Raw genomic sequence first — 139,812 nt, 5'->3', positions numbered from 1 at the left:
AAAAAGGAAGAAAATTACAAGTATCACAAGCAAGTATAGGGCTGAAGCCAGGTCCCCAGTTCTCAGTTGTAACCTTTGACCATGAAGGACACCCTCTCAGGTGATTTTGAATTCAGCCATCCCGTCTAGAAGTTTCTTGTGTGGCCAAGGACAAGAAAAAAAGAGATTTGGTTTCTGGTACATCCTGGCCTCAAGACTCTGTTCAGAGAGAGGTACTTTACGAATTCTAAGTAAGGTTGGGCATGGTGGCACACATCTGTAATCCCAGTACTTGGAAGGCTGAGACAGGAGCATCACAGGTTCACGGCCAGCCTCAGCTACTTAGTGAGGCCCTCTGTAACTTAGTGAGACTCTGTCTCAAGAGTAAAGAATAAGCTGGGCGTGGTGGCGCACGCTTGCAATCCCAGCATTTGGGAGGCTGAGACAGGAGGATCACAGTTTGTGGACAGCCCCAGCTACTTCCTGAGGCCATTTGCAACCCAGTGAGACCCTGTTTCATATAAATAAAAAGAATAAAACATAGGGCTGGGGATGTAGCTTGGAGGTAGAATGCCTCTGGGTTTCATCCACTCTGCAAAAAAAAAAGAAAAGGAAAGAAAAGAAAATATAGGGCTGGGGATGTAGCTCAGAGGCAGAGTGCCCCTGGGTTCAACTTCCAATACAAAAAAACATAAAAAATGTGGGTTAAGGTAAAAGCTAAGTTGTTATAACAAGAGAGTCCCCAAGTACATTTTTAAAAATGTGTGTTTGTGGTATTGGGGATAGAACCCAGGGGCATTCTACCTCCAAGCTACACTCCCAGCCTAATTTTATTATTATTATTATTATTATTATTATTATTATTATTATTGTGTGTGTGTGTGTGTGTGTGTGTGTGTGTGTGTGTGATGCTGGGGAATGAACCCTGGGGCATTCTACCTCCGAGATACATCCCCAGCCCCATTTTTTATTCTTTTTTTGTGGTGCCAGGGTTTGAACCCAGGGACATTCTACCTCTGAGCTACACTACACTCTCAGCCCAATTTTTTATTTTGAAATGGTCTAAGTTGCAGAGGGCCTCTCTAAGTAGCTGAGGCTGATCATGAGCCCAGTTCCTCCTGTCTCAGCTGCCCAAATGCTGGGATTACAAGCGTGTGCCACCACACCTGGCTCTCAAATACATTTAAGTTAGAGAGGAGCGTGTTTCCAGCTGATTGAGGTGGTGGGACGGCACTTTTCTAAGATTATGTGGGGGTCTAGGTCCTGTTTCAAAATAAAAAATAAAATAAAATAGGGCTAGGAGTGTAGCTTGGAGGTAATAGGCCCCTGGGTTCAATCCCCAGCAACACACACAAATTTTGAAACAGGGTCTTACTAAATTGCTGAGGTTAGCCTCGAACCTGTGATCCTTCTTCTCAGTCTCCCAAGTAACTGGTATTACAGGTGTCACTACACCCAATTTAGCATCTATTTTCTTTTTCTTTGGGGGAGGGATATTGGGGATTGAGCCCAGAGTATTCTCTCAAACTGTACTCCCAGCCCTTTACATTTTGAAACAGGATCTTGCTACATTGTTGAGAGTCTTGCTAAATTGCTGAGGCTGGTCTCTAACCTGTCATCTTCCTGTCTCAGCTTCCCAAGTACTGGGATTACAGGTGTGTGCTACCACGCCCAAACTAGAGATACTTTGTTATTGCTTTCTGGCAAGCACATAGAGTAGGGACAGATTCTTCAATCCAGTCTGGGCTTGAGTTTGAAGCCAGGTCTGGTCTTTGTGTGGGTGGACCTAGTTTCACTTGACCTTTTTACTATGGAGTATTTCTTGGGTCTTTCATGTGAGATCCTAAACTTCAATTTTTACTTGCAAGCTGGGCATAGTGGTGCACACCTGTAATCCCAGTACTTGGGAGGCCAAGACAGGAAGATCACAGGCTTGAGGTCAGTTTCAACCACTTGGTGAGGCCATCCACAACTTACTGAGACTCTGTTTCAAAATAAAAAGTAAAATGGGTCAGGTATGGTGATATATGCTTGTAATTCCAGTACCTGGAAGGCTGAGACAGGAGGATCAGAGGTTCATAACCAGCCTCAGCTACTTAGTGAGACCCTCCCTAACTTAGTGAGACAAAAAATAAAAAACAGGGCTGGGGGTGTACCTCAGAGGTAGAATGGCCCTGGGTTCAATCTCTGGCATAATAAATAAATAAATAAACAAATAAATAAATAGTAAAATGGGACTAGGGGTATAACTTACAAGTAGAATGCTCCTGGGTTCAATATCCAGTACCACACACAATTTTTTTTTTTTTTTTTTTTTTTTTTTGCAGTATTGGGGATGGAACCCAGGGGTATTCTACCTCCGAGTCATACCCCCAGCCCTGTATTTTGAAACAGGGTCTCACTAAGTTGCAGAGGGGCCTAAGTTAGGCCCTCTGCAACTGACACAATCCTCCTGTCTCAGCCTTCCAAATGCTGGGGGGGGGGATCTTCTTTTAACTTGCCTAATTCCTTGAGACTGTCAAGAGAGAAGTCTAAGCATAATGTTGGGCTTACCTGAGTGTTCTGCCCTTCCCTCTAAGACCCTGTCCCTCGAGTCCCTGCCCGCCTCAGTAGCTCCAGAAAGCACGACTTCTGACCCCAGCCCACCCACCACGCTGCTGGAGGCTCAGCTCAAGCTCCCAGCCTCCCAGCCGGTACTTTCTCCTTGCCTTTGGGCCCCTCCAGTAAACAAGCTTTTTCCCCCCCCCTGGAAAAATGGCCACTCTTGCAGCTCTTCAGAGTCTTCATGTCCTTTTGTGTATGTAGATATGCCCCTTTCCCCCAGCTGGTCTCGCCATCCCAGTTGACACAGCTCCTCCATCACGGCTAACAACCTCCCTTTATTTTGGTCTCTGCCCCACAGTCCCCTTCTCAGAGAGGCTCTGACCTATGAAACTAAAGCAGCATCCCTTTGCACCTTTCCCTTCTGTTGCCTTATTCCCTGTTTTCAGCACTTATTACCTGACATTATATTATACATTTATTTATCTATTACCTGCCTCCTGTGAGACTGTACACGCCATGAAAACTTTGTTTAAAAATAATGCCTAGAGCCGGGCGTGGTGGCGCACGCTTGTAATCCCAGCATTCGGGAGGCTGAGACCGGAGGATCCCCGTTTGCGGACAGCCTCAGCTACTTAGTGAGGCCCTCTGCAACTCAGTGAGACCCGGTTTCAAAATAAATAAAAAAAATAGGGCAGGGGCTGTAGCTCAAAGGTTGAATGCCCCTGGGTTCCATCCCTAGACCTGCAATAAATAAATAAATAAAATGCCTAGCTGGGTGTGGTGGCGCATGCTTGTGATCCCCACGCTTGGGAGGTGGAGATAGGAGGATTGCACAGGTTCAAAGCCAGCCGCGCTGGCTTAAGAGACCCTGTTTCCAAATAAAAATATAAAAATAGGTCTGGGAGTGTAGCCTGGAGGTAGAAGGGTTTCCAGGAACCCCAGTACCACAAATAAATAAATAAATAAATAAATAAATAAATGCCTAATGCCGGGCATGGTGACACATGCTTGTAATCCCAACATTCGGGAGACTGAGACAGGATCGCGGTTCGCGGACAGCCTTAGCTACTTAGTGAGGCCTTTTGCAACTCAGTGAGACCCTGTTTCAAAATAAAGAACAAAAAATAGGGCAGGGGGTGTAGCTTGGAGGTCGAATGCCCCTGGGTTCCATTCATAGACCCACAAAAAATAATACCTAGCACATACAGTCCCTACACATATTGTTTAATAAATGTTTCTTGAACAAACGATGCTATGTCATCCAATGGGGGGGGGGGGATCTGGTCTTTGCGCTCAAAGTCCGGTCTGGATGGAGGGTCGTCCAAGAGGGCTGGACTGAGAGTGCCGGCATACGCCTGTAAACCAGTACTTGGGAGGCTGAGACGGGAGGGTTGCAGGATCAAGGCCAGCCTTAACAACTTACCAAGTCCCTGGCTCAAAACAGAAAGAGCTAGGGGTGCTGCTCAGAGGTAGCCTGTCCCCTGTTCAGTGCCTGAGAGATGGGGGAGGGGTGTTGGGAGAGTCCTAAGCCCAGAGCTGGGTGGGGTGGAAGAAGAGAATAAGGGAAAGCAGTTTTAGGAGGACCCTGAAGGTTTGGGCAGGAAGGTGGGGAAGGAGCATCCCTGATAAGGGAGCCGCCAGCAAAGCTTGGAGGTGCGTCTGAGAAGGCCTAGTGTCTGCAGGGCTGGGGCAGGACGCTACCCTTCCAGGACCAGCAGAGCAGCCCTTGAAACCCTGAGCCCCCTGGTGGCCAAATCCTAGCAGGAGCCGCCCAGTGGCCGCCATCCATTCACTTTCAGAGGATGGAATGGAGACTAGAATGGTTGTCACTAACCCAGGCTCACCCAGCTCTGCCTCCAAAGATGTCTGAGGAGCCTGCCCCTTGTCACCCATCCGAAAGACCAGGATAGTTCCAGATGAGGACAGATAAGGATTGGACGGGGGTTGGGGGGACAATCCCACATTTGGGAGCTCTGGAACCAGGTGGACCTTGGTGGGAGAACCCTCAGTTAAGAGGGCTCAGGCTACAGCCGGTGAGGTGGAGGTGCGGTGGCCGGGCGCGGCGCCCGCTGGACGCTGAGCACAGGGGGCCGGCGTCCCGGGTGCCGCGAACCACCTCGCCCGGCGTGCTGGGTGACTGTGCTTCTCCCGCTGCAGGCCAACAGGAGGGTCAGGGCCAGCCTCGCGGCCCCTGGGGAGATGGTCAGCGCGCAGCCCGGCCCCACGGGCTCAGTCCGGCCCCGCGGCGCAGCCTCGCCCCCCGGGGCCGCCTCCGTCCTCTCCGCAGCCGCATGGACGTCCCGGCGCGGGCAGCTCGGCCCCGGCGCCGTCCGCAGCGGCCCCAGGCGGCGGCGCCCCCGGGCCCTCCTCGCCCAGCCCGCGGCGGCCCTTGCCGATGGCCAGGCGCGGCCGGCCGCGGGCCAGGCCGTCCAGCAGCGCGCAGGCCTGGCAGAGCGCCTGGCTGGCCAGCGCGCCGCAGCGGGCGCAGGCGCGGGCCGGCGGGGCGCGCGCGGCGGGGGCGAGCGCCAGGCGCGCGGCCGAGTGCGCGAGGTCCAGCGCCGCCGACGGCCGCGCCGCCTCCAGGCGCTTGAGCAGCTCGCGCGCGTGCCCGCGGAAGGCCTCGGGCGCGTACACGCACTCCTCGGAGAAGTAGCGCAGGCGGCGGAAGTGCGCGTACAGCACCACCTCCTTCTGCGAGGCCCGCTGCAGCGGCCGGCAGCGCGGCCGCGCGCCCCCCTCGCCCGCCGAGCCCAGCCCGCCGCCCCGCGCCAGGCGCGCCGCGTCCCCGCGCAGGAAGTTCATGAGCAGCGTCTCCGCCGTGTCGTCCGCGTTGTGGCCTGCGGGAGGGAGGGAGGGAGAGACCGCGGTGAGGGGCGCCGCGAGCTCCCTGGGGCACCTTGGGGCGCCCCCCTGGGCCCACCCACGGCACACCAAGTCCCTTCACCTAAGTCTTTTTCCTGCAAACGCGATTTGCAGGAAAACACTGAGACCACACAGGAGAAAAAGTGGCGTCGGAGACCTGGACAGCTGTGACAGGTGTCTCTAGGAATACAGACCACTGTGTTTGGTACTGGGGATCGAACCCAGGGGCATTCCACCTCGAAGCTTTGCCCCAGCCCCCCCCCCTTTTTTTTTAACAAGGTCTCACTCCTTTGATGCGTCTCACTACTTGCTGAAGCTGTCCTTGAACCTGCGATCCTGCTGTCTCAACCTCCCAAATCCTGGGATCACGGGCATGCATCACCAAGCTAACGGGGAGAAAGTCAATGAATCTATTTACACACCACCCACCATAAAATTTAAAATTTCAGGCCAACTTTCTGCATCTTGTCATTTTATTCTGTAGGTTAAAAGCCTGGTCTCCCAGGGCTCCTCCCTAGGGCCTTGGCATCAACTGTTTTTTCTGCTGAGAAGGCCTCCCGACCACTGCTGACCTCACCTGGTTACCCCGGACCCCGGGTCTCCGAGGGCCTCCTATTCCCGCCTCTTCCCTCACAGGAGGAGCCCACTGTAAACTCTGCACAAGGCCGATGTAATTTTCCTTAGTAACACTTGTCAGGTTGTCATTCCGTGTGTGATGGACAAGGGCAGCTCTCTGGGGCATCATCGTAGCAGCAAATAAGGCTATTTTACTTTTTTCAGCCTCTAGATGCTTTACACACAGTTCATCTAATAGTCTGGAATCTAGATGTTAGCAATATCCCCATTTTATTTTATTTTATTTGTACCCAAGGGCGTTCGACCTCCAAGCTACATCCCCAATCCTTTTTATTTTTTAGTTTGAAACAAGGTTTCACTTAATTGCTAAGGCTGGCCTTGAACCTGCAATCCTCTTGTCTCAGCCTCCCAAGTACCGGGATTACAAGCATGCACCACCATGCTTGGCTTATGTGCCTCTCTTTCTTTGTGGTACTGAGGATGAAACCTTGGGGCATTGTACCTCCAAGCTACACCCCCAGCCCTATATTTTAGTCCTTTTAATTTTGAAACAGGGTCTCACTGAGTTGCGAAGGCCTTGCTAAGTAGCTGAGTGATCCTCTGGTCTCAGCCTCCCGAATGCTGGGATTACAAGCGTCCGCCACCACGCCTGGCCTTATATCCCCATTTTAAAAAGAAAACTGAAGTTAGGTAACATAACATGTATCTAGTAAGTAGTAAATGGTTAATAATTATTTAAGTAATGAGTGGAAGAGAATTGAGTTATCAGAAAAGAGAAGCCAACAGAAAATTAGTTAAAAGATGTATTTTGCTCAGACCACGGATGGTTTCTTGTGGAAAATACCCCTTCACACCCTTGCTTTGCTTTGTGAAGGGAGACACAAAAAATGTAATTTAAAAAGTGTGCCCAAACCGGGCGTGGTGGCACACGCTTGTAATCCCCACGCTTGGGAGGCGGAGACAGGAGGATCACGCAGGTTCAAAGCCAGCCTTGCTGGCTTAAGAGACCCTATTTCCAAATAAAAATATAAAAATAGGTCTGAGAGTGTAGCCCTGAGGTAGAAGGGTTTCCAGGAACCCAGTATCACTAAAACAAACAAACAAACAAACAAAAAAGTGTGCCCAGTGTAATATACCATGCCTGTTATCCCAGCTACTAAGGATTGCAAGTTCAAGGCCAGCCAGCTGGGCAACTTAATGAGACCTGTCTAAAAGTAAAAAATAAAGGACTAGGGATGTAGCTCAGAAGTAGAATGCTAGTAGAATACCCAGCATGGTACACGCTTGTAATCCCAGTACCTGGGAGGCTGAGACAGGAGGATTGCTGTTTGTGGATAGCCTCAGGTACTTAGTGAGGCCCTCCACAAGGAATTAAAGCTGGGCGTGGTGGTGCACGCTTGTAATCCCAGCATTCGGGAGTCTGAGACCAGAGGATCACAGTTCGCAGACAGCCTCAGATACTTAGTGAGGCCCTCTGCAATTAGTGAGACCCTGTTTCAAAATAAAGAATAAAAAATAGAGCAGGAGGTGTAGCTCGGCGGTCAGATGCCTCTGGGTTCCATCCCCAGACCTGAAAAAAAAAAAAAAAAGAATAAAAAATCGGGCTGGGGTATCTGGGAGGTAGAATGGCCCTGGTTCCATCCCCAGAACCTCAGAGAGAGAGAGAGAGAGAGAGAGAGAGAGAGAGAGAGAGAGAGAAAGAAATCAACCAACCCGTCAATGCACACCCACACATAGAAAACATTTTGGTTATAAAAAATACCCCCCCAATTTTTTTTTAAATGACAAAGAATGTTTTTCTAAAGTAAAAAACTCCAACCCTAGCCCCTGGAGAGTGACCTCTTTATCCCTCTAATTCCCAATGTGTGTGGATTAAGAATGGTGGTAGAAGCCAGGCAAGGTGGTGCACGGTGGTAATTCCACCATTCAGGAAGCTGGGACAGGAGGATCAGGGTTCTAGACAGCCCCAGCTACTTAGTGAGGCCCTCTGCAACTCAGTGAGACCCTATTTCTTTCTTTCTTTCTTTCTTTCTTTCTTTCTTTCTTTCTTTCTTTCTTTCTTTCTTTCTTTCTTTGCGGGTCTAAGGGACCCTGTTTCAAAATAAAGAATAAACCGGTCGCGGTGGTGCAAGCTTGTAATCCCAGCATTCTGGAGTCGTGGACAGGGGGATCACATTCTTAGGACAGTCTCTGCTACTTGGTGAGGCCCTTTGCAACTCATTGGCACCTTGTTTCCAAAAATAAAAAAAACTAAAAAATAGGGCTGGGGTGTACCTCAGAGGTACAATGCCCTTGGGTTCCATCCCCAGTACCGCAAAAAATAAAAATAAAAATAAATAAAAAATAAAATAAAAAATAATTGGTGGCGGATCAGAAGCTTCTAACTTGGCCCTACCTCATCTCCAAAAGGCGCTCACTACTCCCATGAACCTTCAGTGGGCTACAGCCCCAAAATGGAGCCAGCGCACCTCTCACCCCTGAGCCCTCCCCCGGGCCCCGCCCAGGGCCTCTGTCCCCAGGCCTGGGTCCCAGCCCCCCCCCAGCACCCTCTGGCTCCCGCGCCCCCTCCCCGCGCTCACCGGTCACGATGTGCGTGGCTCCCACGAGGCGGGCGCCTTCCTCCAGCGCCCGGCGCCGCAGGACCCCGCAGAAGGTGCAGCAGGAGCGGCTGCGGCCCGTGCCCGCCGTGCTGCGGGCCACGGCGTCCATCGTCCAGCCCCCGAAGAGGTCCGCGTAGGCCACCACGGTGAGCGGCAGGTCCCAGCGCGCGGCCTGGCTCCGCACGGCCGCCAGCGCCGCGTCCCGGTAGCCGCCGATGCCCTCGTCCACCGCCACGAGGCGCAGCGTGATGCCCAGGCGCGGCGCCAGCTCCCGCAGCACGTGCGCCAGCACCGTGGAGTCCTTGCCGCCCGAGGCGCCCACGGCCACCACGGCGCCCCGCGGCAGCAGGCGGCCCGCCTGCACCGTGTGCAGCACCTCGGCCTCGAAGGCGGCGCAGAAGCAGGCGCCGCACAGCGCCTGGCCCGTGCGCGGGCGGCGGAGGGCGGCCCGGGCCGTGCCGCAGGAGGCGCACGGCGGGGCGGGCATGGCTGTCGGCCTGGCCTGCAGGGGAAGGAGGAGAAGCGGGTTACACCAGGGGTCTGCGCCCGGAACGGGCCTGGAGCACGTGTGCAGGGGTAGCTCCTTCCAGGTGGGGCACCAGAGGGTTAAATGTGTCTGCGGGCATAAAGAGGCCTCTGCTCCAGGGAAGGCTTCTGAGAGTGAACCGTAAGCACCTGCAAAAGAAGAGGCCCAAGGAGTTTGAGTAGGGAAGAGAAAGAGATGAGCAAGTTGTACACAGAATTAGGTAGTATCTGTTCCAGAGGGATGGGATACCTGTGTTACTGGGATTGAACCCACAGGCGTTCTACCTCTAAGCTAACAGCCTCACCCCCCACCCCATCCCACTTTTTTTTTTTTTCCTTTTCCAGTACTAGGGATAAAACCCAGGGGCATTCTACCTCCTAGCTACACCCCCCAGCCTTTTTTTTTTTTTTTTTTTTTTTTTTGGTGGTACTGGGGTTCCTGGAAGCCCTTCTACCTCTGGGCTACACTCCCAGACCTATTTTCACATTTTTATTTGGAAACAGGGTCTCCTAAGCCAGCATGCGCGGCTGGCTTCGAACCTGCGTGATCCTCCTGTCTCTGCCTCTCAAGGGCGGGGATTACAAGCTTGCGCCACCATGCCTGGCTTTTTTTTTTTTTTTTTTTAATGTGGTGCTGGGGATGAAATCCAGGGACCTTCTACCTCCGGGCTACACTCCCAGACCTATTTTATACTATATTTGGTTGGAAACAGGGTCTCACTAAGTAGCTGAGGCTGGCTTTGAACCTGCGTGATCCTCCTGTCTCAGCCTCCCAAGTACTGAGATTACAAGCTTGAGCCATCATGCTCCACTATTTTTTTATTCTTCATTTTGAAACAGGGTCTCACTGGGTTGCAAATGGCCTGGCTAAGTAGCTGAGGCTGTCCACAAACCGTGATTCTCCCTGTGTCAGCCTCCCAAATGCTGGGATTACAAGCGTGCACCATCATGCCCAGCTCCTCAGCCCTTTATTTTAGTTTGAGTCGGAGTCTCGCTAAGTTGCTGAGGCTGTCCTTAAACTGGTGATCTTCCTCTCTCAGCCTCCCCAGGACTGGGATTACAGGTGTGCAGCATCATGCCGGGCTAGGGTGCCTTTAAGCACAGCCTCCAAGAAGGCCACTCTCGCTTCATTCCTGATCAAAGGGACAAGGTAGAGATCACTGGCCTGGCCCCCTAGAGTTGTTCAAACTTAGGAGGGGAGGTAGCAGCCACTCTAAGGACAGAGAGAGCCCAGAGGGCTAGAGCTCTGTGGCTATACCTGAAAAATCAATTGTATTTCACCTGGGGGGAGGGGAGGAGAAGAATACTGTCTCCAAGAATGGGTCCTGATCACTTCCTCTGAAAGGTAGGGTGATCGCTTCTAGAGCTACCCAACTGAAGATCCCAATGGCCTCCTTTCACATCTCTGCGGTGCCCAAACTGACCAGCTCCCACTCCCAAGGAAGAACGTTGCTCTTCCTGAGCTCCTTCCTGCCTGGGCATTCTGCTGAACGCTGTGATGATCTGGTGCTCACATTCTAGTCTCAGCTCAAACTGATTCATCCACTGAACTGATTCCACTAAGTGCTCCCCACGCACCCATCCTTCTCTAGGCACTGGGGACATCCCGGTGAGCAAGGCAGTAAAGGTGCCAGTTCTCTGGGCACCAGTGTTTTCCTGGAGCGCCAAGCCATGGGTTGGCAAATAAGTAATCATGGTGCTTCCAAAAATAATTTGAGGAACTTATCCCTGGTGTTGCAACTGTGAGGGAATGGGAGAAGTCCTGGGTGGTCAGAAAATGCCTTTGAGCTAAGGCCAGCAGGATGAGAGGGAGCCAGGCATTTTAGAAAAGTTGGGAAGAATGTTCCCAACAGAGTTAGGAGCAAATGCCAAGGGTCTGGAGAGCAGGGCCTGGCCATGCTGTGGTTTGGAAAGCGAGTTGTGGCTGAAGACCTCAGAGGGCCCGAGTCTTGGAGGCCCCGAAGAGCTGGAATCTTATTCTGAATGAGATGGCCGATTTGAAGCCGTGGATGACAATCGGATGCATACCTTAGCAGGGTTCCTTGGGCTGCCTGTTAGAGGGGGAGGGTGGTAAAGAAACTGGCAGAACAGTCAGGTCGCAGCACGCCTGAGGCAGTAGAGGGGGAGAGAAGCGGTCAGATACTGGGTCTCCTCTGGAGATGAGACTCACAGAAGGCTAGGTTAGGGAAAGGAAGTAGACGAGAGAAACAAAGGACTTGGGGGAAAATGCCAACAGTATGGCTGGAACACTTCAGACAGTAGGGCTGCTTAGTGAGCTGGGAGACCAGCGAGAGGGAAAGACTGAGGGGGTGGGTTGAGGGCAGACGATCTGGAATTCCGTTTGGACGCGGCAGACTTTCTGAAGCCCTTTGAGCTGACAATTGTTTCCTGTCCTCTGAGCTGGGTCTGGCGCCTCCCTCCCTCGGCAGCCTGACTCCGCCCGCCGGCCAGCGCTGAGCACTCAGGCTATTGGTAGGAGAGAAAAGAGCCCCTTGCACCGCGCCCGGGTTGGAGGAGACAGTCAAGCGGGACAGCAGATGCCACCGCCCCTTGGGGCACTCCTGCCCGGAGAGAGGCGTGGGGGATCATGAAAAGTGCCATCTCTCCAGGGATGCCAAGGAGAATGCGTGGAAAGAAATGCAGCAGAGACCTTCCATTTCCACACGGCGGCGCGAGAGAGCCGCCGCGGGAGCGGGCGCTCACCTGTGCAGAGCCCGCGCTGGCAGACCGTGGTTCCCGGGAACCGCCGAAGCGCGTGAAAGGGCTCCGCGCCCAGCTAGCTCGGGTAGGCCCGCCTACAACTCCCAGAGGCCCCGGGTGCCTACGACTCCCGGCGGCCCCCGCGGCAGCGCCGCTCGCCCCGCCCACCGCTCCCAGAAGGCATTGGGCCGTCGGGGTCGTTTCCTGTGTGCGCCTGCTAGCGCCCTTGTCTGACGCCTGGTGGTTGTACCTGCTGGGCGTTTCACAGTTTATTCCGGAGCTAGAATAGATATTTTTCAGATTTTCCAGGCCTTGTGTGGGTGTCAGCGTTTGTGCGAGGGTGGGTGGGTCGAGAGACAGAGGAAAAGAAAGAGAGCGCCTGCGCTGAGCGCGGTCCACGCCCGGGCGGCGGCGGGATGCGGAGTGCTCCCTGCGCTCCTCCTGCAGGCGGGGCGCGGCCGGGCGGGCTGTGTGCTCGGGCGGAGCCTGGAGACGGCGGCTTGTAGAGCTCTGCTAGTGCCCCAGGCGCGGTGATCAGTTAAACGCAGTCGTTGGCCAATCACGTTACGACCTTTGCTAGGTGGAGTCGAAGGCTGAGGTCGGATTGAGGCGGGTTAGATGAGAACAAAGCACTCTCCCTAGAAACCTCCGGAGGCCTTGCTTCCCAGGTCCAGGCCCTCAACCTCCTTCCCATCCCCAGTTCCCCCCACTACCCGTATATGCTGGATCTTCTCTCCCGTGAGGCGGGTGATTGGGAGGATTGAGGGTGAGGGGTGATGGGGGACGTGCCTTTGGTGTCTGAGTCAGTCTCCAGGCTGGAAATCGGGTGTGGGTGTGGAGTGTGGGGGATGGAGACAGTCTGCGCCAAACCACAAGTGTGCTGGGCCTGGTTAGGACGAAAGAACAATTAATGTGAGGTGCCACATGTTAAGGGCTGCAGGAGCTCAGAGATTAGCAGTGCTGCAAGCCAGGACTGGGCGAGCGGGCAGGGTTGGGGGAACACAGCACATAACTCATTAAGTCCCAAGATTTCGATGCTACAAATAGTCCAATGAAATTGGCACAGGTGCATTAATCATAATCTAGAGCTTATATAATTTATTGTACTATAATTATTATCTAATTATGCTATTATGTAGTTATATGTTAGGTGATTATATACTATATTTAAGTTTTTATAGGTGTTCCACATCTGAGATGATGGGACAAAGTGGATTAATGAAGTTAGCTCGTGCCAGACACTATACTCTGCACCTCCCAAGTACCGTCTCAAGTTCCTGGTCTATGAAATGAAGATAATATTCTTACCTGCCTTATAAAGTATTTCTGAAGATAAGCTTGTTCACATCACTCTACCAAACAATAAACATTTGCATCCCAATTCCCATAATCAGGGATACCTGCCTTTTTTAGGCCTAATTTTGTAGTCCTTTGAAAGCAATCAGTGTGAGGAGCCAGGCATTGTGGCACATGCTTGTAACCCGAGTACTTGGGAGGCTGAGACAGGAGGATTGCAGTTCTGGGCCAGCCTCAATCCCCAGTATCACACACACACACACACACACACACACACACACACACACACACACACGAGGTAAGAGTTTCAAAACCTCATGCAGCCTAATCTGTCAGTGGTTCCCAATTGGGGAGGGTGAGGAGGGTGGTTTGGTTCCCTGGGAACATTTGGCAATGTCTGGAGACATTTTTGTTGCCATAATGAAGAAAAGAGGAGAGATGTGACCAGCACCTAGTGAAGGCCAGGGATGCTGCCACCACACTGCACGGGGGAGCCTCCCGCAACAGAATTATCTGGCCCCCAAAGTTAATAGTGCCATGGCTGAAAAACCCTGACCTAAATATGTGTGGTATTTTTTGTCTTTTATTTGGAAATTTGTTTAATTAAATATCTCAAAACTATTCGCATGCTTTTGCGTGGGAAATTATTTAAAAGAAGGATTATCTCAAACTGGACATCATCAAAGAAGAGGATACTAAAGCTAGCCCACCGGCTGAACATAATAACACACTTGTAATCCCAGCACTCGGGAGGCAGAGACTGGAGGATCCTGGTTCACAGACAGCCTCAGCTACTTAGGCCCTTCGCAACTCAGTGAGACCCTGTTTCAAAAATAAAAAGACTAGCCGGGCGTGGTGGCGCACGTTTGTAATCCCAGTACTTGGGAGGCTAAGACAGGAGGATCGGGGTTTGCAGCCAGCCTCAGCTACTTAGGCCCTCTGTAACTCAATGAGACCCTGTTTCAAAATAAAGAATAAAAAATAGGGCAGGGGGTGTAGCTCAGAGGTACAATGCCCCTGCCTGGGTTCCATCCCCAGTACCAAAAAAAAAAAAAAAAAAAAAAAAAAAGCTAGCCTGTCATGTAACTACTTGCTCCACCTTGAATGACAACATTTCTGTGCCTCTGTCATCTGTTAAATTCAACAGGGAGAATAATAGAGGTTGTTAGAAGAACAACGCAACCCAGTGCTTGTTGTATGGTGCTATAAAAAGGGAGTATTTGGTTCCTTATGTCATTTCCTTTGGGGCAGCAATGATTGACAATATTGAGATTCAATCAGGCTCAGTGGCGCACACTTGTAATCCCAGTACTTGGGAGGCTGAGACAGGATGATGAAGGTTCAAAGCCAGCCTCACCAACTTAGTGAGATCCCCATTTCCAAAATAAAAAAATATAATAGGGCTGGGGGTATAGCTCAGAGTTAAAACACCCCTGGGTTCAATCTCCATATGTATGCAGTATTAACTTCCTGGTTTCTATGAGAACCTCTGCTCGAGACCAAACTTGTAAACATGAGAGGCAGGTCATATCACTCCCCCTCTCCCCACCCTGACCCAGAATAGCCTTCATGATGTAACCGTCTCCACCCTGAGCTCTCTTCCTATCACTGTTGACAGCAGTTTCCCTTCCCACTTCAGGCTGTTATACTTGCTGTTCCTTCTGCCAAAAGCACTTCCCGTGGACCGGCCTCGTCTTCCAGGTCACCAGTTAAGTGTTGCCTCCCCAGCCAACCTCTCCAAAATAGCTGCCTGCTATTCTTTTACTCATTAACTCACTATTGCATGACTTTTTATTATTATTATTACTTGTAGGTTTTTATGACTCTGAAACAATCTGTTTTCTAGTCTGCCCCACCAGAATATGGATGTCATGGGGGTAGAGATTTTTGGTGATTTATTTGTGGCCATATTTTTGTTCCTACACTGATAGCACAAAGTGGGTGTTTAGTAACTATAGATAAAAATGTAAATGAATGCTCAGCCCTTGTGCTGAGTGGCACCGGGGATTCAGAGATACAGAAGGCCTGCTGCCCTCACTGGGCTGATGAGGGAGAGCACCTAGACACAGGGCTCATTCCAGTTCTGGTGTAACAACGAAGACACAGGGATGAGGAGAGCCCGGATGGAGTGAAGGGCTTGGAGGACACTCTCCAGACCCCAAGGAGCAGTTGTGATGGCTCATGAAAGACGAGTAGGGCTTCGTGTGGCAGGGAAGAGCATCTGTCTACACCCATCATTCCCTCATTCGTCTGTTTCCCGGGCCTTCTGTGCTCACACATGTGGGGAACTCAGCAAAGAGGCATCCGGAACCTTGCCCTCGACATATTTTTAGTCTGATGGGGGAAGATCTGCAGTCACAATCCGGGATCGACGGTGGCAGAGGGAAACGCAGGGTGTGGAAACCTCTCAGGGAATCTTGGTATTTGAGAGGCGGAGACAGGAGGATTGCAGGTTTTGGGCCAGCCTCCACTATTTAGTGAGACCCTGTTTCAAAATAAAGAATAAAATAGGGCTGCGAAATATGGAACCAACCCAGATCTCCATCAAAAGATGAATGGATAGCAAAACTTTGGGAAATACACACAATGGAATTCTATTCAGCCATAAAGAAGAATAAAATTATATCATTTGCAAGAAGATGGAAGGCCCTGGAGAACATTATGTTAAGTGAGATCAGCCAAGCACAGAAGGAGAAGGTACATATGTTTCCTCTAATATGCCCAAACTAGGAAACACAGAGGATACCAGTGGGACTCCAGATAAAGGAGGGTAAATATCAGCAAAGTTTGAATGGAAAGATAGGAGAGGAGGAAGGCTGATCTTGATTAATGAGGGTCTACATCCGAATATGTGTAAAATTATGAATATGACATGGTTAACCTGGACAACCATTGGTGGGTGAGGGGAAGGAAAAATGGGGGTGGGGGGAAGAGGGCACCAAGTATAGTTTAAATGTATACCATTTATGTTCAATAAAAATTTTGTTTAAAAAAATAAAATATAATTACAAAAGAAAAAAAATAGGGCTGTGGGTGTAGCTCAAGAAGTAGAATTTCCCTGGGTTCCATCCCCAGTACCCTCCCCTCCAAACACACATAAAAAACCTCAGTTCAGTTCCTCTTTGGAATCGGCCTTCTCTCCTCCCCAGGTTTGCTACCCTCAGTAGTACCGCCACCCCGTGAGGCTGGTACAGTCATAGCCTCACTTCACAGACAAGGCTATTGAGGCTTAGATGTGTTGAGCTGCTCACGGCTGGTATCCAGTGTGACGGGAGGGACCGAGGAGTCCAGGCTAGAAGAGAAGAGGTTATACACATGCCCGAGGCAAACATCTTCGCACAGGTAGTTTTGGCATTGTTGGGTAAGTCTCACACTGGCCTCCCCTCAGTGGAGGCTTGATATGCCAATCAGGGAGGCTGCCTGCAGGAGGCGGGGCCTGAGCCCATGCAACAAGGGGGAAAGTGAGAGGTTTGCACACGGGGAGGAATGGCCTTTGTTTCCTTTCCAAGAATAGAGCAGCAGGAGGGCTCCTGTCATTGTTTATGGGGGCACAGCTGCTGTTTGGGGGGGGGGCGTTCCTTTACCAAAACCTCCACATCTGTGACTTCACCTCCTTGCATCTCCTAACACAAGCCAGGAGCTAAAGGTAAGAGAAGAGCTGCCCGTTCTGGTCCAGGAATCCTCACCAGGACGTCCACTCCAACCTCAGCTGGATCCACCCTGTGACATCAGAGAGGAGGATCTACCCAACTGCCCCGTCACCTCGCCCACCATCAGAAGCTTGCCCCTGGTGGGTACACCATGCCATGTGGTGCCGTGCCCAGCAGCCAGGTGGCAGGCATGGGCCTCCCAGCCTCTCCAACGGGGTCTTCTCCACCACCACCTCCGCTGTCAGGTTTCTGGGGATCATCACCTCCAAGAGGCCATCTGAGAGGGACTGAAGCCCAGAACATTCAGGAACCTGAACATGCTATGGAGAGCTGACAACCTCACTGGGGAGTCTGGAGGAGCCTGAGGCAGGGAGCAGAGGACCTGGTGGCTGCAGGTGGAGAATGTTCTGGCTATCTGCATCACAACAAATCACCCCAAAACTCAGTGTCCCCGTGCAACCACTACGTCTCAACGTTTACATGGGTCAGGAATCTGGGGAAGGGCTCAGCTGGGCGGTTATGGCCCAGGTTTTTCATGCCATTAACAAAATGTGACTGAAGCTGGGGCAGCAGAGCCCAAGTCCCAGGAACAGACTGAGCTTCCTGTCCATCATGCCCCTCTCGGGCTTCCCCGCTGCTTCAAGAGCAAGTATTTGCACAATCATGACAGAAGCCTATGGCTTGTTTATATCTGGCTTCAAAAGCCACACTGCATTGCTTCTCCCACACTCTATCCATTTTAACAATGGTAAGCTCACTTAATTTCAAGGTGTTGAGGACATAGACTCTCAGTTGGAGGAGTGTCAAATTCACACTGTAAAAAAGGCCTGCTCGCCAGGCGTGGTGGCGCACACTTGTAATCCCTGCTCTTGGGAGGCGGAGTCAGGAGGATCGTGCAGGTTCGAAGCCAGCGTGCTGGCTTAGGAGACCCTGTTTCCAAATAAAAAAAAAAGTATAAAATAGGACTGGGAGTGTAGCCCGGAGGTAGAAGGGCTTCCAGGAACCCCAGTACCACCAGAAGAAGAAGAAGAAGAAGAAGAAGAAGAAGGAGGAGGAGGAGGAGGAGGAGGAGGAGGAGGAGGAGGGCCTGCTGCATGAGACCACTGTGGCCATGTTTGGAAAAAACATGATCTGACACAGAAAGAGGATGGGCTTGTCTGAGAGTCCTCAATGAGAGAAGGAAATAAAATATAAAGATGGGGCGGGGTCTGTGAACCTTCCAGGAGGAGATAGCTGGAATCCCAGGAGGTAGATTTATGGGTCATTTGGCTAGAAAGAAAAGCAGCAGGTGGGCTTACTGAGATAAGAGCAAGAAATATGGGAGCCAGGGCAAGGCCTAAGGGGTCATGTGTAACCAGGATGAAGGCGGCGGGGAAAACGGGAGCACAGTCCTTCTGAGTCCGCATGGGTGGCCCCAGAGGCCCTGCACTGGAATACTTGTCTCCCAGGCTGACTGCGACAAAGCGTCACAAACTGGGTAGCTTAAAACAACAGAAATTTATTCTCTTACCATTCTGGAGGCCAGAATTGTGAAGTCAAGGGCTTGGCAAGGGTTCCTTCTTCCTGGAGGCTCTTGAGGGACCATCCCGTGCCTCTCTCGTACCTTCAGGTGGTTGCTGGCGAGCCTTGGTGCTGCGTGGCTTGTAGGATGTCAGTCTCTACTCTCGGCTTCTGTAGTCGTCTCTCTGGGACTTCACATGGCTTTCTTATACAGAGACCAGTCATTGGATTGAAGACCCACACTGATCCAGTATGACTACATCTTAACAAATTAACCCTTGCAGAAAAGAAAATAAGTTATATCTGCGAAGACCCCCTTTTCATTAAAGCCACATTATGAGGTTCTGGGTGGACAGGAAATATGGGGGAGTGCTATTGAACGCAGCACAACTGGGCTGCAGGGCTGCGGGGGTAGGTTCCTGAACACTCTGGGCTTCTGTCCTCAGATGGCCCCTTGAGGTGATGATCCCAGGAAACCTGGCAATGGAGGTGGTGGTGGAGAAGACCCCACTGGAGAGGCTGGGAGGCCAATTCCAGGCACCTGACCACCATCCTCAGACCTACTATGGCAAGTCCACCCAGCACCTACAGCACCTTCTTGTGCACTTATATTCCTTCCTACAGCACCAGCAACTGCACTGTGCCACCTACATGGTGAACCAGGTGGGGAAGGCACAGAGAGGGCTGGGCACAGAGGTAGAGGAGTGTGAGAATGCCCTAGGAGAGTCAAGGCTGATCCTGGAACTCTGGGCAAGAGTGTCCAGGTCAGAGAGTGCATGGGGGCTCAGTCTGTGAGTCAAGAAGTAATTGAATTAGGGGAACTTGGAGCTAAGGTCTAATATAGGTTGGGTCTGGACTTGTCAGGTCTGGGATCAGCTTGAATGGCTGGCTGAAGCAAAGGTTCAGTCCTGCTGAGTCTGGGGCTCTTTGAGAGCAGGACTGGCCAGGTTTGATGTTAAATCTAGAGGGTAAATTAAAGTATTGGGTTTGCGGGCAGTTGGATGGTTGTTAGAATCCCAGCCTCATCCATTACTAGTCACGTGGGATTGATCATTCATTCAACACACTGGTATTCAGTACAACTATGTACACACTTGGGGACTTTATGCCCTGTACCATTTTTCTCGTTCATGGTGTGAGACGATAATAGCAATTCTGTCACTGGGGTGTAGGGAGGATTCATCAGATTCATGAACTGTGAAGCATTTCGGCCAATGCCTGGTGCGTGGCAGGTGTTCACGGTAGGTAGCAGCCATGAGGTGATGAAGACCATGATGATGATGATGATGACGCCGCTGCCCTTGCTGCTGCTGCTGCTGGTGACAAGAGCTCTGAAGGTGTCAGGAATGAGCATGATTACAGTGACAGCGATGCTGGTGTTGAGGGTGGTGACGATTGAGGTGCCGATGATGAAGGTACTGGTGATGAACGGAGTCGAACCCTACAGTAGCGCTTGGGTCTCAGACCCAGCCTTGTCTGTCAGGAGCAGAAGTTGAGACACAGTTGGTTCCTCACCGCCCTTAACCTCTGCCTCCTCAGGCGGCCCCTTGAGCCTTGAGTACCTCGAAGATGGGGGAAGAAAGGAACACTGAGAGGCTGACGTAACTGACTGGGCCAGGATGGGACCCAAGGGGGTTTCTCCACCCAGGGGGCTGATCTCTGACCTGCATCTTCATGGTCAAGTTGGGGTTTTCCAGATCTACCAGAGGAATGAGGTGGTATTCCAGGTGGGGGGAAAGCATTTGAAAAAGAGACTGCACCATCCCGGCAGGTGGAGGAATGGACTGCTGGCTGAAGGAGAGGGCGGCACAGAGGGATTCTCCTCCTCAGGAAAACAACACCGTCTTCAACCGGGGCAGGCAAGGCAATGTGGGGTTCTGGGAGCCATACAGGAGGAGGACTGGGACTGTCTTCTTCCATCATGTGACCCTACTCCCTGCGGATGACCAGGGGCATTCTACCTCCAAGCGACACTCCCAGCTCGGTGGCGCACGCTTGTAATCCCCGCACTTGGGAGGCGGAGACAGGAGGATCGCGCAGGTTCGAAGCCAGCCGCGCTGGCTTAAGAGACCCTGTTTCCAAAAATAAAAAAGTATAAAATAGGTCTGGGAGTGTAATCCAGAGGTAGAAGGGCTTCCAGGAACCCCAGTACCACCAAAAAAAAAAAAAAAAAAAAAAAAAATCAAAAGGGCTGAGAGTGTTGGCTCCAAGGCAGAATGCCCCTGGGTTCAAACCCCATTACACACACATACATATATATGATTATATATATCCTCTATATCCATAGGCGTATATATGAATTTTTAAAAGTAAGAAATCTGAGTTAGAGTGAATAATCAAATTGGGAATGGATGAATTATGGTATATTATCAACACCATGGAAATACTATGCAACAATTATAAAAATGTATTTTATTTATTTATTTATTTATTGGAACTGGGGATGGAACCCAGGGGCATTCTACCTTCGAGTTACAACCCCAGCCCTATTTTTTTTTTTTTTTTTTGAAGCAGGGCCTCACTGAGTTGTAGAGGGCCGGAGTAGCTGAAGCTGGCCATGAAATAAGATCCTCCTGTCTCAGCCTCCCAAATGCTGGGATTACAAGTGTCCACCACCACACCCAGTGTAAAGATGTATTTTAAAGTGGAAAAAAATGTGAGGATATGATCTAATTTTTATAAAAAAAAAATAAAGAGACCCTGCATAGGTATATGATTATAAGTGTGTGTGTGTGTGTGTGTGTGTGTGTGTGTGTGTGTGTGTGTGATACACACTGGCAAACATCTTCTGTAAGGAGCCAGATAGTAAATACTGTCAGCTTGGGGCCATATGGTCTCTGCCACAACTACTCAATTCTGCCAGCGGAGCGTGAAACCAGCCCCAGGCAATCCATATACAAGTGAACAAGGCTGTGTTCCAATAAAAGCTTATTTAAAAAAAAAAACAAACACCAGGTTGGTAGGCCAGACTTGTCCAATGCCCAAAAGTTGCTGATTCCTGGTGTGTGATTAGGAGCCTGTGCAAAAATATGAACACATTCACACTAAATGGTTGGCACCAGTTATCTGTAGAGACGCTCACTACGACAGCAGAGGTGGAAAGGGAGTTCAGAGCTGAGCTAATCATGAAAGGAAAGAAAAGCTGCAATATGACGACCACTATACATTATAAAATCTCATTTATGCATTTCCCAAAAAGGATACATTCGTACAGTAAATTAATACTTACTGATGGTACAACCCAATGACATAGATTTTCAAGATAATGCGTTTTATAAACAAAAATAGATTCTTTTAAAAATAACTATAATCTACCTTCTCCTCTCACGCAGTGAACTTTGCAGCAAATCGCACTGAACTGAGGGAACACGCTTACATACATACACATACGTAACTATATACATGTGTTGATCATATACACACATATATAGTATACACATATATACATGTGCAGGTGAATATACATATATGTATAATGTACATGTATATTAGACACACAGATATAATACATAATATTGTTTTATCACTTATTTTGCTGGCACTTTAGAAATACTGACATCACACAATACAGAGTAATCACTGATAGTTTCCCACAAAATTTTCCCATATCTAGTAATAGCAAATCTTGTAGCATTTTCCACAGAAAGGCTTCTATTAACACATTAGTCAGGATTTCTTCCTGGGGTGAAATACAAACATAGGCATTTCTGTTTATTCTTGTTTAAACACATCACATCATATGAATTTTCGGGTGTATATTGAGGTGTGACTTTTGGGTGAAAGTTTGCCCACAGTCACTACATTATAAGGTTTCTCCCCAGTGTGAATTCGATGATGGATATCAAGTTTGTGACTTGGAAATAAAGGATTTCCCACAGCTACGGCATCTATAAGGCTTCTCTCCAGTGTGACTCCTTTGATGCAGTCAAGTGTGCCTTCTGGACAAAGGCCTGCCCACAATCAACATACACATAGGACTTCTGCCCCGAGCAAATTCTCTGGTACAAGGTGAGCGTTGACTTCTGAGTGAAGGCTTTCCCACACTCGCTGCACGCGTACCATCTCTCACCAGTGTGGATTTTCTGATGTACACTGAGGGTGGAGTTCTGGGAGAAACCTTTATCACGCTGGCTGCATTCATAAAGTTTTTCTCTACTATGACTTCTCTGATGTCTGAAGAGAGACAGCGTCTGGAAAAAGGCTTTTCCACATTCCTGGCATTGATAGGGCTTCTTTCTTGTGTGAGTTTTCTGGTGAGTAACCAGTTCTGACCTCTGGATGAAGACCTTCCCGCATCCCGTACATACATAGGTTGTGTTACCCGGGCGGCTCGTCAGATGCATGCTGGGCTTTGGTTGTGGGGTGAAGGGCTTTCTGCATTTGTGGAGATTTTCCACACTGTGCATTGTCTGTCGGGCGAGGAAGTGTGGCTCCTGGGTGAATTCCCTCCCACATTCAATACATTCATCTGGGTTCTCCTGAGATTCCGTTTCATGCTGTGTAAGTGGCTGTTTATGGCTCAGAACTTACTTTCCTCTGCTGACTGGCTTTGCATAATTTCTCTTCTGTATGGACAATCTTGCAGCTAATATTAGCAGGGCTATGACTAAGCGGGCAATCAGACACAGCAGCGTCACCAAGGCGTTCTGTGACATTGCTCAGACTGTGACCATTTCCTTCTAGGGTAGGATTCAAACATTTTGCAAATGAGTAATACGTATGAGGTCTCTTTTGTGACGAAAAAAGGAAGGGCATCACAGGAATGATTCTTCCACAAACATCAAATAACTCATACCAGAGAGAGACCTTTGTCTGTCACTCTCTGGGCCCAGCATTCTCTTTTGATGAAAACGTGACTCGAGAGGTGAATTCGGTCTTGCTGCTCTCTCTCTGTCAGGCCAGCATCCTGCCACAGCTCTAAAGTGGAACCGCACGAACCATCTCTTGTGACTTCACCCACGGTCTTTTTTTTTTTTTTTTTTTTTTTTTTGCGGGTTTGGGGATGGAACCCAGGGGCATTCAACCTCCGAGCTACACCCCCTGCTCATTTTTTTTATTCTTTATTTTGAAACCGGGTCTCACTGAGTTGCAGAGGGCCTCACTAAGTAGCTGAGGCTGTCCGTGAACCACAATCCTCCAGTCTCAGCCTCCCGAATGCTGGGATTACAAGCGTGCACCACCACGCCTGGCTCCACTGTCTTATTTTGAAGTGAAGCTTTAGCAGAAACTTCCCGTCGTGGGCTCTTCAGTCCAAATTCTCCTTCAGGGAGGAGAAACACAGATGAAATAGGCAAAAGACAGAGGAATCATGTGGAGCCGATTGGGACTGACAACAGGGACACCTCTGAGTCCCACAATAATGATGTCGATGCTGGTGGCCCTGAGCAGAAACACTCGCCCAGCCCTCGAGATACACCACTTAGCTAGATGGCACCTGGCACGTGCCAGGCAGTGCGCACGCACACACACAAACACACACACACACACACTCATATAATGACCCTTAGGATGACCACACCTACTCGCCTTGTTGCACAGATGAAGAAATGGAAGCTCTGAATAAGTAACTGGCCAAGATCGCTGTGCTAATCTGTGGGGAAGACTGGATCTGGACAGAGGCAGTCTGGCTCCACCATGTAGGAAGCCTACAAACCCAGAAAGAGAAGGGAAGAACAGACGAGGCTGTCGGAAGGAAGTAACAGTGGGAGCCGGGCGTGGTGGCGCACGCTTGTAATCCCCGCACTTGGGAGGCTGAGACAGGAGGATCGCGCAGGTTCGAAGCCAGCCTCAGCTACTTAGTGAGGCTCTCAGCAACTTAGTGAGACCCTGTTTCCAAGTAAAATATAAATAGGTCTGGGAGTGTAGCCCGGAGGTAGAAAAGCCTTTGGGTTCCACCCCAGTACCACATAACAAAACAAACAAAAAAATAAAATAGGACTGGCGTGTAGAATGCCTCTGGGTTCAATTCCCAGTACCAAATACACACACACACATATATACATACATACATACATACATACATACATATACATATATATACTCATATATATAAATATATTTTATATATATACTCATATACATATATGTATACTTCTTTTGCAGTACTGGGGATTGAACCCAAGGGCATTTTATGCAAATTTTTATATACACATATATACATACATATATACACACATATGTTATTACCTAAGTAATTAAACTTTATAGAGATATTGTCATCATATCCACATATTTTCTATTTATTTATTTATTTTGCAGTACTGGAGATGGAACCCAGGGGCATTCTACCTCCGAGTTACAACCCCCACCCCTATATTTTTATTTTTTATTTTGAAACAGGATCTCACTGATTTGCAAAGGGCTTCACTAAGCAGTAGCTGAGGCTGTTCGCTAACCGCAATCCTCTTGTCTCGGCTTCCCAAATGCTGGGATTACAAGCGTGCGCCACCATGCTCAACAATTTTCAATTTTAAAATATACCTGAAGCCAGGTGTGATGGTATGCCTGTAACTCCAGTATTTGGGAAGCTAAGACAGGAGAGCTGTATGTCCAAGGTGAACCTCAGCAATTCAGTGAGACCCTCAATAATTTAGCAAGACTCTGTTCTAAAATTAAAAAAAATAAAATAAAAGGGCTGGGGGGGGTGTAGACTGGAGGTAGAATGCCCTTGGGTTCAATCCCCAGTACCTCAAAAAAAAAAAAAAAAGAATGAAAGAAACAAGTAAAATCTGCCAATAGCATCTTGCTGAACTCATAAAAGAATGGTATCTACAGAGCTCATTAGAAATAAAATACTCTAGGGTGATAGGGTGATTTTGTTCGAAACACCCCCTTATGTTACCCCTGGGTAACATGAGGCTGTAACTATCTTCTGTATTTCTATCTTTTTTATTTTTTTGGTGGTACTGGGGATGGAACCCTTCTACCTCCAGGCTACACTGTCAGGCCTATTTTTTTTTAAATATATTTTTTTTATTTGGAAACAGGGTCTCTTAAGCCAGCGAGTGGCCTCAAACCTACACGATCCTCCTGTCTCCACCTCCCAAGCATGGGGATTACTAGAGTGCGCCACCACGCCCGGCTTATTTCTATCTTTTTAATAAACTCCTTTAAATATAAAAAAAATAAAATAGTCTACATAAGAAAATAGGGCGGGGAGTGGTACCATACACCTATAATCCCAACACTTGGGAGGCTGAGACATGAGAATCATAGGTTTGAGGATAGGAACTTAGTGAGGCCCTCCACAACTTGGTGAGACCCTAAAAAAATGTAATAGGTCTGAGGGTGTAGTTCAGAGGTAGAATGCCCCTGGGTTCAATCCCTAGTGCCACAAAAATGAGCAATTAAATAAATAAATAAAAGGAGAAAACAAGGAACTGATTTGTTCTGACGCCACTAGGATTAAGAAAAAGAGCCACATAAACCAGGCATGGTGGCCCACACCTATAATCCCAGTACTTGGGAGGCTGAGACCGGAGGCTCACAAGTTCAAGGCCAGACTCCGCAACTCAGTGAGACCTTCCATTGTGTGTGTGTGTGTGTGTGTGTGTGTGTGTGTGTGTGTGTGTGTGTTACTGGGGACTGAACCCAGTGGCATCCCGCCTTCAGGCTATGTCCCCAGCCTGATTTTTTTTTCTTATTTGGAAACAGGGTCTTGCTAATTGACAAGAGACTCATTACTGCTGAAGCTGTCCTTGAACCTGCTACCCTTCTGTCTCAGCCTCCCAAGTACGGGGATTTCAAGTGTGCTCCACCCATTCCCATTTTTTTTTTTTTTTTGAAACGGGATCTAAGTTGGGGAGGCTGGCTTTGAACCTGCGATCCTCCTGTCTCAGCCTCCTAAGTACTGGGATTGGATTACAGAAGTGTAGCACCATGCACAGCACAAGACTCTATTTCAAAATAAAAAAATAATAAAATATATGGTTGTGGGTGTGGCTCAGAGGTAGAATGCCCCTTGGTTCAATCCCCATTAGCAAAAAGCAAAAAAAAAAAAAAAGGAAAGAAAGAAAAAGAGTCACATAAATTGTATATTCAGTAAGAAAAATGGGTAGAATTCCAGAGTAATAAATTAAACTAGAAGACTAAGAGGGAAGAGCTCAGAAACACAAAAGAATCTGACAAAAATTTGTCAGGTGAAGATTTGATTTAGATAAGAATAATCTCTATTTTTCTTTTTTTTTTTTTTTTGAGGGTCTGGGGATGGAACCCAGGGGCATTTGACCTCCGAGCTACACCCCCTGCCCAATTTTTTAATTCTTGATTTTGAAACCGGGTCTCACTGAGTTGCGGAGGGCCTCACTAAGTAGCTGAGGCTGTCCACAGACCACGATCTTCCGGTCTCAGCCTCCCAAATGCTGGGATTACAAGCGTGCGCCACCATGCCCAGCCTAAGAATAATCTCTTATTTCTGATCTGCCAGAATTATGAAAATGAATCATCTCACAGGAACCGACCTCTGGATAGCTAAATTAGGTATCAAAACACAGTTTAAGCACAGGGACTGGTGGTACAGACATAGGATCATCATAATACAAATATGAGGACTGAGTGTTCAGAATTGATGGGCTTTTTCTGGCAATTCCTATGTGAAGGCAAGAGCAGAGGAATATACAGAGCACCAAGCTGGAGGCGCCACATTAAGGAGAAGAGAGAAGATCCAACACAGTAAAGGAAATCGATAAATTCAGGAACAAGGAAAAAAGGCAGAAAACGACATGGACACAAAAAGGTTAAAGAGTATGTAAAGGAATGTACAGATGGAAACCCCTGGGTTGTTTTGTGTTGTTTTTTTTTGTGTGTGTGTGTGTGTGTGGTTTTTTTTTTTTGTTGTTGTTGTTGTTTTGTGTGTGTGTGGTACTTGGTGTGGAACCCAGAGGTTTTTCTACCTCCGGGCTCTATTTCCAGACCTATTTATACTTTATTTGGAAACAGGGTCTCCTTAAATTACAGAGGGCCTCACTCAGTAACTGAGGCTGGCTTTGAACCTGTCTCAGCCTCCCAAGCGCAGGGATAACAAGCGTGCGCCACCAGGCCCGGCTTTCTGTTTAGTTATTAAAGAAATAAAATGAAGCCGGGCGTGGTGGCACACGCTTGTAATCCCAGCATTCGGGAGACTGAGACCGGAGGATCGCGGTTCGCAGACAGCCTCAGCTACTTAGAGAGGCCCTCCGCAACTCAGTGAGACCCTGTTTCAAAATAAAGAATAAAATATAGGGCAGGGGGTATAGCTTGGAGGTCGAATTCCCCTGGGTTCCATCCCCAGACCTGCAAAAAAAAAAAAAAAAAAAAAAAGAAAGAAAGAAAGAAAGAAAGAAAGAAAGAAAGAAAGAAAATGGCCCTGTACCCAACACATGGGGCATATATTAACCAATCTGGTTTCTGTCAAGTGTCGACAAGTTGTTCAAATGTCAGGGCTTGTGCATTTGCACACAGGAGTGTGCCCTGGTGCAGTCCCCCAGAAAGGCGACACACTTATCCTATGATCAGGCAAACCCACTCCAGTGTGCACCCTTGAGAAAGCCTTACACTGGCCCCTACTCTGGGTTTATACCATAATCTACTGTGGCGTTAGCTGTAAAGCTGGCAGTTGAAAGCAACTGAAGTGTCCACACGGGAGGAAAGGGCAAGTGAGGCCGGCAGGTCACGGTGAAAGGCTCTATTTTAAAAGAAAAATTATAAGTCCCTAGCAACCAGCCAATAGTTAAAAAATATATATATATTTGCTGCAGTTTAAGAAGTATTGGCTTGAGAATGAGAAATATGCAATAAGCCCACCCTGTTCCAGGAACCCACCTAGCATCTCATCTATGCTGACCGGGTCAGCGCGCCCTGTGCCGGGAACCTGCTGACTACATCTGGTATCTTATCTAACACTTGACTACAGAATGTACTTTTCAAATGATTCTGTAATTTTCTGTAAACGCATGTAATCTGGCCAAGACCCCCCTAACTAGTGGTCTTTTCCCTATAAATACCCTTAGTCCCAGTCGCTCGAGGCCAATCTACTTAGCTCCTGCGTGAGTTACGAGACGGCCTCAGTGCACTGGCCCATTGATAATAAACCTCCTGCTTTTGCATCAAGGAAAGTCTCTCGTGTGAATTTTTTGGGTGTCGCCTATCCCGAGACTTGAGTGAGGGTCTCCCCTTCGTGGTCTGGCCTTTCAACGGCCACCCAGAGGCTTCCGTTTCTACCTGGGCAACACTTACCCTGACACCTCCGGTGTGGCCGCGCAGCCTCCACCATCTGTGGCTTCTTTCCTTTCCCCATCCTGAAGACGACTTCGGGACTCTGAATGGGGTACCCTGTTTTCAGAAGAATACTGGGTTGATGTGTAGCTTCCTGGGTTTCAGAGGCCATCCACTGAGGCTTTGCATTGGCTTTCCATCAGAAAGCCGCGTTTTCCACTGGGCACAAAGTGATACATTGAGGTGCCCAAAGAAAAATAAGGGGAAACCAAGGAGAAAACCATGATGAGTTTTCTGATAGCCCACTGTGTTCTACAAAGGGGAGAAAGAAAATCTCCCCGAAGCCCATTGGAGGCTCCCCGGTCAGCTGTGCTCACCCACTGAGAAGAGGTGGCTATAGGTCTCCAGCATCACATCCTGGTACAGGCGTCTCTGGGCAGGGTCCAGGGGCTGCCACTCCTCCCCGGTGAAGACCATAGCCACGTCCTCAAAGGACAACCACATCTGTAACAACACGCCCCGGCTCACTGTGAATTACTCACCTTGACCAACAGGGAAATTACACATACGGCAATATTCTCATGGTTTTTCATGATACATAATTATCCTACCCATAAAATGCCTATCTCATATTGTATTTGTGGGGATACACTTTTTTTTTTGCAGTTCTGGGAATTGAACCCAGGGGCATTCTACCTCCAAGCTACACTCTCAGCCCAATTTGACTACTTAGGGGCCTAAGCAGTTAATCACTTCCCCAGAGTGTCCTCCAATACCATCTATTAAGGCACTGTCCTCAAACAAGTTTCCTTGGCCAACAATATATAATCTGATATTAAAGTACACTTCGGCTGGGGTATTGTAGTACCCACCTGTAATCCCAGTACTTGGGAGGCTGAGACAGGAGGATCACAGGTTTGAGGCCAGCATCATCAATTTAGCAAGACTTCATTTAAAAAGGGGGGGGGGGATTCCAGGCTTGGTGGCGCACGCTTGTAATCCCAGCATTTGGGAGGTTGAAACCAGAGGATCGAGGTTCAAGAACAGCCTCAGTTACTCAGTGAGGCTCTTTGCAACCTAGTGAGACCCGGTTTCAAAATAAAGAATAAAAAATAGGGCTGAGGGTGTAGCTCGGAGACAGAGTGTCCCTGAGTTCCATCCCCAGTATTGCAAAAAAGGAGGGGAGAGGGGGACTGTGGGTGTAGCTTGGAGGTAAAATGACCCTGGGTTCAATCCCCAGTATCACAATATCATCAATAAAGAAAATGAGTGAAAGAAAAGAGTGAAAATTAGTGAGCCAGTCATCCAACTTAATTAGAAAACCTCACCTGCGATCCCAGGTTCAAGGCCAGCCTCAACAGTTTAGTGAGGCCCCTCCGCGATTTAGCGAGATCCTGTTTCAAAATAAAATATAAAAGCCAGGCGTGGTGACGCACACCTGTACTCCCAGGACTTGGGAGGCTGAGACAAGAGGATCGCAGGTTCAAGACCAGCCTCCACAACTTAGCAAAACCCTGTTTCAACGTAAAAAATGAAAACGGACTTGAGAGTATAGCTCAGAAGTAGAATCCCCCTGGTTCAATCCCCAGTACCACAAAAAGAAAATAAAAATAAAAAAGCAAAACCTCACTTGCTTGACAAGTGAGCAGGCGCTGTTCTTCATCTTGAGGACAGACTCAGGAAGTAACTGACCTGGACTCACTGTCCCCCGCTGAGAGCATGGACAAGGGGGCAGATACCCAGCGCCCCCTGACCTTTATTTTTATTTTATTTTATTTTTTATTTTTTTATTTTTGCGGTACTAGGATGGAACCCAGAGGTATTCTACCTGCGAGCTACACCCTCAGCTCTATTTTTTATTCTTTTTTTGCACTGGGGTTCCTGGAAACCCTTCTACCTCCGGGCTACACTCCTAGACCTATTTTATTTTATTTTATTTTTGGTGGTACTGGGGTTCCTGGAAGCCCTTCTACCTCCGGGCTACACTCCCAGACCTATTTTTTATACTTTTTTATTTTTGGAAACAGGGTTTCTTAAGCCAGCGCAGCTGGTTTCGAACCTGCGCCATCCTCCTGTCTCCTCCCAAGCGCGGGGATTACAAGCGTGCGCCACCACGCCCGGCTCTATTTTTTATTCTTTATTTTGAAACAGAGTCTCGCTGAGTTGCAAAGGGCCTCACTAAGTAGCTGAGGCTGTCCATGAACCATGATCCTGTCTCAGCCTCCCGAATGCTGGGATTACAAGCGTGCGCCACCACACCTGGTCTCCCCCACCCCCATCTTTAATAACATGCTCATCTTTCTTTCTTTCTTTTTTCTTTCTTTTTTTTTCTTTTTTGGTGGTACTGGGGTTCCTGGAAGCCCTTCTACCTCTGGGCTACACTCCCAGACCTACTTTTTATATTTTTATTTGGAAACAGGGTCTGTTAAACCAGCGCGGCTGGCTTCGAGCCTGCGCGATCCTCCTGTCTCCGCCTCCCAAACGCGGGGATTACAAGCGTGCGCCACAGCGCTCCGATACATGCTCATTTTTCTACCTCTCATTCTCCGGTTTAGATCCCTCTCTCTCCCCCACACTCACATCCCCAGCACTCATATTCCTGTTTCCGTGCTCGCCCCTCTAAGATCTGGGTCCACTCTGCTCAAATCCAACTTCTCTTTGTTATTTTCACAACTGTCTAAACTGCATCTACAGCTGCCTGAGATGACTACTGAGATGACTTTACTTCTCCTGCTCTTCTCCATGGACTAAATAATTGTATGGATTAGCTGTTCATCCTCCTTTCTCTTTCTCCTTCCCTCCATCCTTCCCACCCTCCCTCCTACCTTCCTCCCTCTGCCCCTCATTCCCTTCCTTTTTGTGGTACTAGAGATTGAATCCAGGGGCATTCTACCTCTGACCTACATCCCCAGCCCTATTTTTTATTCTTTATTCTGAAACAGGGTCTCACTGAGTTGCGGAAGGTCTCACTAAGTAGCTGAGGCTGGCTGCGAACCACGATCCTCCTGTCTCAGCCTCCCAAGTACTGGGATTACAAGTGTGTGCCACTATGCCAGGCTTGAAGATAATGTTATATGATATTTTGAGCATGGCTCCGTTTTTTTGTGGACCCATCACATGAGGTCAGGTATGGGATTTTCCATACATATGAACTTGAAATGCACATAATCCAGCCTATGATGCTGTGACCCCAGGCCTCCATGGATGCACAGAGTGGCCACGTGCCTTCTCCAGCAGCTAGTGGGCACTAGAGAGCCAGATGTAGGCCAGCAGCCACCCGGCTTCTAGTCTGTGCCCCTGGCTCCCTGTCTGTGAGGCCTCAGATGAGGAGGCCCAGGGGCTTCCGACTGAGGACGCACAATGACCACTCAGTGGGCAGGGAAGATCATATGGCCGCTCGGGGCCTGCGCGGGACACACAGCAGGACAGCCACCCTGAGTCTGCAGCGGACCTTGGCCTCCGCCCTCACGTGGGTTCTCCCTCAGGAAGAGGATGGGAATTGTGACCCCTCCATCCAGGTGACAGATAAGGAAGCCCAGGCTTGGAGGAGAGGGTTCAGATTCACCTCACTGCAAAGCTGGGGCCCCCAAGATCTGCTGCAGCCGCACATGCCAGACATCGGGGTCTGCTCTCACTAGGCCCCACCAGGAATGCCTGGGGAAAGGGGTGAAGTAGGTGAGGAAGCCCAGGACCACACGGGCCCCGTCCTCCTGACCCCCGGCCTATCCTGGTCCTACCCACTCTACCCATGAAGACTATCTTCTTACTGCACAGAGTCCCCTGCATCACATCTCTGACCTGCAGGTGCAGGAAGGGCCTGGGGCCTCTCCCTCCCCATGCTTAGAGAACTTCTCAAGGACAGGGACAATGACTGTCATCACTTCCCCTCTGACTCCACTCCCCAGCAGGGTGCAGGTGCTAGGTGGTCTTTGCATTCATTCATTCATTCATTCATTCATTCAGTACCCCCTCACTCACCCCAGGGAACCCTCCACCACAGTGTCCACCTCATGACTCCTCTGCCAGCCCCTCCTGAGTCCCATCCCTGTCAAAGCTAAACCTCCAAAAGAATCTAGAAGCAAGTATCTAATTGCCTGGAGTGGACGGAGTTGAGGAGGGAGCGTCCACCGGCCTCAGGTCAGGAGCTGCGGGCCAGCCCTTCTTGCTGCGTGTGGTGCCCAGTGGACCACATCTGAAAAGCACAATCCGCTGCCCCAGGGGCCTGGACAGCTCTGTAGCATGTGGGTGTGAAGTTCCCTCCTGTGGTCACGTGGGCCTCTGATCTCATTCCAGAGCTTCCTGTGGGGCTTCCTCCCAGGGCTGTGACGCCCAGGCCCATGGGTCGCAGCCCACAGATGCGCTTCCCCTCTCTGCCTCCTCCTTCTCCGCTCAGTGCAGGAGCCCAGGAGCCACTGGCTGAGAGATGCTGCAGCCCCTACTGCTGCCTCTGCTGTGTGCAGGTGAGTGTTCGTGGGGAGGGGCCGCGGTCCTGCAGAGCTGACGCTAATTTCCCCACAGGGTGCTTGGTTCAGTGTGCAAGGCACAGGCTGGAGGTGCCGGAGTCGGTGACGCTGCAGGAGGGCCTGTGTGTCTTCGTGCCCTGTAGGATCCTCCGGCCCTCCTTTCACAACAGGACCAGCTCTGTCTTTGGCTCTTGGTTCCATGAAGGCGCCAATATAAACTGTGACTCTCCAGTGGCCACGAGCAAACCAGGCCAAACAGTGCAGGAAGAGACCAAGGGTCGATTCCAGCTCCTTGGGGACCCAAAGAACAATGACTGCTCCCTGGACATCAGAGACGCACAGAGGGGCGACAGCGGTTCATACTTTTTTCGGGTTCATGGGACTTGCAGTTACCGATTGGACCAGCTTTCTGTTCATGTGAAAGGTAAGGAGAGAGGTCAGATGGATGTGGCCCAGGGCCCCAGGGCAGAGCAGGGCAGGGCTGGGGTGTATTCCCTTGCCCCTTCATTTTGGGCTGAGCCGGGGGCCCTCATGTTGGGTTTGTTTGGGGGTGGCTGCTCTGAGGCAGAGGCTGCTGTCCTGGTTACATTTTAGGATCCTCACCAGGCTTGTCTCTCTGTTTCCTTCTAAGCTTTAACAAAGACCCCTGACATCCTCATCCCGCCGATCCTGGAATCTGGCCGCACTGTTTACATAGCCTGTTTAGTGCCCTGGGCCTGCAGAAGGGGGACACCCCCTGTCTTCTCCTGGATGGGGGCAATCCTGGATTCTCCACCGGGTCCCGAGACTCCCCACTCCCCGGTGCTCACCCTCACGCCCCGGCCACACCACCACGGCACCAGCGTCACGTGTCGAGTGACCTTCCCAGGAGCTGCTAACGTGACTGTGGAGAGAACCGTGCGGCTGACCGTGTCCTGTGAGTGCCGGGCCAGGATGCCCGGGTCCCTGGGAACAGGGAGTCAGGGGAGGGAAGGACTCTTCCCGGGGATGGATGGGTCAGGGGGAGACCCTCCCGCCCCCGCCAGCTGGCTCCCGATGCGTATCAACTCGCCCAGGTGGCCAGGTATTGGTTTCTATTCCAGATGCTCCACAGAACCTATCCATCCGCGTCTTCCAGGGCAACAGCACAGGTATGAGAGGCTGTGTGTATGGGAGGGCGAGACCCTGATTTCTTAGCGGGACACTTTCTAGGACCACCGCGCATTCCTGGACGACCATCCATTCTCACATCTGGTGGCCTCCAGATGTGCGGAACCTCTCTCTCTCTCCTCTCGCTTCCCACGGCTTCCTCTTCTCAGATTCCCTGCCGCTTCTCTGACCTGGCCACCTCGGCCTTCCAGGGAAAGAAGCCTGAATATGTGAGTTCCCACAGCTGGCTCCAGGCCTCTGGCTTCTGTGTGCGTGACCTTGCAATTAAGCTTGCCCCTGCTCAAAAGGCCTCCTAAATCTCCATGCAGACCAGGCATGACGGCCTAGACCTGTAATCCCAGTACTAGGGAGGCTGAGACAAGAGGCTCACAGGTTCAAGGACAGCCTCCCAAAACAGTGAGATTTTCAGCAACCTAGAAAGACCCTGCTTTTCAAAACAAAAAAGATAAAAAGGGCTGGAGGTATAGCTCAGAGATAGACTGTCTGTGGACTCGGTCCCCAGCCCCCCCCCTCTCTCCCTCCCTCCCTCCCTATATGCAGTCCAGCCTGTCCTGAGCACACACACTCTCCTTTGGGGGAGCCCCTCCCACCTGAGTACCGTCTGTCAACACACTTACTGAGAATCAGTGAGTTTTCAAAGTTGACTTCTGGAAAATGTCTCAAGTAAATTCATAGATTCATAGTGAATAGATTTCTCCATTCACTTGGTCACGGCCCCTCCCCGGTCCTCCAGTCTCTCCCACCCGGTCCTGCACTGGCCTCCTGCCAGCCCCGTGCCTTGCCTCTCTCCCTGGCCGTGACTTGGGCCCCAAGGAGATCACTCTCTAACTCAGATGTGACCCTGCTCCTTCCCTACTCAGAAGCTGCCCGTGGATCCTGGTCCTGGGATGTTCTCACCTGTGTCTTGATGTCTTGATATGCCTATCTCTTCTTCTTGATTTTGTTTTTGTAGCATTGGGGATGGAACCCAGGGGCATTCTACTTCCAAGCTACACCCCCAGAACTATTTTTTATTCTTCATTTTGAAACAGGGTCTCACTGAGTTGCAGAGTCTCACTAAGTAGCTGAGGCTGTCTGCGAACCAAGATCCTCCTGTCTCAACCTCCCAAATGCTGGGATTGCAAGTGTGCACCAACATGCCTGGCTCTACCTCTTCATATTCCCATCCTTCTGTCTCAGGATCTTCACCCCGCCTCATTTTGCCCCTCCCTGCCCCGTGGATCTTCCCCCCCTGACTGCCCTCCCTCGCAATGTTTCATCAGAGAGACTGTCTTCTGTTCCCGCATCCGGGAGAACACAGAGGGAGAGAAGGGCTTCTCAGCCCTGACCTTCTGACTCTCTCGGTCTCTTTGGTCTCAGAGGTCCTGGACAAGGCCACCTTACTGCGCGTTCAGGAGGGCCAGTCCCTGCGCCTGGTCTGTGATGCAGACAGCAACCCCCCGGCCAGGATGAGCTGGACCCAGGGAGGCCTTACACTCAGCACCTCTCAGTCCTTGGACCCTGGGGTCCTAGAGCTGCCTCAGGTGCTTGCAAAGGATGAAGGAGAATTCACCTGTTGGGCTCAGCACCCACTGGGCACCTCCAGCATCTCCCTGAACCTGACTGTACAGGGTGAGTATGAGTAGGACACCTGCCTTAAGAGATGGGGTCACGGGCAGGGCCGAGGTATGGACCCAGGGAACTCACGTGTCTGGCCCCCTCTATCTTTTCCTCCCCCAGGTACCTGCTGTGTCTGCCCCCAAGTCCCTGGGGAACAGCAGTACTCCTGGACCCTGGTCCTCATGCTGCTCAGGGGGACTCTCATGGGGACTGGCTTCCTTTTGACCTATGGCCTCACCTGGATCTACTACACCAGGTGAGTGGACTCTTGTCAAGGTGTCAAGATTTGCAGGCCCCAGATCCCTGGGTGGCTTTTCCTGTCTTTCATCACAGAGCAAACCTCCCACAGCTCCAGTTTCTCATCGCAGAACTCACGATTCCCCTACAGGATCGGGGGCTCCCAAGCGGACAGAGCTACAAGGAGTGGCTGAGCCCCGCCACTGCAACAGGGCTGGTCTGAGCTGCGTGCCGGAGATCGATCCAAACACTGTAACCAGACACACCCCCGCCCCACTTACAGAGCAAGGAGCTACTGTGTCATTTGGCCCTCCCTCCTCTCCAGAAATAGTGTCTTTACCTCACCTCTGGCTTCTGGACTCTTTCTTAAGGTTCGAAAGAAACGTTTGGGAAGGAAGGTGAGGAAATCGGGTTCGTCGTTGTTACTAATATGAATAATAGTTCATATACAACCTTGTTTCTGTGTAGTGTGTGCGTGCGTGCGTGTGTGTGTGTGTTACTTAGGAGTCGTTTACCCCCAAGCTATACCCCCAGCCCTATTTTGTTATGAAACAGAGTCTTGCTAAGTTGCTGAGGGCCTTGCTAAATTTTTAAAGGGCCTTGCTAAGTTGCTGAGGCTGGTCTGAGACATGAAATCCTTCTGTCTCAGCTTCCCAAATACTGGGATTACAGGCATGTGCCACCACCCCCAGTCTGTGTACTTACTTTAATACAGTTTTGATAAGCCCAGAATTCAAGTCCATAATATATTTTTTTATCAGTCTCATGATAGGTTGTTTTCATTTTTTTTTGCGGTACTGGGGATGGAACCCAGGGGTATTCTACCTCTGAGTGGCACTCCCAGCCCATTTTTTATTCTTTATTTTGAAACGGGGTCTCACTAAATTGCAAAGGGCCTCACTAAGTAGCTCAGCTGTCCATGAACTGTGATCCCCCTGTCTCAGCCTCCCAAATGCTGGGATTACAAATGTGTGCCACCACGGCCGGCTAATAGGTTGTTATTTAATTAAATTTATTTATTTATTATTTTTTGGTGGTACTGGGGGTAGAACCCAGAGGCTTTCTACCTCTGGGATATACTCCCAGACCTATTTTATATTTTATTTGGAAACAGGGTCTCGCTAAGTTACTGAGAGCCTCACTAAGTAGCTGAGGCTGGCTTTGAACCTGTGCGGTCCTCCTGTCTCAGCCTCCCAAGCGTGGAGATTACAAGTGTGCGCTACCAAGTGTGTGCCACCATGCCCGGCAGTTGTTGTTATTTTATTTTATTTTTTAATTTAATTTTATTTTTTGGTGGTACTGGGGTTCCTGGAAACCCTTCTACCTCCAGGCTACACTCCCAGACCTATTTTATACTTTTTTTATTTATTTAGAAACAGAGTCTCTTAAGCCAGAGAGGCTGGCTTCAAACCTGTGCAATCCTCCTGTCTCTGCTTTCCAAGTGCGGGGATTACAAGTGTGCGCCACCACGCCCAGCGGTTGTTATTTTAAACTATTAACTTTGGTTCTTTTTGTTTTAGTTTTATGCTGCTAAATGGAACTCAAGGGCATTTTACCCCTGAACTATATACCCCTACTCCTACTTTTTTTTGAAACAGTATCTTGCTAAGTACCTGAGGCTGGCCTCAAACCTCTGATCCTCCCTGTCCCAGCTTCCTAAGTACTGAGATTATAGGCATGTGCATCATGTCTGGCTAACCATCAAGTTTTAAAGAGATTTTTTAATGAAATAAAAATTAATTTTTAGCCGGGCGTGGTGGCGCACGCTTGTAATCCCTGCGCTTGGGAGGTGGAGACAGGAGGATCACGCAGGTTCGAAGCCAGCCTCACTGGCTTAAGAAACCCTGTTTCCAAATAAAAGTATAAAATAGGTCTGGGAATGTAGCCCGGAGGTAGAAGGGTTTCCAGGAACCCCAGTACCACCAAAAAATAAAAAAAGTAAATAAATAAATAAATAAATAAATAAATAAATAAATAAATATATTTTTATATTTATCCACATAGTAACCATTTTAATTGTTCTTGTTCCTTGGTATTTAGCCAAACTTCTCTATAGTATCATTTTCCTTTTACCTGAAGGCCATATATGATTTCTGTGTATATATGAACATACATTATGCATTATATAATAATATATAAGCATGTATATGCTAGTAATGAATGCTCTTCCAGCTGTTTGTTGGGAAATGTTCTCATTTACATTTCTTTGGACAAATATTTTTATTGGAATTAGAATTGATGTAGGATTCTAGAGTAACACTTTTTTTTTTTTACCAGAGCATCACATAAGTTTATTTCAGATGTAACAGCAATGTTAAAATTGACAAGTTTATTCTTAACTGCACCAAGTAAACTTAGCCATTTAAGTATTTTTTATTTTATTTTATTTTTTGAGGTGCTGGGAATGAAATCCAGGGGCCTTCTACCTCCAGGCTACACTCTGAAACATATATATACTTTTTTTTTTTTTTGCGGGTCTGTGGATGGAACCCAGGGGCATTATACTTCTGAGCTACACCCTCTGCCCTATTTTTTTATTATTTTTATTTTGAAACCGGGTCTCACTGAGTTGCAAAAGGCCTCACTAAGTAGCTGAGGCTGTCCACGAACCGCAATCCTCCGGTCTCAGCCTCCCAAGTGCTGGGATTACAAGCGTGTACCACCAAGCCTGGCTATATTTTTTATTTGGAAACAAGGTCTCTTAAACCAGCAAGGCTGGCTTCAAACCTGCGTGATCCTCCTGTTTCCACCTCCCAAGCACGGGGATTACAAGCGTGCGCCACCACGCACAGCAGCCATACAATTTTAACCTATTTGCCCCACAGCAGAAATTATCTGTCCTGAAAAATACGTTGGCTACATCCTGTGATCTTCCAGTTAACAGGACTACTATTTAACCTCAAAGATGATTATTATTGTTACCATTATTATTTTTTTTTCAGTAATGGGGCTGGAACCCAGGGGCATTCTTCCTCCAAGCTACACCCCTAGCTCCATTTTTCTGTTCTTTATTTTGAAACAGGGTCTCACTGAGTTGCAAAGAGCCTCACTAAGTAGCTGAGGCTGGCCACAAACCATGATCCTCCTGTCTCAGCCTCTGGAATGATGTGATTACAAGTGTGTGCTGCCATGCCTGGCTACCTGAAAGATTGTTTTTATCATGTATCAAAATAACCAATTCAACATTGACATTACTTCATTCTTTACTGACTCACAGGAGTAGTAATGACTACTCATAGCCTAGCCCAGCTTCATTCATATATATATATATTTTTTTAATTATTATTATTTTTGTAATCATACATCACTTTGGAGTACAAGACTTGAGAGGATATACAAGCACACATCATCCAATAAGCCCTCATCCAATCCCCATCCCATTCCCTCCTCCTCCCTCAATCCCATGCTTAATTGGTGATTGTCTTTGATATATTTGTTTATGCACCTCATGAGTTTTAAAGAGATTCCATCCTCCCCCATCCCCTCCCCTCTGATTGATCACCTTAATTGCTTCTCAAAAGGGCCTTTGCTACTACTCGACCTCTTCCTGTTACCCCTTTCCTCCTAGTTCTTGCTAATTAGGGTAAGCATCTGGATTTTATTTTCTGAGCTATTTCTCTGTGCATGCCGCATTGCAAGTTCCGATCCCACTCTTGACGACCCCAGTAGTGGCCTGGCCACCCAGGGGACTCTGATCCCGACCTCTCTGGCTCCAGCACTGTCCTTGCCTCATGGGAGGCAAGGGGCCTTCTACCTTCTGGCCTCGCTGACCCCCGCAACGAACTAATCCCTCAGCTGGCTCCGCTCCCGGCCTCAGAGGTCCCAGCACCAGCCTAGCCTCACGACAGGCTCCAATCCCGGCCTCGCTGACCCTGGCACCAGCCTAACCGCTCGGCAGGCTCCTATCCTGGTCTCACAAGTCCCAGCTCCGTTCTTGCCTCACAGAAGTTTCTGATCCCGGCCTCACTGGCCCCAGCACCGGATTTACCCCTCGGCAGAGTCTGATCCCAGCCTCGGAGGTCCCAGCACCGGTCTTGCCTCACGGCAGGCTCCAATCCCAACCTTGCTGGCCTAACCCCTCGGCTGGTGCCAATCCCTGCTTCAAAGGCCTCAGTAGCGGCCTTGCCTCATGGCAGGCTCCGATCCTGGCCTCCTTGGCCCTGGCACTGACCTCACCCCTCGGCAGGCTCCGATCCCAGCCTCGGAGGCCCCAGCACTGGCCATACCTCAAGGCAGGCTCCAATCCCGGCCTTGCTGGCCTCAGCACCAGTCTAACCCCTCAGCAGGCTCCTATCCAGGCCTCGGAGGCCCCAGCACCGGCCTTGCTTCACAGCAGGCTCCGATCCCGGCCTCGCTGGCTCCGGCACTGGCCTAACGCATCTGCTGGCTCCGATCCCGACCTTAGAGGCCCCGGCACTGACCTTGCCTCACGGCTGGCTCCGATCTTGGCCTCGCTGACTCCTGCACCAGCCTAACCCCTCGGCAGGCTCGAATTCCAGCCTCAGAGGCCCCAGCACCGGCCTTGCCTCATGGCAGGCTCCGATCCCGGCCTCTCTGGCCCCGGCACCGACCTAACCCCTCAGCAGGCTCCAATCCCAGCCTCAGAGGCCCCATCACCTGCCTTGCCTTATGGCAGGCTCCCATCCAAGCCCCCTCTTCACCCAGCAGGTTGTCCCACGTTCCCAAGGTGCATGGTGGTAGTATTCCACCTCTGAGGTAATTTCTTCAAAAGTTCCAGGTGTATTACGTCAGATCTCTGCCTCCCCTGAGTACTTGCCACTGCCAATGCGACTGTCTCCACCATTTCAAATCTTTCCCTAGCTCTTTTCCCGTACCACACAATGTCCAGTGTTCCAAAGCATGTGCTACGGTAGCATTCGATCTTTGGGGTAATTTCTTCAGAGGATCAGGGTGGGTTGGATCAGATGTCTGCCTATCCCAAACACAAGTCTCCACCACCATCTTGGCCACTGCTGCTGCCACCGCCTTCCTCCTAGGTCTCCGCTAGACTCTCTCCTTACAGGTGATGTCCAGGATTCTTAAAGATGTAGAGAAGCCGCAGTCCTCCTTTGCGGGGAATTTTTCCAAAAGTTCCAGTTCAGATGGATATTTTTTGTCTGTATCTCCAATATTCTAGCTATCGCCATGGCCATCTTAACCCCTCTCGAATATCCCCCCCCTTTTTTTTTTAATAAGAGAAGAGAGTATGTGTGGTTTGGGGAGGATGTGGGATCAAGCACTCAGTAGCGATGAAAAATTTTTTTCTTTCCGGGTGTGTGGGGTGGGGGTTGCCTAAGGGTGCCCCGCGCATGCCTGCCCACCTGTCTGGGGTTGGGGCCTTGCGGCCTGGACCTCAGGGTCCTTCCGGGTGGGGGGGTCCCCTAAGGGTGCCCTGCCAGCACCCACCCACCGGCCCAGGGTCGGGGCCTTGTGGCCCGGACCTCAGGGTGCTTCCAGCATCTACATCTTCTTCTTTTGTAACTGGATGGAATTAAGAGTAACACTTTTTTTATTTCATGCTGTGGATTATTTTGGTTTGCATCTTTTTTTTTCTTTCTTTTTCTTTTTTTTTTTTTTTTTTTTTTTTTTGCAGGTCTGGGGATGGAACCCACGGGCATTTGACCTCTGAGCTACACCCCTGCCCTATTTTTTATTCTTTATCTTGAAACTGGGTCTCACTGAGTTGCAGAGGGCCTCACTAAGTAGCTGAGGCTGTCCGCGAACCGCGATCCTCCGGTCTCAGCCTCCCGAATGCTGGGATGACAAGCGTGCGCCACCACGCCCGGCTTTTTTTTTTTTTTTTTTTTTTTTTTTTTTTGCGGTACTGGGAATGGAACCCAGGGGCATTGTCCCTCTGAGCTACACTCCAGCTCTATTTTTTTAGTCTTTTTTAAAATTTTAGAAACAGGGCTTCACTAAGTAGCTGAGGCTGCCCGCGAACCGCAATTCTCTGGTCTCAGCCTCCCGAATGCTGGGATTACAAGCGTGTGCCACCACGCCTGGCTGGTTTGCACCATTTTCTATGAGAATTCTGACCTAACTTTTTTCTCTTTCTCCTTTTAATGGCGGAGGCGGTGCCATTCCTGCTGTATGACAGGGTTGCAGCTGGGAAGAGAATTCCACAGGGCTGAAGACTGGCAAAACTGAAGCCATTATCCCTCTTGATTTTAGTTATAATAATGATAATATTAATGAAATTTGAAAATTTCTTAGAATAAGGATTGCTGTTTTGTAATAATCTGAAAATTGATGGGAATATGGCTGGAAAATGCCCTAAGATTTGTGCTGGGAATATATATATATACACACACATACACATACACATACATACATACATATATATGTGTATAATATCTATATCTATATATATATTACTATGGGAGAAATTTCAAGCAGCTACATAGAAAAGAGCTCTTTGCTCCTCTGCTTACAACACCTGACTCACTTAAGGTTTTAGCCATGAAAGGAAAAAGTTAACTTTAGGCAAATTATACCTACTGTGCAAGGCCCTCCATATGTTGCTTATAAGTTAGGGGCTCGAGTGTGGTACCCCCCTCAGGGTGTTAGCGCTAATCAGAATACTTTTCCACCTCCAACCAATCCTCCACTTCCCTACACAGGAGTGTATGATGAATGGAAAGCACAGAGTTAATATTACTGGAAAATGGCTTGATGTCAGGACTCCGCCATTCCTACAGAGGGCTGGGCAGGCTGGGACCTCCTTGGTGCCTGCTCAATAAAGCAAGAGAGTTCTCTTAGTAAACAATTTAATAGGTAATATAGGAAATTAGGTGTAGGCATTGTATGCTAGAAAAATAGAATAAGTTTAGTGGGGGTTTGGTGGTTGGGTCAAAATAAATTAATAGAATACCTAGTAGCCAAAATAGCAGATAAAATTAGCAGTTAATTTTAGAAGTAGATACAGTAAGTCTAATATTTAGTAGCTAAGATAGAGGATAGGATAAGTTCAGTTAAAGTGTATTATGTGTGATGTAGAGTAGTAATAGATTTTATAGGTCAATTTATCACAAATTAATAAAAAACAGGAAAAACAGATGGCTTCGAGGTGTGCCTGCTACGTGAAATTCAGGCAAATGAAAAACTAAATGTAAAACAATGTACGTGTAATGTGGTTTTGAAAAACTAAAAACAAATATGTATGATGTGGCTTACTGTAATTTGTCAGATTCATGTGTAAATAAAGTATATTCTAGGGCACAGGCAGAGATGCCTTCACCCTGCTACTAAGAGCGGCGTCTCTCATTCTTCAATTTCACCGACCCTACGCATCCTTCAAGACCCCTGGACTGGCCTAGGCTGGACCCCGGCATTTTGATATATGTGCTGTGGGTTGAACTAAGGACCTCACAGTTGCTAGGAAACCACTGAGTCATACACCCAGCCCTTTTTCGTTTTGAGTCAAATTCTCACTAACTTGCCTCCTGAGTAGCTGGGGTGTTCACCACCATGCCCATCTACAATTTTTTCTTTACTTCTTTGTTGTTTGTTTGTGGGTTTGTGTGTGTGTGTGTGTGTGTGTGTGTGTGTGTGTGTGGTACTGGAGGTGGAACCCAGAGGCTTTCTACCTCCGGGCTATACTCCCAGACATTTTTTATATTTTATTTGGAAACAGGGTCTCACTAAGTTGCTGAGAGCCTCACTAAGTAGCTGAGACTGGCTTCGAACCTGCGCGATCCTCCTGTCTCAGCCTCCCAAGCACGGGGATTACAAGCGTGAGCCACCACGCCCGGCTTTACTTCTTTGTTTGAAGTATATATTTTTTCTCTGACTTTTGGGAGGAGGTGTATATGTGTGATGCTGATGATTGAACCCAAGGACATTCTACCTCTGAGCTACACCCCCAGCCCTATTTTATTTATTTTTAAACAGGATCTCACAAAATTGACAGAGCTGGACTTCAGCCTGTGATCCTCCTGTCTCAGCCTCCCAAGTACTGGTATCACAGGCATGCGTTGCCATGCCTGGCTCTCTGACTGGTTTTTTGTATTTTTTTCTTTATGACCGAGTTTCAATTATTTGATTATTATATCTCTTTGTGAGGGGAAGAGATGTGAGAGAGAGACAGAAAGGAAAAAGAGATAATACTGTTTGGAGTTAGTTGAGTATCTTGGATCTGTGGATTTCGTTTTGGTCAAATTTGTGAAAACTAGCCGGGCGTGGTGGCGCACGCTTGTAATCCCCGCGCTTGGGAGGTGGAGACGGGAGGATCGCGCTGGTTCGAAGCCAGCCTCGCTGGCTCAAGAGACCCTGTTTCCACATAAAAAAGTTAAAAAATAGGTCTGGGAGTGTAGCCCATGGGAGTGTATCCCGGAGGTAGAAGGGCTTCCAGGAACCCCAGTACTACAAAAAACACCTGTTGTGCTCCCAAGCCTCAGGTCCCCTGTGTCCTTCTTTACTGTCTTCTTTTTCCTCGCTCTCCATTCCTCAGTTCTGACCCCCGTGAAGGGCTCACCACAGTGTAGCTCAGAGGAAGAAAGCCCTTGGGTTCGATCTCCAGTACCAAAAAGAAAAGGAAAGATCAAAACAAGCATTCCCCTCTTTGGTATTCTCCAGACTGGCTTTGAGGAAAGAAAACAGCACAGAGAGCTGATGGTCAGGAACACGAGTGCTGGGACTTGTCAGCATGAGCGGCGCGTGGGATGCTACCTCATCCAGGCCGTCCAAATTACTCTGGATAAGCCACGCGTGGTGCACACGCCTGTGATCCCAGATACTCAAGGCCAGCCTGGGCAATTTGGTGAGACCCTGACTCAAAACAAACAAACAAAAAATATAGGGTTGGGCCGGGCGTGGCACGCTTGTAATCCCAGCATTCAGGAGGCTGAGACCGGAGGATCGCGGTTCACAGACAGCCCCAGCTACTTAGTGAGGCCCTTTGCAACTCAGTGAGACCTGGTTTCAAAATTGTTAGGTTGAAAATAGAGTTAGGGGGTTCAGGAGGGAGGCAAAAACACCAACTGGGTTATCAGAGATGCCGGAGCCAGCCGGCAAGAGTGGGGTTCTGAAGTGAGGCGTGAGGATGAAGAGTTTTTAACTCTTAACGTGGGGGAGCCGCCAGCCTACTATCTCTATTGGTCGACCCCTGTTCGTGGGTCAATATTTCCGACGGGTCGACGACTATGCCTGGGTCAGTATTCTCTATCGCGCGGACACTCCTGGCCAACACAACTTCTGGGTCAAACTCGTCTTTATTGCGCTGACGCCGGGTTTGTTTTTCCAGAGGTATTTATACACAGCTACAGGTCAATCAACATTCTCGTGCTACCACCAGCAGAATACAATAAAGACCAATACACATACATTACAGATAGGCCTATCAGTACCCTCGTGTCATCACCACCTGATCCTCTCTCAGACCTCTTTGAACTTTCCATAATGCCAAACCTTGTTGACTCTGGGCGAAGGACAGTCAGCTGAGTCAGAGACACCAATCTAGGGGAAGGCCTTAATGGCTCCCCACACAGAGACCGCTGTTTCATTCGGACCCGGCACCCTCCGGAGAGTCAGCTGGCCAGGGGAAAGGGACCGTTGGGCCACGTGTCTGGAGAGTTTTCTCTCGCCACATCTGTAGCATCGCGATGTTTGGAGTCTCGAGGCACCTGGAGTCTCGCAATATCTCCGCTTCTGGCTTCCGCTGCGAGATCACATAGGGGAGGGACCCAACTTATCAAAAATAAAGAATAAAAAATTGGGTAGGGGATGTAGCTTGGAGGTCAGATGCCCCTGGGGTTCTATCCCCAGACCCGCAAAAAAAAAAAAAAAAAAAAAGGCTGGGGATGGGGATGGTAGCTCAGTGGTAGAACACTTGCCTTAGCACGCACAGTACCCCAGGGTTCAATCCCCGATACGGAAAATAGAATTACCATCAATAGAACAAAAAAAGCTAATTAAGCCAGGTGTGGTGGTGCTTGCTCATAATCCCAGCATTCGGGAAGCTGAGACCCGAGGATCGAGGTTCAGGGACAGCTTCAGCTACTTAGTGAAGCCCTCTGCAACTCAATGAGACCCTGTTTCAAAATCAAGAACAAAAAAATAGTCGGGTGTGGTGGCGCACGCTTGTAATCCCAGCACGCGGGAGGCTGAGACCTGGAGGATCGCGGTTCGCAGACAGCCTCAGCTACTTAGTGAGGCCCTTTGCAACTCAGTGAGACCCCTTTTCAAAATAAAGAATAAAAAATTGGGCAGGGGGTATAGATCGGAGGTCAAATGCCCCTGGGTTCCATCCCAGACCTGCAAAAAGAAAGAAAGAAAGAAAGAAAGAAAGAAAGAAAGAAAGAAAGAAAGAAAGAAAGAAAGAAAAAAAAAAAAAAGAAATCAGGCGGGGGGTTAGCTCGGAGGTAGAGTGCCCCTGGGTTCAATCCCCAGACCTGCAGAAAAAAAAAAAAAGACTAAAAAATAGAATGCCCCTAGGTTCCATCCCCAGTACCACACACACACACACACACACATACACACACACACACACACACACACACACACACACACACAGAAAGGCAGTTGATTAATAAAATCTGAACAGTGGGACAACTTGAAGGAAGGAAATGTTGGCAGTGACCAAGTCAAGAAACAGGTCAGAGTCATGGGCCCTAGCCAGCAGGCACGAGGATCACATCTAGGTTGGGTTATTACTCATCAGAGTTGATTAGTACTCATGGAAGTCAGGGAATACGCGCACCACAGAAAACTATGAGGCCAGACACTAGGGGAGACTTAGAGGGACCTCTTACAGGACTTGGGCTTGTACTAGGCAATTTGGGGAAAGCTGGAAAGAAGCGAGGCTTCCTTTGGATTGGCTGTTAGGAGACCAAGAGTATTCTGTCACTAGATTCTTTAATAGGTTTTATCTAGAATAAAAAAAGAAAAAGAAAAAACCAAGGTTGTCTTAGTTTGGGCTCTGCCTGAGTCCACCTTCTGTGACTCACAGCACGCCACCACAGACTGCGTAAGTCGTGGAGAAATGAGGCTTATTTGGGCTCTTGGTTCTGGTCCAGAATGTAGGAGTCGCCCCAGTGATGGCCGCCCTGCTGGCAGGCTCCTGAGGCGATACTCCGTGGTGAGAGACAGAGAGCGCTAAGAGAACTAGGCAAAGGGAGGGAAAAGGCCCACTCTTTTTGCTTTGGGGGTTTTCTTTTTCTTTTTCATTTTTTAAACAGGGTGTCACTAGATTGCTGAGGGTGTCCTCGAACCTGTGATCCTCCTGTCTCAGCCTCCCAAGTACTGGGATTACAGGCATGTGCCACCAGGCATGGCTAGATAAACACAATTTTTTTTTTTTTTTGGAGGGTACTAGGGATGGAGCCCAGGGGAATTCTACCTCGGAACTACACCCCCAGCCCTATTTTTTTTTTTTTTGGTGGTACTGGGGTTCCTGGAAGCCCTTCTACCTCCGGTATACACTCCCACGGGCTACACTCCCAGACCTATTTTTTTTAACATTTTTATGTGGAAACAGAGTCTCTTAAGCCAGCAAGGCTGGCTCCGAACCAGCGTGAATCTCCTGTCTCCGCCTCCCAAGCGCGGGGATTACAAGCGTGCGCCACCACGCCCGGCGCCAGCCCTATTTTTTATTCTTTCTTTTTTCTTTTTCTTTTTTTTTTTTTTTTTTGCTTTTTGTTTTTGGGGGTTTGGGGATGGAACCCAGGGGCATTTGACCTCCAAGCTACATGCCCTGCCCCATTTTTTATTCTTTTATTTTGAAACAGGGTCTCACTAAGTTGTGGAGAGCCTCGCTAAGTATCTGAGGCTGTCTGAAAACCGCGATCTTTCGGTCTCAGCCTCCCGAATGCTGGGATTACAAGTGTGCGTCCGGCCACTTTATTTTTTCTGAAACAGGGTCTCACTAAGTTGCAGACGTCCTCACTAAGTAGCTGAGGCTGGTCTTGAACCCGTGATCCTCCTGCCTCAGCCTCCCAAGTACTAGGGTTACAAATGTGCGCCACCACGCCCGGCTGATCAACACGAATTTTTTTTTTTTTTTTGCAGGTCTGGGGATGGAACCCAGGGGCATTCAACCTCCAAGCTGCACTTCCTTCCCCATTTTTTATTCTTTATTTTGAAACAGGGTCTCACTAAGTTGTGGAGGGCCTCACTAAGTAGCTGAGGCTGACCGCGAACCGTGATCCTCTGTCCTCAGCCTCCTGAATACTGGGATTACAAGTGTGCGCCACCACGCCCGGCTTCAACACAATTTTTAACAAAATAATTTCAATCGGGGCTGGGTAGAATCCATTGAGGCAGAACACACAGACGCAGATGGTCCTCTAGTTCAGCCTGAGCAGAATAATACAGTAGCTTCGAGGCCAAAAATAGAACAGCTAAATGTCACCGCCTCCAGAAGACCCATCCTGACTTCTCTTTATCAGAAAGAAATGACCACTCCCTCCCCAGGGCCCCACCACGAACACCTGCTCCAGCAGCCAGGGCATTGAGGACAGCCTTTTCTGTCCCTAAGATTCTTCATTTACTAAACCAGGTGGCTTCGAGTTCAGATGCCTCGTTGGAATTTCTCTATAGGTTCCGCACACAGCACTGAGGCTAAGTGGACAGGCCTACTGAGTCTGCATGAGTCTTTTAGGAAAGGTAACACCTCAGAGGCAGGATCACTTGGTTCCCGCCCTTCTGCTTGCTCAATGACCCAAGGCTCAGAGGGGGAACTCCCTCCCTCACCCACCCACAGCTGGGCCCCAGGTCAGCCATGGGCCTTCCCTTCTCAACCTTGCCATGGACCAGCTCAAACCCCCTGTTCTCCGAATCGGCAGCTCATTTCATGCATCAGTTCTCAGATATCGGGTTCCTACCACACTTCTCCTTCTGCCCTGAGCTTCCCCTTCTGGACCTTCCCCTTCTGCCAGTGTTGATCATTCAGAGCCCATAGACGGCCCGGCAACGGGCGAATGAGCTCATCTCTGGCAGATCCAGGCGTCTCCTAAGGCAGATATGCTACTCCTGCTGCTGTGGCTGTCCTGGCTGATAGGTGGTGAGTGGCTGAGAGCCAGAGGGATGTCTTGGGAGTGGGAGACAGGCGGCGAGGGCTGGGTTGCAGCTTGAGCCTCTGTCTCTCCTTAGGGACCGAGGCTCAGCATCCAGGATACAGGCTACAGGTTCAGAAGGAGGTGAGGATGCAGCAGGGCCTGTGCATCCTGGTACCCTGCTCCTTCTCCTACCCTCGGGATGCCAAGACTGACCGTCACCCAGCTTACGGCTCCTGGTTCATATCTGGGACCAACACAGAGATAGGAGTTGCAGTGGCCACCAGTAATCCAGGTAGGAGGGTGCAAACGAGTACCCAGGACCGATTCCAGCTCCTGGGGGATCCCCACAAAGAGGATTGCTCCTTGGTGATCAGAAACGTGCAGACAAAAGACCAGCATGAATACTTCTTTCGGCTGGAACGAGGACCAAAAGTGAAATATAATTTCCCGAAGAGCTTCTCTCTCAAAGTGACAGGTAGGTGATGTGGTAGAGACTCCATGCCTCACACCACGGGGACAGATGGGGGACACACCCCAGGGCTCAATGGGGAAAGCTGGGGAGGGTGCATGCAGGAGAACTCGGATGGGTCCCCTCTCCCCAGACCTGACTCAGAAGCCGGATATCTTCATTCCGGAGACCCTGGCGTCCGGGCAGCCAGTGACAGTCCTTTGTGTGTTCAACTGGGACTTCAAGCAGTGCCCTGTCCCTTCCTTCTCCTGGACTGGGCCTGCCCTCTCCTCCCAAGGAACCCCACCATCTACCACCTACTTCTCCATGCTCAGCCTCACCCCAGGACCCCAGCACCACGACACCACGCTCACCTGTCGAGTGGACGTCTCCGGGAAGGGGGCGAGCACAGAGAGAATCGTTCGACTGAGCGTGGCCTGTGAGTGTGCTGTGTACTTTGGGGTGTGCAAACAGGCCCCGTGGTGGGGAGGTGGGAAACCCACACAGCTCTGTGCTCCTGACGGTCCACAGGGAGGAAGGTGGGCATCCCAGGTATTGCCTCAGCCCTGGGAGGGGGGTGGGTGTTTCCCCAGGGATGGTCACCCTTTCTTTTCCCCAAGGGAGTTCTTTCTTGTTGTGGGGAACAAAACACCCCCCTCAAGGTCAGCTGGCAATCTTGTTACAGATGCTCCCCAAAACCTTAGGATCAGCATTTTCCGTGACAACGCCTCAGGTACCGAGGGCCCCTTGGTGCGGTGGTACACACCTGTAATCCCAGGACTTGGGAGGCTGAGACAGGAGAGTCGCAGGTTCAAGGCCAACCTCAGCAACTTAGTGAGGTCTTGTTTCAAATTTTTAAAAATCAATAATAAAATAGGGCTGAGGAGTAGCTCAGAGGCAGACTGCCCCTGTACAAAAGAAAAAGAAAGAGGAGGAGGAGGAGGAGGAGGAGGAGGAGGAGGAGGAGGAGGAAGAGGAGGAAGAGGAGCCGTGGCAGCTGGGAGAAGGGAGCCATGGGCTCTTTCTACAGCCCTTTCTCTGTCTTTTTCCAGCTCCAGAGTCCCAGGGAAATGTCACCTATCTGGAAGCCCAGGAAGGCCAGTTTCTGCGGCTGCTCTGCACTGCTGACAGCCAGCCCCCTGCCACGCTCAGCTGGGTGCTGGAGGGCCGAGTCCTGTTTCAGTCCCATTCCTCAGGCCCCAGATCCCTGGCACTGGAGCTGCCTGGGGTGAAGGCTGGGGACTCGGGGCGCTACACCTGCCGAGCAGAGAACAGGCTTGGCTCGCAGCACAGCACCCTGGACCTCTCTGTGCAGTGTGAGTGTGAGCAGAGGGGCTGGTTCTGAGGGAGCAGGGAGGGGGCAGAGCCAGGGCAGGGCCGCAGGGCCAGGGGGTCTGGACCCCGGGACCTGGCTCCTGTATACCTAGACCACTGCAGTTTGTGTGGGGCCCAGCGGGATCTGCTCCCTTTCCTCCCACCGCCAAAGCGTCCTGACAGATCCTCCGCCCAGGGAAGCCCAGGTCCATCAGAGCTGCTTCTCGGCCCCTTGCAGATCCCCCAGCGGACCTGAGAGTGGTGGTTTCCCAAGCCAAAAGGACAGGTAGGCAGAGCGGACAGAGGAACCGGGCCTCGCCAGTTGGGGGCCAGGTGATGGCCCCAGGTCCATTCCGCGTCTTCTTTCCCCAGTCCTGGAAGTCCTCGAGCGTGGCTCGTCCCTCCCGGTCTTGGAGGGCCAGAGCCTGCGCCTGGTGTGTGTCACCCACAGCAACCCCCCCGCCAGGCTGCGCTGGGCCTGGGGGGCACAGACCCTGAGCCCTGGCCAGCCCTCCGACCCTGGGGTCCTGGAGCTGCCTCGGGTCCAGTCGGAGCATCAAGGCGAATTCACCTGCCTGGCCCAGAACCCGCTGGGCACCAGGAACATCTCTCTGAGCCTCTCTGTGCACGGTGAGTGGGGCGGGGCACGCTGGGCCCGGGAGGAGGCAGCACCTGCCCATCCCTCTTCATCCGCCCTGCAGACCCCCACCCCACACAGCTGCTGGGACCCTCGTTCTCCTGGAGGCTGAGGGTCTGTGCTGCAGCTGCTCCTCTTAGCCTCCTCCCCCTCCCCGAGCTGGCGGCTGGGGGAGGGGCGGCTGGAGGGGACCAGCAGCCAGGCCTCAGCCAAGGTCACCTCAGCTGGGTGGGGCCCTGGGCCAGCAGCCCCTAATCTTCGCGGGGCGCTCAGCTCTGGCCTGGCATGCACAGGGGTGGGAGGGACTCAGTCCTGCTGCTGCCAGCCAGGGGGCTCGTGACAACCGAGGTCCCGAAGTGGAGGAGGGGGCTGCTGGATGGGGCTGGAGGCAGGGTGGTTGAAATCTGAGCCGGGAGAAACAGGAAGCAGAGGCCCAGGGTGATAAGCTAAGCTCCCGGCCCCTCTCCTCCTGGTGTAGACAAGAATCCAGCCTCCACGTTCTCCACTGCATTCTTCAAGGGCGTGTCTCTGGGAATCGGGGTCACGACTCTCCTTGGCTTCGTCCTGATCCTGTGAGTGGGAGGAGCCGCGGGCCGGGCGGGGAGAGGGCGGGGCACAGTGCTGGCCAAGACACAGTCTCTTCCCTCAGAGTGAAAACCCGAAGGAAGAAGCGGACTCAGGCGGAGACCAGGCCCAGGGTCTCACGCAGCAGCGCCATCCTGGACTACATCAACGTGGTCCCTAAGGCTGGTCCCCTGGTGAGTGGACAGACGCTGGCCAACTGTGTCTCTTCTCTAAACCATGCGTCTGTCCCCATGGACATCTGCACACGCTCCAGCCCTGCCCTGCACTGCCTTTGCCCCAGAGACTTGTGGGTAGAAAAAACAGTACTAGATCCTGCCGGGTGTGGAGGATCTCAGGCTTAAGGAAAGGCCTCAGCAATTTATTTTTTTTTAATTTTTATTATTTTTTATTTGTTGCAGTACTGGGGGTGGAACCCAGGGGCAGTCTACCTCCAGGCCACACCCCCCAGCCCTACTTTTTTACTCTTTTATTTTGAAACAGGGTCTCACTAAGTTGCAGAGGGCCTCACTAGATAGCTGAGGGTGTCCATGAACCGGTGATCCTCTTGTCTCAGCCTCCCAATTACTGGGATTACAAGTGTACAGCCACCATACCTGGCTACAGCCTCAGCAATTTAGCAAAAGCCTATTTCAAAATTTAAAAATAATAAGCCGGGCGTGGTGGCGCACGCTTGTAATCCCCGCGCTTGGGAGGCTGAGACAGGAGGATCGCACGGGTTTGAAGCCAGCCTCAGCTACTTAGTGAGGCTCCCAGCAACTCAGTGAGACCCTGTTTCCAAATAAAATATAGAAAAGGTCTGGGAGTATAGCCTGGAGGTAGAAAGCCTTTGGGTTCCACCCCCAGTACCACCAAAACAAAAACAACAACAAAAAAAAAACTAAAAATAAGTAAATAGCTGGGCGTCATGGCACACGCTTGTAATCACCTTGCTTGGGAGGTGGAGACAAGAGGATCAGGTTCGAAGCCAGGCTCACTGGCTTAAGAGACCCTGTTTCCAAATAAAAATATAAAAATAGGTCTGGGAGTGTAGCCCAGAGGTAGAAAGGGCTTCCAGAAACCCCAGTACCACCACCAAAAAAAATAAATAAAAAGGGCTGGGAGTGTAGCTCAGTGGTAGAGGGCCCCTAGGTTTAATCTCCAGTGCCCCCTCAAAAAAAAATTAAATTAGAACACAGGCACTTTATCAATATGTAGCTGTTATTCTATTATTAACATCACCAAGAGCATGACTAATTATAACTAACAACTTAATAATTATTAACATCACTGACAGAGAGAGAGTATGGCCTAACAGTTAAGCACAAGGGGGTCTCTGAAGTCAGCCTGCCTGGGCTCGAATCCTGCTTTAGTTGCTGTGTATTCTGGAATAAGTCACTTAACTTCTCTGTGCCTTAACTTTTTGAACCATGGCCTGGGGATAAGAGCAGTGTCTCCCTCTCAGGAGTATTCTAGGTGCTAAATATATTGCACCTGTGAAATGTTCAGGAGAGCACCTGGTCCCCAGCTAGTGTTCAGTAAATGTTGCTTACAGCCGGGCGTGGTGGCGCACGCTTGTAATCCCCGCGCTTGGGAGGCTGAGACAGGAGGATTGCACGGGTTCGAAGCCAGCCTCAGCTACTTAGTGAGGCTCTCAGCAACTTAGACCCTGTTTCCAAATAAAATATAAAAAAAGGTCTGGGAGTATAGCCTGGAGGTAGAAAGCCTCTGGATTCCACTCCCAGTACCAAAAAAATAATAAAAAATTAAAAAAAAATGTTGTTTATAGTCAAGAGATCAAATCTACTTGCTGATGGCTCCACGATGTACACCTCCTTGGCATCCTCCCTGCAGTCCAGACTCCTGTCCACCTGTGCACGGAGCATCTCACATGTCCACTAAGTATCTCCCACTTGGCCTATGCAGAGCCAACTTCTAACTCTACCATTTACACTTCCCCATTTATCCATCCCCGTCTTAGCAAATGGCATCCCATTGTTGCCCAGCCAAGCCTGAAGCCTTAGAATCTAATCTTTTATTCCTCTCTTCTCTGTCTCCCCACAACCAACCCATCAGCAAATCCCCTTTGAAATACATTCAAGCCACTTCTTCTGGCTCTCCCCTCACCTCTATGGTCTCCACACCAGCATCTTCACCCAGACACCACGACCACCTTCCACAAGCCCACTCCATCCTCATGGTCCTCCACAATCAAGAACTAACCATGGGTCCAAGTGACAACTTGGAGATACCTTAGGGACAAGAAAAAAAAAAAAAAAAAGGAAGGAAAGAGAATAAGGCCAGTCTCCAAAGATCATGCACAGCATGATCCCATTGCCAAAATGGTGAAATTATAGAGGTGGGTGAGGATTGGGGGTGGGGAATGATGAGTGGGACCATAAAGCACACCTAGGGGGGAGCTGGGTGCAGTGGCACATACCTGTGATCCCAGTACTTGGGAGGCGGAGAAAGGAGGATTTCAGGTTTGAGATCAGCCTCAGCAACTTAACGTGAGATCCTTAGCAACCTGGCAAGAGCCTGTTTCAAAATAAAAAATAGAGCCAGGCGTGGTGGCGCACGCTTGTAATCCCTGTGCTTGGGAGGCGGAGACAGGAGGATCGTGCAGGTTCGAAGCCAGCCTCAGCTGGCTTAAGAGACCCTGTTTCCAAATAAAATATAAAATAGGTCTGGGAGTATAGCCCAGAGGTAGAGGCCCCTGGGTTCCATCCCCAGTACCACCAAAATAAATAAATAAATAAATAAATAAATAAATAAAATTAAAAAATAAAAAATAAAAATAAAAGGAGCTGGGAGTGTAGCTCAGCGGTAAAATGCCCATGGGCTCAGTGTGCAGTACTGAAAAAGAGAAAAGGGAAAAAAAGATATAAACAGAGGAGTTCTGTGGTAATGTGTAGTCCTATGTCTCAACTGTGGTGGTGGTGGCCACAAAGGTCTTTCTGTATTAGTCTGCCATGGCTGCTGTAACAAAAGACCCCAGACCGAGCAGCTTAAAGGATGGAAATTTGTTTTGTCACATTTCCTTGGATTGTACAGCCATCTCCTCTCTGTGTCCTCACATGGTCTTCCCTCTCTATGCCTCTGTGTCCTAATCTCTTATAAGAACAGCGGTTCTAGCCAGGCATGGTGGCGTATCCCTGTGCTTGGGAAGCTGAGACGGGAGGCTCTCAGGTTGTAGGCCCACGTTGGCAACTTAGCAAGGCCCTCAGCAATTTAGAAACACCCTGTTTAAAAAATGAATAAATAAATAAAATAAAAAGGGCTGGGAGTGTAGCTTGAAAGTAGAATGCCCTTGGGTTCAAGGCCCAGTATCCCCCTCACCAGAGACACACACACACAAATACTCACCGAATATTTGTTGTTATTCTCTCAGGCTCGGAATCGAAAGGCAAAGCCAAGCAGCCCTTCTAGGATTCCTTTACCAGGAACTCACTCCCCAGAATCAAAGAAGAACCAAAGGAAGCTACATTTTATTTCCTCCAGCTGCCCAGAGTCTAAATCATCCGCCCAAGCACCAGACTCCAAGAATAGCCAAGAAGAGGAACTCCAGTACACCACTCTCTACTTCCCGGGCCTCAGGCCATATGAGACTCAGAAGCCCACAGACGACCACACAGATTACGCAGAAATCAAGTTCCACTGAGGAGCTCCTGTGCTTCAGGACTGGGACCTCAGCTGGGGGAGAAGAGTAGAGTAATGAAAAGGCTCGGAAACTGGGCATGGTGGCACACCTCTAATCCCCGTCCTTGGGAGGCTAAGACAGGAGGATCATAATTTTAAGGTCAGTCCTGGTAACGTAGCCAGACCCTGTTTCAAAATAAAAAATAAGAACCAGGTATGATTTCAGTACTTGAGAGTCTGAGACAGGAGGATCGCGGTTCTGGGACAGCCTCAGCTACTTGGCGAGCCCCTTCATATCTCAGTGAGACCCTGTTTCAAAAATAAAAAAGGCTAGTGGGGCGTGGTGGCACATGCTTGTAATCCCAGTATTTGGGAGGCTGAGACAGGCGGGTCGTGGTTCATGGACAGCCTCAGCTACTTAGGCCCTCTGCAACTTAGTGAGACCCTGTTTCAAAATAAAGAATAAGCCGGGCATGGTGGCGCAAGCTTGTAATCCCTGCATTTGGGAGACAGAGACAGGAGGATTACACAGGTTCAAAACCAGCTGTGTTGGCTTAAGAGACCCTGTTTCCAAATTTAAAAAAGTATAAAATAGGGTAGAAGGAGATAGAAGGGCTTCCAGGAACCCCAGTACCACAAAAGAAAGAAAGAAAGAAAGAAAGAAAGAAAGAAAGAAAGAAAGAAAGAAAAAATAGGGCTGGGGGTGTAGCTTGGAGGTAGAATGCCCCTGGGTTCCATCCCCAGTACTGCTAAAATATAATAAAAATAAAAATAAAATAAAAAAGACTAAAGAATAGGGCTGGGAGTGTAGCTCAGAGGTACAATGCCCCTGGGCTCTATTCTCAGTACAAGAAAGAAAGAAAGAAAGAAAGAAAGAAAGAAAGAAAGAAAGAAAGAAAGGAAATAGGGCTGAATGTATAGCTAAGAGTTAGAATGCCCTTGAGTTCCATCCCTAGTAACACACATGCAAGAAAAAAGTATCACAGATACTCAGTTTTAGCTGGCCAAGAGGACTCAGTCTGGCCGGGCGTGGTGGTACACACTTATAATCCCAGCACTTTGGAGGCTGAAACAGGAGGCTCGCACAGGTTCGAAGCCAGCCTCAGCTACTTAGTGAGACCCTGTTTCCAAATAAAATATAAAATAGGTCTGGCAGTATAGCCCAGAGGTAAGAAGGCCCCTGGATTTCATCCCCAGCACCACACACACACACACACAGGACTCTGTCTGTAGGGGGAACACGAAAGGCTTTGGCGAGTGCCATAAAGAGCAGAGGGTGAGCCAGGCCGTCTCCTCTGCCCTCCCTGCCTCCCTCCACTCACCCAAGGGGCCGTCATCTGGTGGGTGCTAGGTAGCTGACTGTAAGGCCTGGGGCCCTCTCTGGCGTGTTGGTTTCTAGCTGTGCCAGAGCCTCTGAATGCCTTAGGAAATAAAAAACTCAGTAAGCTGCAAGGACCGAAGTTGGCCACCAGAGGGCAGCGCACACAGAGTAATAGGATTCCAGGGTCACCGGCACCCAAAGCTGACACCTCAATGCAGAGCTGAGGCCAAGTCAGGACGAGGTCCCCCTAAGGTCCTGCAGCTAAGCGTCAGCTGGGGTCAACTCAGGCCGGCCGTGATGGGTGAGCACTTACAGGCAGCAGCTCCCTTTAACTGAACTTCCAGTGGGGAGCGTGTTGGGGGTCCTTGAGGAAAAGGGCACCTCTCTGCAAGTTACACAAGGGCTCGAAGATCTGTTTGACCTTGGAAATGACGAAATTGTGTTGGCAGAACAGGTTTGGCCAGGGGTCAGTAACTGAAATAAGCGTTGAGGTCCTGACTTCTGCAATAATGGCTTGGGACTCAGAAGAAAGGAGGGTATTGCTGCCCCATACACTTGGGCAAAGGTGATGTTGTATAAAGGAAGGAGGGAGGGAGGGAAGGAGAGAAAAAAAGGAAGGGAGGGGAGAAGAAAGGGAGAGAGAAAGAGAAAGGAAGTCTGCCTGTCTGTCTGTCTGTCTCCAGGCTTGGAATCAGAATATCCAGGTTAGACTTTGGGTATTGCCAGGTACTCTCTTAACCAGTTAATTGGGAATTATTAGCTCCAGGAACTATAAGTATAAAACAATTCTATTTTTCTAATCACAGATTCAATCATGTTCTGTTAAAACTCTTTTGTTCATCACTCAATATTTTAGATATTATATAACTCTCTGGTCCGTTCTGGTTCTTAAAACTCAGCCTGATCTTAAATCTAAACCTCAAATTCAGTTTGTTTATTTATTTATTTATTTTATTTTATTTTTTATTTTATTTTATTTTTTTTGGTGGCACTGGGGGTGGAACCCAGAGGCTTTCTACCTCCGGGCTATACTCCCAGACCTATTTTATACTTTATTTGGAAACAGGGTCTCACTAAGTTGCTGAGAGCCTCACTAAGTAGCTGAGGCTGGCTTCGAACCTGCGTGATCCTCCTGTTTCAGCCTTCCAAGCGCTGGGATTACAAGGGTGCGCCACCACGCCCGGCTTTTATTTATTTATTTTTGTGTGTATGGGGATGGACTCCAGGGGCATTCGATCTCCAAGCTACACCCCCTGCCCTGTTTTTTATTCTTTATTTTGAAATAGGGTCTCACTGAGTTGCAGAGGGCCTCAGTGAGTAGCTGAGGCTACTCACAAACCGTGATCCTCCGGTCTCAGCCTCCCAAATACTGGGATACAAGCGTGTACCACCACGACTGGCTCAAATTCAGTTTTAATCCCACCACCTCACCTACCCATCCAGGACAAGTTCAAGCAGGCACTGCCCCTAGGAGAAGAAAGTTAGGCCAGTTGGCTGTGAGACACCTTTTCCCCCCATCCCCCTCTTTTATACTTATTTATGTGTGCATGTGTATATGTTGTGTTTTGTACATGTGTGTGATACACACACACACACACACACACACACACACACACACACACACACACTGGGAACTGAACCATTGAACCCAGGGGCATTCTACCTCTGAGCTATGCTCCCAGCCCCCCCTTTGTTTTTAAATTTTGAAACAGGGTCTCTCTAAATTGTTGAGATTAGCCTCAAACCTATGATCCTCCTGTCTCAACCTCCCAAGTATTGGGATTACAGGTGTGCACCACCAGGCCCAGCCTCCCATTTCCATTTCATGGCCTTGTGTCTCAAGGTACTGGGCCCATTTGCTATCCTTCCTTTGGTCCCCAATACCTTGAGACAAGTTACTCTTGGCCTAACTGACCATAGCTGTAGCCTCTATTGGCTCAGACTCTCTGGCTAGGTAGGGCCTTCTGTATGGAAGATGTTCAAATACAGGCTCTCTCATAGAGCAAAAGTGTAAGGACTTGGGTGGGCCCACGGAGATTAGAAGCCCTTCTACCTCCGGGCTACACTCCCAGACCTATTTTTACATTTTTATTTGGAAACAGGGTCTCCTAAGCCAGCCCGCGCGGCTGGCTTCAAATCTGCGCGATCCTCCTGTCTTTGCCTCCCAAGCGCGGGGATTACAAGCGTGCGCCACCACACCCGGCTCTCAGTTCCCCTCTCTCTTGATGTGAGAGTTGTGCTCTCCCTGCAGCCTCTTCAGTTCCACCACTGGCAGATGGCACATGGGCTCCTGCTGCCCTTTGGGTGAGATACTCTCTAGGTTGAATGGTGTCCATTCATCCAATCAACCCATCGCTATACACTAGGTGACCTACCTCCCCCAAAGTCTGTGTTGCAATCCTAACCCCATATCGAATATTTGGAGGTAGAAACCTTGGAAGGTAATTAGGTCATCGATGGGATTCAAGAAACCCCAAAGTGTTCCCGCCTTCCACCATGTAAGGACACAGCGAGAAGGTGGCATCTATGAACCAGAGAATAGGCTCTCACCAGATCCTGGACCTGCCAGCACTTGATTTTGGACTTCCCAACCTCCAGAACCGTAAGAAAAAATTTTTTTCTCATTTGAGTCACACAGTTTGTGGTACTTAGAAAAAATAAAGAGGAAGAGTATGGGCCCCTGGGGGAAATGGTATGGCGGGCCAGGATTAAGCATATAAGGGGAGGAAGTGCTGTTAGGCAGGCTGGGGAGGGTATGGAGAATATGGGAGGTTTAAGCGTCCGGCGATGAGGAATGGCCGTGGCGCCCTCTAGAGGCGGAGAGTGTTGGTGCAGGTGTGGGAATCTCCATAGAAAAGGGCTCAACTTGGTCCGCTGTGGTGGCACACGCTTGTAATCCCAGCTTTTGGGAAGCTGAGATGGGAGGATCGCGGTTCGTGGACAGCCTCAGCTACTTAGTGAGGCCCTCCACAACTTAGACCCTGTTTCAAATTAAAGAATAAAAAATTGGGCTGAGGGAGTAGCTCAGAGGTAGAATGCCCCTGGGTTCAATCCCCAGCACTACAGGAAAAAAAAGAAAAAGAAAAGGACTCAATTCTACGTGCCCTAAAGTCCACTATGAGAAGTGTTAGTGTTATCTTCAGCTCTCCTACAGAGGTACAGGAGTTGGGCCGACTTCCTGCACCCCCCCCCTTGGTACTGGTATTGAACCCAGGACATTCTACCTCCAAGTTTCACCCCCAGCCCTTTTTTTTTTTCCTTTTTTCTTTCTTTTTTCTTTCTTTCTTTTTTTTTTTTTTTTTTTTTTTTTTTTTTTTTTTTTTTTTGAGGTACTGAGGTTGGTTGGAACCCAGGGACATTCTAACTCTGCCTCACTAAGTAGCTGAAGCTGATCGCGAACCTCGATCCTCCTGTCTCATCGTCCCAAATGCTGGGATTACAAGTGTGAGCCACCACTCCGGGCCCATCTTATTGTTTTGAAACAGGGTCTCCCTAAATTGCTGAAGGGCCCGCTAACTTGCAGAGGCTGGCCTCGAACCTGTGATCCTATCATCTGCCAGAGTACTCTGTGACTCCTGCATCTTGAAGGGGCTGAGAAGGAGCAGCGAGGAGGGATCCTTCAGACACTGCAGAAATTCTGAGCCGGGAGGCAAGGCTGACCTCTCGCACCTAGGAAGGGAGAAGAGAGAGAGGCTGTAAAGGGCATCCCCAAGTTCAAGAGACTTGGAGGTAGTTGGAAGAGTCTCCAGCAGGGCTGAATCAAGGGAAGGCTAAGGGGAAAAAGAAGCTAAGACTCTCCTGGGGGAGCAGGAGTAAGTAAGGAGGGGGGTTTAGGGAATCCTTGAGACCCTCTGAAATGAGGGAGACCTGGGAGGTCGAATCTTGGTAATTTGATGTTTAAGGCCAGTAAAAGATCCGTGACAGAAATGATCTGATCCTATGGGGTGGGGGCAGCAATGGGCCTCCCCGATGCCCCATCTCCGCTCGGCATTTCCTACATTGGCTAGGTCTCCCCTGGAGGAAGCGGCTGCCCACCAGGAGCAAGCGCAGACAAAAGCCAAAGCAAAGGTACCTCCAGAAAGTGCGGAAAGATGCTAGCCAATCAGAGGGCGAGGGCGGGGGCGAGGTTGGCGGTCAGAAACACAGCCAATCAAAGAACTAGGGTGCTGGCTCCAAATCTGCAATTCACCGGGCGGGGACTGGAAATAACTCCCAGCCTCGGGGAGGGGCTGAATATGGTGAGTTCCCCAGCCAATCAGAGATGAGGGCGTGGCTCTCAACTCATTGGGAGTGGGCGGGGCAGGAACCCAAGGTCGCCAAATAGGGACACGTCGGAAGCCTAACTTACCCCGAGCTGATTGGTCCATTTTCAGAACTTGCCTGTCAATTTTGAAAGCTGGTTAGAAGGGCATTTTCTTAGCGGCTCAAGGTCCCGCCTCCGCTGGGAAGGGGGGAGTTTGGGGAGGCAGAGGGGAGGCTTAAAGGGCCAGGTAAGTGATAAGCGAAAATAGGACCCGTGATTTCAAGTGGAGCTGAACCCTGATCGAAGTAATAGCAATAAAAAGCAATCCCATTACTCCGGAATTGGGCAGCAAACTCTACCTCTCGAAGCAACTCAGAAAGCTCGAGCAATGCTCAAGGTCACGCACTTGTAAGTACCCGGGTGGAGATTCAAACCCTTACTCCCAAATCCTATCTAGACAAAAACTGCCTCTTTGGGATATGAAGTAACGCGATATATAGACCTACACTGGAAATCTGGAGATAACGGTTTTCATCAGAATCTCCAAGATAAAGGAAGCCAAGCCTCAGGATAAAAGTCCTTTTACAACCCACCCATTCGGTGTCACCAGCATCAATTAGCACTGGGCTACCCTAGTACCTAGGACTTCTCATCCTTAAAATGGAATGTTGTGAACCTTTTTTTTTTTTTTAAATCACATTCGAAGGGGCTGCTCCGGCAGAAAACATCCTTGACTCCACTTACCCACCCCCAGGCTCCCAAATACATCTCTAAGCCATCCCAGTCTCTACTGCCACCAGCCACCCCTCCCTTGGTACAGCCACAGTCCCAAAAGAATAAATAAATAAAAAGGGTTGGAAATGTAGCTCAGTGGTAGAATTTCCCTGGGTTTAATATCCAGTACCTACGCGCGCGCACACACACACACACACACACACACAACCACAACAAGCGATAATAGATAAATCTCATTGGTCCTAGACTAATAGCAGTTGCTTTGCACATGTGCTATCACAAGAGCCTGGCGCTGACAGCCCCATTTCTCAGATGAGGAAACAGGCAAGGAGATGTTAAGATTCCCTTGCGGTTGCTCATGCCTGTAATCCCAGTACTTGAGAAGCCGAGAAAGGAAGATTGCATGTTCAAGGACAACCCAGCAAGACCCTGTTTCTTTTTCTTTTTTTCTTTCTTTCTTTCTTTCTTTCTTTCTTTCTTTCTTTCTTTCTTTCTTTCTTTCTTTCTTTCTTTCTTTTTTTGGTACTGGGGTTCCTGGAAGCCCTTTTACCTCTGGGCTACACTCCCAGACCTATTTTATACTTTTTTTCCCCTCATTTTGAAACAGGGTCTCTTAAGCCAGCACAGCTGGCTTCGAACCTACGCTATCCTCCTGTCTCCACCTCCCAAGCGCGGGGATTACAAGCGTGCGCCACCACGCCCGGCGACCCTGTTTCAAAACAAAAATAAAATTGAAAAGGCTGGAGTGTAGCTCAGAAGTAGAATGTTCTTGGGTTCAACCCGTAGTACCACACACACACACACACACACACACACACACACACACACACTCCTACCATCTGCCGGGTGTGGTGCACGCCTGTAATCTTAGTACTTGGGAGGCTGAGACTGGAGGGTGGATGGCAGGTTCATGGCCAGCCTCAGCAATTTAGCGAAGCCTTCAGCAACGTAGTGAGACTCTTTTTCCAAATAAAATATAAAATCGAGTTTGGGGGTGTAGCTCAGAGGTAGAATGCTCCCTTGGGCTCAATCCCCAGCAGCACAAAGATTCCCGTCATCTACTATTCCCTTTGCCCAGGGGAATGTCCACACGTCCAGATTTCCCAGAATAAATATGTCCCCAGAGTCCTAAAGGATTGTTCAAAGGACACGGGCAGAAAGATACAAGGGACTGGGCCTGGGACTTCTGGGTCTGCAGGAGGGAGGAGAAGCCAAGCCCTGGAGCCCCTGGGAGGGGGCGGCGGCTGAGCAACGTGGGGTCTGAGCGGCTCTGCGAGCCCCGCCCCCGCTCTGCGGCTTGGCCGGAGCCCCGCCCTCTTTCCTTCTGGGCTCCTCCCACACCTACCCAGGCCCTGGAAGGACCCAGGAGAAGCTACTAGAAGATACCTCAGGGACACGCCTCAAGATGGAAAAGGACAATGCTGGGTCGGAAGGGTAAGAGACAAAGACTTCTCAAGAAGGGGGACAGCCGGGCGTGGTGGAGCGCGCTTATAATCCTAACGCTTGGGAGGCTGAGACAGGAGGACCGCACAGGTTCGAAGCCAGCCTCAGCTACTTAGTGAGGCTCTCAGAAACTTAGGGAGACCCTGTTTCCAAATAAATTATAAAATAGGTCTGGGAGTATAGCCTGGAGGTAGAAAAGTCCCTGGGTTCCATCCCTAGTACACCCCCCACACACACACACACAGGGGAGGCAGAGGCCCACCAAAGTATGGGGTTGGAGGAAGGCCAAGTACCATCGCACAGAAACAGAAACCTTTTTTTTTTTTTTTTTAAATACTGTGGATTGAATCTAGAGTTATTCTGCCTCCAAGCTACAGTCCCAGGGCTATTTTATTTTAATTATATAAAATATAATTACATGTAATATATACTATATATAATGATGAGTCTCATTACTTGCTGAGGCTGTCCTTGAACCAGAAATCCTCCTTTCTCTGCCTCCCAAGTACTGGGATTACAGGCATATGCCACCACGCCTGGCTCAAGAAACAGAAATTTTACAGGACCTTGGTGACATATTGTTGAGCTGGATCTTTAGAAATAGAGAAGCTGGGTGTGGCATGCTTATAATCCCAGTAGTTGGGGTGGGGGGGTGGCTGAGACAGGAGGATTGCAGGTTTACAGCCAGCCTCGTGTAGTGAGTTCCTCCAGGACTTAAGTGAGACCGTTTCAAAATAAAAGAATAAAAAAATAGGGCTGGGGGTGTAGCTTGGAGGTAGAATGCCCCTGGGTTCAATCCCTAATGCCAAATAAGTTAAAAGAAATAGGAAGGAAGGAAGGGAGGAAGGAAGGAAGGAATAGAAACCTACATGGTGGTACACACCTGTAATCTCAGTGTTTGGGAGGCTGAGACAGGAGGATGGAAGATTTGAAGCCAGCCTCAGCAATTTAGGGACCCCCTCCAATTTAGCGAAACCTTGTTTTATAATAAAAAATAAATAGGGCAGAGGGAGTAGCTTGGAGGTGAATGCCCTGGGGTTAAATCCCCAGAACTACAACATAAATCAATAGGTAAAAATTAGCCGGGCGTGGTGGCGCACGCTTGTAATCCCAGCATTGGGGAGGCTGAGACCGGAGGATCGAAGTTCGCAGGCAGCCTCAGCTACTTAGTGAGGCCCTCTGCAACTCAGTGAGACCCTGTTTCAAAATAAAGAATAAAAACTAGGGCAGGGAGTGTAGCTTGGAGGTCGAATGCACCTGGGTTCCATCCCCAGATCCAAAAAAATAAAAATAAAAATAAAAGAATAAAAGAAAAAATAAAGCAGGGGATGTAGCTCGGAGGTCGAATGCCCCTGGGTTCCATCCCCAGACCAGCAAAAAAAAAAAAAAAAAGTAAAAATTATAAAATAAAAAAGGGTTGAAGGTGTCACTCAGAGGTAGTGTCCCTGGGTTCAGTTCCCAGTATGTATATATGTATGTATGTATATCACATATGAGAGAGAGAGAGAGAGAGACAGACAGACAGACAGACAGACAGATAGACACAGACAGAGAGAGAAAGGAGAGGGAGAGAGAAAAAGGGAGGGAGGGAGGAGGTGGCGAGGTGGTTAGGGGTACAGGGCCCCACAGGCAGCCATGAGGGAAGGAATATAAAGATGGCGAGACCTGCTGACCTGTCCTCCTTCATTCTAGGCACAACCTGCCGCCGCCATCACCTGGGGCTGGGGCATGGACCCCTGGGTCCATCCCCACTCTGCCACCCTTTTTCGGGGGCACCCCAGACCCCGCCCACCTGGGGCTTCCCGAGCACCTGGCCTCCGTTACTGTCCCCATCCGCCTGGATGCCCTTTCCTACCTCCTGCACAGCGCCCTGCTGGGGGCCTACAGCCTCCAACAGTCCATGCCCTCCTGCCCCTGCTGCCCGCAGCCAGGCCACACCCAGCCAGGCACAGCCGGGAGGCCCCCGAGGGGCCGGGGCCGGGGCCGGGGGCGCTGGGGCTGGGAGGCTGGGCGCAGGCCTGCTCGGGGCCAGCGGAGATGGGGCCCTGGGAGAGCTGAGGAGCCAGAGAGAGGCAGGGCGGAAGACCCCGGGGCTGGCCCCGATCCCCTGCCCATGATGTCCCCATCTCCAGCCACACTGCCCGCCCAGGAGGGGAAGGAACAGCCACCGCCTGCCGCTGAGGACTGGGAGACAGAGTACTAGGACCCGGCCGGTGCCCAGCACTGATCACCTGGGGGGCTTTTCCTGGAGCCCAGAGCGACATCAGCCTGTTGGTTACCCCCAAGAAACATCCTTTTAAAACCTTCCTCACCCCTGAACCATGACCTTAGGAGTGGGCCCCATGAGTCACCTGGGGACTTTCTGACTTAGGATCGCAAGCCAGAAAACTCCCTGAACCTCACACAGGTGCCCAGAATCTACCCCTGCGCAGCCTCAACCCTGGCCCCACCATCCCAGCCACAAATATAATCCTAAGATCACTGTCAACCCCAGGGCTCCTTCCCCGCCCCATTGCCGACCCCACAGCCTCTCCCACGTTTATCCTGTCCCTGCCACCCCTCAGTGCCTATTCCCAAGCCTACTCCTCCCCATCCCACTCCATCCTGTGCCCTCTTCATTCCTCCTCTTCTTTTTTGGTACCCAGAGGGCATTCTATCTCCAAGCTACACCAGCCCGTTTTTTTCTTTTTCTTTTTTTTTTTTTTTGAGTCTTTGCTTAGAGTCTGTCTTTAACAGAGTCTTTGCTAAGTTGCTGAGGGGCTCACTGAGTTGCCGAGGCTGGCCTCGAACCTGTGATCCTCCCATCCCAGGCTCCCAAGTACTGGGATTATAGATGTGTGCCTACTTCATTCCCAATGTCTTGATTCCCACTCATCCTACACTGCAGCCCCAGCCCATTTCCATCCTAGCATCCTTCCTGTGCCAGCCCCAGCTCCCACAACCCCTTGGCCCCACCCCATGAGGGGCCCACTCAGTATATCTAGACACCTGTGCCCTCTCCCACCAGCGTGGTTTCCTGCTTCTCATAGAAGCCCTGGTCAAACAATAAATGGATGGCTGTCCTCCATTCCAGTGTGTGTCGTGAGTGTTTATGGGGCCCAGTCTAGCCCAGTGGGTGCCAGGAACAGGGATCATTAGAAGGGAGGGATCTGGGGGGAGGTTCACAGAGAGAGAGGCCAATGGGGGCCACCTGGATCCCTGCTTCAGCGAATTCCATTCCCGGCCTCTGCCACCACTGCATTTCTGGCTGCTGGAAGCTGCTGGGCCATGGGGCCATTGTGCGGGGAGGCTTAAGGGATTTGGGGGACCCCACGGGTCAGAGAAAGCAGCGACCTGGCTCAGCTCAGTCTGCGCAGAGGGGCTTTGGCGGAAGGAGGGCTCAGAGCAGGCTCTGCCACTCAGGTAGGCACCAGATATGGCACCTGCAGCTCCTTCCCCAGGATCCAGGGTTCTAGGCGCGCAGCCCCTCCTCCTCTCCCCAGGGCGTGGCATCCCAGTCCCCTCCTCCTCTAGGACCCAGGAATCCAGGCCCCCAGTCTCCGCCTGTTCGAGACTTAGGGGTCCCTTCCTCAGCTCTCTCCTCCCCTAGGACCCAGGAATCCAAACCCCTAGCCTCTTCCTGTTCAAGATTCAGGGGTTCCTTCCCCCAGCCTCCTCCTCCCCTAGGACTCAGGCCAGGCACCCAGTTTGCTCCTCTCAAAGGACTCCAGGGTCCCTGGTCTCTCCTCCCCAAGTCCCTTCCTCCACCAGGACCCAGGAGTCCAGCCCCCAGCCCCTTCTCTCCCCTTCCCCACAGATCACCATGTACAGCTTCATGGGTGGCGGCCTCTTCTGTGCCTGGGTGGGGACCATCCTTCTGGTGGTGGCCACAGCGACGGACCACTGGATGCAGTACCGGCTGTCGGGGTCCTTCGCCCACCAGGGCCTGTGGCGGTACTGCCTGGGCAACAAGTGCTACCTGCAGACGGAGAGCATCGGTGAGCCTCAGCGGCGGCGCCTGGGCCACAGGGGCCAGCCCAAGGCTGCCCGGGACGCGGGGCAGCCGGGGTGGTTTTCTGGTTGCAGGGCAAGGAGCACCCGTTTGGAGGTTAGGCCGGGGAGGTGGCATTTGCTGACACAAAAAAGGTGTCAGGCCCGGCACTGGGGCTGGGGTTGGCAAGCCACATTTTATAGACATCGGCTTTAGCCCCGTGTTTGAGCCAGGGACTGGGGAGGGATACAGAAGCTGTGAATGTGCTGAATACAGAGGGAAATACTCTTTACTGCTTGTGGCATGTCAGACCATGTCTCGTGTGTGTGTGTGTGTGTGTGTGTGTGTAGAGATAGAGTGTGTATAACTGGGAATGGTGGTATACTCCTGCAATCCTAGTACTCGGGAATTTGAGAAAGGAGGATTGCAGGTTTGAGGCCAGCCTTAGCAATTTAGCAAGACGCTATTTCTTTTTCTTCTTCTTCTTCTTCTTTTTTTTTTTTTTTTTTTTGGTGGTACTGGGGGTGGAACCCAGGGGCTTTCTACATCTGGGCTACACTCCCAGACCTATTTTATATTTTATTAGAAACAGGGTCTCACTAAGTTGCTGAGAGCCTCATTAAGTAGCTAAGGCTGGCTTCGAACCTGTGCGATCCTCCTGTCTCAGCCTCCCAAGCACGGGGATTACAAGCGTGCGCCACCACGCGCAGCAGCAAGACCCTATTTCAAGATAAAATGGATGTGGGGGGGGTGTATCTTGGAGGTAGCATGCCCCTAGATTCAATCCCTAGTAACCCCCCAAAAAGAGAGATAGATTAGTATATTACATAATATATTTTATATAGTATATTAATATATTATATTATGCATAGGGTATGTGATAACAATATATATTTATTTAATGTATTTTATAATAGTCTATAAATTATGAATTCTATTGCACAATATTTAACATATTAATATATTGTATGCTACTAGTAACAGGAATAATAACGACATTCATTCATTATTTAGTGCCTACTATGTCCTATGAGCTATTATTTTAAGCATTTTATAGGGGTTAACCCTCTGCTATCTCCAAGCAATGCCAGGAGAGTGACTTAACTGTGTATATAAATAGACAGACCAGCAGCAGACCTAGTGGTTCATAAATGTAATGCCAACACTTGGGAGGCTGAGACAGGAGGATTCCAGGTTCAAGGCCAGCCTCAGCAACTTAGTGAGACCCTGTTTCAAAAAAAGTGGGCTGGGGGGTGTAGTTTAAAGGTAGAACCTCCCCGGGTTCAAGCCGCAGCACCAAAAAACAAAACAGCCAGGTCAGACCTCAAATAGTCAGACATTGTCCTGATGGGATTGAGAGGAAGCGGCGTCTCCACGCAACCCCGGGCTCAGGTGGGTCTCACCTCCCCATCTCTCAGAACCAGCCCTGAGAGAGCGGTGGCGTGATATCCATTTGCCGAAGGGGTAAACTGAGGCAGCCCTCAATTGCTTTTTTTGTGTTTTTTTTTTTTCATGGTGCAGGGGATGGAACCCAGGGGCATTCTATCTCCGAGCTATACCCCCAACCCTATGTTTTATTCTTTATTTGGAAACAGGGTCTCACTGAGTTGTAAGGGGCCTCACTAAGTAGCTGGGGTTGGTCCTGAACCACGATCCTCCTGTTTCAGCCTCTCAAATGCTGGGATTACAAGCACGCACCACCATGCCCAGCCCTTGATTTACTTTTGAGGGGCTAAACGCAACTGATGAATGGAAGACGTGGAGGGAATGGGGGAATGGGGGATACAGAGTGCTAGAGGCCTGGGAAGGAGGCTCCTGTCTCCCCAGAGCTGAAACTGTGATGGGAAAAGACAGATACTATAAACAAGTTAAAAGCAATAAAAAAAAAAAGAAGGCTTCTCAGATAGGGGTAAGGGGCCTGAAGAAAATAGAAGAGAGAATGATAGAGACTGGGGTGTGATGGCGTACACCTGTAATCCCAGTCCTTGGGAGGCTGAGACAGGAGGATTGCAGGTTTGAGGACAGTCTCAGCAAGTAAGTGAGACCCTGTTTCAAAATAAAAAATAAAAGGGTCTGAGCCGGGCGTGGTGGCTCATGCTTGTCATCCCAGCATTCGGGAGGCTGAGACCAGAGGACCGTGGTTCGCGGACAGCCTCAGCTACTTAGTGAGGCCCTCTGCAACTCAGTGAGACCCGGTTTCAAAATAAAGAATAAAAAATTGGGCAGGGGGTATAGCTCGGAGGTTGAATCCCCCTGGGTTCCATCCCCAGACCCGCAATAAATAAATAAATAAATAAGTCTGGGGTATAAGTCGAAAGTAGAATACCCTTGGATTCAATCATTCAGTCTCTATTACAAAGAGACAGAGAGAGAGAGAGAGAGAGAGAGAGAGAGAGAGAGAGAGAGAGAAAAGAAGAAGAAGAAGAAGAAGAAGAAGAAGAAGAAGAAGAAGAAGAGGAGGAGGAGGAGGAGGAGGAGGAGGAGGAGGGGGAGGAGAGGAGAGGAATGCAGGCAGAGGGAGAAAAGAATGATTGGCAGGAGGATATAGAGAATCAGCATTCATTCATTCATTCATTCATTCATTCAGCAAACATGTCTCCAAGCTTGAGTACAAACCACACCTGTGCTCCTGTGCTGAGTGTTTGTGGCAAGAACCACCCAACCCCTTCAGCCCTCAGGGAGAAGTCAGGCTGCAGGGGGAGACAGAGTCACAAGCCAGAGCAGCAGGCGAGCACGATGCCCAGGAGGCGAGCGATGCTTTTTAGGGAGGTCATGAGAGCGGGGCCTTGGAGGATGAGTAGGAGTTCCCAGGTGAGAAACAAAGTGCATTTGCTGAGCTGTGAAGGAGAAACCAGAGAGGGGGCAGGCATTCTGGTTCCGGGAGCAGCAGCACGCTCGCTGAGGGCCCCGGAGGCACGGAATGACCGGGGGATGTTTCCACAGCCTACTGGAACGCCACCCGCGCCTTCATGATCCTGTCCTCCCTGTGCGCCACCGCCGGCATCATCACGGGCATCCTGGCCTTCGCCCAGCAGTCCACCTTCACGCGCCTCTCCCGGCCCTTCTCCGCTGGCATCATGTTTTTTGCCTCCAGTGAGTGAGCCCGCCCCACCCCCGCCAGCTCCAGCTCCTGCGATCCTCACCTGCAGCCCAGGCCCAGCCCAGCACCACCGCAGCCCCTGCCCTCAGCCCAGCCACCCACCCTCATCTCAACCCACCACAGCTCCAAAACCAGCGTCAGCCCCATGTCCTCTCCCCTCCCTCCCCCTCTCCATTCCTCCCTTCCTCTCTCTCTCTCTCTCTCTCTCTCTCTGGGGGGAGGGGTGTCTGGGGATGGAACCCAGGGGCATTTGACTTCCGAGCTACACCTTCTGCCCTATTTTTTATTCTTTATGTTTGAAACAGGGTCTCACTAAGTTGCCGAGGGCCTCACTAAGTAGCTGAGGCTGTCCACGAACCATGATCCTCCGGTCTCAGCCTCCCAAATGCTGGGATTACAAGCATGCGCCACCACACCTGGCTTTTCTCCTCTCCCTCTCCCTCTCCCTCTCTCCTTCCTTCCTTCTTTATTTTTTGCAGTATTGTGGATGGAACCCAGGGGCATTCTTCCTCCAAGCTACACCCTCAGCCCTATATTTTATTCTTTATTTTGAAACAGGGTCTCAGTAAATTGTGGAGGGCCTCATTAAATAGCTGAGGATTGTGGATGGAACCCAGGGGCATTCTTCCTCCAAGCTACACCCTCAGCCCTATATTTTATTCTTTATTTTGAAACAGGGTCTCAGTAAATTGTGGAGGGCCTCATTAAATAGCTGAGGATTGTGGATGGAACCCAGGGGCATTCTTCCTCCAAGCTACACCCTCAGCCCTATATTTTATTCTTTATTTTGAAACAGGGTCTCAGTAAATTGTGGAGGGCCTCATTAAATAGCTGAGGATTGTGGATGGAACCCAGGGGCATTCTTCCTCCAAGCTACACCCTCAGCCCTATATTTTATTCTTTATTTTGAAACAGGGTCTCAGTAAGTTGTGGAGGGCCTCATTAAATAGCTGAGGATAAGCCAGGTGTGGTGGCACACGCTTGTAATCCCAGCATTCTGGAGGCTGAGACTGAAGAATCCAGGTTCTTGGACAGCCTCAGCTACTTAGTGAGGCCCTCTACAACTTAGTGAGACCCTGTTTCAAGATAAAGAATAAAAAATAGGGCAGGGGGTGTAGCTCATGGGTCAAATACCCCTGGTTTCCATCTCCAGATCTGGAAAAGAAAGAAAAAAAAAAAAAAAACAACAACCTGAGAATAGCCGAGAACCTATGATCCTCCTGTCTCAGCCTCCCAAGTACCAGGATTGCAAGCATATGCCACCAAGCCTGGCTTGTGAAAGATGAAACTTGTGAAACCCAGGAGCATTCTACCTCCGAGCTACACCCCCAGCCCTATTTTTGTTCTTTATTTTGAAGCAGTGTCTCACTGAGTTGCAAAGGGCCTCACTAAGTAGCTGAGGCTGTCGGAGAACTGTGACCCTCCTGTCTCAGCCTCCCAAATGCTGGGATTACAAGCGTGGGCCACCACACCCAACTTTCTTTTTTCCTTCTTCTCCTCACATTTCTTCTTCCTTTCTCTCCTCCTTTTTCTTTCTTCCTTCCTTCTTCCTTTCTTTCCTTCCTTCTTCTTCCTCCTTCACCTTATCCCCCCTCCTTCCTCTTCCCTGGGCATGGCCATTTTTTTTTATTTTTTTTTTATTTTTTGGTGGTACTGGGGTTCCTGGAAGCCCTTCTACCTCCGGGCTACACTCCCAGACCTATTTTTGCATTTTTTTATTTGGAAACAGGGTCTCCTAAGCCAGCGCGCGCGGCTGGCTTCGAACCTGCGCCATCCTCCTGTCTCTGCCTCCCAAGCGCGGGGATGACAAGCGTGCGCCACCATGCCCGGCCCAGGCATGGCCATTTTAAATTCCGGCATAATCTGACACCAATTGGTGTACTGCGCTTGAATTCCAGCCTCAACCACCTAGAGTGGGTGCCAGATTGTATAAGTCAGGGGAACAGTCCCTAAACACAAGCTGCAAGTGGGGTCCCCAGGGTATCCTCACTCTTAAGTAGCTGACTACAAATTCAAGGAATTCCTGAGACCCACTCAGGTTCAAAAATGTATTGGAACAATTCACACAACCTGGAAAAGTGCTGCTGGGCACAGTAGCGCACACCTGTAATCTCAGTCCTCCAGAGGCTGAGACAGGAGGATCTCGGGTTGAAGGCCAGCCTCAGCAATCTAGCAAGGCCCTAAAATAAATATTCAAAATAAATAAATAAATAAATAAATATTCAAAATAAAACAAATATAAAGGGGTTAGCTGGGCATGGTGGCGCATGCCTGTAATCCCAGTATGTGGGAGGCTGAGTCAGGAGGAACACAGGTTTGAGGGTGGCCTCAGCAAGTAGTGAGAGTCTCATCAATCTAGTGAAACCCTGTTTCAAGAATAAAAATAGGTCGGGCATGGTGGCACATGCTTGGAATCCCAGCATTCGGGAGGCGGAGACCAGAGGATCGGAGGATCGGGTTTGCGGACAGCCTCAGCTACTTAGTGAGGCCCTTCCCAACTCAGTGAGACCCTGTTCCAAAACAATAAAAAAAAGACTAAAAAATAAGACCAAGGGTGTAGCTTGGAGGCAGAATGCCCCTGAGTTCCATCCCCAGTATTGAAAAAAAAAAAAAGAATAAAAATAGAATATGGCTGGAGGTATAGCTCAGAGATCAAGTGTCCCTGAGTTCAATCCCCAGTACCAAAAAAAAAAAAAAAAAAAAAAAAGAAAAAGAAAGAAAAGAAAAGAAAAGAAAAGGAAAGGAAAGGAAAAGAAAGAAAAGGTTGGGGGTATAATTTGGAGACAAAATATCCTTGAGTTCAATTCCCAGTACAAACAAAACAAAACAAAAACTTCAGGAAGCCGGGCGTGGTGGCGCACCCTTACAATCCCAGCGCTTGGGAGGCTGAGACAGGAGGGTCGCACAGGTTCGAAGCCAGCCTCAGCTACTGAGTGAGGCTCTCAGCAACTTAGTGAGACCCTGTTTCCAAATAAAGTATAAATAGGTCTGGGAATATAGCCCGGAGATAGAAGAGCCCCTGGGTTCCAGCCCCAGTACCTCGGAAAAGTGCTCTACTTAAAGTACAGCTTTGTTAGAAAGGATGTAACTCCGGACCAGAATCCTGAAGGAGCACAGGGCAAGTTCTTGTCGGCTTCATTACACAGACATCATGGATAGAATTGCTGGCCAAAGACCAAGGCTCCCCCTTCCCAAGAGGTTGGGCTGAAAGCATCCGGGTCAAAGCCCCAACCCTCACATCATGAGCCGTTAGTCTTTCCAGTGACCACCCCGTACCCAGTCATCTCATCTTACCAACTCATGAGTGGTCTCAAGGGCTCCAAAAGAAAAGGACACTCCTGTTACTGAGGGAATCCTAAGGATTTACCCTCCCTACAGGGAACCAGAGAAAACAACTACTCAAAAATAAATAAATAAATAAATTGTGTGTGTGGAAATGAACCCAGAGGCATTCTATCTCTGTGCTACACTCCCAGTCTCATTTTAGTTTTTATTTGATAACAGGGTATCACTGAGTTGCCAAGGCTGGCCTCAAATCTGAGATCCTCCTGGCTCAGATTACAGCTGTGTACCCCGACACCTCGTGCAAAAGAATTTGGGGGGTTTCTAGGAACTGAACCTAGGGGCACTTTACCCATGAGCAAACAACCCCCCAGCTCTTTTTATTTTTAACTTTGAGACAGGGTTTCACTAAGTTAGCATGAACTGGCCTTGAGCCTGTGATTTTCTTGTCTCAGCCTCCCAAGTACTGACTGGGATTACAGGCATGGCCCAGCTTCAAATCTCCTCCTCCTCCTCCTCCTCCTCCTCCTCCTCCTCCTCCTCCTCCTCCTCCTCCTCCTCCTTCTTCTTCTTCTTCTTCTTCTTCTTCTTCTTCTTCTTCTTCTTCTTCTTCTTCTTCTTCTTCTTCGTGGTACTGGGGATGGAACCCAGGGGTGTTCTACCTCTGGGCTACACCTATACCTATTTTATTAAATAAGCAATTAATTTATTTAGCAAATAAGCAGTACTGGGGATGGAACCCAGGGGGCAGTCTACCTCTGAGCTACATCCCCAACCCTATTTTTTATTCTTTATTTTGAAACAGGGTCTCCACTGAGTTGCAAAGGGCCTCACTAAGTAGCTGAGATGGTCCACGAACCATGATCTACCTGTCTCAGCCTCCCAAATGCTGGGATTACAACCTTTTTATTTTTTATTTGGAAACAAGTTCTTGCTAAGTTGCTGGCTTCAAACCTGTGTGTCTTCTGTCTCAGCCTCCCAAGTACTGGGGTTACAGGCATGGGGCACTGTGCCCAGCTTCAAATTCTTTATTGTACAATCCAACCCTGACCCATCCCCATCCTGATCCCAACCCTCTAAATCATCTTTACTCTCCCTTTTTCTTCTTTTTTTTCTTTTTTATGGTACTAGGGATTGAACCCAGGGGCTTACTACCTCTGGACTATCTTCCCAGACCTATTATATATATATATATATATATTTTTTTTTTTATTTGGAAAGAGGGTCTCCCTAAGTTGTGGAGGGCCTCACTAAGTAGCTGAGGCTGGCTTCGAACCTGCACGATCCTCCTGTCTCAGCCTCCCAAGTACTGGAATTACAAGTGTGAGCTACCACCATGCTCAGCTCTTTATTTTCCTTTTTAAGCCAAACCCATCTCACCTTATCCCTAGCTCCACCCCACCTACCCCTTTCCCCAATCTCCACCCCATCCCCATTTCCAACTCTCTGACCACCTTCAAACCCAGCCCCATCCCCTGCCCAGCCACTCCTCCCTGCCTCTCTCCCCAGCCCTTTTCGTCCTGTTGGCCTTGGCCATTTACACTGGAGTCACCGTCAGCTTCCTGGGCCGCCGCTTCGGAGACTGGCGCTTTTCCTGGTCTTACATCCTGGGCTGGGTGGCCCTGCTCATGACTTTCTTTGCAGGTACTGGGGCCAAGGGCTGGGAAGATCGAAGTCTGACACAGGGTGGGCACTTCAGAGGGTGAGATGACGGGCTGTCCCGCAGGGACCCCACAGCCCTGAGTTCAGAGGCAGATCCCGGCAGGGCGTGGTGGCACACGTCTGCAGTCCCAGTACTTGGGAGGCTGAGACAGTAGGACCCCAGGTTCAAGGCCAGCCTCAGCAACATAGCGAGACTCTTAGCAACCTAGTGAGACCCTGGTTCAAAAAAAGAAAGAAAGAAAGGAAGAAAGAAAGAAAGAAAGAAAGGGGAAGGAGGGAGGGAGGAGGGAGGAAGAGAGGAAGGAGGAAGAAAGGAAGGAAGGAAGGAAGGAAGGAAGGAAGGAAGGAAGGAGAAAGGAAGAAGGAAAGAATGAGGGGACTTGGGGCATAGCTCAGAGGTAGAATGCTTCTGGGTTTAATCCTCCCAAAAAAGGCAGACACCAGACCCAAGGTCTCTGGGGACTATATTTCCCTGGGCAGGAAGGGTTGCTGGGTCTGGTCCCTTGGGGTGGGGAGGGGCGAGGAGAGCTTCCCATGAACCGGGATCTCTTCTCCTGCAGGGATTTTCTACATGTGTGCCTATCGGATGCACGAGTGCCGGCGCCTGTCCACTCCCCGCTGAGCCCGACTTCATCCAAGTTGAAAGGTCACTGCGGAGGAGGGGGCAGGGCTAGAGGCCTGAAAACCTGGTTCCTGGGAGGATGAGGGGGCTCAGGCCTGAACTCTGGGCGGGGGCCCCTGACTTCTGTGTCCTGCGGGGGGGAAAGGAGGAAGATTATAGGGCCTGGTGGGAGAGAGATGAGAAGATTTAAGCCCCCACCTGCCAGACTGGTTGTTAGAGAAACAGAATATCCTTTAGAGCGACATTCTGGGGACTAATAAAACTGATGTGAAACTACTCAAGTGTGAATCCTTGGGTTGGGGTGAGAAAGAGGTGTGCACGGTCGTGTGTATGAGGCAGGTGGCCCGGCCGTCTTGGTTTCTGTAGGGATGGGAACGGAAAAAAGTCACACAGTCCCCACCCAACACTTCGTCAGGTTAGTAAGTCTAGAAATGGATGTGTATGATAATAAGCTAAAGAAAAGAAAGAAAGTTTAGTTCTGATCTCAGAAGCAAACTAAACACAAACAAATAAACAAAAAACCCAAGCTGGGCATGACGGTTTATGCCTGAATTCCCAGTACTTGGGAGGCTGAAATAGGAAGAACGCAGGTTTGAGGCAGCTTAGTGAGACTCTTAGGAACATAGTGTTTCTAAATAAATAAATAAATAAACAAATAAATAAATAAATAGGGCTCTGTGTGTGTGTGTGTGTGTGTGTGTGTGTGTGTATGTGGGGGTGGGGGGCTTGGAGGTAGAATGCCCAGGACCAAAAAAAAAAACAAAAAACAACTTTCCTGCCTCCCCACCCAGCTCTAGTGGGCTCTCCCGGCCTCCTCTCTTCTCCCCAGATTGGCCCCTCTAATCACACCAGGAGCTCATACCTGCCTCTTCACACCAGTGTGACTTGACCTTCTGTTTACTCATTGGTTTATTCAATAAATAAATGTCAGCCGGGCATGGTGGTGTACAATTGTAATCCCAGCATTCAGGATGCTGAAACGGGAGGATCGCGGTTCGCAGACAGCCTCAGCTACTATTTACTGAGGCCCTTTGCAACTCAGTGAGACCCTGTTTCAAAATAAAGAATAAAAAATAGGGTTGAGTGTGGGAAGCCATTAAGGTTTTCCCCTAAAAGAATATTTCTGACTCAGCTGACTGTCCTTCTCCCAGAGTCAACAAGGTTTGGGGTCATGGAAAATTCAAAGTAAAAGGTCTGAGAGAAGATCAGGTGGTGATGGCACGAGGGTACTGAATAACCTACCTGTAATGTATGTGCTTTGGATTGGTCTCTATTGTATTCTGGTGGTGATAGCACGGGGATGTTGATTGACCTGTAACTGTATAAATACCTCTAGAGAAATAAACCCATTGTTGGTCCAATAGAGAATACTGACCCAGGAGTAGTCGTCGACCAGTAGAGATATTGACCCAGGAGCAGGGGTCGGCCAGTAGAGATAGTAGGCTGGCGGTCCCCCCATGTTAGAATTTTTAAAAAAAATTCTTTGAATCAAATTCTAGGAGTTGAATTCTTCATCCTCACGCCTCTCTTCAGAACCCGTACTTTTGCCGTCTGGCTCTGGCAATTGAGGTGTAGCTCGGAGGGAGAATGCCCCTGGGTTCCATCCCCAGTACCAAAAAAAAAAAAAAGAAAAAGAAAAAAAAAGCGAATACCAACTGCCTGGAGGTTTACTGATGCCTCTCATAAGATAATAAGACTAGTTAGTAAGGTGAATTCTAGTAATAAAAGTGTTTATTATAGCCTATGCTGATAAATGCATTGGTACCTGCCTATAATCCCAGCATTTGAGAGGTGAGACAGGAGGATCGCAGGCTCAAGGCCAGCCTCAGCAACTTAGTGAGACCCTGCTTTAAAATAAAAATAATAAGGCCGGGCGTGGTGGCGCACGCTTGTAATCCCCGCGCTTGGGAGGCGGAGACAGGAGGATCGCGCAGGTTCGAAGCCAGCCGCGCGCGCTGGCTTAGGAGACCCTGTTTCCAAATATAAAATGTAAAAATAGGTCTGGGAGTGTAGCCCGGAGGTAGAAGGGCTTCCAGGAACCCCAGTACCACAAAATAAATAAATAAATAAATAAATAAATAAATAAAATAAAAATAATAAAAAGGGTAGGGATGTAGCTCAGAAGTAGAGTATCTCTGGGTTCAAACCCCAGTACCACAAAACAAACAAACAAACAAACAAACAAACACTATATGCATAGAGGTTTATTACTTAAAATATTATTTATTAGGGCCTCCTCAAATAATAATAATACTTATCTTTATAAAGGCTTCCTCTAATCATAATGAAAATTGAGGCCTTCAGTAACAATAATTTGTTGGGGCCTATATAGAAAGAAATATTTACCCAGGCTTATTGCAGTAATCATATTTATAGGAACTTACTCTAGCAATAATAATGATGTTATAATTATAACTCCAGATTCAGATCTCCACCTACTGACTCAATGTTTCTGTTTGAAAAGAAGCGGTATCTCAAATGTCACAGGTCTAAAAATAAGTTACTGACCTCTCGCTGTCTATCTCTCTCACACCCCCGAGTCCTCCACAGTCTCTCCCATCTTAGGAAATGACATTATCATTTTCGTGTGTGTGGTAAAGAGAATTGAACCCAGGAGAGTTCTACCTCTGAGTTATGCCTCTCAGCCCTATTTTTTTTTTATTATTTACTTATTTTTCTTTTGAAAAAGGGTCTCACTAAGTTGCAGAGGGCCTCACTAAGTTGCTGAGGCTGGTTTTGAACCTGCGATCCTCCCGTCTCAGCCTCTCAAGTACTGGAATTACTGGCATGCGCCATGACAATATCATTTTTATACAGGTGCTTACACCCAAAACATTGGGATCTTCCTCACTTCCTCCTTTCTGTCACATCCAACGACTGGTCTATGAGCAAATAATATTGGCTCTACCTTAAAAAAAATGTATCTAGCCGGGCGTGGAGGCACACACTTGTAATCCCAGCATTCGGGAGGCTGAGACTGGAGGATGGCAGTTCACGGACAGCTTCAGCTACTTAGTGAGGCCCTCCGTAATGTAGTGAGACCCTGTTTAAAAATAAAGAATAAGCCGGGCGTGGTGGCGCATGCTTGTAATCCCCGCGCTTGGGAGGCAGAGACAGGAGGATCGCGCAGGTTCGAAGCCAGCCACGCGCGCTGGTTTAGGAGACCCTGTTTCCAAACAAAAATGTAAAAGTAGGTCTGGGAGTGTAGCCCGGAGGTAGAAGGGCTTCCAGGAACCCCAGTACCACCAAATAAATAAAGAAAGAAAGAAAGAATAAAATATAGGGTGGGGGTGTAGCTCGGAGGTTGAATGCCCCTGGGTTCCATCTCCAGACCCCCCAAAAATGTATCTATAGTCAGGCATGGTGGTACAGGCCTATAGTCCCAATATTTGGGAGGCTGAGACAGGAAGATTGCAGATTCAAGGCCAGCCTCAGCAGTATAATGAAATCCTTAGCAACTTAGTGAGACCCTGTTTCAAAACAAAAACAACAACAACAAAAAAATAAAGCCAAGGCCGGGCGTGGTGGCGCACGCTTGTAATCCCCGCGCTTGGGAGGCGGAGACAGGAGGATCACGCAGGTTCCAAGTCAGCTGCGCTGGCTGAAGAGACCCTGTTTCCAAATTTAAAAAGTATAAAATAGGTCTGGGAGAGTAGCCCGGAGGCAGAAGGGCTTCCAGGAACTCCAGTACCACCAAAAAAACCCAGAAAACACAAACAACAACAACAAAACTTAAGCCAGGAGTGGTGGCACGTGCTACCTCCAGTACTTGGGAGGCTGAGCCAGGAGGATCCCAGGTTCAAGGCCAGCCTCAGCTACTTAGTGAGACTTCAGCAGTTTAGCAAGACCCTTTCAAAATAAAATAGGGCTGAGAATGTAGCTTGAAGGTAGAATCCTATGGTCTCCTTAGAGGCCTGTGGCCCAGACTTCCCGAGCCCTGTCCCGCTGCTCCCTGCTGGAGCCCTGTCCATGTCTGTTTTTGTGCTGATGGTTCTGCTGCTCAGGTGGCCTCCCCCCATCTCTGAGGGCCTGTCCTCACTCTCAGAAGTGGCCCCTTAGCCTCCTGAGATGTTTCCGGCTCCCCCTTACCATCTGTCCTGGGATTGCTGGCCCAGTTCATTGTCATGTTGTTTTGGGCCTTGTACCTGGGCTGTGGCACATGTACTTTATATCTGCTCCTGGGTAACTTTGGGTAAGTTTGGGTAACTTTGCCCAAGATCTGTTGTTGGAGGGGACGAGAGCTTGGAGGGCCAGAGGATCCTGCACTGACTTTTTAAAAATTTTTTTGTACTGGGGATTAAAAGCAGGGCATCTACTGCCAAGATATATCCCAACCCCCTTTTTGTTATTTTGTGTGTATGTGTGCGTATGTGTGGTACTGGGGATTGAACCCAGGGGTATTCTATCTCTGAGGACATTCCCAGTTCTATTTTGTATTATTTTTTAGTTCAAAACAGGGTCTCACTAGTTTGCTGAATGTCTCACTAAATTGCTGAGGTTGGCCTTGAACCTGCAATCCTCATGTCTCAGCCTCCCAAGTACTGGGATTACAAGCATGTGCCACCAGCCCCAGCTGCACTGACATATTTGCCATCCCCCTCCCCAGACTCCCCGATCCTGGTGAAGAGTCCCCCAGACCCCTGCTGGAGGCCCCACACCAAAGCACAACGACCTCTGAACTCTATCAGATGAAGATGTGGACAGATCTTTCTTTCCACAAACCTTTCAGAATCCTACCTCTCCACCTATTTGCCTGTCCCGGACATAAACTTCAACCAGGGACCTGGAGTCTGAGCCCCTGGCCCGTCTCTCTCTCCCTTAGGCCTGAGGTTCTGGCCCTCAGTCCCCTTCCTTTGATGGAGTCCCTGGACCTGGGGGTGTTCCTTTCCCAGAAAGGAAGGTTGCAAAACCACAGGAAAGCATGACAGGCCCCCAACTGTCCGCTCTGGCCACATCTCCCCTCTCTCTGAACTCACACCGGAGCCTGATTGGCCAACTCCCGCCTCTGGGCCCCCATGTGTCTCTTTCTCTGTCTCTCTCACCGCTTCCAGGAAGTCCTCTCTGGTGCTGAGGGGGGTACAGAACCCACCAAGAGAGGCAAGTTCTAAGCCACCACCCAAACCACGGAAGATCAGACACCCCCAGGGTCTGCCCCCCCACACACAGTAGGGGGGACCAGCGGAGAGCTGAGGGACGACATTGGTTGTCTGTGCCACCAGGAAGGGAGGGTGTGAGAAGAGGCGGCCGCGGCTGGGACCCGTGAAGCCAAGCCGGCCTCCTCTGTGGTTGCACAAGCCCCCTAGCTGCCAGCCATCGCTACTCTTTGCTGGCTTCTGCTTTGGTGCACAGGGACCCCAGGAAGCTGGGCTCACAGCCTCCTCCGCTCCCCAAGGCCCAGCAGTCTGGGTCAGAAAACTTTGGATTCCGCGGAGACCAGAAACCCAACACTCGCCCCGATGGAGCCTTGCCGGTCGCTGGCCCTGCTCGCCGGCTGCCTGGGCCTGGCGTCCTCTCTGGTCGCTCTGAGCACCAATTATTGGTTCGTGGCCAGGGGGCCCAATAGCTCATCTCACTCAGGTCTCTGGCCAACGGGGCATCGGGACACAGTCTCAGGTAAGCGGGAGCGGGTCTCCAGAGAGAGGGTGGCCGGCGGGGAACGGATGCTCAGAAGTTGTCTGGTCTCCACTCAGGCTACGTCCACGTGACGCAGGCCTTCTGTATCCTGGCTGCGCTGTGGGGCCTGGTGTCCATGGGCTTCCTGGTCTTGTCCTGCATCCCTTCGTTGTCGGCCCCAGGCCGTGGCCCCCTGGTATCAACCATCACGGCCTTCGCTGCAGGTACCCGGGCTGGACTTGGGCATTAGAGCCAATGAGTTCCTCCAGTGGGGCTGACCCCTCTCTCCCTCTCCCTCCCTCATCCCTAGGCCTCTCCGTGTTGGTGGCCATGGCGGTGTACACCAGTGAACGATGTGGCCAGCCCCCGCACCCCATGATCCAGACCTTCTTCTCTTGGTCCTTCTACCTGGGCTGGGTCTCAGTTATCCTCTGGCTTTGTGCAGGTGACTACCAGGCCCATCTCCTTGGGTAGCTGGGGGCGAGGGGGGCACCCAGCTGGGGACAGGAAGGGTGCAGGGCAGGGGAGAAAGTGCTTCATTGTTCTCTGGCCGCCCCAGGTGCTCTGAGTCTGGGAGCTCACTGCGGTGCCCGCCGGCCTGGCTACGAAGCCGTGTGAAAGAGGAGGATGGGTTTGGGGCGTCATTCTCCCAACGTCAGAGGACATGAGTGCCTGCGATTCTGCCTCTGTCCCTTTCTCCCTCCCACCCTGTCCCCCTCCGTTTATTTCTTCATTCAATAAAAATGTGCTAAGATCTGATTTTTCTTTGGGGGTTTATTTTGCAATACTGGGGATGAAACTCAGGGGCATTCTACCTCCGAGCTACACCCCCCCGCCCAGCCCTATGTTTTGTTTTTTATTTTGAAATGGTCTTGCTAAGTCTCGGGGTGTGGGGCTCACTAAATAGCTGAGGCTGGTCGAGAACCTGCCATCCTCCAGTCTCAGTCTCCCAAGTACTGGGATTGCAAGCGTGCGCCACTGTGCCCGGCTGAGATCCGACTTCTCTAAGATTCGTTCAGTCAAGACAGAAGCCAACCATACATGAGCTGCATGGTGGGTGACTATGGGTGGGTGACTATGGGTACCCAGGAGGGTGATGGGGCCAGACCCGCACGCAGGGTGCTCCTGCCCTGTGTGAACGCAGGCTCCCTGCACCCTGTGTCTGTCCCTCCCTTTCTTTACTGTCTTTTATTTTCTTTCTTCCTTCCTTTTCTTTCCCCTCAGGATTGTGTGTGTGTGTGTGTGTGTGTGTGTGTATGTGTATTACTGGGAATTGAACTCAGGGGCATTCTACCGCTGAGCTACACTCCCAGGCCTATTTTATTTATTTATCTTGAAACAGAGATTCTCTAAACTGCCAAGGCTGTCCGTGAACCTGCCATCCTCCTGTCTCAGCCTCCCAAGTACTGGGATTACAGGCACGCGCCACCATGCCCAGCTGAATTTTTTGTTTTGAAATAAGGTCTTGCTAAGTTGTTTAGGGCGGATTGAACCAAGGGTCATTCTATCTCCAAGCTATACCCCAGCTCTTTTTATTTTTACTTATTTATTTTGCAGTACTGGGGATGGAACCCAGGGGCATTCTACCTCCAAGCTACACCCCCAGCCCTATTTTTTTATTCTTTATTTTGAAATGGGGTCTCATTGAGTTGCAAAGGGCTTCACTAAGTAGCTGAGGCTGTCTGTGAACCACGATCCTCCTGTCTCAGCCTCCCAAATGCTGGGATTACAAGTGTGCGCCACCACGCCTGGCTTTTTTTTTTTTTTGGAACAGGGTCTTGCTAAGTTGCTGAGGTTGGCCTCCAAACTACAATCCTCCTAAATAGTGGGATGACAAGTGTGCATCATCATGTCTAGCTTTTTTTTTTTTTTTTTTTTTTTTTTTGGTACTGGTGATTGAACCCAGGGGCATTCTACCTTTGAGTTACATGCCCAACCCTATGTTTTATCTTTTATTTGGAAACAGGGTCTCACTAAGTCATGGAGGGCCTCACATAATAGCTGAGGCTGGCTGTGAACCTATGACCTTCCTGTCTCAGCTTCCCAAATACTGGGATTACAAGCATCCACCACCACACCTGGCCTGGGGTTGTCTCTTTAAATGGCCACTGCAGAAGGGGTTCTGGAACTTCTGCTGCCTCATAAAGAGGCCCCAGTCTCCCTTCCCCCACCCCTCTGGGCTCTGAGTCTGAGAAGCCCTGGGAAGCTCGATGTGAGTAAGTTAGGTGTGTTTGTGTAGGGGTGGCTGGCTGAAGGGACATTCCACTGGGGGAGGGAGGTCCCTAGGAAGACAGGGGGTGAAGGTCTCAGAGGCTTCCAGTGAGGAAGTCTCAGTCTCTGGTAGGAAGGTCGGGGTCTGAGAGGAGGGGATGGTGGGTCTCCAGGCAGAGTTACTAAGAGAGGAGCCTGGGGAGGAGGGATCTGATGGAGGGGCCTTCTGATGGCCCTAAGTAGAGGCCTCAGGCCCGGGTGCCGGGAGAGGGAGGCATCAGGAAGTGAGGCCTCCGGGTGTGGGCCAATCCTGCCTCTGCGGTCCTCGGCAGCGGCCTTCATGGTATGGGGGTGAAGAACAGCCTTCAGTTCGGGGGCGCGTTCCTCAGCTTCTTGGCCAACATCCTCACCGTGCTGTCCACCGCCACCAACTACTGGATTCGCCACCATGAGGGCCACAGTGGCCTGTGGCAGGAGTGTACCAACAGCATCTGCTCCAACATCCCCTGCCAGAGTGAGGCCCGCCCGCCCCGATGAGACCACACTCCAGAGCCCGATACAGACCCCCCAGCACCGCAGCCGGGGCCGCGACAAGGCCCCGCCCCAGCCCTTTCACCCTAGCTCAGATCCAGCTGCCCTCCACAGCCCCGGCCCCTGCAGACCCCCACTCTTGGGCTTGTTTCCCCGTCCCGACGTGGCCCTGAGTCCTCGTCCACACGCCTGTCTCCGGGTCGGGAAAGCGCGGCTCTCGAGGGTGGGCGCGGGGGCCCAGGGAGCTCCAGGTTGCGACCCCAGCTGTCGCGGCAGAGGCGGCGCCTGTGCGGGGCTGATGCGGCCCGCTCTCCCCAGCCACGCTGGCCGTGACCGGGGCGTGCATGGTGCTGACGGCTGGCTTCGGCCTCTTGGGCATGTTGATGGGGGTGCGGATTCTGTTCCATAAGGGCGAGTCGCTGCGGGCCCAGCTGACCATCTCTACGCTCTTCCTCAGCGGTGAGACAGCTGCAGCCCCCACCAGGGGTCGCCAGGGAGCCCGGCCCGAGCCCCAGGGAGGGGGCGGGGCTCGAGAGGACCGCCTCGGAAGGGGGAGGGGGCAAAGATGCGGGGTGGGCGTGGCCCGAGGGCGGGCTCTGAGGGGGCGTGGCCCGGGCCCAGCTCACCTGGCGGCGTGCGGCCCCGATTCAGGGCTGCTGCTGCTGATCGCCTTGACCGGCTACACCATCAAGAACTCGTGGAAGAGCGACGTTTTCTTCTCCTGGTCCTACTTTTCGGGGTGGCTGGCTTTACCCTTCTTTATTCTTGCGGGTAACCTGGACAGTTGGAAAGAGGGTGGAGGAGATTGCCCAGAGGACCCCCTGCCCCAGAGACTCCCCAGCCGCTTTCCCTGGAAACCCCACAGTGACTTCCAGGTCTCCCCAATGCACTCCACTCACTCCTCATCCCACAAACCCGACAGAGACGCCCCTGAAGCCCCGACTCCCCAAACTCGGGGCCCGCCCGTTCATCCGCCCCAGGACCCACCGTCCCCCACCCGCCACCCGCTCCCCTCCTGCCAGGCTTCTGCTTTCTGCTGGCCGACATGATCGTGCAGAGCACTGACGCCATCAGCGGCTTCCCCGTGTGCCTGTGACCTCGCCTGCCTGGGACGGAATAAAGGAACGGCTTTTAGGGTCGCGGCTCCAAGTGCATTTCTGGGCGACATGCGGACATGAGCACGGAGAGGACGGGGACTCGGACCCGGGGCCGCCGCCGTGGGGGTGCAGAGGCTCAGGGAGGACATCAGAACATAGCCGATAGAGAATGCGGAGAGGGAGAGGGGTTAGCGGAAATAGAAACGCGAACGTGGAGTGGACTCAGGGGCGCGGAATCTCGAGGGAGCTTGGGCGCGTGGAGAGGGTGTGGACACAGCGTAGAGGGGAACTGAGGACAGGGGAGGACTGCGGACATGGAGGGTACTGGAACGCTGGCAAGGAGAGAACCGGAGACACGCGAGGCCTCAGAGGCGTGGGGACATGGGGAGAAGAAAGGAAAAGTCGATCCCGAGGCTCTGGGAAGAAAGTGGGAGAACCCGGAGGATCTCCTCCTCTCCGGGAGCGCGTCCTCCCGCGCACGACCTTTCCCCTAGTTTCCAGCCACGCCCAGTCCACCAGGCCTTGGCTTCCCTCCCCCGGGTCCCGCCTCTCTTCTCGAGATCCGCTTCCCATTGGCCCCTCTGCCTGTCACGCTTCCCCGCCCTCTGGCCTTCTGATTGGCTCTTGGCCTGGGGCGGGATAGTCGATCCCACGTGATTGACTGGTTGGAGGCGCGGTGCGCAGGCGTAGAAGAGAGAGAAAAAAAAAAAAACTGGAGGGGGCTGGCGGGGCGGGGCGTCGGGACTGAGACCGAAAGCTCCAGCTGACCTGGCCTGAGGCTGCGGCGGGAAGATGGCGGAGCTGCGCGCGCTCGTGGGTGTCAAGAGGGTCATCGACTTCGCCGTGAAGGTGACCGGGCCCCCCTGTCCCACTTCCCTGAGACCCGCGGCCATGTGCTTCAGGGATCACGAGCGCACGCTGTATGGGGATCTTCTCATAACCTCTCACCTCTGTCGCTCTTACCCCCAATGTCAGTCACACCTGGGGGCAGACAGAGATCAAGGGCTACGAGCTTCTGACATCTAACCCTTTGGGGTTGTGACCCCGTTCCGTTTCCTTTCTTCTGGACTAACTCTTGCTAACTGTAGGGTTACCTTTTCTATTTCTTACCCGCTGGAGGAGCCACAGTCCCTTTTAGACACATGGAGAAACTGAGGCACAAAGAAGTCACTCAGCTAGAGAGGTGCAGAGCCGAGAATCCTCCAGGTTCTGGAATTCCGCGCCTGGACTTGTGCTTTGCACACAAGCCAAACTTTCACCCTCCAGGCCGCCTGCCTTCCTTACTCAACTCTTACATACCCCAAATGCGCCATAATGGGGGTCGGACAGGGCACCTGGGACCAAAAACCACCTTTCACCCTCATAACCGCAGGCTGAGCCAAGAGGCTTTAGGTAGGAAGGGAGGGAGAGGAAAGTTCAAAGAGCCAACCTGATTGAGCTGGAGGAGTGGCTCACGTTCTCCATGAGAGAGGCAGTGTCCCTGGGGCCCTGGCTCGGCCCCAGAGGGAAGCTGGTGTAGGCAGAGGTGACTCAGACTTGGTCTTTCAGGCCAGTTTCCCTCAGTGCTTGGACTAACTTGGACTGATGATGGTGATTATTTGTCTGCCCCCTCATCAAACTGGGTGTTCATCTCTGTGTCCCCAGCATTGCCCACCACAGGGCTGTCACCCTGGAGGCCTCTGGGTACAACAGGCCATGAAGTTGACTTTGATACTGTTTCTGCCTGCTTGAGACCCTGGATGAGGAGAAGGGGGACGGGAGTCAGGCTTGGCTTGTCAGTGATTGTAACAGCTGACATTGGCTACTTAATTAGCATGTGTTTAGAATGCCAAGAAGCTGGCCTTGGTGGTGCACACTTATAATCCTAGCATTTGGGAGGCTGAGACAGGAGGATCATGGTTCAGGACAGCCGAAGCTACTACTTAGTAGTAGTACTTAGGCCATTTGCAACTCAATGAGACCTTGTTTCAAAATAAAGAATAAAGGATGGGCGTGGTGGCACATGCTTCTAATCCCAGCACTTGGGAGCCTGAGACAGGAGGATCGCATAGGTTTGAAGCCAGCCTCAGCTACTTAGTGAGGCTCTCAGCAATTTAGTGAGACCCTGTTTCCAAATAAAGTATAAAATAGGTCTGGGAGTATAGCCCAGAGGTAGAAAAGCCCCTTACGTTCCACCCCCAGTACTTCAAAAAAATAAAATAAAATAAAAAAAAGAGGGCTAGAGCTAGGCATGGTGGCACACACTTGTAATCCCAGCATTCGGGAGGCTGAGACTGGAAGATCGCGGTTGGCGGACAGCCTCAGCTACTTAGTGAGGCCCTCTGCAACTCAGTGAGACCCGATTTCAAAATAAAAAATAAAAATTAGGGCAGGGGCTGTAGCTCAGAGGTCGAATACCCCTGGTTTCCATTCCCAGACCCCCCCCCAAAAAAAAAAATAGGGCTAGGTTGTAGCTGGGGTCCACCCCTAGTACTGCAAAAAAAAAAAAAAAAAAAAAAAAGGAGGAGGAGGAGGAGGAGGAGGAGGAGGTGGTCAGGAAGCATTCTAAGTCCTTTACAGAGATGAGCTCATTTGGTCCTTACCCATTCCCATATCCTCTGAGCTATTAATCCCACTGGACAGAGGAGGAGACCAGGACCCGTGGAGGCTCTCTTATTTGCCAGATGACCCAGCTAGTGAGGGGCAGAGTTAGGATTATATTCGGTTCCAAACTGTGCTCTGCCTGTCGTCCTCCAACAGACAGGGGTGTTATATGTTCTGCCTGTTTTAAGAGACGCTCTTCTTGGGGTTCTGGGCGCTGACTCTCCTGACTTCTTCCTACATCTTACCATTCCTCAGAGTCCCTTCTTTGGACTCAAGTCAACTCCAAGCCCTCCCAGCCTCCTTATCCCGCCCCAGGCCTGGCATCCTTGGGCCTGGGATGTCTGGGGTCCGCTCTGTCTTCCTCATCATGTTTGACTCAGCTCAGGTCCCGTCATTACCTGGCTTCGAGCACGGCACATGGGTATCTGCCATATGTTCAGTGAGAGAAGAGAGAACAGAAGCGTGACAGGAAAAGCTGGGTGTGGTGGCAGACACTTGTAATCCCTGTACTTGGGCAGCTGAGACAGGAGGGTCGCAGATTTGCAGCCAGCCTCAACTACTTAGTGAGGCCCTCAGCAACCTAGTGAAACTCTGTTTCCAAATAAAGAATAAAAAAATTAGGGCTGGGGGTGTGGCACGGAGGTAGAATGCCCCTGGGTTCCAACCCCAGTACTGCAAAAAATAAAATAAAATAAAATAAAAAAGAAAAGAAGTGAAGAATTGTATCAGCTCCTGTCCCTTCCTGACTTGCCACCCCCCTGACTCCCACTGCTCCAGGGCTCCCTCCTTTACATTTGGTCTGGTCTGGATGTATCTGATGATGGCCCTTTCTGAACATATAAATGATTCAGACAAGGTTAGCTACCTAATTACTGGGCCAAATCCAGGCCTCCTCTTCACTCCTAACCCTACACCTCCCACAGCCTCTAAGTTCTCAGTCCTGTCCCCCATCATCTCCTCTCCATCTCATGGCTCCAACCATTCAGGCCTCTTCCTCTCATCTGGACCTTAGCCCGCCTCACCAGGCTCCCAGGCTCTCTCCGCCAGCCCATTTTCTCCCAGCAACAGGGGTCTTCTTGCAACCAGAGCCGACCCTGTCAAGCAGGGCGTCGTTGTGCTTACCTGTAATCCCAATACTTGAGAGGCTAAGATCGGAGGTTCCCATATGAGGCCAGTCTCAGCAATTTAGCAAGATCCTCTGCAACTTAAGAGACCCAGTTTTAGCCAGGTGTGGTGGCACACGCTTGTAATCCCAGCATTTGGGAGGTTGAGACAGGAGGATCATGGCTCACGGATAGCCTCAGCTAATCCTTAGTGAGGCCCTTTGCAACTCAGTGAGACCTTGTTTCAAAATAAACAATAAAAAATAAAACTGGGAGCCCGGCGTGATGGCACATACTTGTAATCCCAGTATTCGGGAGGCTGAGACAGGAGGATCGCAGTTTGTGGACAGCCCCAGCTACTTAGTGAAGCCCTCTGCAACTCAGTGAGACCAGGTTTCAAAATAAAGAATAAAAAATAGGGCAGGGGGTGTAGCTTGGAGGTAGAATGCCTCTGGGTTCCCTCTCTAGTAACACACACACACACACACACACACACACACACACACACACACACACAAAGAGACCCAGTTTCAAAAATAAAAATACTTCAGAGGCTGAGACAGGATGATTAGAACTTCAAGGCCAGCCTTGGCAACTTAGCAAGACCTTGTTTCAAAATAAAAAATAAAAAAAGGCATAGCTTGGAGGTAAAAGGCCCCCGGTTTCAATTCCTAGTACCATAACAAATAAATAAGTAAGCAGGGCATGGTGTTGTGTGCTTGTAATCCTAGTACTTTGGAGGCTGAGACAGGAGGATCGTATGTTTGCAGCCTGCCTCAGCTATTTAGAGAGGCCCTCTTCAACTTAATGAGACCCTGTTTCAAAAATAAAGACTAAGCCGGGCATGGTGGCACACTCTTGTAATCTCAGCATTTGGGAGGCTAAGACAGAAGGATCGTGGTTCACGGACAGCCTCAGCTACTTAGTGAGGCCCTGTTTCAAAATACAGAATAAATAAATAGGGCTGGGGTGTAGCTCGGATGTAGAATACCTCTGGGCTCCATCCCCAGTACCATAAATAAATGACTAATACCACAAATAAATAAATAAAGGATTGGGGTGTGGCTTTGGAGGTAGGACAGTCCTGGGTTCAATTCTCAGTACTGCAATAAGTAAATAAACAAGCAGAGCTGACTCTGTCCTCCCTGCTCCTGTAACTCCCCGGCACCCTCAGGACAAAGTCCTAGCCCCTCAGCCTGGCACTGGAGACCCATCATTTGGTTCGGCCATCCACATCCATTCGGGGAGCACCCCCCCTCCCCCATCATTTCTGCTTCCACAACTCCAGCCCGCAGCTCCTCCCCTGGTAGACCAGGCTGGTTTCTGCTCAGGCCTCCCATCCCCCACCCTGCCAGTGCTCTGCCTTCCTGGGTGCCCTTCCTGCTCCAGCCTGGCCTTCTTGCCCCTCTCCCGTTGTCTGTCATTCTTGTTTGGTACTGGGGATTGAAGCCAGGGGCATTCTACTTTTGGGCTACCCCCCCAGTTCTTTTTAGGTTTTATTTTGAATCGGGGTCTTACTAAGTTGCCAAGGGCCTTGCTGAGTTGCCAAGGTTGACCTTGAACCTGCAATCCTCCTGTCTCAGTCTCCCAAATACTGGAATTACAGGCGCGCACCACCGCGTCAGGCTATTGTCCTGCCTAATTCTGACCTGTCAAGATTGGGGCAGCCTTCTCCAGAAAGCTCCCCACCCACACCTTCAGGCCCCCTTTGTGTGTCCTGGCCCTGGGCTTGCTCCCCAGCTCTCCCCACAGTGGACGATGATCCTCTCTTCACCTTATCTCCAGACTGGCAGCGCCTTGGAGGGCGGCAGGTCTGCCCCATCTCTGTTCTCACCATCGCTCAACTTCCCCATCTCCTTCATGTCTTTGCTCAGAGATCATCTTCTCTGTAAGGCCCTACTGAGAGTCACGGTCCCCAGAGTCGCTGTCCTCCTCCTGCCGAATGCCCATGTTCTCATCAACTCCCCATGTTTTCATCACGTCGTAGGCCTTACTGCTTTAGCGTTTTGCCCACTCTGTGGAAATGGCAGTTTCGTCTGTGCGCTGTGAGCACAGCCTCTTAGCGCGGTCACTACTAGAATGGCTCAGAGCGCTCCTGGGTCCCGTCTCTTCCTGGGTGGCCTTGAGAAAGTTCCTTCACCACTCTAAGCCTCATTTTCTTCCTCCCTACAATGGGAATAATGACAGTGGCTGCTTTATTGGTTGTAGTGAAGATTAAATAAACCTTTGGAACTGTTGGCTGGCTTGAGGTCAGTACTGCTATTACTGGCAGGACCAGTAATAGTACCAGTTTATTTAGTCACTTATTCAGAATGTAACCATGCTCTGCTGTGTGTGCGTGTGCATGTGCGTGTGCATGTGCGTGTGCATGTGCGTGTGCGTGTGCGTGTGTGTGTGTGTGTGTGTGTGTCTATGGTATTGGGGATGGAACCCAGGGGCTTCCTATGTCTGGGCTACACTCCCAGACCTATTTTTATATTTTATTAGAAACAGGGTCTCACTGAGTTGCTGAGAGCCTCACTAAATAGCTGAAGCTGGCTCCGAACCTGTGCGATCCTCCTGTCTCAGCCTCCAAAGTACTGGGAATACAAGCGTGCGCCACCACACCCGGCTCTTTATATTTTTTATTTCGAAACAAGGTCTCAGTAAGATGCTGAGGCTGGCTTCATGCCTACAGTCTTCCTGTCTCAGCTTCCCAAGTACTGGGATTATAGGCATGCGCCAGCTCAGGAGGATTTATACACAGGAGCATGCATTGGTGGGTTTCTAAGACACTTGCAGGTGGAGTGGACTCTACCACTCACTGCATGCTGAGGCAAACAAAATTTGAGAAATACGCTTTACAGCCTGAAGAAGAGAGATCAAGAGATCTGATCCTGTCGAATGTCCTTGGTGCCCTGAAAGGTCTGAATGAGAGGGAGTGATCTGTCCTCACCTGCAAATTCTAACCCAGATCTGGCCCCAGAGCTGTGTGACCCGGCACGAGGGGCCCTTCTCCTTCCTGGACCCCTGTTGCCCCCATCCAGCCCACTGCTGGCCCCCCTGCCTTCCTCCACCTGACCCCGTTCTTCCCCTCCTGCTGGTAGATTCGGGTGAAGCCGGACAAGTCGGGGGTGGTCACCGATGGCGTGAAGCACTCCATGAACCCCTTCTGCGAGATTGCGGTGGAGGAGGCCGTGCGGCTCAAGGAGAAGAAGCTGGTGAAGGAGGTCATCGCTGTCAGCTGTGGCCCTGCTCCATGCCAGGTCAGCAGGGCCAGGGAGGGCCTGGGCCCCTGGGTCTGGACCCTGGGTCTGAGGGCGGAGGGCTGGGGCCTAGACTCTGAGTCTGAGGAAAGAGGGCTAGGCCTGGCTCCTTGGGTCTGAGGGAGGAGGGCTGAGTCTGGCCCCCTGGGTCTGAAGGAGAAGGTATGAGGCCTGGACCCCTGTGTCTGAGGTAGAGGACTGGTCCTGGACCCCTGTGTCTGAGGGAGGAGGGCTGGGCCTGGACCCCTGGGTCTGAGGGAGGAGGGCTGGGCCTGGACCCCTGGGTCTGAGGTAGAGGGCTGGGCCTGGACCCCTGGGTCTGAGGGAGGAGGGCTGGGCCTGGACCCCTGTGTCTGAGGTAGAGGACTGGTCCTGGACCCCTGTGTCTGAGGGAGGAGGGCTGGGCCTGGACCCCTGGGTCTGAGGGAGGAGGGCTGGGCCTGGACCCCTGGGTCTGAGGGAGGAGGGCTGGGCCTGGACCCCTGGGTGTGAGGGAGGAGGGCTGGGCCTGGACCCCTGGGTCTGAGGGAGGAGGGCTGGGCCTGGACCCCTGGGTCTGAGGGAGGAGGGCTGGGCCTGGACCTCTGGGTCTGAGGAAAGAGGACTGAAGTCTAGACTTCTGGGTCCAAGGGAGGACCCAGGCTCCTTGATCCTTCTCATGATAGAAGCCAGGTTACCCCTCTGTCCCTGGCAGGAAACCATCCGCACCGCCCTGGCCATGGGTGCAGACAGAGGCATCCACGTGGAGGTGTCAGCTGCCGAGGCGGATCGATTGGGTCCTCTACAGGTGGCCCGGGTCCTGGCCAAGCTGGCAGAAAAGGAGAAGGTGAACCTGGTGCTGCTGGGCAAGCAGGTGGGTGTTCCTGCCTCCCCTGCTCCACCTGGACCCGCTCAGGATGGAGGGGAAGGTGACATGCAGGTGCCGAGGCCAGGGCATTCTGACATCCAGGCTGAACTTTGCCATCTCCTTACAGAGGGCTTGAGTAGGGAGGGCAGATGATTCTCCATGTCAAAAAGATCCCTTGAGTCAGGCATGGTGGCACATGCTTGTTAGCCCAGTACTCAGGAGGCTGAGACAGGAGGATCACACAGGTTCAAAGCCAGCCTCGGCTACTTAGTGAGGCTCTCAGCAACTTAGTGAGACCCTGTTTCCAAATAAAATATAGAAAAATAGGTCTGGGAGTGTAGCCCGGAGGTAGAAAGCCCTTGAGTCCCATCTTCAGTACCTCCAGTATCACAAAAAAGAGGAAAAAAAAAAAAAGAAAAGAAAGATAGAAGTCAAAACCATGAGGTCAAAGGTAGCACAGAGATAACAGGGCACGGGAAACTCAGGGATGGCGCTGGGGGCGCAGTGGGAGAGGAAGTGGTTCCAGGGAGCCGTGTTAGCCCTGGGAAGAAGAGGAGGCCAGCGGGTGCAGATAAGCCAAAGGGTGCCCTGCCTTGCCCTTGAAAATCAGAGCAGTAGAAAACAGAGTGGTCACCAATACAGCGGAGCCAGAGTACAAATCAGTAAACTGAGGCAGAAGGCCTAACTCAAGATTAAGCCAAAGCACATGACCAGCTGAGCATGGTGGCACACACCTGAACCCCCAGTACTTAGGAGGCTGAGACGGTGGATCACAGGTTGAAGGCCAGCCTCAGCAACTTAGTGAGGCCTTATTTCAAAATAAATAAAGCCAGGCATAATGGTACAGACCTGTAATCCCAGTACTTGGGAGGGAGAGACAGGAGGATTACAGGTTTGAGGCCAGCCTCGGAAACTAGATCCCATTTCAAAATTAATAAATAAAAAGGGCTTGGGGGGTAGTTCAGAGGAAGAGGCAGAACATCCCTGGGTTCAATCCCCAATACCACACACACACTAAAGACAGGGGCAGGGTAGGGCTTTGGCTAGAGATCCACGTTGGCAGCATGGCCTACTGCAGCCCTTTGTCTGACTAACAGGGGCAGTATTTGGGGTCAGGACCTCTGGCTAGGGAAATGTCAGATGAACTAGTCAAGATGATTTTTGATCCAGGCAACAGAACAATAGCTCAAACTAGCCTTAGCCAAATAGCAATTTTTTTGGTAGTACTAAGGATTGGACCCAGGGGGATTCTGGGTTCAATACCCCTAGCCCTATTTTTAACTGTTTATTTTTGAAACAGGGTCTCACTAAGTTGCAGAGGGTCTCACTAAGTAGCTGAGGCTGTCCATGAACCTGTGATCCTCCTGTCTCAGCCTCCCAAGTACTAGGATTACAAGTGTGTGCCACCACCCTGGGCTAAATAGCAAAATTTTTACTCACATATTTCCATCTTTAGGCACAGCATGCTCCAGGGTCAGCTCTAGGCTTCATCCTCTATCTTGACTAAACTCTCTGCATCTCCAGCTCATGGCCCATTGACTTAGTGACCCAAGCAAGAAGAGAACCTTTTTCTCCAGGGCCCTAGCAAAGCTTCCAGGGCTGACTCTTCATTGGTCCAGCCTGAGTCATGTGCCTGTCCCTGAACCAATCACTGAGGAGAACGTTCTCATTGGCCCAGATCGTGTTCATCCCACCTCCACCCCTACCCTCACTGTGTGGCCCTGGCTGACTCTTCAGCTTCTGTGCATATTGATTCAGAGGGGGAAGATTTAGGCTCAGAAAGAGAGAGCTCCACATGTCCCTGGATAAGCCAATAAGAAGGATATTTACTTCTCAATAAACGTGAGGGGATTGTTCTCGACCAGGAGTCAGCAAACTATGGCCTGTGGCATAGTTTATTACTTCTGTGAATAAAGCTTTATTGGAACACCCACACACATCCATTTACATATTGCCTGTAGCTGCTTGTGCACAGGGACCGAACTACATAGATGTGACAGAGACTGTATGACTCATAAAGCCTAAAATATTTACTGTCTGGCCCGTTAAGAAAAAAATGTACTGACTCCTGTTCTAGACAGAGGGCTGAAAGGGCCGTGAGAAACTCCATTGATTATCACTCTTTTCTTTCTCCCCATTAGGCCATCGATGATGACTGTAACCAGACTGGACAGATGACAGCTGGGCTTCTGGACTGGCCACAGGTGAGGCTGTACAGGGGCGGCACCTGCTGAGCCAAGACCTCTAGCCTCAAGCTCAGCGCTTCCCCGGGGCCTTTTTGTGCCTGCTATTCCTTCCTCTGGGAACACTGCTCCCTCGTGCCTCATGGCCTTCTCGCTCCCCTCCTGTGGGTCTGTTCAGATGCCACCTCTTGACTGGGGCCTTCCTCACCCACCCTGCTGAAATATGCCACCCCAGCCTCAGTCACAGTCCCAATCTGTGCCAGTACTGGAATGCAAACCACGTAGGTAATTTTTTTGTTTTGATACTAGGGATGGAACCCAGGGGCATTCTACCTCCGAGCTACACCCCCAGCCCCATTTTTTTATTCTTTATTTTGAAACAGGGTCTCACTGAGTTGCAAAGGGCCTCACTAAGTAGCCGAGGAAGTCCAAGAACTGCGATATTCCTATCCCAGCCTCCCAGATGCTGGGATTACAATGTGCGCCATCACGCCTGGCTGCATAGGTAATTTTTTTTTTTTTTTTGGTGGTATTGGGGTTCCTGGAAGCCCTTCTACCTCCGGGCTACACTCCCAGACCTATTTTTACATTTTTTAAATTTGGAAACAGGGTCTCCTAAGCCAGCGCGCGCGGCTGGCTTCGAGCCTGTGCGATCCTCCTGTCTCTGCCTCCCAAGCGCAGGGATTACAAGCGTGCACCACCACGCCCGGCTGCATAGGTAATTTTGACACATTAAAAGGTTAGAATCCAGAGCCAGGCGCGGTGACGCGCTCCTGTAATCCCAGTACTGGGAAAGCTGAGGCAAGAGAATCGCAGGTTGGATGCCAGCCTCCAAATTAGTGAGACTCCCAGCAACTTAGTGAAACCCTGTTTCAAAAGAAAAAAAAAAAAATAGGACTGGAGATGTGGCACAGAGGTAGCGTGCCCCTGGGTTCAATCCCCAGTACCAAAACAACAACAAAAAGTTAAAATCATAAAAAGAGAACCAGGCGTGGTGGCTTATGCTTGTAATCCCAGTACTTGGGAGGCTGAGAATGGAGGATCACAGGTTTGAGACTAGCCTCAGCAATTTAGTGTGGCCCTCAACAACTTAGCAAGACCATGCTTCCAAATAAAAATAAAATAGGGAGCCGGGCGTGGTGGCACGCACTTGTAATCCCAGCATTTGGGAGGCTGAGACGGGAGGATCGCGGTTCAAGGACAGCCTCAGCTACTTAGTGAGGCCCTCTGCAACTCAGTGAGACCCTGTTTCAAAATAAAGAATAAAAAATTGGGCAGCAGGTGTAGCTCGGAGGTCAAATGCCTCTGGGTTCCATCCCCAAACCCGCACAAATAAAATAAATAAAATAAAATAGGGCTGGATGTATAGCTCAGATATAGAATGACCCTGGGTTGAATCCTCAGCAACACACACACACACACACACACACACACACACACACACACACACACCATGACAAAAAAGAAAACAGGCCGGGTGTGGTGGCTCATGTTTGTAATCCCTTGCTTGAGAGGCAGAGATAGGAGGATCACACAGGTTCCAAGCCAGCAAGGCTGGCTTAAGAGACCCTGTTTCCAAATAAAAATATTAAAAAAAATAGGTCTGGGAGTGTAGCCTTGAGAAAGGTTCCATCCCCAGTACCACAAAAAAAAAAAAAAGAAAGAAAAAGAAAACATTACTTTTCCTGATATTTTATATAACCCATCAGATATATGAAATACTAAAATTTCAGCATGTAATGAATATATATATATATATATATATATTTTTTTTTTTTTTCCTTCTCTCCAGTACTGGGGATGGAACCCAGGGGCATTCTACCTGGGAGCTAAACCCTCAGCCCTATGTTTTATTCTTTCTTTCTTTCTTTCTTTCTTTCTTTCTTTCTTTCTTTCGTGGTATTGGGGGGTGGAACCCAGAGGCTTTCTACCTTCGGGCTATACTCCCAGCCCTATTTTCTATTTTATTTGGAAACAGGGTCTCACTAAGTTGCTGGGAGCCTCACTCAGTAGCTGAGGCTGGCTTCGAACCTGTGCGATCCTCCTGTCTCAGCCTCCCAAGCGCGGGGATTACAAGGGTGTGCCACCACGCCCGGTTTTATTCTTTTATTTTGTAACAGGGTCTCACAAAAAAAAGTTGCAAAGGGCCTTACAAAGTAGCTGAGGCTGGCCACAAACCATGAGTCTCCTGTCTCAGCCTCCCAAATGCTGGGATTATAAGTGTGCACCACCATGCCCGGCTTTAATATTTTTTTATAATAGGATTTCTTTTTATTCCATGTTAGTTTAAAATGGGTAATCAGAATGAAAAATAAAAGGGCCTCTGTGTAGAGGCTGGGGTCTTCCCTATTTAGAGGTTAGAACCCAGGCATCCCCTCTACCCAGCACCATACTGAGATGGGCTGAGGGGCAACACCCAGGGCACACGTGGAGGGGCCCAGGCTGCCACTCCTCTCTATCCCATTTTTGGCATGTGATGAAAATATTGCCTTTTTTTCTCTCCTGACCTTGGATTTTAAAATCATGTTAACCATGTTTTAATTAATATTTTTAAAAGGATATTTTAGGTTCTTTTTTCCTTTCTGCATCAAGTCTTCAAATTCCACCATGTGCCTTCTATTGACATCACATCTCAGTCCAGATGCTAAATTTTCACTAGAAATACTTGATATGGTTTCCTATAGTTCACAGTTGAAGAAGTCGATTCACATACTCAGGATGTTCTAAACAGACTTAAAAGTTTTTGGAATCTGGCATTTTACAGGACTCCCCATCTTTTGCTTTCTGTCTTTTTCTGACTTGTCCGGGCATGCGCTCTGAAGCTGCCTGGTGTGTGGTACTGTTATGATTTGAAATGGTGAACTGAATTCTTTTCCTCAATTTGAATAGATACGTTGAATCTGGAAAATTGAAGAACTGATAGATAGCTTGGTTGCAGCTTAAACAAGTTATATATTTATTTTATTTTATTTTATTTTATTTGCAGTACTGGGGATGGAACCCAGGGGCTTTCTACCTCCAAGCTACACCCCCAGCCGTATTTTTTATTATTTATTTTGAAACAGGGTCTCACTCAGTTGCAAAGGGCCTCGCTAAGTAGCTGAGGCTGTCTACGAACCACGATCCTCCTGTCTCAGCCTCCCGAATGCTGGGATTACAGGTGTGCGCCACCACGCCCAGCTAGCAAGTCTTTTACTATAAAGCAAGACATAGAAAGGAAAGAAAAAGCAGCGTTCTGAAGACACATGCTGGAGAGCTAAAAAAAGGAACTTTCTTCCTCTTGGACGTTTGGCCTTAAATACAGTTTATACTGGTATTCTCTTATCAGCATTACTAAGTCAAGGGCTAGCAACTTATTTTCCCAGACAGGTGGTATTATTTTGTCTCTGGACAGTCCACTTAATGAGAGGTGCCGATGATGTATCTCTTTCTGCCTCTGCTGTATCAGTCGTCCACCAATTATGGGTGTTTTGAAGTAGGGTATGGATTTTATTTCTCACATACCATTGATTGCAGCCGGGGCAGCTGTGTGTAATCTCCAAGGCGTAAGGCTCTGGCCATCTTATGGTTTGAGCTGTGCCAGGCAGAGCTAGTATGATCTCAGGGCTTCTAATTGCTTCCGTGTTTCTAAGGCTCTAATTGTGTCTACATTCTTACTGTGGGTTAACATCAGGGCAGAGGAGAGGGAGGGGGACATTCTGCAGTGTAACGGGCCAAGCTGCAGCCTTTCCCCAATTGAACGCCTGTGCAGCACCCAGGCTCCGACCACCTTTTGATATTTTTATTGGGAATCAATACCATGGCAACTTCCCAAAACAGGGACAGTACAAGGACCACTCCGTGACTTGAATTAACCTCTTCTGCTCTCCTCCCACGCTGTCCCCTCCCCAGGGCACATTTGCCTCGCAGTTGACACTGGAAGGGGACAAGTTGAAAGTGGAGCGGGAGATTGACGGGGGCCTGGAGACCCTCCGTCTGAAGATGCCGGCCGTGGTGACCGCTGACCTGCGGCTCAATGAGCCCCGCTATGCCACCTTGCCCAACATCATGGTGAGCGCTCAGCAGGTGGCTCTCTGAGGGCCTGGGAGCCAGCCAGCACACTGCGGGCCCAGGCCTCCATGGTGGTTGTAGGGAAGTGCCCCAGGGACATCTCATCCAGAGGAAGGTACCTACTGGTCATTGTGGCCAGCAGAGGGTTCGCTGGGTCATTTCTGCCAATAGTGAGAGTTCATGGGGCTGTTTGACCAATGGGGAGAGTTTTCGGGTTGTCTCGGCCAATAGAAAGCCTTCACTGAGCTGGGCTCAGTGGTGTGTGGCTGTAATCCCAGTACTTGGGAAGCTGAGACAGGAGAATTGCAAGTTCGAGGCCAACCTTAGCAACTTAGCAAGCCCCTATTTAAAAAAAAAAAAAAAAAAAACCCACTGGGAGTATAGTTCAGAGGTAGAATGCCCTTGGGTTCAATTCCCAGTATGAAAGAAAGGAAGGAAAGAAGGAGGGGAGGAAGGAAAGGAAGGAAGGAGAGAGAAAGAAGGGAGGGAGAAAAGGAAGGAAGGAAGGAAGGAAGGCCGGCCGGCCGGCCTCCGGCCTTTACTGGGCAACAGAAAGTTTTGTCTTTGCCATTCCAGCCAATGGGAAGAGTTCACTGGGCAATCTTCAGTCCTCTTGGTATATTAGGGAAGTTCTCTTGGTGATCTTTGCCAACAAGAAGTTACCATGTAGGCCATCTTTGCTCATAAGGAAGGGGTCATGGGGTCTCTTGACCAAGGGGAAGGGTTGACTAATATCACTCACACTCAGGATGAGTTCCTTGGGCCATCTTGGGCAATTGGGAGGATTCTTGGGGCTATCCCGGCTACTAGGCAGTGTTCCATGGGTCATCTTGGTCAATAGGGAGGGTTCGGTGAGACATCTGGCCAATGGGAGAGTTCATTGGGTCATCTGGCCACTTGGTTCAGGGTCAACCAATAGGAAACATTCAGTGAGACATCTTGGTCAATGAATATTCAGTAGATCATGCCACTTGTTTCGGGGTCAACCAATAGAGAGGGCTCTAGGGGGACATCTCAGCCAATAGGGTTCAAGGGGACACTTCAGCCAAAACTCCATTGAATCAGTTCCTCACAGCCAGGGATGGGCTCCCTGGGTGGTTCACTGAAGAACAATTGCAGTGCTTGAGCCCCGCAGCGCCTGCCAGCCTACAGAAATTGTCCTCACCAGGCGTGGCCCAATGAGAGACCCCATGGGTCAGCCAGCGGGGAGGGCTACAGGGTGTTCAGCCAATGGGAACAGTTCTGCAGATGTGCCGCTGGAGGGAAGGAAGTCGAGGGAGGCTGTGCAGAGCAGGGTGGGGCCTGGCAGGGGCATCGTCAACCCCGTGATTCCTGGACCCCTCCCTGTGTGCAGAAAGCTAAGAAGAAGAAGATCGAGGTGATTAAGGCCGGGGACCTGGGCGTGGACCTCACCTCCAAGATCTCTGTGGTCAGCGTGGAGGACCCACCCCAGCGCACGGCCGGCGTCAAGGTGGAGACCACTGAGGACCTGGTGGCCAAGCTGAGGGAGGTGGGGAGGATTTGAGCCCCTCCCTGAAACCCAGCAATAAACCTGTGACTCTCTGAACGCCCGTTTCTGTTACCTCATTCCCTGGAGAATGTGCCTTGATTCATTTGACAAACATTTCCTTAAATCGCCTGTGTGCTGGGTCTGTGTTGGGCAATGCTGTGAGCCAGGTGAATCCCACCCGCTCCCTGCCCTCGCGATGCCTCTGTGCCGAAGGGGACAGACGCTGGGGTGATGGGTGCTGGATGCAGAGGCACACAGGACCCTTGGGAACACCTGGCTGGGGCACCTGGCCAGGCCTGTGGGGACACAGAAGCTTCCCAAGGAAGTAATGTCCAAGAGGGGTGTGGAAAGAATATGGTGAGGTCAGTGAGAAGGGTTCTCACCTGCAAAGTGTTTGCCGAGTCCTGGAGCCAGGTCCTGCTGAGACGGATCACAAAAAGGAGTGAGGCTGGGAGACAGGCCAGCAAAACCTCATGGGGGGAAGCCGGGCTTGGTGGTGCAGGCCTGTAATCCCAGTATGCAGGAGGCTGAGACAGGAGGATCGCAGGTTTGAGGCCAGCCTCAGCACATTGCAAGACCTTCGGCAACTGAGGAAGACCCCGTTTCAAAGTAAAAATTCAAGAGGAGAATGTGTAGCTCAGAGATAGAATGTCCCTGGGTTTAATACCCAATACAAAAGCAAAACAACACAAAAAGCCGGGCGTGGTGGCGCACACTTGTTATCCCAGGACTTGGGAGGCTGAGACAGGAGGATCGCAGGTTCTCAGTCAGCCTCAGCTACTTAGGCCCTCCACCACTTAGTGAGACCCTATTTCAAAATAAAGAATGAAAAACAGGCCTGGGATATAGCTCAGAGGTTGAATGGCCCTGGTTTCCATCCCCAGTACCACACACAAAATATATAAATAAAAAGTAGGGCTGGGGGTGTAGCTCAGAGGTAGAATGGCCCTGGATTCAATTCTCAGTTCTGCAAAGAACACACACACACACACACACACACACACACACACACACACACACACACCCCTACCTCATGGGGGATGAAAAGCCCAGCATCCTAGTATTAAGATTGATTGACTTCAAGTCCTTTCTCTCACCTTGACCCACTGTGAGACCTGGGGTGAGTTACTTCCTGTCTCTGGGCTTCAGCTTCCTCTTCTGCACCCAGAATACATGGAAAGAGCATGGTGTGGTTAAGAGCGCATGTTCTGCACCCCGACTCTGATCAAGTGTGGCTCTGGGAGGACCTGAGGCGGGCACTGGTCTCGGCCTAGCTTTCTTCCTCCGGTAGGTTTAGTAATACCTGTTCTTAGCCAGGCGTGGTGGTACGTGCCTGGAATCCCAGTACTTGGGAGGCTGAGAGGAGGATCAGATTGCAGGTTTGGGGCCAGTGTGTGGTAACTTATTGAAACCCTGGTTTTGTTTGTTTGTTTGTTTGTTTTGTTTTGTTTTATTTTGTCAGTACTGGGGATTGAATCCAGGGGCATTGTACCTTGGAGCTACACCCAACCCTATTTTTTTTTTTTTTTCAGTACTGGGGATGGGTCCCAGGGGCACTCTACCTCCAAGCTATGTCCCCAGCCCTATGTTTTTATTCTTTATTTTGAAATAGGGTCTCACTGAGTTGCAGAGGGCCTCATTCAGTAGCTGAGGCTATCTGCGAACCTTGATCTTCTGGTCTCAGCCTCTTGAATGCCGGGATTGCAAGCCTGTGCCACCATGCCCGGCTTCCTATTTTTTTTAATTTCTTATTTGGAAACAGGGTCTCCCTAGGTTTCTAAGAGCTTTGCTAAGTTGCTGAGGTTGGCTTTGAACCTGTGATTCTCTGCCACCATGCCTAGGTGACTATTTAAAAAAAAAAATAGGGCTGGAAAATAGGGCAGGGGTGTAGCTCAGAGGTCAAATGTCCCTGGGTTCCATCCCCAGACCCACAAAAAAAGAGAAAAAAAAGAAAGCCGGGTGTGGTGGCACAAGCTTGTAATCCCAGCATTCGGGAGGCTGAGACCTGGAGGATCACAGTTCACGGACAGCCTCAGCTACTTAGTGAGGCCCTCTGCAACTCAGTGAGACCCGGTTTCAAAATAAAGAATAAAAAAAAAATAATAGGGCTGGGATATAATTCAAAGGTAGAATGTCTTGGGTTTAATCCCTAGAAACACACAACAACAACAACAACACACACACACACACACACACACACCCCAGATATTTATTTTTGTGGTCCTGGGGAGTGAACCCAGGAGCCATTCTACTTCCAAGCTACACCCCCAGCCCTTTTTATTTTGAAACAGAGTCTCACTTAGTTGCTGGGGATCTTGCTAAATGTCTGAGGCTGGCCTTGAGTCTGTGATTCTCCTATCTCAAGTGTCCCAAGCGTAGGTCAAACAGTGTGTATCACCATGCCCGCCAGACCTCACCTCTTAATGGGAGGGGGTTGGTTTTGCAGCCACCATAAGCTACAAAGTCTATCCTACAGGGTCTGGAAAATGCACAGGCATCTCCAGAACCACAACTGGTACACAGAGAATGCTTAATATATATATAATCATTACCATGGTTCTCATCAGCATGGGGAGGGGTTTGCCAGCTCTCAGAGACCTGGGAGCTAAGCAGAAGGCCCAGGGCCAGCACGGAGAGAGCGGAGTAGGAAAGCTTTCGTTAAGAGTGAGCATTCTGCCGGGCGTGATAGCGCACGCTTGTAATCCCCGCACTTGGGAGGCAGAGACAGGAGGATTGCGCAGGTTCGAAGCCAGCCGAGCGCACTGGCTTAGGAGACCCTGTTTCCAAATAAAAATGTAAAAATAGGTCTGGGAGTGTAGCCCGGAGGTAGAAGGGCTTCCAGGAACCCCAGTACCACCAAAAAAAAAAAAAAAAAAAAGAGTGAGCATTCTAAGCCAGGTGTAGTGGCACACGCTTGTAATCCTAGTACTTGGGAGGCTGAGACAGGAGGATCGAGGGTTCGCAGCCAGCTTCAGCTACTTAGTGAGGCCCTCTGCAACTTAATGAGACCCTGTTTCAAAATAAAGAATAAAAAATCAGGCTGGGGGTGTAGCTCAGAGGTAGAATGCCCCTGGGTTCCATCCCAGCACCACACACACACACACACACACACACACACACACACACAAAAGCCTTCTCACTGGCCTGGACCCAAATCCAGCTTCTCCCTCTGGCTGTGTGATATCTTTCAGGTCCCACAGCCCCTCCGAGCCAGAGTTTCCTGGTGTGTAAAATGAGGCTACAGACACTCGGCTCTGAAGGCATTTGGGAGCCAGCTCAGTAGTGCATGGGAAGAATTCAGCGTGGTTCCTGGTGCAACCTAAGTAGTAATTATTATTATGGTTCTTCACGAGGTGAGACCTGAAGGACAAGTTGTGGTTTGGCCAGGGTGGAGGGGGCGGGGAGTGAAAGAGCATTCCAGGTAGAGGAAGGCTGGGAGATGGGAGATGTCATAGGAAGGGTGGTGGGCTCAGAGTAAGCGCGGAGTCGGAAGTGGCTGGGTGGACTAAGGAGCTCGGCGCCTCCAGAGGGCGCTGGTGAGCCAGGCAGGGCTCTGAGCCGGAGAGGCAGGCTCATTTCCCGCGCGCAAAGACCCTCAGGTGGACTGCAGGCTGGGGCAGGAGAAGCGACGGTGGAAAGGACAGGTCTGGGCGGTGGGAACCAAGAGGAGGGCATGGCTCAGAGACCTCACGGTGCAGGAGCGGTGGGATTCAGAAACTGGCTGCAGAGCCGGGCGTGGAGACGTGGAGACGCACGCCTGTAGTCCTCGTACTTGGGAAGCTGAGACAGGAGGATCACAGGTTTGTCGCCAGCCTTGGCAATTTAGTGAGGCTCTCAGTAACCTAGTGAGACTCTGTTTCCAAATAAGAAGTAGAATCAGGCTGGGGGTGTAGCTTGGAGGCAGAATGTCTTTGGGTTCCATCCCTAGGGCCAAAAAAGTAAAAAGAGAAAAGAAGAAAAGAAATGGACTGTGATGTCGGGGCCGCTTGGCTAGACCGGGATGGGGCGGTGGCTCAAGATGGCACCTAGGCATGTTGCCAAGTCACGAGGCTCACGAGGCTGGCGGTGCCCTGAGCCTGCGCAGTGAGCCCTATCAGGCGCCCTACGGATGATCAGTGACGCAGCGCCTTGTGCTACCACCAGACCGCCTATGAGAGGGTTAGAAATGTGCATGCCCTAGCTGTGGGAAGCTTGGGGTTGGTGGGGTGATGAGGGAGGGGTTATGAGACTGATATATATTTGCCTGCTGTGCGCATTGAAGGGGAAGCATTAAAGAGGAAGCATCATCAACAGACTCGGCGTTTGTGTGTTCTTTCCCGGGGCTCTGCAGGACGGAGCCTTAGGGACGCGACACTATGGTAGCCAGGTATGATGGTGTGAGCCTGTACTCCCAGCACTTGGGGGACTGAGACAGAAGGATCACAAGTTTGAGGCCAGCCTCAGCCACTTAGTGAAGCTGTCAGTAACTTAGTGAGACCCTGTTTCAAAATAAATTTTAAAAAGCCAGGTGTGATGGCACACACTTGTAATCCCACTACTTGGGAGGCTGAGACAGGTGAATCACAGGTTCCCAGCCAGACTCAGCAACTTAGTCCCTGATTTATTTATTTATTTAGTTAGTTAGTTAGTGGGGTTCCTGGAAGCCCTTCTACCTCCGGACTACACTCCCAGACCTATTTTATTTTTGGAAACAGGGTCTCTTAAACCAGCTCGGCTGACTTCGAACCTGTGCGATCCTCCTGTCTCTGCCTCCCAAGCTTGGGGATTACAAGCGTGCGCTACCACACCCAGCTTAGTCCCTGTTTTAAAATAAAAAATAAAAATAGGTCTGGGAATGTAGTTCAGAGGCAGACTGCCCCTGGGTTCAATCCCCAGTCCCACAAAATGAATGAATGAATGAATGAATGAATGAAGTAACTCAGAAGTAGAATGCCCTTATGCTCAATTCCCAGTACAAAAGAAGAGGCTGGGCGTGGTGGCACACGCTTGTAATCCCTGCACTTTGGAGGTGGAGACAGGAGGATCATGCAGGTTCAAAGAGACCCTGTTTCCAAATTTAAAAAATGTAAAATAGGTCTGGGAGGGTAGCCCGGAAGTAGAAGGGTTTCCAGGAACCCCAGTACCACCCCCACCCCCCAAAAAAAAGGAGGAGAAGGGAGAAGGAGAAGAAGAAGAAGAAGAATGGAAGGAGGGAAGGGAGGTAGGGTGGGAAAAGTTTTCCCAGCATCTGCATAGATGACAGAGCCACGCTGGAGAGGGAGAGCCAGGAGGGGGTTGGGTTAGAGGAGATGCTGGGCCTGGAGGTCAGAGGTCAGCTCTGGGTCTCAGGAGACAGCTGGGTGGGAGACAGCAACTTGAGCCTGGGTTCTGAGGGCAATAGGGAACCATGGGGGGTTGAAATAGAGGGGAGCAGGGCCTTATGCAAGTCTCTGAAGTGGCAAGACAGAGTGGACTGACTGGGGGCCGGAAGGAGGGGAGGAGGAAGTCTGAGCTGAGGGGAGAACTCCCACCCTCCTCCAGGAAGTCTTCCTGGCTTTGTTCCCACATGTCTGCTGCCTCATTTCCAGCTGGGACTCTTTCTGCCACTCTTTCCCTGGGGGTAGGGTGTGCAGGGGTCAGGCCGGGCCTCCCCAGAGACAGAACCAGCTGGTGAAGTCAAGGAGGGTGGGGTGGGCAGCTCAGCCACCAGATAGGGCTGGGGGACCCTGGCACCTCCTGCTGGGTCTGGCTCCCTTCCCCGCCCAGGAAGCTAAGCCACCCGTCCTGTTGGACTCGTCAGACCCGGGAGGGAGGGATGCAGGCCCTGGGTCTCACTCCAGTGTCCTGTCAGCGGTGCGGCCTGCACCATGGGCGCCTCGCAGGCTCTGCCACTCTTCCTACTCCTCGGTAAGTTCCCTGCTCCTCCTCTCCCTGCCGGTCCCCTTCCCAACAGCCTCCGTCAACGGCCTTGCCTCCCTCCCTCCTCTCCTCTCCTCTCCTCTGCAGCCTCCCGAGTAGGGATCCTAGCTCTTGGAAGAACCGCTTCTAGAACTCAGCAGGCCAACTTCAGCTCTGCCACCTCCTTGGACCCAGCCAGCTCCTCCCAGGGCCTGGGTTCGAAAATTCCCTCCATCAACCCCCACAGCCGGACCTCTCCAGAGCAGGCTCTAGCTTCACAACCCTCTGCCGAAATCCCTGATTCCCTAAATTTAAATGACGTGTCTGGGTCCTTCTGGTCAAATGTTTCTGCTGGGGGCCAACATTTGAACGTGAACCCCACTCTCTCTGAAATCTCTGGTTCTGAGAAGTTTCCTGACAGCTCAGATTCTCCACTTTCTGCCAGAGGCCCTGGATCTCCTTTCTCGGTTAAGACTCCAGCCTCAAACATTTCTGCTCAAGTCCCCAGTACCAAAGTACCTGTTAAGGCCCCAGGTTCAGAACTATTCCCTACAGATCTAGATCAAAACTCCCAAGCCAAAGTTTCTTTGGAGCCCCACGCAGCTGCAGGCTTCCCCCAGCAGGTTGGGGGGCCTCTGGCTGTGCTGGTAGGGGCGACCATCCGGCTCCCCTTGGTTCCAATCCCCAGCCCTGGTCCCCCTGCCCCTTTGGTGGTCTGGCGTCGAGGCTCCAAGGTGCTAGCAGCTGGGGGCCTGGGGCCAGGGGCTCCTCTGATCAGCCTGGACCCTGCTCACCAAGACCGCCTGCGACTTGACCAGACCAGAGGGGTTCTGGAGCTTGCCTCTGCCCAGCTGGATGATGCGGGGGTCTATACGGCTGAGGTCATTCGGGGCGGCGTCTCTCGGCAGAGTCAGGAGTTCATGGTGGGTGTGTATGGTAAGTGGGCCCTGGGGTGCAGAGGGCAGCCTCCAGGGGGCTGCTCTGCTCTGAGACATTCGTGCAAGTCACTGGGCTGTTTTAATAATGTTTCCTCTGCAGAGGAGGGTTCCTTAGACGGGGAGAAAAAGACCTTTGGGTTAGAAAGGGAGGAGAAGAGAGTCGAGACAGGGCTGTTTGAGGAGAGATGGACCTGGGATCAAGATGGGAGAGGGGAAATGTGGATTCTTGGGTCTAAAGGAGGAGGGTTGGGGGTCTGGACCCCTCAGCCTGAGGAAGGAGGGCTAGACTCTGGTGTCTGTGTGAGGAGAGCTAGGGGTCTACACTCCTGGGCTGGGGCCTGGACCCCTGGGTCTGAGGGAGGGTGTTTAGAGCTGAGGCTCATGGGACAGTGAGAGGAATAGAATGGGGGCCCAGGGCCCTGGGGCTAAGGGGAGGTAGTGGCTGGGGCCTCGAGTCTGGGTAGAAGGGAGGAGGTATTGGGGTCCTGGCTTCCAGATGGGTCCTGAGCGCATTCTCCTCTGCAGAGCCTCTACCTCAGCTGTCTGTGCAGCCAGAGGCCCCAGAGACAGAAGAGGGGGCGGCCGAGCTCCGGCTACGCTGTGTGGGGTGGAAGCCAAGTCGTGGGGAGCTGAGCTGGAGCAGGGACGGCCGTGCCCTGGAGGTCTCGGACCCTGACGGAGCAGTGTCGCCGCGGATCCGCACAGTGGGCGACCAGCTACTCATCACACGCCCTGTTCGCAGCGACCATGCCCGGTACACTTGCAGCGTCCGCAGCCCCTTTGGTCACAGGGAGGCTACAGCCGACGTCAGTGTCTTCTGTGAGTGGGAGTCGAGTAGGGGTCTTGAGCTCCTGGGGAGAAAGGGGCCAGGGCCTAGGAGCCCCGGTGACCCCAAACCCCGCGCTCCCAATCCCCTCCTCCCCCAGACGGCCCGGATGCTCCGGTCATCAGAGTCTCCTCTGATCGCGACGCTGCCCCTGCCCTCTATGTCACCGCGGGCAGCAACGTGACCTTGCGCTGCACCGCCGCCTCGCGGCCGCCCGCCGACATCGCCTGGAGCCTGGCGGACCCGGCCGAGGCCGCGGTGCCCGCGGGGCCGCGCCTCCTGCTGCCCGCGGTCCGGCCCGGGCACGCCGGCGTCTACGCCTGCCTCGCCGCGAACCCGCGCACCGGCAGCCGCCGCCGCTCACTGCTCAACCTCACGGTGGCAGGTGACAGCGGCCGGGGCGGGGCGGGGGGCGGGGCCAGCTCAGGGGCGCAGGGCACCGGTGGGCGGGGCAAGGCCAGGGGGCGGAGACATCGGTGGGCGGGGACAGTGAGGGCGGAGACGCCAGCGACAGGGCGGGGTCCGCGCGGGGAGGAAACGCCTGTGGGCGGGGCCATCGAGGGGGGGGCATCGAGGGGCGGAGACGCAGTTGGGCGGGGCAAGGCCAGGGAAGGGGCGGAGACACCAGTGAGCAGGGCCAGTGAGAGCAGAGGTGCCAGTGATGGGGCGGGGTCATCGTGGGGAGGAAACGCCTATGGGCGGGGCCAGGGAGGGGAGGAGCCGCAGCTGGGCGGGGCAAGGCCAGGGAGGGGGCGGAGACACCAGTGTGCGGGGCGGGATCGGCGAGGGGGCGGAGACACTGGTGAGTGGGGCGGGGTCAGCGAGGGGCGGAGATAGCAGGCAGAAAGGCGGAGCTATTGAGAGGAGAAGGCGGGTGTGCCTGAGCGAGGAGAACCCCCCCGCACAAAGTCATCCGCGGAGTTAATGACAAAAAGTAGGGTTAGAATGGGAAGAGACTAAATTGCCTAGGTCAGTAAGTGCGATCGGCAAAGGAAGAAGTTACCTGGGAAAGGGGTGGAGTCTCAAGGCAAAGGGGCGGGGCCACGAGGAAGGACAGAGCTATTCGGGAAAAGAGGCGGCTTCTGCGAGAGTAATCCAGGAGAGAGGGGAGCAACATGGCAGAAGGGAGGAGCTAGAAGAGAAGACAGGGTTCGTCCGGAAGGAATCAATGTGAAGATGCAGTTTTCTTAGGAAAGAGGCGTGGTCAGTGGGACTGCAGGTTGCCCGCATAGGGGAGATTCTGGGGGGGCAGAAAGCGTTGGGCGGGGTTTGCGCCTATGGGCGGGGCTATCTCCTGTGGGGCGGAGCTAGGCGACCAGGGGGCGGGATCCGCAGGGCTGGAGCGTGGAGACGCCGGGCTGAAGAAATGATAGCCTCCATCCTTGATTTCTCCTCCCTCCGCAGATCTGCCCCCCGGGTCCCCCCAGTGCTCCGTCGAAGGGGGTCCCGGGGACCGCAGCCTCCGCTTCCGCTGCTCGTGGCCGGGCGGGGTCCCTGCCGCCTCCCTGCAGTTCCAGGGTCTCCCCGAAGGCATGCGCGCGGGCCCCGTGCCCTCTCAGCTCCTGGCTGCGGTGCCTGCCAACCCGCGGCTCAGCGGCGTCCCCATCACCTGCCTCGCTCGCCACCTGATGGCCACGCGCACCTGCACTGTGACCCCGGGTGAGACAGGCAGGACTTCTTGGCTGTTTCCAGAGCAGGGGGTCTTTTTCTTTGCTCCTTTGGGACTTCTGGGGGGGGGGGCGAGAACCTTCCTTACTTTAGGAAAGGGTGGAACTTTGAGCCTGGAGAAAAAAATAAATCTTTGCCTATACCGTAGGGTGGGGAGGGGACAGCGTTTATTCCCTGAACCCAAGAACAGGGCTGTCTTTTGCTGTCTTCAGAGAAATGTCAATTTTTTTTTTTTTTTGTACTAGAGATTAAACCCATGGGGCATTCTACCTTCCAGCTACTACCCCATTTCTTACTTTTTATTTTGAAACAAGGCCTCATAAGTTGCTGAGGATCCACTAAATGGCTGAGGCCGTCCTCAAACCTGGGATCCTCCGGTCTCAGCCTACCAAGTACTAGGATTACAGGCGTGCTCCACCAGGCCTAGCTAAGTCAATCATTTTAAAGCCATGGATAGCTGAACAAGATGATTTTGCCAGCACAGGGTCCGGCGTGCTATGTGTCGGCAAGTGCTTGCTGAGGATATCAGATAATGAACAATGAGTGAGTGGGCAACTCTTCCTCATTCCACCAAAGCGCTGGGGTTCACCACTGTGTGACGTAACAAAGGACACAAGGCTTGTTGAGTGCAGGGTAAGGTCTTACCCCTTAACTGGGCCTCTCTTCCCTACAGAGGCCCCCCGGGAGGTGCTGTTGCATGCGCTGGTGGAGGAAACCCGGTCAGGGGAGGCGGAGGTGGCGCTGGAGGCCTCTGGCTGTCCTCCGCCCTCAAGGGCATCCTGGGCCCGAGAAGGAAGGCCCCTGGCTCCAGGAGGTGGCGGTCGCCTGCGGGTCAGCCAAGATGGGCGCAAGCTTCGCATCGGCAATTTCAGCCTGGATTGGGACCTGGGAAATTATTCTGTGTTGTGCAGCGGGGCGTTGGGAGCTGGGGTGGACCACATTACCCTCGTCGGTGAGCTTCATTCATTCCAGAAACCCATCATTCAAGTCCTGTAGCTGTTCTGCCCTCAGACCCAGGGGTCCTGGCCCCAGCCCTCCTCCCTCAGACCCAGGGGTCCAGGTCCCCAACATCCTCCTTCAGACCCAGGGTTCCTGGCCCCAGCCCTCCTCCCTCAGACCCAGGGCTCCAGGCCCAGCCCTTCTTCCTCAAAGACAGAATCCTGGGCCCCCAGCACCTTTCAGAACTAGGAATGTAAGCCTCCAGACCCTCTGCCCCTGGAGTTCAGGCCCCCTTCCTTCTCCCCTCTAGACCCTAAGAACCCAGCCACCCCTCCCCTCGTCCCCAGGGCCCTCCATCTCTTCGTGGAGGCTGCAGAGAGCCCAGGATGCAGCTGTGTTGACTTGGGATGTGGAACGCGGGGCCCTCATCAGTAGCTTTGCAATCCAGACGCGGACAGAGGCGCTTGACCTGGACAGAGCCGCCACTTGGGTCTCTCTGCTTATCCTGGGGCCTCAAGAGCGGTCAGCTGTGGTGCCCCTCCCTCCCCGGAACCCCGGGACCTGGGCCTTGCGCATCCTGCCTGTGTTGGGGGCCCAGCCAGGAACTCCATCCCAAAGCCGGGTCTACCAGGCAGGTGAGCTGGGCCATGGGTACCTCCTCCTGGACTTCCTCTGAACACTCTGATCAGAAGTTTTCAGTCTGTTGCACTGGATCCCAGGGCTAACAATGTGCTGTGACCAGGGTGGGTTCAAACGATAGGCATTCATTCTCTGACAGCTCTGGGGGCCAGAAGTTTGAAATCAGGGCATCCTCAGGCCATGCTCCCTCTGACACGCTGGGTGGGATCCTCCCTCTTCTCCTAGCTTCTCATGTGTCTGTCCATTCTTGGTGTTGCTTGGCTTGCAGATGTGCTGCTCCAACCTCAGCCTCTGACTCCTGTGGCCTTCTCCTCCCTGTGTGTCTCTGTTCTCTCCTTACACGATCACCAATTATACTGGATAAGGTCTGCCTTCATATCTGCATCTTGAGTTGACTTCAGTGGCCATGTTCTAGAATAAGCCACATTCTAAAAATGACCACACTCTAAAATAAGGCCACGTTCACAGCTATCAGGAACTTCAGTACATCTTTTTCTGGGACACAATTTTTTTTTTTTTTTTTTTTTTTTTGGTGGTATTGGGGGTGGAACCCAGAGGCTTTCTCCCTCCGGGCTACACTCCCAGGCCTATTTTATATTTTATTTGGAAACAGGGTCTCACTAAGTTGCTGAGAGCCTCACTAAGTAGCTGAGGCTGGCTTCGAACCTGTGCGTCCTCCTGTCTCAGCCTCCCAAGCACGGGGATTATAAGTGTGCGCCACCACGCCTGGCTCTGGGACACAATTTAACTTTTTTTTTTTTTTTTTTTTTTTTTTTGTGGGTCTGGGGATGGAACCCAGGGGCATTCGACCTCTGAGCTACACCTCCTGCCCTATTTTTTATTCTTTATTTTGAAACAGGGTCTCACTGAGTTGCAGAGGGCCTCACTGATACTGGAGGCTGTCTGCGAACTGCAATCCTCTGGTCTCAGCCTCCCGAATGCTGGGATTACAAGCGTGCGGCACCACGCCCGGCCACAATTTAACTTCTAAACATTGGGGTGTTCCAGGGTAGAGCCATTGGAACTACATTTCTCGCCAGTAAGATCTTGTCTGTTTTGATGGCCTTCTATATCATGGATGTTCAGACGCCTATCAAATGTTTTATCCCCAGCTCTGACCTCTCTCTTGAACTCCACACCTTGACAATACAACTTCCTATCTGACATCTTTACTTCAGATCTCTGATTGGCATCTCAAATGGCACATGTAGCCGGGCATGGCTTATGACCATAGTTATGCCAATCATCTCAGAAGCTGCCCTCCTTACAGCCATGCTTTCCGTGAGTTCCCGCAGGACTCTCCATGATCTGGCCCCTGGTAACCTGTCTACGTCTGTTCATCCTCTATGTATTCATACCTAATGCCACTTTCCCTCTACATTACCAAACATCACACGTAACTGGAACACATGGAACACAGAAGACTCTTTCCTACCTCTTAGCTTTGCAGTTTCTGTTCCCTCCTCTTGGCAATCCTTCCCCCAGGTTTAGCACAATTATCTTCTTATTCTGCAGATCCCTGCTCAAATATTGTTTTATTAGGGGCCCTAACTTAGCACCCTTTCTTTTCTCTTCCTTCCTTCCTTCCTTCCTTCCTTTTGTTTTTCTTTTCTTTCTTTCGCAGTACTGGGGATGAAACCCAGGGGCCTCTGAGCTGCACCCCCAGCCCTGTTTTTTATTCTTTATTTTGAAACCGGGTCTCACTGAGTTGCAGAGGCCCTCATTAAGTAGCTGAGGCTGTCCGCGAACCCGGATCCTCCGGTCTCAGCCTCCCGAATGCTGGGATGACAAGCGTGCGCCACCGCGCCCAGCTAGCATCCTTTCCACATGTCACCTTCGCTCCCAGTATTTCTGTCCTAGCACTTTCCCCCCTTCTTAGCCCAATCCATAAATTTATTTGTTGCTCATTTATTTCTGCTCCCCTCTTAGAATTAACTCTCACTGAGACAGTTATCTTGCCTGTTTTGCCCACCAGCAGATCCTTGCCACTTTGCCAAATGCCAGGCACGCTATAGTTATTCAGTAAGCATGAAATGAATTGAGAATACCTAGTGTGGTGGTGCACAACTGTAATGCCAGTACTTGGGAGGCGGAGACAGGAGGATTGCAGGTTGGAGACCAGCCTCAGCAACTTAGTGAGATCCTTAGAACTTAGTTGCCAAATTAAAGGGCTGGGGGTGTAGCTTGGAGGGTGGAATGCCCCTGAATTCAGTAAGAGAGAGACTATGAATATATATGAATTGAGAGTGAGAGGGGAAGCAGCGAGCTTGAATCCCTGGGTCCTTACATGAAGGATGAATTAGGGGGCTGAGAAAACTTGGGTCCAGTCCTCGGTCCTGCTCCCTTTCTTCCTTCTGTTTGTCTCTTCCAGGCTCTGCCCTGGGTCCCGGGGCCATCGCTGGCATCGTCCTGGGCTCGCTGTTGGGCTTGGCGCTACTGGCCGCTCTCATTCTCCTGTGTATCTGCTGCCTGTGGCGCTCTCGAGGTGAGTGAGGGAACTGAAGAAGGTAACCAAGGCCAACTGAGAGGGTGCCTAGAAAAAGGCCCAGTAAGTCCTACCTGAACCAGTCAACACAGTCATGGGTCATACATCCCGCCTTCCTCCTGCCTTATCAGCCAGTCAGAGTAAGGGCGCATCTGTCAGCCCAGCTTTCCTTGCTATTGGCTGAGTTTGTAGGCGCAGCCTATCAGAAGTCCGTTTGTCTTCCTCTCTTTCTCAGGAAAGACTCCTAATAAAAAGAAGCATCCCCCGATCTTGACGCCTGTGGTCATCGCACCAGAAAGGAAGATGCAGAGCGTGACCCCTGTGCAGACCCCACAGCCGCTGCCCCTCAAAGCCCCTCTGAAGGAGCCTAGCCCAGCCAGGACCCGCCAAGTGAGTGTGGGTGTCTCTGTTTCCTCCGGGAATAAGAACAGAGCTTGTGTCGTGCTCAGGGAGATAAGTTCTCATTCCTTCCTCCAGTGAAGCTTGTTGGTTTATAAAAATGCTAAAACCTTATTCCCTTTTTTATATAGACATAAAAGTTGGACAGGACTTCCGTCCAACTTAAAGTATAGTTAAAAAAAAAAAAAAGCTGGGCATGGTGGCGCACATTTGTAGCTTTGTAATCCCAGTACTTGGGAGGCCGAGACAGGAAGATCTCAGGTTCTCAGTCAGCCTCAGCAGTTTAGTGAGGCTCTCAGCAACTTAGTGAGGCCCTGTTTCCAAATTTAAAAATATATAAAATAGGTTTAGTGGTGTAGCCCAGAGGTAGAATGCCGCTGGATTCCATCCCCAATACCACCAAAAAAAAAAAAAAAAAAAAAAAAAAAAAAAAAAAGGAAGGAAGAAAGAAAAGCCAAGTGTGAGCGGGGCATAGTGGTGCACGCTTGTAATCCCAGTACTTGGGAGGCTGAGACAGGAGGATCACAGGTTCACGGCCAGCCTCAGCTACTTAGTGAGACCCTGTTTCAAAATAAAGAATAAAAAATAGGGCTGGGGGTGTAGCTTGGAGATAGAATGCCCCTGGGTTCAATCATTAGTACTGGGAAAAAAAAATGGTGGCACACTTTATGTGATCTCAGTACTTGGGAGGCTAGACTGGAAGATCACAGGTTTGAAACCAGTCTCGGCAACTTAGTGAAACTGTCAGCTACCTAATGAGACCCTGTTTTAAACTAAAAAATAAAATGGGGCTGGGGATGTAGCTCAGAGGTAAAACGCCTCTGGTTCAATCCCCAGCAGTACAGCAACAAAATATAGTAAAAGCAGTGAGCCAGGCATGGTGATGTGTGCTTGTAGTCCCAGTACTTAGAACACTTGAGACAAGATTGTAGGTTCAAGGCCAACCTCAGCAATTTAGTGAAACCCTTGGCAACTTAGCAAGACCCTGTTTCTTTTTGTTTGTTTATGGGACTGGGAATTGAAGTAGGGACATTCTACCTCTGAGCTATAGCCCATCTCTTTAATTCTTTATTTTGAAATAGGGTCTCACTAAGTCGCTGAGACTGGCCTCAAACCTATGATCCTCCTGTCTCAGCCTTTCTGGGATTGCAGGCATGTACCACCATACCCAGGAGAATCCTATTTCAGAATAAAAAATGGAAAGGGATGGGAGTGTAACTCAGAGGTAGAATGCCTCTGGGTTCTACCTCCAGACCCCACCCCAAACAAGGACATTCCAGAATCTTCTCCAAAGAAAGATGAAGTGGGACCTCCTTATATTTTTTTGTAAAGATTGGGCGAGACTTCCATTTTCCTCTCCAAAACAGATGGAATTTCCTTGTTGCGCGACTTGTTGGGCTTGTTGCATGCCTCGGTTCCTCCAAGGGTGGCCACGTACTTTTTCCCCCTTCCAAATGGAGGAAACCCAGCTAGGATGGAACCACAGCTGGAAATGGTTAGCTGGGCGAGTCTTGCCACACCCAGGGTACCTCCTAAGGTCACTCCTGCCTTGGCTCTCTTCCAGGCCACTGGGCCCAGTCCAGTCATCTCTCCAGGTGGGGGACCAAGGACTGTTCGGACAGCCACCCAGGTGTGATCAGAGCTAGCAGCCCATTCTTCCTGCATGGAGTGTTTTGGCGCGAGACTTCCTGTTTTGCCCGCCGTGGCTGAGAATTGGACTCCAAGAGTGGGACTTCCTGTCTCATCGCAGAAGACTTAACTGGTACTTGTGCAACAAAGCAGGTGTTGGCCTAGGAGAGGTCCTGCAGATCTAGCAGTGTGATGCGTACAACCCAAGAGCGATGGCAGCAGGCAGGCAGGGCTTGCTGTGTTGCTCTGAGCCCAAGGGAAGCCTGGCCAGCTTTTTTGCAAAGGTCTCCTATTGTCAACTGGCCTCCTCCGAGCCCCTCTCCTGGATCCCAGAGACTTCACTTTAAGCAGATCTGATCTGGTTCCTTTTCTCTTTAGACTTTTCTATGGCTGCACACTGCCCTTTGGATATTATCCGATCTCCTCATCATGACCTTTAGGGTCTCATGGTATGACCTCTCTTGGCCATCATGACCTCCCTTCCCAAGACTGTGTCCTCTGTCCTCAGCACAGGGAGTTTCTCAATTGCACTTATGTTTTCCTCCGGGTCCTTGCCCCTAGAGTTCACTCTGCCTGGATACTTCTCTTTCTCCACATCATTCACGTATCAAGTCTCAAGATAGCTGTTACCATCCCAAAATATCTTTTCTCTTACCCTCCCCCCCACTTGGGCCATGGGTTAAGCCCCAGAGTCCCTGTACTACCCCGTCTTCCTTTGTAAATACGTAATTACCCGTGGCTCAGATTCCACCTCTCAAGGAAGATCTTTGCGAACCACATCATTTTCTCTGCACTTAGCACTGAGCCTGGCACAGCAGGCAATCAATAAATATTTGTTGACTGATGAGCCGATTTGGTGCCAGCGAAGGGTTGGGCTGCTGCTGCTCGTATCTTGCAGGATTATGATGTCTTCCCCTTTGGCTTTCTCAATGAGAATGTAGGGGCTACATTAGTGAGGATTCTTGGGGTTGCAAGTAACAAAATAAATCATGGCAAGAAATATGAAGGTAGGTGGGTTTCTGGTTAGTTCAGCAACTCAGGGAACCTATCGAGGACCCAAGCCCTTGAATCTGCTCTGCTGCTTTTAGTAGGCTGGTGTGTTTTCTCCATGCGTTTGCTTCTTGCAGCAAAAAAATGGCTGTTGCAGCTCCAGTTATCACATCTTTACATAACTGTATTCAAAGACAATAGGAAGGGCACAGAGATCCTCCCCCCAAAACACATCTCTCCTCTCATGACTGTGTATGTGTGTGTATGACTTTCCTGGAAGCCCTCCAGCAATTTTCCTCTATGTCTCTTGGCCCCAACTGTTCAGATAACTAGCTCTACAGGAGGGTGGGAGATCGAATATCTTGACCTGAAGGTGAATTTGCTAGCAAAGAAGAAAGGGGAAACACATAATTGAAGTACAGGTAATCATCACCTGTCTCAGGGAAGGAAAGTCTATGAGAGTTTCTGGTTAAAGGTTAGGGCTGTCCGGGAATGGTGGCTCAGGCTTGTAATCCCAGTATTACAAGTTACTTGAGACAGGAGGATTGTAGGTTCATTGCCAGACTGGACAACTTAGCAAGGCTCTCAACAACTCAGTGAGACCCTGCTTCCAAATAAGAAATAAAATCGGGCTGGGGGTGTAGATTGGAGGTAGAATGCCTCTGAGTTCAATCCCCAGTGCCAAAAAAAAAAAAAAAGTGTGTGCTGGTGCAAACCTGTAATCCCAATATTTGGGAGGCTGAGAAGGAGTATGGCAAGTTCCAAGACACCCTGAGCAGCACAGTGAGACTCTCGGTAACCTAGCAAGACCCTGTTTCAAAACAAAAATTAAATAGGGCTGGGGGTGTAGTTTGGAGATAGAATATCCTTAGGTTCAATCCCCATTATCATATACACACGCACAAAAGATGAGGTTGAAAAGGAAGATGGTCCCTAGGTCCTTCTGCGGGATGGGGTCCTAGGTGTCTAGGCCTTCCTCTCTCTTCAGTATCAGTTGGGATTTTCACTTCCCTTGGATCACTAGAGACAGAAAACCCAGCACAAATTAGCTGATCAGCTGGGCGCGGTGGTGCACTCTTGCAATCTCGGAACTTTGGAGGCTGAGGCTGAAGGATCGCAGGTTCACAGCAGCCAGCCTCAGCAACTAGTGAGGCCCTCGGCAACTTAGTAAGACCCTACTTCCAAATAAAAGAATAAAATAAGGCTGGGGGTGTAGCTCAGAGGTAGAATGTTCCATCTCCGGTACCAAAACAAAACAAAATAAAACAAAAAAAACCCCCCAAAAAACAAATTAGCTGATATATAAACGGGGGGGACTTTATTGCTTATGCAAGGGCATCAGGTGTGTTTTGACCCAGCCGCTCAGGTGATATCTTCACAAACTCAGATACCCTAGCCCATCCACTCGGATTCCTCCATGTTTCTGTCAATCTCAGCCTCCACCTGCTATCTTCCTCACCGCTGTTATCTTCCCAGACCCCAAATCTTGCCATGTGATGGATAAAAGTCCATCCTCCAGAGAGATGGAGGCTGCCGGTCATCAAGACCCTATAGCCAGCGGGAGAGCCTTCCTCCCTGTGAATGTACACACGCTCCCCTTAGCCTGAATGGGCCCTGCTCATCTCTGAGTCAACGGCAGCGGAGAAAGGGCTCTGTTAAGTGACTTAAGCTAGTTAGGGCCACTTTGGAAATGGGCTAGTTCCAAACCTACTAAAAAGAAAACAGGGATGAAGCTGGGAAACACCGTCAAACCACCACGACCCTTTGGACCCTTTGGCCTTGGCTCACCCAGCTCCTTAATGAGGTTAATGACATCTGCAGTCAGAGACTTTGGAAAAAGGCGTTTATTGGTGCGGTGGTCTCAACACTCCCCATGAATCGGAACACACGGCCCCCAGGGCCCTCCCTCCCCCTCCCTTGCGCCCTCCCCCTCCCCACCCCATCCCTGGACCCTGGGAATGGAAGACAATGTGGGATGGGGCCCACGCCCCTGTCTGAGGTACAGTCACTGCCCCTTGACCTCCCCCAGCCCCTCTGCCCTCTTCACCAAGCTCTGAGTGGTGTGGTTCGGGATGGGTGGTTAGAGAGGGTCTGGGGGGAATCGGAGCTGGCGACATGCGTCTTTGCCTGGCTCAGGATGTCTGCTTGACGCCTCTCTCCTCCACGCTGTGTGGTGTGGGGTGTCTGGGTGGAGTATCCCGCCAGCCGGAGCTGCGGCTCCTGCCTCCTCGGCCTCCCTCCCTGACAGCAGTGGCCCGCTTCTGAGGAACTATATATAGCTGGTCACCGGCTGTGGGACAGCTGGAGCCAGGGGCTATTGCTGGCCACAGTCGCTGGCGTGCGTGCGTGCGTGTGTGCGTGCGTGTGTGGTCAGCTCAGCCTTTGGGAGGTACAGTTGATGGTGAAGCCAGGAACAGGAGGCCAGAAAGCCCGCGCTTGGGGAGCGGCTGCCCCGGGGGGGTGGGGGGGGCGCCGGCTAGTGCTGCAGGTGGCCAAGGGGGTTGGTGGCAGGGGCGGGGCAAAGCACTGAGGCAGGCGGGCGACTAGGCCACCCGCCCGTTGGATGGAAGCACCGAATGGCCCAGAGGGGGCCAGAAATTCCAGGGTGGGGGTGGGGAGGGGCAGGACATGGGAAGGTCTCAGGCCACTGAGCCAGGGATGCGACCTCTCGCTACAGGCAGCAGGTGGCGCTGCAGGGATATAGGAGCCAAGACAGAGGTCCCCACTTCTTCCCAGGCGCTGAAGGACAGCTTGACAGGCAGGGGGCCCACACCCCGACCCACTGCAGACCTGCCCGGGGCACCCCCTTGCCGCCGGGAGGGGAGGGGCCGCGTGCGTGCAGACGTCGGGAGCCGAGAGCCCCCGGTTCTCAGCTGCCCCGAGAAGCCCCCAGCGCCCGCCCTCCGCAGACCTACCTCCGGCCAGAGGAGAGAGGCAGCAGGGCTGGGGCTGGGGACGCGGGGAGCGGGGGGTGTCAGGGAGGGAGGACTGTGAGTCCCTGCCCCAGTCCACTCACACACATACACACATACACACACACGTGCGAATACACACGCACACGCGCGCGCGCGCGAGCCAGCTGACAGCCTGAGCTAAGAGAGGGGTGTGGGGTGGCCAGGGGTGGGTCACAACTGGAAACGTGAACGGGTGGCGACAATGGCTGTAGAAAGATGCATAATTTTGCGTTATCCCTCACAGTGATGGGTTCTCTGAAGATCTTTCCTCCTCCTCCTCTTCCTCTTCCTCTCTTCTTCCTCAGTGGCTGAGAGCTCTTCCGCCCCCTCTAGACCCACGGTGCCGGCTCCCCCTTTTTCTCTTGCTCTTGGCCGGAGGCCCCTGCAGGGGGAGGCTCACTGCCCTGGGTTGCGCCTACATTCTCCACCACAGCCAGCCCAGGGCGGAGAGGAGGGTCAGGGGCCCCGGGGGCCTCGGTGCTGAGTTCTCCAAGGATCCTGGGCCTGAGGGATGAGAGAGGGTCATGGGAGGAGGCTGCAATATGGAGTCCCGTGTGACCCTCCCAAGTGCCAGGCTCTGCACCGGTCCTGAGGACTGTGTGCTGTGTGTGTGTGTGTGTGTGTGTGTGTGTGTGTAACGGTACTGGGGATTGAACCCAGGGGCATTCTACCTCTGAGGGCCACCCTGCCCTTTCTATTTTTTATTTTGAAAGAGTCTTACTAAATTGCTGAGGCTGGCCTTGAACCTTTAATTCACCTGTCTCTGCCTCCTAAATCCAGGTATTACAGGTACTATAGTCCATGCCCAGCTTGAGAGGATGCTAAGATTCCAAACAGTCCAAAAAGCAGGATCAGCCAGGCATGGTGGCGCATGCTTGTAATCCCAGTAATCCCATGCTTGTAATCCCAGGAGGGTCTCTTTTGAGCATACCCTTCTGGGGTCCTTGCTGGGACTTTCACCCATGAGCCTGCCCTTTTTTTTTTTTTTTTTTTTTTCGGTACTGGGGATGGAACCCAGGGGCATTCGACCTCTGAGCTACACCCCCAGCCCTATTTTTTATTCTTTATTTTAAAACAGGGTCTCACTGAGTTGCAAAGGGCCTCACTAAGTAGTCGAGGCTGGCCACATACCCGCGATCCTACCGTCTCTGCCTCCCAAATGCTGGGATTACAAGCATGTGCCACCACGCCCGGCTAAGATTTCTTATTTTGAGACAGGGTCTCGCTTAGTTGCTGAGACTGGCTTCTGAGAACCTGCAATCTTCCTGTCTCAGTCTCCCTAGTACTCGTATTACAGGCGAGTGTCACCATGCCTGGCTCCTTTTGTTTAATTTTAATTTTAATTTATTTATTTATTTATTTTTTGCAGTACTGGGGGCTGAACTCAGGGGCATTCTACCTCTGTGCTATGCCCCCACCCTATTTTTAATTCTTTATTTTGAAACAGGGTCTAAGTAGCTGAGGCTGGCCACGTACCCGCCATCCTCCTGCCTCAGCCTCCCAATGACTGGGATTCCAAGCCAGGCTGGGATTACACCTGGCTTTAGTTTTACTTAGAGACAGGTTCTCACTAAGTGGCTGAGGCCTGTGTTAGCCTCCAAGTACTAGGATTCCAGGCGCACTCCGCCTCTCAGGCAGCCTGGGGTAGACACTGGTTCTTCATTGCTACAGCTGCCTGGGGGCAGCCACCTCCTCGGCTGAGTCCTTGCCTCCACCTCACGCCTATCCCTCAGATAACAAAGTGATTCTCTTTGGAAGCCCCAACCACCTCTCCCTCCCTGCTCAGCTGCCTCCAGTGGCCTTGCCCTGCAGTACAATAAAACCTAAACCTCTTACAGGGCTTGAGGCTCTCGGCTCCGCCTCCCTCTTTCACCAGGTTCCGCTTGGTTGCTCTGCTCCTCCAAGCTATCCCCCTTGTACCTTTGCAAAGGCGGTTCTCTCTGCCTGCAGAGCTCTTCCCGCAGATGTGTTTAAGGATCACTTCCTACCTTCAGGTCTCAGTTTTGAATGTTGCCCCTCCGGGAAAAGCATTTTCTGATGACTTTTTTTTTTTTTTTTTGTCCGAGCTACACCCTCGGCCCCATTTTATTATTTTCTCTTTTAAAGTTTGAAACAGTCTTGCTAAATTGCTGAAGCTGGTCTCAACCCTGCGATCCTCCTGTTTCAGCCTCTCCAGGGCTGGGATTACAGGCGTGCGCCGACACGCCGGATTCTCCGCCGACCTTATCTAATAGCAACCCCTCCTAATCCTCTCTGCTACTTCTTTTCTCACTAGCTCTTCTCCACATCCCAAATCTTCTTCTGTCCGGGGTCTTTGCTGATTTATCTACGTATCCACTTTATTGCTTTTCTTCTCCTAGTAGGCCCTAAGCTCCGACAGTCCCCAAACCTTGTCTCCTGTGCCCTGGTGTGTCCTCAGCAGCCGGACCTAAGTGGGCGCTCAATGAATACTGGTGGCCTGGATCGGCTTCTGGGCTCAGTGGCACTGCTCGGGGCTCGGGGTTCCCGCGCTCCCCAGTTCCAGGCCCCGCCTCCCCGCCCCGCCCCGCCCCGCCGCGCGCAGACGCACGCAGGAGCCGCATGGAGGCGCTGGACGCTCCGAGCCGGTTGGCGGCGCGGCACGTGTAGTTGCCGTAATGCCGGGCGCTCACGTTGGCGAAGAGAAGCATCGAGCGGGTGCGCTCCGTCTGCACCTTCAGGCCCTCGGCCGTGCCGCTGCTCAGCCTGCCGGGGACCCAGGCCAGGGTTGGGACAGGTTCCCCCTCGGGCGCGGCGCCCAGCACCCCGACTCCTCTGCTTCCCGGGGACCTAGCGTGCTCCCGCGCACCGGGCTCCAGCTCCCCTCCGGGACGCTCTTTCCAAGCTCCGCGGTCCCTCGGGGACCCTGGGTTTCCTGGCGTGCGCCCGGGTCCCTAGGGCTCCCAAGCCCAGCCCCAGCGGCCCCCTAAAACTTGCCCGCCGAAGCCGCAGCTTCGCCCAGCCCCCGACCTTCTCCCTGAATGGTGCGGGGGTCGGGGCGCTGGCGTTCACCCCGGGACCCACGCAGGTCTCCCCGAGGCCCGGCAGACCCGCCACCTAGAAGCTCGCCCCGCAGCTCGGACCCAGGGCTCAGTGCCATTGCGGCCCCGCCCCCCACGGGACCGAGGGCCTCCCCGCCTGCCTCTCCAGCCCCCGAGGCCCGCCCCGGGGCTGTCCTCACAGCCTGTCATCCTTGTACCACTGGAAGTCCGCGGGCGGCACGGCCATGGCCTCGCAGCGCAGGAGGGCGGCCCGGCCCAGGGCGGTGCGCGCGCTGGTCACGTCTGTGATGGTCGGAGGATCTGCAGAGGGGCGAGGGGCAGGGAGTTCTCGCAGTGGCGTGGGGACTAGGGGATCCTGTCTCGGACCTCGCCTGCCTCGGACCCGGAGTCCCGCCCAGCCTCCTCTTCCCGCGGTCAGACCCCTCCTCCCTCCTCCCTAGACACCCGCCCCCGGTCGTGACCCGCGCCCGGGATGCTCACAGTTGACTGTGACCAGCACGCGGCGACTGTCGGGCGCCGAATTAACCCCGTTGTGAGTCACGCACTCATATTCCCCCGCCTGGCCCCGCTGGATGTCGGAAATCTCCAGAATCTCGCCCTCCGAGGTGAAGCCGTCTGTGGGGGAGGGGGCAGGAGGGGGCGGGGCCGGACACAAACACTTAACACGGGACAACACGGGTACAACACGGACACACATCAGCGGGGTGGGCACAGCAGGGCCTGGAGTGCCCGGGTCAGTAGGAGCTGGGGCGGGGGAGGGGGTCTGCGGGGTTGGGAAGAGTGAGGATGGGGGCTTAGGGATCGTAACCCAGTGGGGAGGGTCCTGGAGTTGGAGGATTCAGGAGATCCGGGGATCTCATGGTGATCTGAATGAATGGGGGGGGGGATTCCAAGATCTTGGGTCATAGAAGGACCCAGGAAATACAGACCCAGTGGGTGAGAGTCCAGAGTTCTGAGATCTAGCTCTTGGGGTCCAGAGAATTAGGAACCGGCCACAGAGAATCTGTAATCCAGGTATGTAAGATCTCACTGAAGACCCACTGGGACATAGGGCATCCAGGAGATCACAGAGAATCTGTAATCCAGGTATGTAAGATCTCACTGAAGACCCACTGGGACATAGGGCATCCAGGAGATCTGAGATAGTGATACCAGATCTCAAGATCAGGGCTGGTGGGGGCTCAGAAGATACAGTGGGGACAGGATCCAGGAATCTGAGGTTTAGTAATTGAGTTCTGGAATCTCTGGGGACTAAGATATAGGACCTAGTGATTGGCACCAGGGGTCTCCAAAGATCCAGCCAGTAAGGATCCTGGGATCTGGTGGTGGAGATTCAGGTAAAAGGGCTGGTAGAGCTGGGCATGATGGCACATGCCTATAATCCCAGTACTTGGGAGGTTGAGACAGGAAGATCGCAGGTTTGAGGCCAGCCTTAGCAGTTTAGCAAGACCTTCAGCAACTTAGAGAAACCCTATCCCAAAATAAAAAAATAAAAAATAGGAATGGGGGTGTAGTTTGGAGGTAGAATGCTTCTGGGCTCAATCTCCAGTAAAGTACCAAAAAAAAAAAAAAAAAAAAAGGGAGGGGTGAGGGGGCAGTGGGTGATGTCTGGGTCCCAGACTGTCAGATTCAGGTACCTTGGTGCTGTTTGGAGGGAACGGCGAGTGGTGTTTCTCAGGGCTCATTAAAATAGATGGTGGGGTGGAGGGAATTCTGGATTTCCTCTGGGTCTGGGCAGGGACCTGAGAATGTGTGTTTCCTGCAAGTTCCCAGGGGATGCTAATGCTGGGATCAGGGGACCACACTCTGGACATCCAGCAAGAGGAGCTATGACCGGAAGGTGGCCGTGTGGAGGACACGAGAGAATGTCTTGGCTTAGGACATTTGTGCTGGGGAGGTGAGGTCAGGAGACTGAGCGAGCGGGTGGGTGGGGAGAGGCGGGCGGGGCTTGGCAGGTGATGTGGAGGTGCTGGTCCGGCCAGGGTGGCGGGTGGGAAGCCGGTGGAGACGGTGCTAATGACCTGGGGTCTGGTGAGGAAGTATCTGGAGTGTAGGGCGGGAGGGGAAATCAAGTCACCAGGGGGGCTGGGGGTCAGAAATGAGGAGAGAGGGGAGTCTGGGGGTCCAGCTAGGAATATGGGGGAGGGAGTGGAGGGCCTAGGCTATGGAGTTGGGGAAGGGGCTTTTGGTCAGGGTTGGGGTCCTTACCTCGGAGCTGCCTCCAGGTGACTGTGGGCTCCGGCCGCCCCACAGCCAGGCAAAGCAGGTTCACATTGCCCCCCTCGTTCACGGTCACGGGTGAGGAGATGTTCACGATGCGGGCAGGGACTGCAGGCATGGGGAGAAATTAGAGAGGTGGGTGTGCAGGCCGGGTGTCCAGGCCTAGCCTCCTCCCTCAGACCCAGGGACCCAGGCCCCAGCCTCCTCCCTCAGATCTAACCTAAAGCTCAATCCCGCCTCCCTCGGATTTGGGGATCCCAGGCCCCAGCCTCCTCCCTCAGACGAGGGGTCCAGGCCCCAGCCCTCCTCCTTCAGACCCAGGAAGCTATACCTCATCAATCCCTCCTCCCTCAGACCCAGGGGTCTGGCTGCCGTTCCCTCTGACCTTCTGTACAATTCCCTATTTGGCCTATCTTTTTTACCTTCATCCTAACTTGGTTTCTCTGTCTTCTGCTCTGATTTTCTCTCTCCCTGTCTCTATTTTTCTTTATTTTTCTTCTTATTTTAAAATTAATTCATTTAACAAAGACCCATACACTACTTCCAGAAATACCCGTACAATACTTCCTGTGGTAGTTTCTGTACCAAGCACTTTATAAAAATCCACTCCATAGACCCTCACTCCCACATCTGGGGTAGATGTTACTATATTTTGTCAATTGTAAGACATGTGCGAGTTTTTATGTCCTCTCCCTTTGAACAATCTCCAATCAGGATGCTCTTGTGATCTAGGATTCCAGAGTTTAATTGGCAGAGGTTTATTCTTTTATGGTAGAGCATAAAATACAGGTGGCCCTTCTTTTTTGTTTGGGGGGGGGGTGTTGGTACAGAGAATTGAACCTAGGGTTCTACCTCTGAGCTGCACCCCCAGCCTTTTCTATACCTAGTGTTTTGTGTGTGTGTGTGTGTGTGTGTGTGTGTGTGTGTGTGTGTGTTACTGGGGGTAGAACCCAGGGGCTTTTCTACCTCTGGGCTATACTCCTAGACCTATTTTATTATACCTGTTTTATACATTATTTGGAAACAGGGTCTCACTAAGTTGCTGATAGCCTCACTAAGTAGCTGAGGCTGGCTTTGAACCTGTGCGATCCTCCTGTCTCAGCCTCCCAAGCGCGGGGATTACAAGCGTGCGCCACCACGCCCAGCTTTATATCTAGTTTGAAACAAGGTCTTGCCAGGTTGCTAAGAGTCTCACTAAGTTGCCGAGGCTGGCCTTGAACCTGTGATCTTTCTGTCTCCACTTCCCAAATACTGGGATTACAGTTGTATATCAGCACGGTGGCCTTTCTGATTGCCTAGGTCTTGGTGGCACCATTCCTGGTTAGAGGACGAGGGGGCCAAGGCAGCTCTGTGTGCTCAGGGTCCCTTGGTTGGTGGGTGGGGGCACTGAGGTTGGAACTCAGGCAGCCTTGACTCATGAGCTGTGCTTGCTCCAACCCCACTGGGCTCTGGTTCTGCTCCCGTCTCTAGGGGTACTCCCTGCCCCCCTGAGTTCCATCTCCCCACCCTCCCGCTGTGTCCGCCCCCACCCCCAGCACAGCCGCTTGTCTCCTCTGCATTCTCTGTGCAGCTGGGTAAACTGAGCCTCAGAGGGGGGTGTGGTGAGCCCAGCTGTGCAACCACTGATATTCAGATTTTTTTTTTTTTTTTTTTGCAGTACTGGGAATGGAACCTATGGACATTCTACCTCTGAGCTACACCCCTGCCCTATTTTTTATCCTTTATTTTGCTAAGTTGCAGAGGACCTCGCTAAGAAGCTGAGGCTAGCCATGGACCGTGATCCTCCCTTCTCAGCCTTCCAAGTACTGGGATTACAAGTGTGCACCACCACGCCCGGCTTCAGATGTAAGAGACCCCGAGAGAGAGGACAGACACTCTGGAAAAGAGGGACAGTGATGCAGCAGGAGGGCCCACGAGACCCAAGAGACACAGTCTCTACACATTGGCTCACCCTCCTCCCGGCCCCACTAGTTCCTGTTTCTTTTCTGGTACCTGCTCTGCACCCAGCCAAAGGTCTCAGCTCAGGCATTATGCCAGAAGTCCTCTGAGCCTTTTCCTTGGCAAATCAGCTCCAAAGAGGCGGGGATAGCCTGCCTCATGTGTATCCTCCGTGCCTAGAACGCTCCTTCCACATGGTGGGCGCTCAACATATGGGGTTCAGCAAATGTCTGTCATCTTCTTCCAGGCGCCCACACACCCCGTAGCTCTCCTGCCCTGGAAGCTGTCATAGTGAAGTGTCACATCTATTACTATCTATGACTTCCTCCTGCTTTTTTTTTTTTTTTTTTTAGCACTACGGCATTCTACCCAGGGTCTCAATAAATTGCTGAGGCTGGGCTTGAATGTACAATCCTCCTTTCTTAGCTTCCCAAGTACTGGGATTACAGGCGCGCACCACTGTGCCCAGCAAATGCGGTCTGGCTGAAGCTCGTGAGGGCGTGGTTGTGTCTTGTACTCTGATGCGTTCCCAGGCTTGGGGAGCTTGGTGAGTGCATTTAGGGTTGGAGGGGCAGTGGGAGCCCCCACACCTGCTGTGCCTTCCTCCCCGTCCTCCTCCCCGCCACCTGCCCAGGCCCCGGCTGAGGGCTCACCGTGGACGATGAGGTAGACCTGAGTGGTGTACGGCTGGTGGCGGGTCTGGAAGGAGCAGGTGTACAGGCCCTCGTCGCCGAGCCCCACCTGGGTGATGAGGATGGAGAACTCCTCGGGCGTGTTGATGAGCAGCCGCACCCGCGGGTCGCTGGTCCAGCGGTCGTTGCCCGCATACAGGATGTTGGAGCGGTTCAGCCAGGCCACACGGGTCACATGTTCATCGATGAAGCAGCTGCAGGGAGGGGGGGGAGAAAAGGGCTTCTCTCCACACCCCACTACATCCCTAGGTCCCCACAGACTGTGCTGTCTACTATGCAGCTGGGTAAACTGAGCCTCAGAGGGGGGTGTGGTGAGCCCAGCTGTGCAACCACTGATATTCAGATTTTTTTTTTCAGTACTGGGAATGGAACCTATGGACATTCTACCTCTGAGCTACACCCCTAGCCCTATTTTTTATCCTTTATTTTGCTAAGTCGCAGAGGACCTCGCTAAGAAGCTGAGGCTAGCCATGGACCGTGATCCTCCCTTCTCAGCCTTCCAAGTACTGGGATTACAAGTGTGCACCACCACGCCCGGCTTCAGATGTAAGAGACCCCGAGAGAGAGGACAGACACTCTGGAAAAGAGGGACAGTGATGCAGCAGGAGGGCCCACAAGACCCAGAGAGGAGGACAGGGATCCAGAGAGTCAAGGACTGTGTGGAGGGGATGCCAGAGGTCCAGAGAGACAGACCAAGGCCTGGAGTGCTGTGCAGCAGAGATCTGGGGACAACGACCGTGGCTCTCATTTACTGAGCATCAAAATGTGTGTGTGCTCAAAGCACGGTGTGTTTGACTCTTGAATCCTGGGTGCAGTAGTGACCATCTCTCCATCCCTTTGGCAGACAGGGACACCAAGGTCCTGGGGGAGGCAGGGCTCAGAGTCCAAACCCCTAACAGCACAGCTCCTGCTGGGGTGGCACCACCCAAGCCTTCCCCATGCCGAGGCTCCGGAGGAGTCCCAGGCTAGACCCTGCAGGTGAGGGCACCGCAGACCTTCGGGACGTCCCCAGAGCTCCTGAGGTACCTGAGGGTGGCGTTGTCACCTTCGCACACCGTGTAGTTGTCGGCGGGAGAGTTGAACTCCAGGCTCTGGGACAGCAGCCCTGTGGAGGAAGGGGTGGCTCAGCCCTGGCAGCAGGGCAGGGTTGGGTGTGGCACACGCCAGAGTGTATGTGTGGGAGACACACACACCTCCATGTGAAAACACTGATGTTTTCAGAGGCACACGCAGGGCAAACACACTCAGCTTTCCCCAGATTTCCCTGACTTGGATAAATATGGACAGGTGGGCTCACCTGGACATATAAACAGCACACCTCCAGAGACCCAATGATAGCACGCATGCACACACATGGAAAATAAACACACAGAGCCAGGTGTGGTGGTGCACACCTGTAATTCCAGTACTTGGGAGGCTGAGATAAGAGGATCACAGGTTCAAAGCTAGCCTCAGCAATTCAGTGAAACTCTCAGAAACTTAGACCCTGTCTCAAAATAAAAAATAAAATGGGACTGGGATTGTAATTTATCGGAGGGTTCACTGGGTGTGTTGGGGCATGCCTGTAATCCCAGTACTTGGGAGGCGGAGATAGTAGGATCACAGGTTTGAGGTGAGAACAGACTCAGCAAGCAGTAAGACCCTCATCAACCTAGTGAGACCTGTTTTTATTTATTTATTTATTTATTTATTTATTTATTTATTGTTTTGGTGGTACTAGGGTTCCTGGAAACCCTTCTACCTCCAAGATACACTCCCAGACATCTATTTTTTTTAATATATTTTTATTTGGAAACAGAGTCTCTTAAGCCAGCAAGGCTGGCTTTGAACCAGCGCGATCCTCCTGTCTCCGCCTTCCAAGCGCGGGGATTACAAGCGTGCGCCACCACCCCTGGCGAGACCCTGTTTTTAAATAAAAAATTTAAAAGCCCTGAAAAGTAGGGCTGGGGGTGTAACTTGGAGGTAGAGTGCCCCTGGCTTCAATCCCCAGTCCCCCTCCTGAAAAAAAAAAAAAAAGACCCAGCCTAACAAAAACAAAATAAAAAGTGGAAAAATGGAAGGAAAACCACCAAGTGATGTGTGCGGGCATGTTTGTATCCCTTTGGATTTTATTATGATGTATAATTACACTGCACCAAAAACCCATAATAAATAAATTAAAAAATAGGGCTGGAGGTGGTAGCTCAGAAATAGAATGCTCCTGGATTCAATTTCTAGTACCCAAACAAATACACAGCGTGATCATAGACACAGGGACAGATATATATATATATATATATATACGCCTAGGTGCTTGTGTGTACAGACACATGCACAGGCCCACATACATACAGGAATACATGTACGCAGAGATACACGGGTACACAAACACATATTCACATATACACATACAAGGGATGAATATGCGATATGTATACATACACACTTTATCACATAGAAACCTGTAAGTAACATGTACACATAGATTCACACACACACACAGATCTACATGCACACAGACCCACACATGCACACACATCAATTCAGAAAGACACTGAGCCGACACACAGAGCCAGCTATGTACAGACCTCCATCAGACATATATGCACACAGACCTGTAGATGTACACCCTCAGACATGGCTTACAGCCCCGGCGCAAACCTTGCGTGCACACGTCTGCTGGACACGCCCGTGTGCCTGTGCTTGCTGGGCTGCCCACGCCTGCCTGTGCACTCTGGCATGGCCCCCAGGCCCCATCACCCCCACCACTTGTCTCTCCATGGACCGTGGCCAGCAGCTGGACCCAGGCCAGGGAGTGGGGGCGGGGCACGCCGAGGCAGTGGAGACAGCGGCGGGCAGAGGGAGAGAGGCCAGCCGGCTGGATGACCTTGGAGGCCTGGAGCGGGAGGGCCTTGTGCGGGCTGCCCTGCCCCCAGCCTGGGAAGAGGAGCTAATTAATCTAATGAATTAATTGCCCATGCTGCCCCAATGACTCCCAGGGGCCCTCTCCATCAGCAGCCCCTCAGGATGGGGCCGGGACAGAGCCAATTGCAGTGGCCATAGCGTCCTGGGGCTTGCAGCCGGACCTTGCAGCCCTGTAGCCTGGACTTACCCAGGCCACAGGCACTACTGTTCTAAGGAGAGCCCGGGAGGGAGCGAGGGGGCTGGTCCTCCCCCACCCACACGTAGTGGATGTTGCCACACTCAGCCCTGGTCACAATGGGTACACACACACACACACACACACACACACACACACACACACACACACGGTGTCATTAGGGCCCAAAGAAGACACAGAGATGGCAGTCCCAGCTTCTTGGCTGCACACAAAGCTGTGGCCCTGTGTGGAAGGACAAGCACATATGGTCACACGGGCACCCACGCCCCCAGACACACGCCAGCAGACGTCAGCTGGAAAAAACAGCTTTCCCAGAAGTGGTCAGACTGCGGTGCTCAGCCACAGAGGGACAGCCCCGCGCCAAGCAGACCTGTCCACAAAGTCACCCTACCAAAGGTTCCACGGACATCAACAGCCCTCCACCTGCAGCTGCAAAGACTACACATGGTTAGAGTCCTACCCTGAGGGGCACGCACGCGCGCGCGCGCACACACACACACACACACACACATGCGCGTGTGCGTGCAGACACACACACATCCGCCTGATGGGTCACACTGACATTGCCAATCTCAGGGGACACCCCCCCACTCCCACTTTGGAAAGTCCTGGGTCAGACCTACACAAAGCTACGACCTGTCCAAGGGGACAGAGATGCTGTCACATCCCCTCAAACACAAAGGGGCCACTCCAGCTCAGAATCAGGAGTACAAAGTCATGCTGTCACCCGCGATCAGATCACACAGGGCCACACCAGACACACAGGAAGCTGGAAAGTCACCAGTGAAACGATGCCCCTGGACTGAAAGGCAGTCACAGGTCATGTCATTCAGTTCCATGAGACAGTCACTGTGGGCAGGGTGACGCATGCCTGTAATCCCAATACTTGGGAGCTGAGACAGGAGGATCGCAGGTTTAAGACCAGCCTCAGAAACTTGGCTAAATAAATGAATGGAACCCTTAGCAACCTAGTGAGATAAATAAGTAAACCGAGACCCTTAGCAACTTAGATAAATAAATAAAATAAATCTGGGGATAGAGCTTAGATGTAGAAGTCCCAGTATCCCCCCTCCACAAAAGATTTTTTTCTATGTTGAACAAAACAGCCTCCCTCCCCCCTATCCCCGTGCAGGATCTGTCAAGCTCCTAGTGGTACATTCTAGGCCAGGGTCCCCAACCTCACAGTATGCTGACATCATTTGGGGCTGACTCTCCCATGGTGCTTGGTAGCAGCCTGGTCTGGATCCACTTGATGCCAATTGATCTCCCCATACTACAGTGGGGATAACCCCCAAACAACTCCAGACACGTCGAGGTGCCCCCTACGGGACAAGTTGCCCCATCTAGAGCCCTGACACCCTAGAGAAAGGTCCTCAGCTAAAGGAGGTGGGAGCGGGAGCTGTCCAAGGTACCACTCCCAGGTTCCGTGAATGCTGGGCTGCTGGACTCAGCGCAGAAGAGTGTCACAAACCAGGCCTGGGGTGGGGAGTTGGCCCTCCACCCTCCCCCAAGGCAGGCAGGGCATACCCTGGAGGACACACACACACACACACACACACACACACACACACACACACCTACCTCCAAAGCGATCTTACCAAACCTCAGAGCTGACAGCACCACTCCTGGGGCTCCCATTACTCCAGAACCAATTTCCAGACCCTCCGCCTGGCATGTGCCTGAGGTCCTGTGTCACTCTCTTGCCCCGTCTCCCTGGCTCCTGTGCAGTCCAGTGCTGCATTTTTCTTTTCCCTGACCCGCTGTCCTGTAGAGACCGTCCTCCTTCCCCAGGGACCCTCCCCGATCACCCAGGGGAGCGCCTGTTCTGCTTCCAGGGCTCAAATCACATGTGCCTTGGGTCAAAGCTGTTTTTCTCCCCATCTGCCTCAGGGTCTGGTCATGGGCACTGCCAGGGACCCTGTGATAAACAAAATAAATCCATCCTTCAAGCCAGGTTCGTGTGTGTGTGTGTGTGTGTGTGTGTGTGTGTGTGTGTGTGTGTGTTTTGCTGGTACTGGGGATTGAATCCAGGGGCATTCTACCTCAGAGCTACACCCCCAGGCCTTTCCTTATTTTTTTATTTTGAAACTAAGGGTCTTGCTAAGTTGCTGAGGCTAACCTCAAACCTGCAATCCTCCTGTCTCAGCCTCCCAAGGACTGGGATTGCAGGTGTGCGCCACCCTGCCGAGCTAGGTTTGACCTTCTTAAGTGTCCACAGTCCACTCTGTCCTTGGGCCTGGCACCTACTTGTTTCAAAATAAATAACAATGACAGTAATAATAACAACAATAATAATAAGAGGACTGGGTATGTATCTTAGAAGTAGAATGCCCCTGGGCTCAATGTCAGAAATAAAAGAAAAATAATAAGATGATGCCGTGCTGGGAGGAGGCCCGAGGACAGCAGGGTCACAGGGGTCCCTGGCCCTGAGAGGTTTACGGTCCAGGCTAGCTGACCTCAGACCTGTTCGATAAATCCGGGAATGAAGGTCCCAGGTAGGTGATTTCCTTCAAGAGGTTTCTACCAGCTGAGTGGCCTTGAGTTGGAGATCAGACCCTCTGGAAGGAACCCTGGCTGAGCTGGGACTGTCCATGGGCTGGGATTCTCTGATCCCATAGTCCTAGGGGGGCTGGGCCTGGGAGTCTGTGGGGGCTTGTGCAGGTCACTCCAGGAGTTGGTTGCTAGACTTGAGGAGGGTGGGGACCTGGAGGCCTTGCTCTGGCTGGAAGGGGTATGAGAGGGGCTGGGCTTGCTATTGCTGGCACGGAGGAGCCTCCAGCCTTATCCTTCTCTTTGTTGAACTCAGATGTCTGGGGGTCTTTGCATGGATGCTGCCCAGGGGTCCAGATGCTGGGCTCAGAGTGCCGGTACTGGACGCTGTGTGGGGGCTGGCTCTTTTGTGCTGGTCCTAGTAGTCCTCACCATAGGGACTTTGCATCTGCTGTGTCCTTTTTCCTGGAACCCACCCATCCTCCCTCCCTTCTTCCCTCCCTTCCTTCCTTCCTTCCTTCCTTCCTTCCTTCCTTCCTTCCTTCCGTTCATCCATACTGGGGATTAGACTCAGGACCATTCTACCTCCAAGCTATACTCCCAGCTCCTTTTCACTTTTTAATTTTTTTGTGTGTGGTACTGAGGGTGGAACCCAGGGGCTTTTCTACCTCCGGGCTATACTCCCAAACCTATTTTATACTTTATTTGGAAACAGAGTCTCACTAAGCTGCTGAGAGCCTCACTAAGTAGCTGAGGCTGGCTTTGAACCTGTGTGATCCTCCTGTCTCAGCCTCCCAAGCACTGGGATTACAAGCGTGCACCACCAAACCTGGATTCACCTTTTAATTTATTATTATTATTATTATTATTATTATTATTATTATTACTATTATTTTGGTGGTACTGGGGTTCCTGGAAACCCTTCTACCTCTGGGATACACTCCCAGACACCTATGTTTTATATTTTTACTTGTAAACAGGGTCTCTTAAGCCAGCAAGGCTGACTGTGAACCTGCGCGATCCTCCTGTCTCTACCTCCCAAGTGCGGGGACACTTTTTAATTTTAAAACAGTGTCTCTCACTAAGTTGCTGAGGCTGGCCTCAAACCTGCAATCCTACTGTCTCAGCCTCCCAAGTACTGGGATTACAGGCATGCGTGATTGCTTTTTGACCTCTCTGTCCCACCGTGACCTACACTCCACGAGGGCAGTCCCTTGTTCTGAGTGGCTGACTGTCCTGTGCCTAGCACAGTGACGATGTGCTCCACAAACCTTTGCTAAATGAACCAATGAAGAAAGCCCGCAATTCTGTCAAGCTGGGAGCTCCAGGTCCTGTGGCCAGCTGGTCAGTGGCAGCAACAGGACTCAACCCCAGGCTGCTGGGCTTCCCCTGTCCCCTCCCAAGCTGCTGTCACCCCACCAGCTGCTCAGGGAGCAAAGGAAACCCCAGCCCACTCCTGCAGCTGCCATTTGATTTTTGTTGAGTGTTTCATGATACAATGTAGCAACTTTTGTGAATGAACAGGCACCGATGTGTTGGCATAAGGGACTTAGAAAAAAATTAAAAGTAGATTAATATTTATAGATGCCAGGGAGGTTCTGTTAAGTGGAAACAAGCCAGATGCAGAGAAATGACCTTATTTTGTTTTTTATTTGGGGAAAACATCAGCAAACCAACCAGTTCTCTCCTTACATCGACGTGTGCATTGAGTCGGGGTTTGTATAAGTGAGAGAAAGCCCGGGAAGTTCTGCTGCCCAACATAGACAAGTGCTTTTGAGACGTGAAGGAGAATTCTCCCAGGGCAGGGTTGTCTCAGCCTTCCGAATTCTGGGGTTATACGTGTGTGCCACCATGCCCAGCTTGGGGTTTGCCCTTATACCTATTGCAAGATTGACTGTTTTACTCATGTACATTTTGAACCTAGGAGAACATCATGAAAAAAAAAAGGGAGAAGATGCTATTTTGAATATCTCATCATGGGCTTAAAAAACTTTTTTCATGTATGTGTGTGGGTACTAGAGATTGAACTCGGGGTGTTCTGCCCCTGAGTTAAGTTAATCATGCACTGCTGACCTCAAACCTGTGATCCTCCTGTCTCAGCCTCCCGAGTACTGGGATCAGAGATGTGCCACCGCGCCTGGTGGTCATGAGTTTTGTTTGTTTGTTTTAATAGTGCAAACTGTCACTAGGCAGGTATATAGAGTCTCGGCTGAATCCCACCCTATCTCATCTGGCCTTCAGTTCTTAGATGGGGAACCTAAGACCAGAGGTAGGAAAAGACTTGACCAAGGTCACAGGCTGCCTCCTGGCTCAAGCCTTCTACCCCAACCAAAGGATACGTGCAGGGTAATGGTTTCCAGGGTCTTTATTTTTTGGTATGGTGATTGGATCCAGGGGCATTCTACCTCCCAGCTATACCCCCAGCCTTTTTTTTTTTTTTTAATTTTGAAACAGGGTCTAGCTAAGTTGCCGAGGCTGGTTTCAAACCTGTGATCCTCCTGTCTTGGCCTCCCAAGTATGGGGACTCCAGGCTTGCGCCAGAGCAGCGAGCTGATTTCTGGGGTCTCGAAGAAGGAAAGTGGAAAATAGGAAGTTACCTTGAGAGTAAAGGAGGGCGGGGAATGAAGAGAGAGGAAATGGCCCACAAAGGTAGAGGGACTGGGGAATGGAGAGGAAGGAAGGCAATAGAAGGGATTCAGGGATTAGAGAGGGGGTCAGGAAGAGGAGGGACTCACACTTGGGGTGATGGGGGGGTTTAAGAGGCAGAGACAGACAGATGTGACTCTGTGCTGAGACCAGCAGGGATGAGGAGACAAAGACCCAGAGACAGAAACAGATGGAATGTCACCAGCGAATGACAGAGACAGGACGATGGTCTCTAGAAACGAGACCCAAAGCAACCAGTGCTAGGGGACAGAGAGAAAGAGAGAGGGTGGTCAGCAAATCAGACGAGCAGTTAGGCTTCCTCGCCATGAGGGGCTAAGCCACCCCCTTGTCTCCCGGCCTGGCTGCAGGGCTCTGTGTGCAGGGACGTGGGTGTCCTGTCTGGATGGAGCTGTGTTTGTTGACTGTGGTGTCGGCGGGTGCGGCGGCGTGGGCTTACATCCTGGGAAGGTGCTTGTGTGGCTGTGCATATCTGGCTGGGAGGCTGAGGGGCTGCTTCCTTGAGGCCATGGGGTTACTGTGTTGGACCCCCTGATTGTCTATCCCTGACTCTAACCCTTGTTCGGGTCTAGGCCTGGGAGAATTCTCCAGAAGCACTGAACATCCACCCCCAGCTTCCTGCCTCCTTGCTCTCTGGCTCCCCTTCCTTCCCCTTCCCCTGGGGAGGAGGACCTCCTGGACGTGCCCCCCCCCCAGCTGGGCCCTGACCCAACTGGTAGGGCTGAGATTAACCCTGTGACCCACATTAACCCTCGCTTTCGCTCCTCTTCCAGTCCTCTCTGCTCTGCCCAGCCCCAGGAGCGCAGGCATTCATCAGAGCTTCAGAATCAGTCTCCACCCAGCTCCCCAACTTCCCGGATCCCGGCACCATTCACCCACAGAACTGCAAAACCCTGAATGCCAACACTTTCTCTCAACCCAGAAGCCCCAGCTGGGAAATTTCAGCCCCTTCCCCCCTCTTTTTGGCCCTGGAACTTGGGTCGTTGGATGCCCAGTGCCCTCCTCTTACTGACTCTGGGAAGACAACCGTCACCGCACCTCTGCCTCACTGGTACCCCACCCCCAGGCAAAGACTTCCTCGGGGACCCTCTCCCCAGGCAAGCTAGACCCTTGACAGGCATCATCCCCACATGGCGCACCCCAACTCAGTAGGAGATTCTGCCCAGGGACCCTTACCCCAGCGCCTGAGCCCCTCCCTGATTCGGAGCCGCACACTCCGGGGGCCTCAGGCCGGGACAAGGTGGCCGCGACCCCCTAGTCGGCGGGGAAAAGCAGACCTCCGCCCCTAGGCCCAGACTCGGGCCCTGGGACGCGACCCCCGGGATCCAGACTTCCGAGGACCCCCTTTCCGAGCAGGGAATGCAACCCCTGTCCTCGGGCCCAGACCTCTACGTCCAGCCCTCCCCTTCCCGGCCCGGGGATGCAGCCCCGCACCCCGACCCCATCCCCCGCCCCGGACCCCGGCTCCCGGCCGAGCCCCCCCGCCCCCGGCGCTGCGGTACCTCGGCTGATGACGGCCAGGCCGGCCAGGGCGGCGGCGGCGAGAAGCCGGAGCCGGGCCCCGGGCGCAGGGGGGGGCATCGCGGCAGCGGCGGCGCGGAGGGGGAGGGGAAAGGGGGGGCCGGTCCGGGGCGCGCGAGGCCTGGGGGAGAGGGGGAGGGGGAGGGGGACCCCGCCTGCGGCTGCACCGGCCCGGGGGGCGGCGGGGGCGGGGGGAGGGGGCTGGGGGGGCGCGACGAGGCGGCCGGAGCTGCTGCAGACCCGGGGAGGGGGGCGGCGCTGACGGGCAGGGAGACCGGCCAATCAGGGGAGGCGGGGGGCCGCGGAGGCGGGGCCGAGGGGGGGTTGCTTGTTGGAGGGAGAGGCCTTTGTTACTGCGGCCCGGCCCCTACCCCGCCCGCCCCACGCGCCCCGCGACGGCCCCTCCTCCAGAACCGGGGGCTTAGATACTTCCTAAACAGATACCTCCTTCAGATCCCAGTCTCATCCTCCCTGGGATCCTGGAGTCTAGACTCCATCCCTCCTCCCTGGGACCCAGGGTTCCAGGCCCCAGCCCTCCTCCTTTAGACCCCGGGGTCCAGGCCCCAGACCTTCTCCCTCAGACTCAGGAGTCCAGGTCCCAGCCCTCCTCGTTCCAACCCGGGGTTCAGACCCTAGTATCCTCTCTTTGACCCAGAGGTCCAGTCCCCTGTCCCCTGTTCCTGTGAGACACAGTTCAGCCCCTCCATTTACTTTTTTTTTTTTTTTTTTTTTTTTTTTTTAGGTACTGGGGATTGAACGGTGGGGGGCATTCTACCTCTGATCTACACTCCAGGTCCTATTTTAATATTTTATTTGAAATAGGGTCTCAGTAAGTTGCAGAGGGCCTAAGTTCCCTCCTCTCCTTCCTGCTGTACCTCCTGCGTTATGGCATTGCTCTTTGATGGAGCCCTACAGCTGCCCACTCAGGGGAAGGTACCAGGCTCGGGATCCCCCAAAAGAGGCCTCTCCAAAGCCAGGTGGTGGATAAACCCGTGGGTGCAGAGCCCCGCTGCCTGAGTTTGAGCACGGATCCCTTGGCGCGCTTGGCTGTGTGACTATGGGCGGGTAGCACAGCCCCTCTGTGCCTAACTCTCCTAACCTAGGAACTGAGGGTGAAAGCTGTTCTGCTTTCAGAAGTAGCGGTTGGGGTCGCCAGACCATAGGACTCAGGACCCTAGGCATAGATCATAAGAAAATCCAATGAGTTATTAATACAGGCAAATGACAGAGAGCAAGGTGAACCCTCCATCAAGGTAGAAATCAATACTGCGGGATAGGCTAGCAGAGCATAGCTGGAGGAGCGCAGGACCCGCAGAGGTTAGCGTCGTCCACCCTCACCGCAGTGTTCATCGCAGCGGACCTGCTCTCCTCAGAGCATCTCAGCTCAGCCCTCATGCTGTTCTCAAGCTGTTCTGCCTCCCAGAGCAGCCTTTCCTTCTATGTCCCCATCCTCTCTCCCAGGAATTGAACAGAGGGGCATTCTTCCTCTGAGCTACTGAAACAGGCTCTCACTAAATTGCCGAGGCTAGTCCTGAACCTGCGATTCTTCTGTCCCAGCCTTCCAAGTACTGGGGTTGAGGCATGCGCCACTACATCTATTTGTCTACTCCTGCTGAGTGCTTTCTTGGTCTTCGGGGTCTCACTTGTATGTGTCCTCTGTATTTGTGTTTATGTCTTTGGGCTTCCCAGGTGAGCCGAGCCCTTTCAGACCTGACAAGACGCATGGATATACAGGCTGAGAATCCCCTTCCCCGAATCCTTGGGATCAGGAAAGCTTCAAATTTTGGACTAATTTGCCTAGATTTCACCGAACATCCTTAATCTGAAAATGTGAAATCTGAAACGCTCCCAAATCCGAAGTTTTGAGAGTCAGGTCAGGGCTCAAAAAGTTTGGGATTCCAGAGAGTATTAGACTTCAGATTTTTAGACTAGGGATGCGTAACTTTTATTACTTCTTGACTGCTGGCCTTCAGGTCCAAAGTCACCCTTTATTGCCTGCTTGACAAAAAT

The 139,812-nt window shown here is 51.5% G+C and overlaps 10 protein-coding genes across 11 annotated transcripts; 8 read left to right on the top strand and 2 right to left on the bottom strand.

The window, feature by feature from the left end:
• Positions 1 to 4,752: 4,752 nt before the first annotated feature.
• On the bottom strand, positions 4,753 to 9,048 carry LOC308268581 (cytoplasmic tRNA 2-thiolation protein 1-like; the record flags this gene model as incomplete). Its single annotated transcript, XM_080703700.1, has 2 exons — positions 4,753 to 5,360; positions 8,541 to 9,048. The coding sequence occupies 2 exons, from the start codon at positions 9,046 to 9,048 to the stop codon at positions 4,753 to 4,755; spliced, it is 1,116 nt and encodes a 371-aa protein (XP_080559826.1).
• A 23,712-nt stretch (positions 9,049 to 32,760) lies between these two features.
• On the top strand, positions 32,761 to 35,894 carry LOC308268580 (sialic acid-binding Ig-like lectin 13; the record flags this gene model as incomplete). Its single annotated transcript, XM_080703699.1, has 6 exons — positions 32,761 to 32,883; positions 32,956 to 33,310; positions 33,518 to 33,802; positions 33,942 to 34,016; positions 35,395 to 35,646; positions 35,755 to 35,894. The coding sequence occupies 6 exons, from the start codon at positions 32,761 to 32,763 to the stop codon at positions 35,892 to 35,894; spliced, it is 1,230 nt and encodes a 409-aa protein (XP_080559825.1).
• Positions 35,895 to 48,453: 12,559 nt separating this feature from the next.
• On the top strand, positions 48,454 to 55,484 carry SIGLEC10 (sialic acid binding Ig like lectin 10; the record flags this gene model as incomplete). Its single annotated transcript, XM_080703698.1, is given in 13 exon segments — positions 48,454 to 48,471; positions 48,805 to 48,868; positions 48,958 to 49,338; positions 49,466 to 49,750; positions 49,997 to 50,044; positions 50,364 to 50,627; positions 50,864 to 50,911; positions 50,998 to 51,255; positions 51,327 to 51,364; positions 51,370 to 51,399; positions 51,402 to 51,490; positions 51,912 to 52,020; positions 55,215 to 55,484. Coding segments are annotated over 13 exon segments (1,902 nt in total).
• A 1,596-nt stretch (positions 55,485 to 57,080) lies between these two features.
• On the top strand, positions 57,081 to 65,407 carry LOC308268578 (piRNA-mediated silencing protein C19orf84; the record flags this gene model as incomplete). Its single annotated transcript, XM_080703697.1, has 4 exons — positions 57,081 to 57,084; positions 57,128 to 57,237; positions 59,035 to 59,087; positions 64,897 to 65,407. The coding sequence occupies 4 exons, from the start codon at positions 57,081 to 57,083 to the stop codon at positions 65,405 to 65,407; spliced, it is 678 nt and encodes a 225-aa protein (XP_080559823.1).
• Positions 65,408 to 67,006: 1,599 nt separating this feature from the next.
• Positions 67,007 to 75,840, top strand: LIM2 (lens intrinsic membrane protein 2; the record flags this gene model as incomplete). Of its 2 annotated transcripts, none has more annotated exons than XM_080704599.1 (4): positions 67,007 to 67,181; positions 70,118 to 70,267; positions 75,066 to 75,200; positions 75,779 to 75,840. In XM_080704599.1, the coding sequence occupies 4 exons, from the start codon at positions 67,007 to 67,009 to the stop codon at positions 75,838 to 75,840; spliced, it is 522 nt and encodes a 173-aa protein (XP_080560725.1). The 2 variants fall into 2 exon arrangements, with proteins under 2 accessions (XP_080560725.1, XP_080560724.1); XM_080704598.1 differs by having other exon boundaries at positions 67,007 to 67,305; positions 70,110 to 70,267.
• A 5,456-nt stretch (positions 75,841 to 81,296) lies between these two features.
• Positions 81,297 to 82,071, top strand: NKG7 (natural killer cell granule protein 7; the record flags this gene model as incomplete). The annotated part of the gene is made up of 4 exons (XM_080703696.1): positions 81,297 to 81,453; positions 81,531 to 81,677; positions 81,764 to 81,898; positions 82,013 to 82,071. The coding sequence occupies 4 exons, from the start codon at positions 81,297 to 81,299 to the stop codon at positions 82,069 to 82,071; spliced, it is 498 nt and encodes a 165-aa protein (XP_080559822.1).
• A 1,938-nt stretch (positions 82,072 to 84,009) lies between these two features.
• Positions 84,010 to 85,291, top strand: CLDND2 (claudin domain containing 2; the record flags this gene model as incomplete). The annotated part of the gene is made up of 4 exons (XM_080703694.1): positions 84,010 to 84,178; positions 84,514 to 84,654; positions 84,817 to 84,966; positions 85,218 to 85,291. The coding sequence occupies 4 exons, from the start codon at positions 84,010 to 84,012 to the stop codon at positions 85,289 to 85,291; spliced, it is 534 nt and encodes a 177-aa protein (XP_080559820.1).
• A 784-nt stretch (positions 85,292 to 86,075) lies between these two features.
• Positions 86,076 to 100,828, top strand: ETFB (electron transfer flavoprotein subunit beta; the record flags this gene model as incomplete). The annotated part of the gene is made up of 6 exons (XM_080703334.1): positions 86,076 to 86,141; positions 92,065 to 92,223; positions 92,918 to 93,076; positions 95,212 to 95,274; positions 99,145 to 99,303; positions 100,658 to 100,828. Exons 1-6 carry the CDS (start codon positions 86,085 to 86,087, stop codon positions 100,826 to 100,828), a joined length of 768 nt encoding a protein of 255 aa, XP_080559460.1. The 5' UTR covers positions 86,076 to 86,084.
• Positions 100,829 to 106,659: 5,831 nt separating this feature from the next.
• VSIG10L (V-set and immunoglobulin domain containing 10 like) lies at positions 106,660 to 116,220 on the top strand (the record flags this gene model as incomplete). Its single annotated transcript, XM_080703693.1, has 10 exons — positions 106,660 to 106,699; positions 106,799 to 107,626; positions 108,154 to 108,447; positions 108,555 to 108,839; positions 109,859 to 110,113; positions 110,796 to 111,074; positions 111,409 to 111,696; positions 114,072 to 114,185; positions 114,421 to 114,575; positions 116,149 to 116,220. 10 exons carry the CDS (start codon positions 106,660 to 106,662, stop codon positions 116,218 to 116,220), a joined length of 2,610 nt encoding a protein of 869 aa, XP_080559819.1.
• Positions 116,221 to 120,572: 4,352 nt separating this feature from the next.
• On the bottom strand, positions 120,573 to 137,862 carry IGLON5 (IgLON family member 5; the record flags this gene model as incomplete). The annotated part of the gene is made up of 8 exons (XM_080704429.1): positions 120,573 to 120,661; positions 122,727 to 122,881; positions 123,357 to 123,477; positions 123,658 to 123,792; positions 125,386 to 125,505; positions 127,989 to 128,221; positions 129,054 to 129,132; positions 137,784 to 137,862. 8 exons carry the CDS (start codon positions 137,860 to 137,862, stop codon positions 120,573 to 120,575), a joined length of 1,011 nt encoding a protein of 336 aa, XP_080560555.1.
• Between the last annotated feature and the right edge of the window lie 1,950 nt (positions 137,863 to 139,812).

This window comes from Muscardinus avellanarius, assembly GCF_963383645.1.
Source record: "Muscardinus avellanarius genome assembly, chromosome: 10".
NCBI lineage: Eukaryota > Metazoa > Chordata > Mammalia > Rodentia > Gliridae > Muscardinus > Muscardinus avellanarius.
The sequence above is the reverse complement of the archived record's forward strand: the minus strand, read 5'-3'. Positions and strand labels throughout refer to the sequence as shown.